This window comes from Oryctolagus cuniculus, chromosome 11 (assembly GCF_051225735.1).
Source record: "Oryctolagus cuniculus isolate XC-2025 breed Fujian yellow rabbit chromosome 11, ASM5122573v1, whole genome shotgun sequence".
Classification (NCBI taxonomy): Eukaryota; Metazoa; Chordata; class Mammalia; order Lagomorpha; family Leporidae; genus Oryctolagus; species Oryctolagus cuniculus.
In genome coordinates, this window is record NC_142877.1 from 13229672 (window position 1) to 13369546 (window position 139875).

General features: G+C 60.1%; 1 protein-coding gene across 2 annotated transcripts; it reads left to right on the forward strand.

The window, feature by feature from the left end:
* The first annotated feature begins 54594 nt into the window (after positions 1-54594).
* CDH22 (cadherin 22) lies at positions 54595-119518 on the forward strand. Of its 2 annotated transcripts, XM_051844977.3 has the most exons (11): positions 54595-54987; positions 64349-64643; positions 77059-77178; positions 84769-84936; positions 88110-88303; positions 91034-91287; positions 98638-98774; positions 109649-109770; positions 109858-109975; positions 116005-116256; positions 118752-119518. In XM_051844977.3, exons 1-11 carry the CDS (start codon positions 54730-54732, stop codon positions 119300-119302), a joined length of 2469 nt encoding a protein of 822 aa, XP_051700937.1. In that variant the 5' UTR covers positions 54595-54729; the 3' UTR covers positions 119303-119518. The 2 variants fall into 2 exon arrangements, with proteins under 2 accessions (XP_051700937.1, XP_089163215.1); XM_089307089.1 differs by lacking the exons at positions 116005-116256; positions 118752-119518 and having other exon boundaries at positions 91034-91225.
* Positions 119519-139875: the final 20357 nt, after the last annotated feature.

A 139875-nucleotide genomic window follows, 5' to 3' on the forward strand; every position in this document is an offset into this window, starting at 1 on the left:
ATTTATTTACTTGAAAGTCAGAGTTACACACAGAGAGAAGGAGAGGCAGAGAAAGAGAGTGAGAGAGATAGCGAGAGAGATAGCGAGCGAGAGAGGTCTTCCATCCACTGGTTCACTCCCCAGATGGCCGCAATGGCCAGAGCTGCACCGATCTGAAGCCAGGAGCCAGGAGCTTCTTCTGCAACTGGGAAAGCAGTAGAAGATGACCCAAGTGCTTGAGCCCTTGCATTCACGTGGGAGACCTGGAAGAAGCTCCTGACTGCTGGCTTCAGATCAACTCGGCTCCGGCCATTGTGGCCATTTGGGGAGTGAACCAGCAGATGGAAGACCTCTCTCTCTACCTCTCTCTGTAACTCTTTCAAAATAAACAAATATAAATCTTTAAAAAAAAAAATCTAACTGCTAGGCCTGGCTCTGCAGTCCACCTCCGCTGCACACTCTGTGATCTTGCGCCACATTCAGAATTCGCTCACTGGCTCGGTTCCCCCATCCCTACCATGAGAATCAATTAAAATGTATGTAAAATGTGGAGCACAGAGCTTGACACACAGCACAGGCTCACTAAAAGCTAACTGCTGGCATCATCATCCCGTTTGACCTGTCCATCAACACTGGGATGAGGGCTTTGGCCCACACAGCTGCTCTCAGAGCCCAGTGCTTCCTCTTATCACACTTCAGTACCTCCCGCTGCACCTGGCACACTGCGGCATCGGTCCTAGCTTCCATTCTCTTGGCCCAGAGTGCAAGGTCAGAGCCAGGTCTGATGGACAACCTGGGCCTTCACCTGCCACCTGTGTGATGCTCACACATCAGCACTCGGTGGGTTCTCGGGGTCCAGCAGAGTGGACGGAGTGGCCCTTCAGGGGTTTGTTGTGGGTAGTGGTGCAAGGGAGCCTGCCAAGAGGAGATGTTGGGAGAGGAAAACTAGGAGTTCTAATAAGGAGTCCTGGGCAGAAGGGAGAGGGGGCAGAGCAAGTGGGGGCCATGCATTCACCAGCATTTATCCAGTACCGACTGTATGCTACGCATGACGAGGTAGAAGCAACAGAAGCCCGGGCCCAGAGGACCAAGGAGGCTGAGTGCTGAGATGAGCAGCACACCCCAGGCCTGGGGGGAGGGGAAAGGGGGGAGGGGAGCTGGGGACAGGTGAGTGGCAGGAGAGGGAGAGAACAGAGCGCCATCTGGAGAGAGACCCTAAGACCAGAGAGGAAAGGGGTGGAGAGGCCCGGGGAGGCAGGCGAGGCAGGGAGGGGTCAGCGAGGGGGGTGAGCCAAGAGAAGGACTTGGGGGAGGGAACAGGCTGCTGATGGAGGAGGGTAACTCTCAAAATAAATACAGGAACTCTGGAGTTGAGCTGGAGGGGGTGAAGAGGTGATGCCATCTCCAGGGAGACAGAGAGGACCAGGCCCTGGGGTGGACAGGGACGTTAGGGAAGGAGGTGCACCGAGGAGCAGGGCGACAGCCAGGCAGAGTCTGGGTCCCTGGGGACGCACAGGAGCGCACAGGTCCTGCAGGTGCAGGTCCCCTGTTTGCCATGGACTTGGTGACCTTCAGCAGCTTTGCAGATAGGGATGAGCCTGGCCGGGGGCTGCACTGGCAAGGACAGCGGGACGGAGCTGTCCTGTCCTCTCTTGGCCTTCACCTACCCACGTGGCAGCCACTGGGGCCGTCCTAACGCGACCCCTCACCCAACACAAATGGGGTGGGAGTCTTGGTGCTAGTCCACCAGCAGCAGCCTCATGCGAGAATTTCGTGGTTGGGCAGGGAGCGGGGACTGTAGGGAGAGCCAAGCCAGCAGGGAAGAAACTGGGCCAGGCAGAAAAGCCAGGAGAGAACCAAGAGGGCCAAGCGTGGCCTGCACGGTTCTCCCGGGCGCTGGGAGGATTTCACCCGGCTGCACGGCCAGGCGGTGGCCCTAAGTTCCCGCAGGGCCACCTGACTTTGTGGAGACGTCTAGGCTGACCCTGCAAAGGAGGAAAAGTACACGTGGTTCTCTCCCCGGAAACCCAACCTCCACCTGCCTGGGGACTCGGCCCTGGGCTCTGTCTGACTCCCTAAGCAGCCGTAAAGGGGCCTTGCTGGGCCGTCAGCCAGAGCGGCTGCGGAAGGCGCCTGCCCCTTCGCTCCCAAGCCAGGCTACCATAGCAGTGGGGGCACGTGGGAGACCTCAGACGCAGCCATCAGGTGGGGGAATACGGTTGGGTCTCCAGCCCGGGCCTCCCAGGGAGCTGCTGGCCGGGAGGGACGCTGTCCCCCTCCTGGGGGCGCTCCCTCCGCGCGGATCTGGGGCTGGGAGGGGGAGGGGCACTGCCCCCTCCCCCGAGGGGGGGCTTCCTGGGACCCGGCCGCCCGCGCGATGCAGAGGCCGGCCTCCCCCGGCGGCGAGGGAGGGGCGCGGTCCGGGTGTGGGGGCCCGGGCTCCCCGGCTGCGGGGTCCGGCCCCGCGGCCGCCTGCGGCTCGGCGCTGCATTCTCCGAGTCTCCACCAGAGGCTGCGGGAGGAAGGAAGGGATCCGTCCCTTGCACACTTCCCCCCTAGTCAGACACGCACACTCCCTCGCTCCCTCGCTCTCTCGCCCATACACACACGCGCGCACACGCCGCCGCGGCTCCCCCTCTCGCTCTCGCTCCCCCTCAGGCTCCTCCGGGCGGCCGCCGGGCTCCGGACTCGCCCGCCCGCGCCGGGGCTCCCGCCCCACGCAGCGTCCCGAGGCGGCAAGACTGGGGGGAGCCCCGGGCCGCTCCCCGAGGTAAGAGCGCGGGGTGCCGCGGGAGGGGCGGCCGGATCGCCGCCCAGGGGAGGCTGCCCGGCCGGGAGGGAGCCCCTTGGCCGGCGGGAGCGGCCCGGTGGGCGGCGCGCGGGGCGAGCCTCCCGCCGCAGGGGGAGCCCAGATGCCCGCGCCGGCCCCTGCGCGCCCCCTCCTCTCGGCGGGTTGGGCGGGAGGGAGTTTCCCACGTCCAAACTTTCCCCGCACGGAGCGGAGCCGGCTGTCGGCCCGCAGCCCCCCACCCCCTCCCCACCCCGTCCGCCGCCCACCCCGCAGCCTCCGGGACCCCCGCGGGCCAGGGGTGGCGGCGCCAGAGGCCGAGACCGCGCGCCAAATGGGGCTGGGGAGGTGGCGCGCAGCCCGAACGCGGAGGCTGGGACCCAAGCGTTCGGATCCCCCCACCCCCCACCCCCCGGCGCCCGGGTCTCAGCTCCCGGGCCCCTCCCAGAGGCGGGGTCCAGGGCCGAGAAGTACCGCACGGCGGAGCGTGTGCGCGCGGGTGTGTGTGTGCGTGAGGTCCTGCGGCGTCCGGGGGCACCCAGAGGCAGACTTCAGCCGCGGCGACACGCACGGCTGCGGCCACCTCGGGGGAGGGGAGCCAGCCCACAGGGACCCTACCCGCGCGACCCCGCAGCCCTCCAGCCGTCGGACGGGCCAGAGGCAAGCGAGGGGCAGCGCTGCCCTCTTCCTTAGGACCCGACTTCGGGGACATTGGCCCCGCCACGCGAGGACGGGGCCCCGACAGCCTCACGTCTAGAGGGAGCGCGACTTGGGCCTGATCCTCGGGGGAGGCGCAGGCTGGGTGGGCGTGCGGGGCACCGTCTCGCCGGCCTCGAGACCTGAGCGCCCGCTCCGACTTCCCTGGCACTGTCTGCCCACTGCCCCGCCAGGCGGGGATGCCGCGCGAGGAGCTCACCCGGAGTCCCTCGGGGTCTCCCCGAGCTGCAGGGGCACCCCCTGGTGGCGGGCAGAGGAGCCGCCGCCGAAGCCGGCCGAGGGCTTCCAGCGCTTAGGCTCTGGGAACCCTCGCGGCGGCGTCAGGGGCTGCCCACCGCTCTGTTTCCTCGTGGGTCTGATTGGAGCTCCCCGAGTCGCTGGGCTTGGTCGAGGCGCCCCCAGCAGGGGCAGCAGCTCCTCTGCGGCCATTGGCTGCGGCCAGCCCCCGTGCGTCCCTCCAGCCCCTGGGGGTTCTAGAGTCCAACCTTTTTTTCCACTGCCTCCATCAGCATCCCGTGGCCGGTGCGCCGCAGGCTCCTTCTCCACCCTCCTTCTGTGTCCCTCATTTGTGCCCCCATGCCTGTCCACCGGCGCCCACCCTGGCCCCACAGTTCCCCTGTTCTGCAGTCCTCTCTGGAGTTTGGCCTCTATGCTATAAGACATCCTCGGGCCTTCACCACGGCCATGTGCTCCCCTCCCGTCTTCTGACTGCTTGCCTCAGTTTCTCTTGACGATGGACACTTGTCCCCTCTCCCCCCCAGCCTACCTCCTTCTCCATCCCTCGTCCTCTCCTTTCCACGTGGTCTGGAATGTTCCTCTCCCACTCTTTGAAGGGAAGACCTCTGTCGACATTTCAACACTGCTTCCTGGGGTGCAGGCCCCTCGGGCACCCCGGCTGTGGGTGCCTCCGGAGCAGGTGCACTGAAGAGGCAGCCAGGTCCCTCTTGGCCAAGGAGCACCTGCCCTCCCTGAGTGGCCATCACTGGCTCCTGGAGACAAGGATGGATCCCTCCCTTGTTCCTGGCCTTGAGCACCTTGGAGACCAGTTGGGCTGTCCTTCCCGGGTTCAAGTGTGGCACTCAGAGGTCCAGTGGCGAATACTATCTGGGCCAGGCTGGGACCCCAGCTGTGTGGACTTCCAGGCCTCAGCAACTCCTCTTAGGCGCTGTGTACTTCTTAGGGGAAAGGAGACCCTCTGTGTCTTCACACTGTTGGCAGAGGGAGGGAGACACCTTCAGTTAGACCCCCAGTGCCCCCAGGCCAGTTCCACCAGGGGTCTTTGGAAGAAGCAGTGACAGCCACTGAAGCTTAGAGGAAGCTAAAGATGAGCTGTGTCCCTGGACAAGTCACGGGCGCTCTGTGAAGTGTGTGTACCAGGCTGGCCGTGGGGTCAGGGTGTCGCTGCTGGTGTTTGGCGTCGCTGTGCCTGGAGGCTGGACTTCCACTCCCTGGGCACTGCGCTGGGTTCTGGTTTCGGCCAAGCCTTTTGCGGGATCAGAACCTTTGGTGCCAGAGCAAGCTGGGCCGAAGCCAGGGGCAGGACCAGGGGAGGGCCTGTCTGTTCCCGTTAGCAAAGTTTGGAGTGGCCAGGTTCATTTACCACATGGGCGATAAGAGAGAGCCAATTAAACGTCTTCTCTTTCTCTCTCTGCCCCCCCCCCCCCATCAGGAAGCTCCATTCGGAAATGCAGCCTCAGGTATTCTGAGGGAGAGAGAGAGACAGATTCCTGTTTATATAACTCGGCAGCCGCTGTGTGGCCTGTTGTGGGGGGAGGGAGCCAAGGATGGAGTCAGGTGGTTCTGGGGGAGGGGGGACACCCTAAGGGTTGAGGCTTCAGAGCCCAGCTGGGGGATGGGGACACGGTGGGGAACCCACCCCAGGCCTCGGGCTAGGCTCAGGGAGAGGAAGTCACGTGGCCCACAGGGCTGGGCACACCCTGTCCCCCAGGCTCCTCTGGGCACCGTGGGAAGAGCTCTGGACTGCAGGGCCTCTGCTCCCAGAACCTTGTTCTGAGTCTCGATTCTGACCTCTAGAGAGCCTGTATGGTTTTTTTGCTTGTTTTTTCAACATCAGGGCAGGTTCTGACCTCAACTTTTCCATCAGGGCAATGGGAGAATCAGACTTTGTCTTTTCTCTCCTGTAGGAGGCAAGGACTTACTAAGCAAGTTAAGGCTGTGGAATGTTTTGTTCCGGGGGGGGGGGGGCGTTCTTCCCTTTGGAGATGATGCTGAGTGGCTGCTGAGAAACAGGAACGCAGGACAGAGAGGCTGAAGGCACGGCCGTCACGTACAGTTGGGTAGACTGTTGACTGTTCAAGAACACTCAGTGCTTGAGGGGAGTAAGGGCTGAAACCGTTTTAAGCTTCACTCAAGTCAGATGCATCCGTCCCTGGACAGTGGCACCTTCTTCAGTTTGCACAAAGCCTTCGTACGTGGACCCGCAGTGGGGTTGCTTGTTCCCAGAGGAGGATGCTTTCTTTGATCGCCACTAGGGCGGCCCAACCCCTGAGCCCAGTTCTCTAAGGGAGGATGCAGCTTTCCGGATGTGTGGGTCTGTGTCGGAACGCATGGGGTGCAGGAGCCTGGAGGAGCTCCTCTCCCCCTGGATTGCCCTCAGGCCCATTAGCGGGGTCTTCCTGCTGTCGTGTTGGGATCGCGCTGGGGGCGCGTGAGCTCCAGCCGTGCGCCTGCTCCCAGCTGCTACCTCTGTGCTGAGAGCCATTGTAGTGGGGCCCGCCTGGGCCTGGCCTGGGCCTTGCCAGCTGTGTGACTTGGGGAAAGTTTTTGCACCCCTCTGAGCCTCAGTTTACTCCTCTGTGAAATGGAGAAGAAGGTCGTGACTACCGGATCCAATTGTGGACATGAAATCCACACGCATGTGCGTGCTGCTCCGTGCAGTACCTGGCACACACTCTACAAAGGAAGCAGCATCCGTGTGGTCAGTCCCCCTGATTCCATGCCTTGCTTCCCACAAGTCAGCAGCCTCTCCCTCCCTCTCTCTCCCTCTCCCTCTCTCTCTGTTTTGCACTTGACCTTGGCTGCCTGGGGAACTGAGCCAGGACCACCAGGATCTGTCGCTGGCCTCGGTTCGCCTTGTGGGATTGCCTTTGCCTTGAGGAATGTAGGACGTCCCAGCCCCTGCCCGCAGCCGGGGCCCAGGACCGGGTTCTAGGTCTCCGCAGGTCCATTTCCTCCTGGTCCCTTGCTTTTGTCCCCTCCCACCTATCCCGGGATCCTGACTTTGGCTCAGCCCTAGCTGGCTGTGCCTGAGCTGTTAGGACAGACTCCTCTCCGACCTCCCAGCCTGTGACCCCGCCCTCCGCACTTCCTGCTGCAGCCCGAGTGATCTTTCTGTAACGCAGGTGGGATCATGTCACTTGCTTGATTAAAACCCTTCCACGGCTCCCCATCGCCCACTGAATTAAGTCCAGACTCCGTATCGTGACATTCAAGGTCCTTGTAATCCGTCTGCATCGTGTATCTCTCGCTGTATCTCCGGTCCGAGCCTCCGGCATGCAGCCACACCTACCCTTCCAACCCGAACGCCCTTCCCCAAAGACCCTCCAAAGTATTCAAGAGTCAGCCCAAACAGTGCCTGTTCCCGGCACCTGCCCGCCTGCCTCCCTGTCTGTCTGGGGCTGGCCTTTCGTTGTGCAGTGGCGAACGTATTTACATATATATAAATATATAGTGTCCACAGTGTACTGAGCCTTGTGCTACGTGGTGGACATGCAACGGGGAGCAAGCGGACCAAAGCCCAGCTGACAGGAGCCTGGCAGTCCGGGGAAAGAGACAGACATGAGCAGAGCCAGCGGGAGGGTGCGGCGGAGGCGCGCAGGTGCAGGTGTAAGTGCCGGTGAAGCCGAGATCTGTGAGTTGAGTAGCAGTTGTCTGAGGGCTGAAGCGGGAGGGGGCGGTGGGAGCCGGCTGCAGGCCCCGGGGAGGCGAGGAATGCCAAGTTCAGCTGGCTGGAGTGCCGAGTGTGCAGGTGGGGTTCTGGAGTGGGAATCACGGGCATCTAGGCCTGCAGAATTTAGTCTGGTGGGTCTTGAGAGCCACAGGAATGAACTTGGACTTCATCCTCAGAGCAGCGGGAAGCCGCTGAAGGCCTTTCATTGGAATGGAGTGCGAGGGAAGACCAGGCCAAAGGCAGATATGGCGGCCAGGCCTGGCTAGTGGGGAAGGGTGTGTGGGGCTGTAGGAGTGCAGCACACAGGGCTGGGTGACCACGTGCATGTCGGGGACGGGAGGAGTCCCAGTTTCCGCCTCAGGAGGTTGGGTGGGCTCAGGTCAGCTGGGACAAGGTGAAGGGCAATAGCGCCCTGGTGGTTGTGTCCCGCTGCTCGGCTTCCGATCCGGCTCCCCGCTGATGCGCCTGCGAGAGAGTGGGTGGTGGCTCAGCGCTTTCATCTGCGTGGGAGACCTGGATGAAGTTCCTGGTGCCTGGCTCAGCCCCAGCTCTTGTAGCCATTGAGGGAGTGAACCAGTGAATGGAAGACTTCTCCTCTCTCTCTCTCTCTCTCTCTCTCTCTGTCACACTGCTTTTCAAATTTCAGATAAGCAAAAATAAACTTTTAAAAAGAGGTGTGCAAGTGGGGCCTGCACATGGAGATTCCTGATGGTCATTTGTGCAAAAGTCTGGGCCCACCCTGAGAGGTAGGGGTGAGGCGTCAGGTGGAGGCCATCCAGGACAAGACAGAAGAATGAGAACTTTTTTTTTTTTTTTTTTTTTTTTTTTTTTTTTTTTTTACAGGCAGAGTGGACAGTGAGAGAGAGAGACAGAGAGAAAGGTCTTCCTTTTGCTGTTGGTTCACCCTCTAATGGCCCCCACGCCCTGCGCGCTGCGGCCGGCGCACCGTGCTAATCCGAAGGCAGGAGCCAGGTGCTTATCCTGGTCTCCCATGGGGTGCAGGGCCCAAGCACCTGGGCCATCCTCCACTGCGCTCCCTGGCCACAGTAGAGAGCTGGCCTGGAAGAGGGGCAACCGGGACAGAATCCGGCGCCCCGACTGGGACTAGAACCCGGTGTGCCGGCGCTGCAAGGCGGAGGATTAGCCTAGTGAGCCGTGGCGCCGGCCAAATGAGAACTTTGAGAGGCCCTCAAGTCCAGGGACAGGTGCATCCTGGGATGCCTCCTCTGGCCCACCCAGGCACCTGTGACCCCATCCGTGTTGAACCTCATGGCCATTCCTGCCTCGTGTCAGCCATAGCACGTTAGCTCAGCATTGTCCCAGGGGACATCTGACCGTGTCTAGAGACATTTGTGACTATCACAGCTTGGGAGGTGGCAGAGGCCAGGGATGCCGCTAAACACCGTACAGTGCACAGGACGCCCCGCCCCCAGCAAGCCCCACCTTCCAGGCGGTTGAGAGCAGGTGGGTGGAGAAACCCCACCTGGCACAAGAAAGCCTTGAAAGCAGGCAAAGGCCCAGCCCCAGCCAGCCTGATACCCGGGTGCTCGTGGAGGAAGGCAGGACGGCGGCCCAGAGGCGGCGGGCTCGTCGCTCTTTGTGCTTCGGAAGCCCCATGATTTGCTGTGTGGTTACCACGCATCGTTCCTGGTCACCCACATAAATATGTGGCATGTTTTTAAATAGGCGAGTTACAGATAAATAAGGAACATGACAAGCTACCAAATGAGCTGAAATCCTGGTTCCGCCGCTTACAAGCTGAGCGAGCCTCTGTCTGCTCATCTACGAAGTGGGTCTCAGAGAGCCTCCCTCGTAGAGCTGGAGACGGGGAAGCGAGGTGGAGCCCAGCACCCCGCTCGTGGGAGGCATCCGCGCAGTGGCTGTGTGTAAACCTCAATATGCGTGTATATATATATTGGTATGCATATCTTTTTATATACCAAAGTCTTTTTAATTAGCCATAATCCCTCCACCACGTGGCTACCATTTCGGTGCATATCCTTCTTGACATATATAGATTTTTAAGAAATAAAAATGGCATCTTGCTTTAAACGTATGCCTCTGTAACCTGCTTTTTTTTTTACTCTATAATATATTGTGAATGTCTTGCCATTTCGATAAATATACATCTACATCATCATTTTTTAAGAGCTGCATGATCCTCCATTGTGTGGCTGGTCTATAATTCACTTAGGCTGCCCCCACGGTTGGACATTTGGGCCGCTTCCAATCCTTTGCTACTACAAACAATTCCGCGATGGACATCCTTGTACGCACGTCGCCACGCACTTGTCCACTGATTTCCTCGGGGACCACTTGGACGCTTTTGGCAGAGGCCCGGGGGCCTGAGCAGATTGCTCAAGTAGGAGCCCTGGGGTCTGGTGAGGAGGGAGCTGGGGGTCTCTGAGGAAGGCGGAGGCAGTGGATGGCAGGAAGTTGCGAAGACAGCGGCCGACTCATCTTCTTTGTTGTCACCGTGGCGCTTGTGCAGTAGGGGTTCAGGGGTGGGGAGGTGGACTCTGCGTGTGCCTGATGGACAGAGTGACAGACAGCAGGCAGACGGGGACACGAGGTGGAGGGGCCCGGGCAGGCTGACGGACGGGTGGCAGAAGCAGGTGGATCCAGGTCAGTGGGCAGACAGGATGATGGGCGGATGACGAGCCGGACAGATTCAGGCAACCACACATAGGACTGTGGCTTCACCGTGGGGCCCACAGGGAGCAGGTGCTGGAATTGTATATTCAGGGACAGCGTGGAGTTCCTGGGAGAGGCAGCCAGGCCCCAGGGGAGGCCCCAAAGCTCGGCTCCCCCACAAGGGCCTACAGGTCCAGAGAAGATCTGGTGGTCACCGCCACCCCCACCCCCACCCCGCCACCATTGAGTCTGTTTTCATTTCCATTTATTCAAATGAGCCCCTGCCTTGGGCTTGAAGGGAAGGGAACAGGTGGCCCCAGAGGGAGACCCCAGCGCAGCAGAGGAGGGGGCCTCCTCTCTCCACACCCGCCCGTGGCGCCGTTCCTACTGCACCACTGGGTGCTGTCGAGAGCACGGGCCTGGCAGCGGCACCGCTGGGGTCCTCCTCCCAGCCCCACCACTCAGGGGCTTGGTGACCTTGGCTCAGTCACCCAGCTCCTGCCTCAGCTCCCTCAGCTGGACCTGCCTCACAGGACCGGGGACGGGTTGAATGAGCCGGTAGCGGGAAGCACTCGGGACAGCGCGTGGCCCCAGCAGGTGCTCTGGAGGTGGGACCTGCTGACCTGCTAACCCTGCGCTTCCTGCCCTGCTCGTCTCCCTCAGTTCTGCACAAGCAGCTGCATCCCCGCGGACCTTGCAGACCGTGTCTCTCATCTCCTACTCCTCCCACCTGCTAGGCCCTCTGGGACCGGAGGGCACATAGTAGGTGCTTCCTGAGGCGACCCATTCCGCTGTATCTAGTTGGGATGACGGGGAAGGTTTCAGGGGTGCAGCTGCGTGGTTTTGCTGCGAGCTGAAGCTGGGGAGATCCAGGGGGCTCCCTGGTTGGGAAGCGCATGAGCAGAGGGGAAGGGGCTTGGTGAATGGGGACCAGAGCACGGAGGGCTTGCAGGGTTGGCGGGGGCGCGGGAGAGCAGCAGAAAAGGAGGGCCCAGCCAGATTGAGAGGCTGAGGCGTGCAGGCCACCTGGAGCTCCCGAAGGCCGCGGCTGTGACGGGACCGTGCGTGGGCCGTGCTTTGGGATGGAAGGCAGGAGGGGCCGGGGCCTCCGAGATCTGCCGAGATCCTCCAAGTCCCGGGCGGGGTGGGGGACGTTGAAAGAGGGAAAAGGCGCCAAGAAAATAGCACCGGCAGGACTTGGAGCTGCTTGGGTGTGGGAGATCTGAGACACAGAGAAACAACTGAGCGTGACAAGGCCCCAGGCCTGGTTGTCTGGGAGAATGGGGACCCATTAACCAAGTTGGGGGACACCATGCCTGGGAGATGGGGGGTGAATTTGAGATTCTGGCTGGAACGATTCATCCATGCACCACTCCATCTAAGCCACCCATCCGTCCATCCGTCTACCCACACACCCACCCATCGGTCCATCCGTCCATCTGTCTGTCCGTCCACCCACCCACCCATCCATTCATTCATCTGTACATTCATTCATTCAACTGTCCAATCACCAAGTTTAGCCCATGATTTTCCTGCCACGCAAGCCTGCTTCCACCTGCCAGAGTCCATCCCTCCACCATCTCCCTCCTCCACCCACGCACCCACCCCTGCACCACCACCCTTCTCTTCATCCTCCTGCTACCCATCTGCCCACTCGCACTCATCCGCGAACCCCCTGACTTGTCCATCCACGCCGGCCACGTTTCTCGGGGGCCTTATGCGCGAGCTCTGGCAAAGTCTCGGCAGAGCATTTGGAGCTGCCGGTAAAGAGCGATGAGAAGGGCAGCGGGAGAGGCTTCGAGGCCACCTTGTGTCCCCAGAGCTGTGAGCAGGTGCCGGTGGGCAGGCGGCTCTGTCCCGTGTGATGTCCTCAGACCAGCACAGAGGAAATGGGCTGTGCCCGCCGCCGCGTGGATTGCGGTCAGTTCCGCTGGAGGACGGCGTTCCTGGCCGGCACAGCGGTCTCAAGTGCCCACCTGAGGATGCGGCTGGGCCGCAGCGGGGACCAAACCTTAGGGGTGCCTTAGAGGAGGCGGACGCAGCCTGGGATGCCCATGGAGGGGTTGCTGGAGGACCCAGGGCCCACCTTGAAGAAAGGCATGAAGAAGGGAGGAGCAGGAGACCAGGGGGAGGGGGAGCCTTCAGGTGAAGGGCTGGGAGGGTCAAGAGACGAGCCCAGGGGGCGGAAGAAGGGCGCCCGGGCAGTGGGCGCAGGGCCGGGGCGGCAGCTGCGTTGGGTCCTCAGACCAATCCTCGGAGGAAGGACCCCTCCGTGCTCCTCGCTTGGCCCCATCCCTTCACCACTGCCTCCAGAGCCCCCTCCCCAGGGCCTCACCCCCTTGTGCAGCTGGAATCCTCTCGGGTGCACCCCTTCTGAGCCCCTGGCCACCCCACCTTGCTCCCGGCTGCTTTCTGGAACGCTGGTCCCTGCCAGAGACCCTGTCTCTTGCGGAATCTCTGTCCCCCACTGACCCCGAATGCCCTCTCTGCACCCTGTTGTTCCCTCCTGGAGCCCTCCCCACCCCCCGTCATGGGCCTTAGGCCTCCTCATTCCCCTGCCTCCCGGAGCCCTGGTGCCACCTCCATAGCAGGGCATCAGCAGCCAGCAGGGCCACGTGTCCGCTCTGAAGCCACTCCTGGGTCTCTGCATGAGCTCAGCCAGGTCAGGCTGCAATACAAGCCCCTGGATTTGGAGCCGTAAGGTTCCCATAGGAGGCTCTAGGGACGGAGGGACCTGCGCATCCCCCAGGCTGGTCAGCCTGGGGCTGGAAACCGAGGCCCTGGCAGCGCAGCTCCGCTCAGCTCGTGAGCTGGGGGAAGCTGGAGATTCTTGCTGCTTCTGGGTTAGAAAAACAATCACAAATTAGAGAAAATGCTTCGGGAAATTGCTCTGCTGCGCGAGAGGGAAGCTGCCTCAGGGGAGGGAGAGAGGCTCCTACGCCAGCAATGGCTCCCCGCGGCCTCACCCATCAGCTCCAAACCACCTGCTTGGCGTTCGAGGCCCCATCTCATCCTCTGACACGGTCACCTGCTGGGCCCTGACGGGCACCTGCTCCGGCTGAGCTGCTGCTCCAAGGTCCACCCCCACCCGCAGACCTCTGCAGCCACTCCAGCCGGGCGCCCCTCAGCCCCCGTGAGCTGCTGCTGCTGTCTGACTCTTCCCTTGAGGACAGGAACCATGGCACAGGATGAGGGTGGTCAGAGGCGGGCGCACCTGGGCACCAGTTCTCAGCTGATACATGTTGGCTGGGGGCCTTGGGCAAGCCTCGGTTTCCTCATCTGTAAAGTGGGGAGAGGAAGACCTCCCCTGTTGGTTGTTATTGGATTGAATGAGGCAGTGGGCACCCAGCACCCTGCTCATGAAGACCCACCCACCCCGCCTTACGGCAGGGTCGGAGCTTGGGCTGTGGGGCCAGCACCTGTCCTTGGCTGTGCACCAAGCCTGCTGCTGCTGACGCTTCCTGTAAGGAAAAGTGGCGCAGAACAGAGGGGAGCAGGTAGGAACTCGCAGCCAGACCGAATTTATTCAGAGAAAATAAATCCACAGAGGGGTGACCAGTGCCCGCACGCACAGACCCCAGGAGGCTGACTTTGCATATCTCAGGTGGGCTGGGGTGGTGGGCAGTAGGCAGAGCTGAGCTTCCCCATGCAGGTTCCCCAAGTTTGGTCCATGGCTTCCAAGCCTGGGGGAGAGCACTGGGGGGGGTGGAGAGTAGGGGTGAGGCTGAGTGGGGGGAGAACGTGGGGGTGGGGTGGAGAGTAGAGGTGAGGCTGGGCTGGGGGAGAGCGCTGGGGTGGGGTGGAGAGTAGAGGTGAGGCTGGGCTGGGGGAGAGCGCAGGGGCAAGGTGGAGACTAGGGGTGAGGCTGGGCTGGGGGAGAGTGCGGGGGTGGGGTGGAGACTAGTGGTGAGGCTGGGCTGGGGAGAGTGCGGGGGTGGGGTGGAGACTAGGGGTGAGGCTGGGCTGGGGAGAGTGCGGGGGTGGGGTGGAGAGTAGAGGTGAGGCTGGGCTGGTCCCCTGTAGGAATGCAGGGGTGACAAGGACCTAAAGTGGCTGAGGCTTCTGCCCTCGCTCCAGCCCTTCCCCTACTGAGAAGTTACAGAGAGAGGACGCGTGAGCTTCAGGGCCAGCTCTTGAGGGGCTCTTGATAGAGGAAGATGAGACAATAAACACTGAATTTTATGAGTCATTTGGCCATCAGGCAAGGCTCAAGCCAGGCCATCTTCTGCCTAGAGGAACTGGGAGAGCGGCCGAGCTTTGAATTTTGGTGCCACCGGCCTGGGTTTGCGTCCCTTTGCTGCCTCTCCCTAGCTGTCTGACCTTGAGTTACTCAACAGCCTCAGTTTCCCCATCTGTAAGATGGGGGTGGGTCATCACAGTAGCTGCCTCCCAGGGTGATGGAATGAGCTAATATTTGTCAAGTGCTTAGAGCAGTGCCTGGCACCTATGTCTGAGTTTCTTAAATAAAATTGATGAGTGATTCAGAAACAGAGCTGTGGCCAGCGGGGAAGCTCAAGCCGGAAAGGAAACGGGCGCTCAGGACTGGATTTGAGCAGAGTCCAGCCAGCCTCTCACACAGGCCTCTTTCTGAATGAGAGGAGCTCAGCGTATTCTGAAAGGAAACATTCCCTGGAGAACGTGGGGACGCCTGAGTCGGGGACGCTGGTGCCCAGGGAGCCGCGCACAGAGGCCGCCGCTGCAGAGCGCAGTGGACGAGACCCAGGGCCGTCGCAGGTCCCATGTGCCCCCTCTGGGCCCTGGGGAGCCTCCCGGTAGTGAGAGATGAGGTCCAGACTGTGCATCCTCAGTTGGGGGTGGGGTCCCAGAAAACTCCCTCCCAGCGGCTAGCGAGCCAGCAACGGAGGGCATGTCCCAGGGGCGCCTCCCCATCCACAGCCTGCCCTGGAATTGGGCCCCACCTGCTGCTGTGGGCCAGGCTTGTGCTGGGCACAGGAGGGGACAGTGAGCCAGACGCGTCCTTGCTCTTTTTTTTAATTTTCAAAGATTTCTTTATTTGTTTGAAAATCAGAGTTACAGAGAGAGAGAGCGCGCGGGAGAGCGGGAGAAACACACACACACACACACACACACACACACACACCCCTTCCATCTGTTGGCCACCACAGCCAAGGCTGGGCCAGGCTGAAGCCAGCAGCCCCAGGAGCTTCGTCCAGGTCTCCCACCAGGGTAGCAGGGGCCCAAGCACTTGAGTCATCTTCCCCTGCAGTCACAGGCCATCAGCAGGGAGCTGGATTGGAAGTGGAGCAGCCAGGACTTGAACCAGAGCCCACATGGGGTGCCGGCGTGGCAGGCTGCAGCTCCACCCGCTACAGCACAGTGTGGGCCCCGTGTGTGTCCTTACTCGTGAGCAAATGGGGATGAGCAGTGGGTTCCAGGCCGGAGCTCTGATCCCCTCTTCTCCCTGGCTCTCGGTTCCCTCCTTTTGCTCTCTTCCTGTAGACAGTCGTCATCCGCTTATGCCGGTCTTTCCCTCTTCCTGCCAAGCCCCACCCCCAGCAGAGGACAGGCGGTCCTCCTGGAGGAGAGAGTTTGCACAAACTGGGCCTGTGGTTGGAACTTGTGATTGGCTGATCAGGGCTGTTCTGTTCCCTGGTTGCCATAGCAGCCGTTTCCTGGGGTTGTCAGTGATGAAACTCAGAACATTGTTTTCAAATAATCCGTGTAATTGAAATAACAATTGAGCTGTTAACTCGTCTCTCACACCCTGGCTAGGGCAGATCCTCTTCCCTTCACACCCTCTACCCACCCGAGAAGCTCTGGTCCCTCCTGTCTCCTCTCTGAGGCTCCAGCACCTTCCTTGGGGGAGCCTGACCTCCCAGCATCATCAGAGAGTCTCCGAAATCCAGGAGCTCAGAGCTGAGCCAGAGCGTAGAGACCAGAATCCCCTTTTGCAAGCAGAGAGCCAGGGCGGGTCAGTCACACTGGCAGGTGCAGGTGAGCTAGGACTGCTGGTCCTGTTTCCTGGAGGAGTTGGAGATGAGTTGGTGCACTGAGGGTGGACAAAACCAGGGCCTGTCCCCTCCCGAGGACCTGGTCTGGTATGCGTCTGTACGCCCGCTGTACAGGGGCATAGACGGAGGCCCAGAGGCGCTGAGCACAGTGCAGATGTTTTGATAACTTCTCAGAAAATACCTGTTGAATGGGTGGATCTCCAAAAGCACAGGCCATCTCTCCCCAGACCAGGAACTGAGCCAGAGGACTTCCTGGGAGAGGGGCTGCAGGTGATCTGCAGGCATGTGGCTCAGAGGAAGAGAAGGAGGGATCCCTCCAGAGGTGTGAGGAAAGAATCCCGAAGTACGTGCCCCCAGCCCGCCCCCCGCCCCGCCCCCGCGCCCGCGCCCGAGCTCCAGTTGGAGGCTGCGTATTCAGAAGGGAAACGCGACGGCCCTGAGACGGGCGCGAGTGCAGCTCAGGCATGGGAGAAGCGAGGCGTCTGCTCCAAGCCCAGGTCTCCACGCACACGCAGACACTGAGCCGCGCACACACAGCTCCCTGTAGTGGCAGCTTCACGGAGAAAAGCGTTTCTTAAAAAAAGTGTCTGGTTGCTGTCCAAGGTACTCACCGAGTCCGCAGGCTGTGTGGGTGGCTGGGGCGGCAGACACCTGCTGGCACTGGGGGCGGGACCAGTCCTCCAAACGGAACGGGACTGACAGCAAGAGGTGGGCCTCCTTGCCTGGATTCTAGAGGCTGTAGCCACCGAGGGCCTCAGCAGTCTTCTACTTCCCTATTCATTTGTTTGTACTCAGCACTTATTGAGCACCCACTGTGTGCCAGCTATGCGTGGGTCATGAGGCTATTAGGGATGGGGAGAGCTGGATTCCGTCTTCAGAGTCTCTTTGAGTCTGTGGGGATGATACACCCACAGGCACACACACACATGCACACATGCACACACAGATATGCCTGCATGCTGACACATGCAGGCACAGGCACATACATGCACGCACACATGTGCACGCATGACACGCCCTCACGCACGCATGCACACACAGGCACACACACACCAGCAGTCAGTGCCATTCTAGCAGCTGCTGGGCACCAGGGGAGCACAGAGGAGGAAGCACTAACCCCGCCCACAGGAATAAGGAAGACCCCCCACCTTGGAGCAAACGCCCTGGCCTCAGTCTTGAAGGATGAATAGAATTCCCCAGGAGGATGCTGGGAGAAGCACATTTCACAGGGGACGACACGCAGCAGGGACGGGAAGCACTGGGGTTTAGAGAACAGTGAGAAGGTCAAGCGACTGGAGGGCTGGCCGCCCGGCCATGAATGGTACAGGTGAGCCGTAGGCAAGTGGAGGAGACCGGGCTCGGGACAGGGTGCTGCCTTGAGGTGCGGGCACAGCCTCGACTGAAACACCCAACCCCTTTTTGTCAGCAAAGCCGAGCATCAGGCGTGGCTGGGTCTTTGAGGGGCTCTTGACCACCTTGCCCATGTCTCAGATGGGGAAGCCAAGGGGAGGGTTCCTTATCGCTGAGTCTGGGGTCCCACGGTAAGGACGGGCAGCCTGGACCGTGACATCTGCTCTGCCTGAATGATTTGCATGGCAACAGGCAAGCCCCAGCTCAGCCCAGCTGAAGAACAGAGAGGGCCTGGGCGAGGGCAGGCTGCCCAGTGGGACCTGTGTCTGTGCCGGGATGGGGGGCTGGGGCCAGCTCCTGTCACATTGTTGGCACTCGGCTGTTGCCCTGGAGACCGTGGCTCCAGCAGGAAAACCTGGCTTTCCTCTTGGCTGGAGTGGACCTGAGTGCTGCCCTTGACTCTGAGTGACCTTGGGGGGTCGCCACCCCCTTTGCGCCTTAGTTCCGAGGTCATCAGAGGAGGCCCCTCCTTGCCTACACTTGGGGGTGCTGGTGGCCCCTGGGGGACGGATGGCAAGGTCTAGACATGATTCTGGTCGTCACCTCTGGCGTTGGGGAGTGCTCCTTGGAGGAGCGGGCAGAGACCGAGAGGCCGTTGAACACCTGCGGTGCACGGGGCTGAGCCAGCCTCCGGTGCCAAGGTGGAGAAACTCAATTCTGAGGCTGTCTGTGAGTGGGCGCCGGGTCTGCGCAGAGACGCGCCCTGAGCTGCCGGCAGAAGCATGAGTGTCCTTGACGCTGGGCAGCCCTGGCCGAGGCGAGAGGCACTTAACCCCTCTGAGCCTTGGCTGTTTCGTCAGGGGACAATAATCACCGCCTCTGTCTCAGGGCCTGTGGCAGGGGCAAGGAGGCCGTGTACGCAGGTGGCGGAGGAAGATACACAGCACAGGACGTCTGGAGACCCTCATGGCGAGCCCCTCTCCTACAGTCGGAAACCTGAGTGCAGGTTCTAGAGCCAGCTCTGACACCCAGAGCTGCGGGATCCGAGGCAACGTTCCTAACCCCTCTGCACCTCAGTTACTCATCTGTAAGATGGGCTTTATAGCCATACCCACATGTGGGCTTGATGGGAAGATTCAAAAGGAGTTAACAGGGGCGGGCCTTGGTTCAGCAATTATTATTTTTTTAAAGATTTATTTTATTTTACTTGAAAGAGTTACACAGAGAGAGGAGAGGCAGAGAGAGAGAGAGAGAGAGAGAGAGAGAGAGAGAGGTCTTCCATTCGATGGTTCACTCCCCAATTGGCTGCAACGGCCGGAGCTGCGCCGATCTGAAGCCACGAGCCAGGAGCTTCCTCCAGGTCTCTCATGCCGGCCCAAGTTCTTGGGCCATCCTCTACTGCTTTCCCAGGCCACAGCAGAGAGCTGCACAGGAAGTGGAGCAGCCGGGTCTGGAACCGGCGCCCATATGGGATGCCGGTGCTTCAAGCCAGGGTGCTAACCCACCACTGTGCCACAGCACCGGCCCCTGGTTCAGCAATTCTGCAGCCTGTATCAAGTGCCTGGGTCTGGGTGCTGGCCCTGCTCTCCACTTCCGCTTCCTGCTAACACACATCCTGGGAGGCTGCAGGCGACGGGTCCCTGCCGTTCATGCGGGAGACCCGGACTGGGTTCCTGGCTCTTGGCTTCCACCTGGCCCGGTGTCAGCTGTTGTGCGTATTTGGGGAGTGAACTAGCAGATGGAAGATATTTGTCTGTCTTCTCTGTCTGCCTTTCAAGTAAATAAAATAAGCCAAGTGTGAAGCATGTATTTTAAGTGAGTTACCAGATGGAAGGCACTTCGAGTGGCAGAGTCAGTGCCACCTAAGTGGTCGCCACTATTGCAGCTCTGTCCTGGGCAAGGGGCTCCCGCAGGCTCGCTCGCTCTTGCTCGCTCTCTTTCTCTCACTTGCTCTCTCTCTCTCTCTCTCGCTTCGTGAATCCCTGGGCACATCAGGCTGACCCCCTGCTTCCTCCCCGGCTCCCTCTTCACCTTCACCCTCCTGTTCTCCCCTTGGGTCCTCCAGAGCCCGAGACACCGAACCACACGTGGGGAGGGGGCCGTGCGGGTACCTGCCCCTCTCTCTGTAACTCGGGCCGCAGGCACACCAGGCAGATCTCACATCCTGACCCCAGCCAGGCCCACTTGCATGAAGCCCTTATCTGACCTTGCAAAGAGCAGAAAAATTCTGCAGCACAAGGTTTCTCAGCCTCAACACTACTGCCAGTTGGGGCTGCGTAATCCCCTGCCGGGGGGTGGTTGTGTGCATGGCAGGCAGGACACTCAGCCGCAGCCCTGGCCTCCAAGTGCGGATGCCAGGAGCTCCTGGCCCCTGCTTGCAGTGAACAGAAATGCTTCCAGACACCGCCAAGTGTCCTGGGTGGCAAAGTCACCCCCCGCCGGAGGACTGGTGTTCTAAAACTCTGCTCTAGAATGTATCTACCTTACAGTGTCCTGGCAGAGAAACTGCTTTTCCTTTGAGAGAGAGGGGGAGAGAGAGAGCGAGCGAGTGAGCGAGTGAGCGCTCCTGTCCACTGGTTCACTCCCCAAACGCCCGGAGGCCAAGAACTCCATCCGGGACTCCCACATGGGTGGCAGGGACTCAAGTAGTTGAGCTGTCACTGCCACCTCCCAGGGTGACACCAGCAGGAAGCAGGCACTAGGACAGGGGATGCAGGTGTCCCGTGGGGCATATTTAAAAAAAAAAAAAGATTTATTTTTTTATTTGAAAGGCAGAGTTACAGAGAAGCAGAGGCAGAGGCAGAGAGAGAGAGAGGTCTTCCATCTGCTGGTTCACTCCCCAAATGGCTGTAATGGCCGAAGCTGGGCCAATCTGATGCCAGGAGACAGGAGCTTCCTCCGGGTCTCCCATGCGGGTGCAGGGGCTCAAGGACTTGGGCTATCTTCTACTGCTGTCCCAGGCCATAGTAGAGAGCTGGATCAGGAGTGGAGCAGCCGGGACTTGAACCTGCGCCCATATGGGATGCTGGCATGGCAGGCAGCGGCTTTACCCACTATGCCACAGCTCCGGCCCCTGTGAGGATCTTAATTGCTGAGCCAAACACCAAAGAAGCTCTTAAGCCTAACAAATGTCCTCAACTGGAGTCCCTGATGCCACCCTCAACTTTGTTCCATTCTTTCTCATCAAAGCTGCAATCCCTTGACCCATTCTCAAAACCAGTTAACCAACTCGCAAATTCTCAACCACAACCAGAAACCCTGCATCTTAACTTTAAGCCCAGAACTTTCCCCTGAACCCTAAACCCCAAGCCCTCATTCAAATCCTAACCCTAAACCCATGACTCGCTGCTAAACTCCAAGTCCTTAGCCTCAGATGGAATTCTAACTCCAAAGGGTATCCTCACACATGGGGGCCACTAAGAATTCTGCCTTCTAGAACCTTCCAGCACCCGCTCCTAAGTGCTTTCTGATCGCCTTCCAAATAAGTAAAAATAAATCTTAAACAAGAAGAAGAAGAGCCGGGAGAGGGAGACAGGAGCAAGATGCCGGATCACGTTGGGTCTTTGGAGCTGTTTATTCCTGAGTAGGAGGCGAAGCCCAAGGACTTCCGAGGGCAGTGTTCCGGCCTGATTTACGTTCTCGCGCCGTAACCGGGAGCAGCCTGTGAGGGCAAGGGCGGAGCAGGGGGGCAGTCGGGTGGCTCTCGCAGTGTCCAGTGTACCAGGCGGTTAACTGCGAGGGTGGTCGAGTGGCCAGTGCTGGTGTGGGTAAGGCAGAGCTGGCAGGATCGGCGGCTGGACATGGTGTAGGGCGTGCGGTACAGCGTGAAGTCAAGAATGACCTCAGGGCTTCTGGCAGAAGCAGCAGGAATATAACGGAGCTGCCAGCTCCGGGCTGGGGAAAGCAGGAGGAGGAGCGGTTTTCCAATTTGTTCTGCGTCCTCATATCTGTGCGGGCTGTGCCGTGGGCTCAGGAGTTTGGTTTTGCACACGGCAAATTCAGGGTGTGTTTCAGGCGTCGGTGTGGACCAGGCACGTGGCTCCGTGGGTTGCAAGAGATCCGAGGTGGACACGTACTTTTTTTTTTTTTTTTTTGACAGGCAGAGGGGACAGTGAGAGAGAGAGAGAGACAGAGAGAAAGGTCTTCCTTTTTGCCGTTGGTTCACCCTCCAATGGCCACCGTGGCCGGCGTGCTGCTGCCGGCACACCGCGCTGATCTGAAGCCAGGAGCCAGGTGCCTCTCCTGGTCTCCCATGGGGTGCAGGGCCCAAGCACTTGGGCCATCCTCCACTGCACTCTTGGGCCACAGCAGAGAGCTGGCCTGGAAGAAGGGCAACCGGGACAGAATCCGGTGCCCCGACCAGGACTGGAACTTGGGGTGCCGGCGCCACAGGCAGAGGATTAGCCTAGTGAGCCGCGGCGCCGACCGGACACATACTTTTGGGTGTCAGCAGATCCACGAGGTCGCAAGAGTCGGGGCTGCCTGTGTGCAGACAGAAGAGAGAGCAGCCCAGGCACACGCTCGGGGCTCCTTCACCACTCAGAGGGCGATGCGGTGGGCGCTGGGAAGGGGGCTCTCAGGGGCCGAGAGGCCTCTGGGGTATGAGGTGCTGGGGTGGGGGCTGCGTGCAGAGAAGGGAGAGACCAAATCTGGGGATCCAGGGGGGCCTTCTTATATTGCAGGAGACATTGGAGCTGGCTTTGAGTGATTCATTAAAAATCTCCCATCAGACAAAAGTGGTGAAGGGCATTCCAGGAGAAGCCGTAGTGGCTGCAAAGGCTCCGAGGCTAAACCCATCAGGACGCGGCAAGCTGAGCCCACGGTCCCTGATCCTAATCCCTAACTTGCACTTCCTGTTCTGTCCTCCAAACTGGTGCAAGGGGCCATCTCAGAGCCCTCCCCAGCCTGGCCCCTCCCATGGCAACCCTACAGTGTCCTGAGGATTCTGCCCTCTGTGTATCTCTTGAAACAGCCCATTGGTCTCCACCACCAGAGCCTCCCCCGGCCCACGCCCCAGAATCGCCCCCCTGGACAGCGGCCTCCTCTCCCGTCTCCCTGTGCCCTTCTCAGCCACCCCGGGGGAACCCCAGCAGGTGAGGCGAGGGGCGGGAGCCCCGCCTGCTCCACTCCCAGAGGCCTGGATTAGTTTCAACACACAGCAAGGCTCATGCCAGGCCTCCGCTCGCACGGCTCCCAGCAGCTTCCTGCTGCTCCGAGGGTGGGATTTATAATTGAACAAGGCTGGCGAGACCCGCGTGGTGCGGCCCCTGCCTGCCAGCTGCCGGGCCTTTGCCCATGCCGCTCCGCCACATGAGGGCTCCCTCCTCCCCAGCCCGCTCTGCAGTCCGGGGACCAGCCCTTGCCAGAGCCCGGGCTGGCCCCGTCCTGCTCTGATGCCCTCTCCTCACGGCTGCCCCTTTTCTTTGTGGTCACGAAGCCACGAGTTCATCGTTACAGCAGTGGTCAGCCGCTGTCAAGGGATTCATGCTCACCAGCAAACGATGATACGGACGAGAGGTCTCTTACATACACGTTCAGCTACTCAGCTCCTGACACAACCCTGGGAGCTTGCTACGGGTAGTATCCCCATTCAACAGAGAAGAACACTGAGGCCGCCCAGAGGTTATCTGCAAAGTCGCACGGAGAGTACAGAGCTAAAGGGAGACACAGAGCCAGGCAGCCCAGCTCCAGAGCCAGCACACATCCCTCGTCTTTTTATGCCTGGCATTAAACTCCAGGAGACGGGAGACCACGTCTTGTTCACAGCCTTGTCCCCTGCATCCCTCAGCGGGCTTCGTAAATGTTTGTTGAATGAATGAATGATTGATCAAAGGATGAATAAGTGAGCAGGAGTTTGAGCCATAGAGGGCTGGTGATGTGGGAAGGCAACCCAGGAGGCTGCAGCGAGACAGGAGGCGGCACGGAGGGCCCTGAGTGGCAGGCGGATGAGTCCAGACTTGGCTCTGGGCCACGGGAGCCACCGGGCTTTCTTGAGCGGTTAAGGACTTGAGAAGGACCCCGCTGCTGGCCGCTGTGCGGGAGGGACCGGGGGTGGGGTCCGCCTCTGCCCCGCCACCAGGCACGCCTGGCACCCGCCCCTCCCACTCGGCCCCATTAGCATTCTGCGTGTGGCTCCGGCTCCACAATTAACACAAAGGTACAGTCATTCATCGTGACTGGCGGGCTCGGGGGACCCGCCGATCGGGGGCTGGCGGCACGGGGCTTCTGCTGGGAAGGCATGTCACAGCACAGCGGCTACCGAAATGAAAAGCTATTAATAATGATCCTGGAACTTCACTCCCATCAGCTGTTTGTTTAAAGGTGTTCTGTACTCGGAGCTGCCTGATTTATGTGGGCAATAACGCGCCCCGGTCGGCCCGCACTTTTTAAAGCAGCGCTAATGGGGTGAGACCGAGACCCCAGGGGATGCTGGGGAATGAGGCTTGAGGGCCAGGCCGGGTCAGGCTCAGCCTTCACCTCTGTGCTGGCGTCGTCTGAAAAGGCCCTGGATGTAGCCTCAGCCAAGAAGCCAAGTCCAACCTGAACACGCGTCTTGCTGTTTTTTCATCCACACGCCGAGTAAGAGAGCAGGGTTGACAGGAGGATCCCGCGAGAAGCCCACAGTGAGCGCTCAATAGCGTCTTAGTGCCCCCCTCCCGCTTCTCTGCTCTGTCCTGGGAAAGCAGTGGAAGATGGCCCAAGCCCTTGGGCCCCTGCACCCACGTGGGAGACCTGGAAGAAGCTCCTGGCTCCTGGCTTCAGATCGGGTTGCAGCCATCTGAGGAGTGAACCAGCGGATGGAAGACTTCTCTCTCTTTCTACCTCTCTCTGTAACTCTGTCTTTCAAATAAATAAAATAAATCTTAAAAAAAAAAAAAGAACCTGTCCCCACCACCTGCCCAGCCTTCACCAGGAAGGAGAGCGTCCGACCCACCTGAGCCACTTAATCAGCATCTCCGTTGTCTCTGCCGTCTGCATTACAAGCCTCGCACCAAGGCTGGGAGAGAGACGCTGCAGAGCCCGTGTTAGAGATGCGGGCACTGAGGCTCGGAGGAGGAAGCAGCATGCCAGGGTCTCCCAGCTCAACGCTCTCGGCGCTGTGAGTCCCGTAGGGGCAGAGACTGCGTGTGCTGTGCCCTCCTCTGAGATTCCAGCACCTTGTAGGGAGCCTGGCACAGAGGGGCACCATATGTGTTTGTTGAGTTACAAACGCAGAGGGTCAGAACCCTGAAGCCTTGGCTCAGAGGCCCAGTGCCCATCCCATCATTTCACCCCAGTAGCAGACTCAGCCAGGAGGCCTGGGCCTGTCCCCAGAGCCAGGGTCACTTACTTGGAGGGGACATTGGTTCAGAGGACTCCAGGATGGGGCTTCTCAACCTCGGCCCTATGGCCATCTTTTGGGGGGAATTCCTGGCGGAGATTAGGGGTGCTGTCCTGTGCACCTTGCACCCATGAGATGCTGCCGGGAGCCACCAGTAGTGACGAGCAGAGATGAATGCAGACGTTGCAGACGTTCCGATGGTGGGAAAGTCAGCACTGGCTGAGAACCAGCGCTCTGAGAGGCGCCTCCTCCACGGAGCACAGATCCACACAGCAGAGATTTCCATGCGCTCTGGGGATGTGCAGACAAGACCTGAATGGCAACCTGGCCGGCGACCGGAGAAGAAATGTCACAGTGACATTGCCACCAAGGCCCATGAGCCCCCCGCCTTGTGTCAGAGAACAGTCTCCTTGGCCAGAGCTGTTCCGCCTGGCCCGCGGAGGGACAGTGACGGCCACGGGACACGCACTGCAGCTGAGAATGGGGACAACTGGGTCCCTGCTGGGCTCAAGGTGACGGAGATGTGGGCTGGGAGAGATCAGGGCTGGGGCACCGGTGGCCAGGTGGGGGTCCAGCCCAGCGTGGATGGAGAGCAGAGCCAGCAGCGGCAGAAAGAGGGGGGGGAAGGCCCGTGCCCAGCAGAAGAAGAGACCCCTGCCCCACCGGGCCCTCCCACCCACTTTGCCATGGGAGGAAGCCACCCTGTCGCTGTGGGGGACACACGGCTCCTTTCGACCCCAAGTCATCCCCCCAGGCCTCTTCCCCGCTGGGGCTCATTTTGCAGAGGTGGCCTGGAGGGGCAGGAGTGGGCTAAGCTTTGCTACTGGACACCAGGAGTTCCAATTCCAGACTGCAGCCCACAGGCCTTGGCCTTGGCTAAGCCCCAGGACTGCATCCGCACAAGCACTGATCGGTCGGAACAGACGCGGCGTGAAGACAGTGGACGGGGCGGGCTGGGCACCGGCTCCGCCTCCGACTCCTCCCTCCACGTGCTGTGCTGTGGGGTCCGCCCGTCCACTCCACTCCACGGGGCCGTGGGGCAAGATGGGGCAGAGTGTCCAGCCCAGCACCTTGCACACAGCAGGTCTCAGGGACAGTGCCGTGACCTCCCCAGAGGACCTAGAGGTGCTGAGGTCTCGCTTCCCTGCCGTGTACCCTAATCCGACAGAGGCGTCGCGTCTGCAGGTGTTGCAGGCCCTGTGCCTCTGCTTCTGGCCGGGCTCAGGCGCAGGCAGGCGGGGAGACGGTCCGGATGTGAATTGTGTCACCTGCAGCCATTGTTCAGTGACCACGGCTGCTGCGGGGGGCCCAGCTGAGGCCGTGGGTCCTGGGCCCCTGCTCGCTGGGATCTTCGTCCTGCCCTGGGGCCCTGGAACACCCGACTGTCACCCACCCTAGGGGGACCCGGATCTGTCACTCCATGCTGGCCCAGCCACCCCCTCTCGGTGTGTTTAGGCAGCTTGTCATTACAAAATCCATTTTCTTATCTCTCCTACCATATCTATTTTTCTAATTCTTACTTAACGAGCTCCCCTGAAAATAAGAAAATCATTGGAACAATTTCCTTAAGTGTGAAAGATTAGTCTGAAATCGGCATTAAGGGGACTAATTGCCTTCATTCTCCCACCTTTCCGACAGCCGTTTGTTAGCGCCAAGGACTCGTTCATCTGCTCTCGGGGAGACAGCGCCTGACTGCGGCGGGATCTTCCGCTCCTGCCCGCGCCCCGGGGTGCACGCGTGCGCGCGCCTGTGTGTGCACGTGTGTGCGTGTGTAAGAGACACACACAGGAACTGAGAGTAGGGTCCGGGGGGGAGGACAGAAACAGCCCGGGGTCACGACCCAGCGTGCAGCTGCTCCCTGGCACTGCTCAGAATCAGGGCTCGAGTGAGGGTGCCCCGGGGAGCTAAGGACAGGAGCCGGCAACATGTCCTCCGACCCAGCTCTTGGGGGCCCGGATGGCCTGCTGCCGACTCCCCGCCGGAACGTGGGGAGGTGCCCTGGCCCCTCTGGGCCTGAGTTTCCTCGACTGTAAAACGAGTACGTTTCTTGTTGCTACAACGATAACAGCAATCTCTGGAGCCCAGTGAGGGCCGGCGCCACCCAGGGGGCTCCACCTCTTGCTCCTCACAAGAGCCCCCTGGGGCAGCTACGATCCAGGAGCAGGGAGGTTGGGTACCGAGCCCCGGGTCGCAGCAATGGCGAGCTCAGAGCTGCAAGGAGACCCCCAGTCGGCTGATACTGGAGCTCATGCCCACCTGCCCCTGCTCCCAGAACTGCACTTCTGGTGCACTTGGCTTCTAAAGGCCTAGATTCCAACCCCAACTGGAGCTCTTGGAAGTGGCAGGGGCAGAGGGCCAGCCAGGCATCTCTGTGGGCCTCAGTTTTCCTCTCTGTAGAATGGAGACAGTTATGTTTCCGGCCATGGCCGGATGTGGTGAGGACCGCATGGCAGATGGTGCTCTGAGGACAGAAACGTGACTTGGGAGAATAAAAGGTGGCATGCTCGCTTGAGGGAGGAGGGACAAGCAAGGGACAAGCACTTGCAGGCTGTCTGTGCAGAGACTGTGGGAGCCCAGACATGAGAGCCCAGGTCTGGGACTCCCATCTCGGCTCCACCTGCCCACTGCCCCGGCTTCTGTCCCCAGCACCGAGGGGACCTCCTTCCTGAACAAGGCTCTGAGCGGAAGGCTTGTGAGGACGGAGCAAGCTGACAAACGGTGACACCCAGGAGTAGGCGGGGACTACGGGCTGCATCGTCCAGCCCTGCACCTGAGGTGGAGGAGGGGTGATCACCCACTCCTTCCCCCCCAACCCAGAGAATTCACTGGGGGAGGCGGATAAGCTCTGAGAAGATGACGGGAACATCTTCCATTTTCCATTTAACCACCCGATATTGAATTATAAATAATTCATACACCTGCCAAACATTTGATTAAAAGAACCCGATTCGCACTGCATTTGTCAAGGGGTAAGAATTGCATTTGGTGTTTTTATTTTAATCTGTCCTTTAACTCTTTTGCGAATATTTATTTATACTTGGCTGTCAGGTTTTATTCTATTTGCCCTGATTTTATTCTGGCTGTAGCCAGCATTTTTCCCTTCCCCTTTTTATTTTGTCACATCTGCCTGGTCGTCCTGTGTTGCAGAGCCCAGAGGTAATAAACGAGGAAGCTCTGGAGGTGCTCCTGCCCCACCCCCATCTCCGCCCACTGTTTAGAGACCCCCTCTGTTCCCCTCCCACCCCCGCACGGTTCCCCAGGCACCCAGGCTCATCTACGCCAGAATCCAACCTGCACAGCCCACGTGTTATGGCCGTGTCCTACCCACTTCTCGCTCCTGACCTTTGCCCGTCCCCTCTCCTCGCTGCTGGAGTAGACACCCAGTAGTTCTTTTCTGAACGAGTCAATGAAACAGCTGCATCACCACACCAGCAAAGTATTGGTATTCAAGGAGTCTCGTGGGAGGAGGGAGCCGTCTCAGCGAGCCTGGGAGCCGCACAAGGTCTCAGCTGGGGGGGGCGGGGGGCTGGCGGCTTGCCAGCTGCGTGAATTTCTGGGGAGACACTTCCGCTCTTGGGCCCGCGTTCCCTCATCTGTAAACAACAGCACCCTCGGCAGGGCCTGGCGCAAGAATCCCTGGGTGCACCCAGCACCCAGGAAGCTTTCAACAAATGGAAGCCGCTGTCTTCATAGTGAGCAGTGTCTTCCTCTCCACCCCCTCCCCCGCCAGCTTCTCCCTTCCGCCTGAGGTCCTGCACCTGTGACGTCCTGAGCGCCAGGTGGAGGTCCACTGATGCCTGCGACAAACAAGGCACCAGACACTGCCCGTGTCGCTTTGTTGGCGCCCCGCCTCGGCCCCAGCGCGTGCTGTGTTTGTCGGAGGGCTTACACGGGGCGGTTTGCGAGTTGACATAAAAACTTGTTCTGCCAAGCGATTCCGGTGAGCTGGGAATTTGCTCGGGAGCTGTGTCAATGCTCCTTGAATACAAAGGTGGTGCAGGGATGTTGTAGGTCCGGGAAGGGCTGCGACAGTGACGAGCGTGCGCCAGGCTGCGGGGATGGGATATTTTTAGTTTACAAACCACATTTTCCTACACCGCACGTGTTTTGCTGCCTCAATCTGCTGGTTTTCGAGATCCAGTCCCTCGACTTTTCCCCTGGACTCCTCCAGTGCCCGTGGTCCCTGTCTGGGCCCCAAGTGTCACCTGCACTGTGGGTCACAGCCTCCTGCCAGGTGTCCCTCCCTGCCCCTGGGTGTGGTCCTTCCCAAGCCACATCACTGCCCTCAGGTGGGGCTCAAGGGAGCCCCTGTGTGTCTGACCCCAGCTATCAGCAGAGTGAGCCGGATTGTGGTGCAAGTCCCGGCTACACTGGGTAGCCGAGTCACAATCCGTCTTGAGCACCGGCTTAATGTTGGGCGCTGTGGCTGGCACGGGATTCAGGAGTGAATCAGAGCCGGCCACCCAGAGCTGTCCAGGCCCTGCTTAGACTCGGGCAAGCTGTTGGAAGCAGGAAAGGGAGCAGGACCCAGCGCTCATGGGGCCACGCCACGTCCACGTCGCCCACAGGCCCCTGCACACGCAGCGCGCTCAAGGTCATCTGCCATGGGTGACACAGCTGGGATCCAAATCCTGGTCTCTCCCAGGTTTAACCTGAGCACCACACGAACTTCCGGGGAGTAGCCGGTGAGGGTCTCGAGGGAGGGCAGCTCCCCAACTCCACGGCGGAGGTCTTCGGAACAGCCCAGGTGGGGCCGTGGACTTCTGCCTGGAGAGCGCAGGTCCCCCAGAGAAGGCTCCCGGAGGCCATGGCCACGGTGCTAATGACGAGTGGCCCCGGACACCTGCACAGGCGCAGTAGAAGGGCTCACAGACTGCAGAAGCAGACATCGGCAGCGTGAACCCCCGATTCCCCCGCGTGCGACCTGGGACAAATCGCATCCCTGCTCTGCCCCCCAGTTTCCTCCTCCGTGGGACAGAAAGCGCCCTCCTTGTCTCACGGTCACACTGAGTAAGGTTGCGTGGGCCAGAGCTCCGTGTCGGTGAGGGGACGGCTCGCACAGCCTTCGCATGCGTGTCCCCTGCTACTCCACGCCACTTCCTGCCATGAGCTGCGCAGGGACTCCTTTTAAGTTGCTCCTCTCTTGGACAAATTAATTTTAAGTTGATAAGAAAGCCATGTATCTGTTCTCTTAGACATCGGGCCTGTCCACTCCCCCCGCCCCAAGCTGGCTCGTGGGCCACCCGTGGTGTGTCTTTGTGGCACACAGTTTGCTTATTTCAGCACACGTTATACACACCCACAGCAAATAAGGAGCATTGTTTTGGATTTTTTAATGTAAATGGATTCACACTGGGTATATCACTCTGCAATTTGCTTTTTTCTCTCTCACAATGTTTTCGAATGCTATTGATGCTGATATATATAGCTTTGGTTCTTTCCAGCTAAATGGCTGTGGGAATATTCTCATTTTATGGGTCCACTCTCTTGCAATACACTGATAGGATGTTCCCCCCTCCCCGACTCTCAACAACACTGTGGTTATCACTCCATCTGGGGCTCCCGTGTGGGCGCAGGAGCCCAAGCACTTGGGACACCCTCCTCTGCTTTCCCAGGCGCACTAGCAGGGAGCTGGATGGGAAGCAGAGCACTGGGACTTGAGCAGGTGCCCACAGGGGATGCTGGCATTGCAGGTGGCAGCTTCACCCACTGCGCCCCGACTCTGGACCCTACGTTTGCAGTTTTCACCGCCAGGGCAGGGCTCATTGATGATGAGAGCAGCTAGTGCAAATCAAGCTTCCGCTGTGTTCTAGTGAACGGTCTTGTTTAACCCCCACGTGTAAACGGGGCGGGGCGGGGCGGGATGGGGGGGGCAGTGGTTTTCTCCAGGGTTCAGAGGACAACATGGAGGCCCAGAAAGACACAGGATTCATCCAAAGCTTCCCGGTCAGGACCAGGGCTTGGATTTCCTGAGCTCAGCCCATGCCCCTAGCCCAGCAGTGGCCTCTCGCTCCACGCCATCCTGGCCCCAAGGCCCAGAATCTCCACGCTCCCGAGTGGCAGTCCCCTCTGGCTTGCTGAAGGTGTGTGTCCAGGTCACTCTGGGCTGGGACATTCATCCAGGCAGCTGGGAGGACTACCTGGCCTCCCGTGAGTTTTCCATAATCCAGACCCTGGGGGCCGTGGCCGCAGACACGGGATCGTAGGGGCACCGAACCCAGCAAAGCCCCTGGTCTTCTGGAGCTGGCTGGGATTCGAGGAGAGAGCTGAGCCGAGGGCAGGGGTGCAGGGGCTCGCTGAGGGCCCCTCCAGAGGATGGAAGGTGACCTGTGTCCCCGACCGTGGGTGAAGGGTTGGGAAGCCTGGGCTGGGGGCAGTGTCAGAGCTCAAGAATCAAAGCCAGGCACTGTCCCCCGCAGGCTGCGACCACAGGGAAGTGTTGGAGGAGGGGCTCCGCAAGGCGCCCCCAGGAGCACGAGGAGGGAGGCCCGGCTCCCGCTCCCAGCTTGCAGACCCCCAGCCTCTGAGGTCCTGCTCGTCCCCTGCGGCCCCCGAGGAGGGGGCCATGACCGTTCAGTGCCCGACTTCTCCCTCATCTGCACGGGCAGCACTGAGCACTCTCCCTCGGCTCCCTCCCTCCCAGCTGCCCCCGCCTGGCCTGGGTTTCAGTCTCAGCCCCGCCTGTTGTCCATCCTGCCCCGCCTGTGACCGTGGTTAACAAGGTGCCCAGGGCTTTCTGCGGTCGCCTCTGAACTCACCTTGGATGACTTCACCTTAGCACCCCTGGCCTCCTCCCAACACTGCCTAAGGGACCACACCCTCCTCCTCACTCCCCCCCTACATCTGCCACCCCCTCCCCCTGGCTTTCCTCCTCCCCCTCTGCACCTGCTCAGCCGTCCTGGCCTTCTCCTCCTCTCCCTGCCTCTTACTCTGCTAAAACATGATAATTATTATTATTATTATTATCGCTAGTTAAGAAACTCACCAGTCAGGAGCTTCTTCTGGGTTGCACACAGGGGTACAGGGGCCCAAGCACTTGGGCCATCCTCCGCTGCTTTCCCAGGCGCATTAGCAGGGAGCTGGATCAGAAGTGGGGCAGCCAGGACTTGAGCCAGCACTGGGACACCTGTTGCAGGCAGCAGCTTTACCCGCTATGCCACAACACTGGCCCCAGGGCCTTTTCTCATGTACTGTCTTGAGTTATCTCAGCCATCGCTGGGGGTGTCTGGGAAGGGGAGGGGTACGGGGGGTGGGAGCTGATCCCCAGTCACTTATTGCCAGCTTTTACGTCATCTCTCCCTCTCCGTTGGGTAGGAACCTGGCACTTTCTGTGGCTCTCCCGTCTTCCCCACAACACCAAACTCCAGCTCCCCCTCTTGCTTAGCTTCCCGCCGGGTTCCCCCCAGAGCTGTACCTCTCAGCCAGGCCGGCTTCCTGAGGGTCACCCTGGAAGGCCACCGTGGCCGTCCGATGGTCTGAATCCTGGCTGCCGTGGGGTGTGGAGCCGCCCGCGTGGGCGCCGCCTCGTCCGCAAGGCGAGGACGGCACGGGCTCCTCTTCCTCCTCCTTGGGCTGTTGTTGACGTGAGGAGCTCTGGGAGCCACCCTCCCTGGCACGCGGGATCTGCTCCCTGCATCACCGCCGCCTGTGGCTGCTATTAATATCCACAGTCCCTGCCTTTCTGACCACCTACATCCAATCCATCACCCACGACTGCCAGTTCTCCCAGCCTCACTGGCTTAACAGCCTCCTCCCGCTTCCCGGCTCAACGCGGGCCCCTCCCAGCTGTTCTGCTCTTGACAGCTGGGGTGAGCCCTTAAAAGGTAAATCGAATCACATCATTCCCCCATATAACCCTGCAGGGATCACCACCATGGCCAAGGTCAGGTCTCTCCTGAGCCTAGGGCATGGCGGGGGGTGCAAAGGCGTGACCCGGCTGTGTGCAGCCAGCAGCTTTCCCGATTGGCTGCTGCCTGCTGAGCTGACTGCTACACTTGCCCAGGGTCTTGTGCAGCCTGGCGCCAGCCACTTCTCCCACTCCTCCCTCCCCTGTTCCCAAAACATTTTCTCTCAAATCACTGGGCCTTTGCACAGGCTGGTCCCTGGGCCTGAACCCCTCTCCCCCGACCGCACCCTGGCCCATTCCTGCTCCTCTAGCAGGCCACTCTCCACGGAGGCCCTGTAAAGGTGAACCTGCTTGTGATTTCTCAGGGATGGGCCTGGGGTCTTCCCTCCATCACCGGCTTAGCATGTTTTCCTGCCCGCAGGCCATCCAGGGCTGAGAACCTCAGCCGCCCAGTGCCCTTCTGAGCACCCAACTCCTGGCACACGGCAGCGTTCACTCCACGTTGGTCGGGTCACCCACTCAGCAAACATTTGCCGCGCACGTTTCGGTGCCGGGTGCTGTTCTGTACCCTAAGTGTGCATCAGTGAATGGAACCCGTAGGATTTCCTGTCACCAGGGAAGCTGGTGTGCTGGGGAGGAGGGAGCGAGACAAATCCTAATCAGAGAGAGCAAGTCAAGGGCCTGGGAAGACAGAGGTGGGGAGGGGCGTGGCCCAGCAGGGGAGGGGGCGTGGCCTGGCCTTGGAGAGGGGCTGCAATGGTAGGTGGAGTGAATGAGCTGCTTGCCATCTTTGGACCAAGCTATTCAAATGGTCCGGCAAGGGGGCCTGGGAAGAACATCGAGGCAGAGGGAACAGCCAATGCGAAGGGGGACAGCTGGGAGACTGGTGTGCACCTCCTGGGAAACCCAGAAGGCTGGCGGGGCTGGGGCCGAATGAGGAAGGGGAGAGGACAAGGGGCTGGCTGGGGAGGTGGGGGGCCATCATGTGGAGCCTCAGGGAGCCTCCAGCTTTTACTCTGCGCAAAAGGGGGCAGAGAGCGGCCCTGAGGTCTCGTTCCCGCGCCCGCCAACCACTGTGAGTAAAGCTGAGTTGTGCAGCCTCCACACCATCTGGCTTTATTTATTTGTGTTTAACACATTCTTATTTCTCCGTTTTCATTTTCTTTGAAAGGCAGAGAGGCATCGAGAGGCAGAGGGAGAGATCTTCCATCCGCTGGTTCACTTTCCAAATGTCCACGATGACGAGGGCTGGGCCAGGCTGAAGTCGGGAGCCAGGAGCTCCCTCTAGACTTGAGCCATCACCTGCTGCCTCTGGGGGGACACGTTAGGAGGAAGCTGGGCTGGGTGGGAAGAGCTGGAACCCAACTCCAGCGGCCCGACGTAGGGTGCAGGCATCCTAAGCAGTGACTTAACTATGGCACCAGACGTCTACCCCGACTGTCCGCTTTTAAACGTGTCTTGGATCACAAAAGGTCCTTTGTGCCCATCTGTCATCAAGGCCACTCCCATAGCCAGCTCCAGGAAGCTGCTAATCCACTTTCTATCTTTGCAGATTGGCCTTTTCCGGACATTTCGCGTTGTGCCTTTGGTGGGGTTTGGTCTTGTGTTGGCTCCTGGCCTCTCTCACGGAGCCTGCTGTTTCACAGGTGCAGCACCGGCGGCACGGATCAGCTCCCGGCTCCTTTTCCTGGCCCAGTAGTACTCCTTTGTGTGGCTGGACCACTCCGGTGTATCTAGTCACCGGTGGAGCGGTAGTTGGAAGGCTTGCGTCTCGTGGCTTTTTTGCACGATGCTGCTATGAACATTTGCCTGCACGTCTTTGTGAGGACACATGCTTTCATTTCTCTCGGGCTGTGGAGCGGTGCATTGCGTGGGAAATTTATGTTGATCTTTTTAAGAATCCACCCAACTGTTTTCCAAATGGGCTGCCGTGTGGAGAGCCGTGTGGCGGGGAGCAAGGACGGTAGCTGGGAGTCTGGTCATTTCATTAGCAGAGGTGATTAAATAAACCCACTGAGCTCAAGGAGAAAGGAGTCAGCTCCACCACTGGTAACCTGGGCATCTGGTGCTCCAGTTGGCACCAGAGACTAAGACCTGGCCCGTGGGATCCGCGGCTGCAGACCCAGGCTTGCCAGCCCCAGAGAGCAGCAGGGGGGTCTGCCTCCCCCTGCCCCTCCCTCCACGCCACCCAATCCCCAGACGGTCTCCACGCAGCCAAAGCGTGACAAGCCCCAGTCTGCAGAAGAATCAGCACCAGGCATGAGCGTTGGAAGCCGTGGAGCCCTCTCCCCCCAGGGAGAGGACAACATTTTCTTTGCAATTAAAATTCCTTTGAAACTGGGACCAAGGAAAATGCAGAGGAGAAAGCTTTTCAAACGAAGGGAAATGCTCTTCTGTAGCAATTACCGTGTGTGCGTTTCAACAAAAGCTGTTTCCTCCTCCCTCGTCCCGGCGGCTGCAGGGAGCTGGCCCTGCCTGGCCCCTGTGTCTGCCTTCACGCTGGGACCTGGGGCCTCCCAGGGCCACTTGCGCTGGCTCTTCCCCGTGTCTCTGCCCACCCTCAGCCCTTGGATTCCTCATCCGTTCCGGCCTTCAGTGCAGATCTTTACTTACACTTTGTGTGAGTCCTGCTTTGGCAACCCAGTGGCTCGGCCGCTGAGATGCAGTCCTGCCTTGGTGCTCATCCTGGTTGTGCCCCCTTCTCCTGGCCCGTGTCCCTTCCCAGCCCGCAGGGGTCTTTCCCTCCTCCTCTGCCCTGCACAGTCCAGCGGGTGCGGACCACGGCAGGCTGTCGGCATCTTGGCCTGTGATTGTGGTGTGCCGTGCTTCAGAAAGGGCAGGGGTAGTGGAGACCTGATTTCCCTTCATCCATTCAATCAACAAATATTTATGGAGCCATTATGCTGTGCCATGCGCTGCCTGAGTGCGAGGAATTAGCCCTTTCTGTGTTTAGGAAGAGGAGGCTAGGTCTTTCTGACCAAGCCCTTCAGCTAAAAAGAGCTACGAATGCCAGGTAGAGTATAAAAAGCGTCTTATTAAAGCATCAAAGGACTGACAAGTAAGCTCTTTGTAAGGAATTACCAGGAATTACTGGGTCAAAACTCAAGGGAAGCAGAAACCCGGACGAGGTGGGGAGCATAGACTTTTGCTCTGAGGGCATTTGCTGACACTAGAAAATGTGAACTTGGGGTGTTTTTGGTTTGTTTGTTTTTAATGATCTCACAGAATAGGGGGAATTGGAATCAAGGCTCATGGCCTGATTAAGGTAGGGAATCAAGTTGAAGACCTGAGCACGATCAAACGGGACTCCGTGAGCTTTGTTCTTGGGGTAAAGATGGACCAGATGTCGCCCAGCCTGGACGCACAGATGGGAAGCTGCATCCACACAACTCGGATATGCTAGGGAAGCTCAAGCCTTGAATTTGTTTAAAATAATCCAAGAATGGTAGCTTGCACAGCCAAATGCAAAGGCTTTTTAGAAAAGAAACTTCACTGGAGGCTTCAAATTCTTCTATAAAAAATCCAAGTACGATGGCCAACATGCAATCAAAGATAACCAGACACAGCAGAAAACAATGCATGGTGAGCCAGGCGCCAGCAGGACAGTGTGAGCAGACATGTGGCATCCCTTGCCCCAAGGGGCTGCTGTCCAGCAGGGAAAACAGATGCCAGCCACTAATGCTTCGCCCAGTGGAGTGGCTTCAGGCCCTCCGTTTACTCAGTCTCTCAGCTGCTTTCCACATGCTGTCTTCCAGCTCTGCTCCTGGTCCCCATGGTGCCCCAGTCTCCTGGTTTCCATGATGCCACAGTCTTCTGGTTTCCATGGTACCACAGTCTCCTGGTTTCCGCGGTACCACAGTCTCTTTGTCTCCATGGTGCTACAGTCTCCTGGTCTCCGTGGTACCACAGTCTCCTGGTCTCTGTAGTGCCACAGTCTCCTGGTTTCCATGGTGCCATGGTCTCCTGGGCTCCGTGGTACCAGTCTCCTGGTTGGCCTCCAGTCTCACTGGCAGTTTCTTACAGGGCTCGCTTCTGGGCTGGCTCTGTGTCTCAGGTGGGCTCATCCATTTCCTCAGGATTAAGTGTCACCTGCGTGCCAATGAGTGTCCGATTTATATTCCCAGCCTGGAGTTCCAGACTGGTCCATCCAACTGCCTACTGCACGTCTCAGGAACGCCTCAAACATAGCACACCCCAAAGAGAACTCTTGCTTCCTCCCCAGTCTGCTCCGTCATGGTGTCCCCACTGTCCCATGTTCAGCAGAATCCTCGAGGCATCCTGAGTCCCTGGTCTGAGTTAGGGTGCAGTTGGAGGTGATGCAACGTGGCCAGTTTAGGGAGTTCTTTAGGAGGTAAAGCGGACCAGACGTAACAGCTTGCTCATGGAGGGTTCAAGAATGAGAACTCTCAAGCATGACTTTCTGCTTGGACCACGTGACACATTTGGGTGCCATTCAGTGAGCTGCGAAACCCTGGGCAAGAGCTAGTGTTAAGGAAGAAGAGAATATGTTTGATTTTGGACATGTTGAGTTTGAGATTTCTTAGAGATATCTAGGTGGAGATGTTGAAAGGATATATTATCTATCTATCTATCTATCTATCTATCTCTTCAAACTCCAGAGGACAGGTCAGGACCAGGGATACCAAGTCTGGGAGTTCCTGTAGTATTGCTGGTCACTGAAACCATTGGCATGGATGAGATTGACTTGGACAGAGTGTGGACTTTCAAGGGGGACTGGAGGAAGAGGCGCCCGGGGAGGAGACACAGACGGCATCATGGAGAGGGAGGAAGGAGCCCTGTTGTTGGGTCTCCCATTCCAAAGGCTGCTGAGAGTCTCGCACAATGAAGACAGGAGGCCGCCTGTCGGATCTGGCAGTATGGCATCATTGGCAGCTGCCGTGTGCCATCTTGGTGGGTGCTGGGGTGCAGGCCGTGGCAGTGGGTTGAGTGGTATGGGAGGAGGTAAGTAGAATATGGCCGACCTCCTCAGAGGTTTTGCTCCTCAGGGGAGGGGTTGAAAGGTGTGTGCGTGCTCGGGGGTTTTGTGTGTAAACATGGAATCCATGGGCGCATGTTTAAATGCTGATGTCTGGGTGCACGTTGGAGACGGTCGACGACAAAGCAGGCGCCCGAGTCTGTTTTCTGTTGCTAGTACTAAAATGCCACAGGCTGGGTGAATTAGAAGAAAAGAGGCTTAGCTTGGCTCACAGTTGCGGCCCAAGGTCAAGGGACCGCAGCTGGGAATGGCCTTCTGGCCACCCGAGACCCAAGGCGGCACAGGGCACCACACGGTGAGAGCGGGGAAGCACACGAGAGACCCGGCCAAACTGGCTTTTATAGCAGACCCACTCTGGAGATAACCCATTAATCCATTAATCTATTAGTCGCATGAATGGATTAATCCATTCACCAGGGCAGAGCCATAATCACTTCTAAAGGTCCCACCTGATCCCACCTCTTAATGTCTCATAATGGGGATTAAATTTTCGTGCGAGTTTCCGAGGGGGCGGAGCCTACTCCAGCCACGGCTGCCAGAGAAGGGCGAATCCACGGTGCGAGGTTTCTCGGATGCCAGAACCCAGGGCGGGGGCTGTTCTCGCACAAAAGGGGCGCGCTCCCTCTGTGACGGAGGGCAGCCGGGGCGGGCGGAGATGTGTTTCCTGTTCCCGTGGAGTGCAGTGGGGATAATGATGGGGCAGTCTGCCTGCGGGCTGCAGTGGGGTCAGGGAGTGAATGTTTCCAAGGGGCTCAGCCCAGCAGGGTGCAGAGGGCGGCCGCAGCGCCACACACGGCCGCTGCTGTCTCACACTTGCTCTCACCGCTGAGTCCCTCTTGCTTGTGGATGGCAATGACGCAGCCTTGATGCTTAGAGCATTGCTTTCAGTCATCAACTACGTGTGTTGTACGGCCAACCTGGGAAGACTTTCCCCACTTTACACAGAGGAGAACACGGTGGGTCAGAGAGGTTTAGTGACTTGCCCAAGGTCACACAGCCGGCGGCAGCAAAGCTGGGAGTCCAGCCCAGGTCTGACTCCCAGGCCAACTCCCCGCACCCCAGCCCCTGCCTTCTCCTTAAAGAAGAACACAGATTTAGGAACTCGCCACCAACCCGCCTTTGCAGTCTCTACAGCACAGCCCTGTGCGTGAGCTGTGTGTCCCCCGGAGAAGGGGATGGAGAAATTCATGACTCGAATCGGAGCTTTAAACTCAGGAAGGAGGGGATTAAGTTTTGAACAAGGTGCCAGGCTTGGCTTGCTCTCCTGTTCCAGCCCGAGTCGGGAGATTATGGAAGAAGACGTCTTATCTGCCAGCTCCATCGCCAGTCAGGAGAGGGCCTAAAGTACCCACCACCGCCATCCCTGGCACCGGCGCTGCCTCTGTGCCACCCCGGGCGGGGCCCTGTGCACACTGTGCGGCGAGTTGGCCCAACTGGATTGCAGCCTGCAACTGCAACAGCCCAGCTTGGACATGTGGGACCCACGAGAGCCGTCCTCTCCCCGGGGTCACCCTCCAGCTGTTCTGGACAGGACCAGGTTGGAATGACCGTGCCTCCCTCCAAGCCAGCCTTAGCCATGTACGCAGTCCTGCTGCACCTGCCTCTCTGCCCGTGCCGCCAGCACCTCGGGGAAGACTGTGCCCCCGCTCTCCGCTCTGCCCAGAATTCTCCTCCCCTGGTCCTGCGCGGTGAGCCTGCTCTGATCCTTCAAGGGTCAGGTCCAATGGCACCTGCTGCAGGAAGCCTGGTTGAGTCCCTGAGATAAAGGCCAGGCTTTGTTGATCACCTACTATGTGCGGGTGCCTGCGTTAGGGGCTAGACCCCAGCCCCTGCCTCCAGAGGCCCAGCAGGAGGAGTCACGTGGCTGGAAGACCTTGAGGATGGGGCAGGGAGCCGAAAGTGACCGTCACCTGGCAGGCTCGGGGCAGGCCCAAGAGTGAACGCAATGGGCCCTGTCCCTGGCAGAGTGGTTGCCTTTACTCCTCGCTGGCTTGTCAGCTCCCCTTGGTGTGCAGAGAGACAGCCTGGGGCAGGGAGCCCCCCGTCAGGACCCGGCTCTGATGTCAGACTGCTTGTGTGACCCTAGGCAGGTCACCCAACCTCTCTGTGGCTCTGCGCACATGGCAAAATGGCCGTACAAATGGGACGACCTCCCAGACTTGTGTGACAGTGACATGGCTCCCAGGGGAGCTGCCTCGGAGCACGGTGCCAGGCACTCAGGGGGCGGCAGTTGCTCTTATTACTACCAATTATTTTCCTGGCAGAAGATTTGGGACCCATTACCAACTCTTCCTGTGCACTTGGGAGATTTGTCTCCTCCGTGAGCCTGTCTCCATCAGGAAACTATCCCAGGGAAGCAATGACGGGCAGCGCGGTCAAGGGAAAGCGGTGGGGACTGGCCCGGGGCCAGAGCCGGGTGCCGAGCCGGTGGCGACTCCCAGCCCACGGCTGCCGGGAGCCGTGGAGGATGAAGTTTGCAGGAGGCGGTTAGCAGCCAGATCCCCAAGGGCCTTAAACGCCAAAACAATGCTTTTAGGGGCACCGGGGCTTGAGCAATTATTTGGCGACTGTGTCTGATCATTAGGGCTGATGGGCCCCCGGGGAGGCAGTGAGCTGCCCGTCACGGGCAGGCGCTGAAATCCAAGAGAAGCCAGACATCAGAGGAGTGGGGCAAGGACTCAGACCCTCCCGAAAGCAGCACCCGGGGAAGAACGCAGGGCGCCAGGGGCGCAGGGCCCCCAGCCCCAGGGCCAGCGGCTTCCTTGGCCTGTGCTCCTTGGCCCCACTGTGCCTATCTGTGCAATGGGGACAGGAGGGTGCCTGCGCCATGGTTATCAGCGTGATGGCATCAAGCACTTGCTGTGGCCGAGCCTACCATCGCCAGTCTGCCTTGGCCTCCGGCTGCCCGCTCGGCCGCCCCCGGCCTCTCTGCTTCCCCTTCCGGGGAGGAAGCGGCCGCGTCGGGGCTCCCTAAGGAGCTTGCCATGGTTACCAGCTGCCGGCAAGCGGAGGCCATAAATTGCGAGCCCGGGGCGGGCGGGGTTGGGGGGCGGGAGGGAGGGAACCTGTGCAGAGGCGGGCCGGGGGGGCAGCTAAGTGGAATTGAATCTTGTTTAAGGAGGAGGCCCACGCCTCCCCGGGCCTGTAATTTACTGCAAGGTTGACAAGATGAAAGCGGAATTTTCAGCGGCATAATTGCTGGGACCTCGGGGAGCTGCGGGAGATGAGCCGTGAGCGGGCGGTGGCGGCCCCGGGCTCTCGGCGAGATCTGGGGCACTGATGCTGTGGCGGTCACAGCAGGAGGCGGACCCCGTGGCTAGGAGCCCCGCAGGCTGGGGCCAGGCTGGCTAAGCCCGGCTCGGGCCCGCGTCGCGCTGCTGTCGCCTCCTGCGCCGAGGTCAGGCCCCAAGCATTGGGCAGATTTCATGTAGTGGAACGCGCTGCTTGGGACGCTGCGGCCGCATGGCTGCCGGCAGTGGCCCCCTTTAGGATCCTCTCTACAGACGGAGGGAGGTGTCCATCCCAGGTCACGCCTCTGGCCTGCTGGGAAGCCTGCGTCTGACAGAAGTCTGGTAGTGGGCTAAAGCCTCCACCTGCAGTGCCGGCATCCCACAGGGGCGCCGGTTCAAGTCCCGGCTACTCCACTTCCGATCCAGCTCCCTGCTGTGGCCTGGGAAAGCAGTGGAAGATGGCCCAAGTGCTCGGGCCCCTGCACCCATGTGGGAGACCCAAAGGAAGCTCCTGGCTCCTGGCTTCCGATCAGCCCAGCCATGGCCGATGCGGCCATTTGCGAAGTGAACCAGCGGATGGAAGACCTCTCTCTCTGTCTCTCCCTCTCACTGTCTGTAACTCTACCTCTCAAATAAATAGATAAAATTATTTTAAAAAGAAGTCTGGTAGATGCACGAGTGCCAACGCGTGGCCTCTGCCCGCACCCCGCCCCAGACTGCCTGATGGGACCCGCGAGGCCTCTGCTGACACAGCAGCATGGCCAGGTTCTCCCGAGCCCCACCACGGTGCTCCCCAGAGCCGCAAACCTCCCGCAGGCAAAGCCCCGCCTTGGAGCTGTCCGTCACCAGGAGGCTTACGTCAAAATACACTGCTGGTGTGCGAGACTGGAAGGGGAGACTGAGGCCCAGACAGGGTAGATTCACCCGTGGTCTCAGGAGATCAGAGGCAGAGGCTGGGATTCCAGAGCCCAACCCGCTAGTCCAATGCCCCCATTGCACAGATGGGAAGACTGAAGTCCAGAGAGTTTGGGGATGCCACCCAGGGGCAGGGCCGGGGCAGGGAGCGGAGACCGTGTGCTGGCGTGAGAGTTCGCCGCTTAGAGCTGGGCTCCAGCTGCGGGGTGTTGAGCGAGCCACTGCCCTTCCTGGGGCCTCCCTGGTTCACTGGGAACCGGAGAGACCAAAGCCCACGTGAGGGGCACAGTGCGAGAACCGCTCAGCACAGCGGCGGGGGGCGGGGCCGGCACCGGCTGTGTGTGGGGTGAGCCCCTCCTTCCACACATCCTGCTCACTCACGGCTCAGGCTCAGGCACACAGCAGGTGCGCAGTTTTCAACTTCTGGTGCACGGCTTCTCCAGGGGCTCCCAGAATCTGCCGGGGAGCTCTCCCAGGACAGGCCCGGGAGCCAGACTTCCCTCGCTCCAGTCCTGGCTTCCCTACTTCCGGGTTGTCACCTTGGACAAGTGGATTCACCCCACCCCTGCCCCAGTTTCTTCATCCATAACATGACGATAGTACAATAGATCGTAGCACAGACTCAACAAGGCATCCCAGGCAGAGTCCTTGAAGCACCCTGGGGACACTGTTATTGAATCAACACTCCAGGGCCCAGGAGCATGCATTGTGAGCAAGACCCCTGACCCCTGACCTTTGACCCCATTATGCTGCCAGCACGATCCTGGTCCCCTGCTGAGCCCTGGGCACCACCATCTGGCTTACGGTCCAGGAGCCTGGACGGGACAGGGACTCGCACGATGGCGGCAAAGCTGAGTTCCAGCCCCGCCCGCTGGCCGTCCAGCCTGGAGAGCTTTCTCCTGTGGCCAAGGGACCACCATCACCTGCTTGGGGCTGCAGTGAAAATGAGCTACCCCGAATCCTGCACGGCCAGTGCGGCTGCAAGGCAGACAGGGGACCAAGAAGACTGGTCACACATGCTGCCGGGCCCCAGCTGGGTTCATCGGTGGCTCCTGGGAGGGCCCCACCAAGCGGCACGTGGCCTCTGCCTTGGAGATGCACAGGATCAGGCTCCGGGAGGCCTCGCAGGAGCAGAGCTGAGGTGGGCTGGGCCCCTGTCTGCGCCGTGTTCCGGTCCCTTCTCTGCACACAGCAGTCTCTGACTCTGCCCCGCACGGTCAGCTGCAGGCCTTGGACGGCCTCGGTTCTCACAGCAGCCCCGAGGGGGGTGCTTGGCATCCGGCAGGAGGCGCGACCCTCCCCAGACAGACCCTACTGTGCCACACCCCCAGGCTCTGCCCCAGAGCCTCAGCAACAGACAGAAGCTAATGGGCTCAGTCCAGTGACTGAAGCTATGCAATTCAAGAGCTGGATAGGAGAGCCAGAAAGCCAGAGAGGGGGCGCCCGGGGCAGAGGAGCCGGGAGCGAGTGTGTGTGGAGTTCCAGATTCAGCAGGTGGAACAATGGCGGACAGGCAGCCAAGGGGGTGCGGGGAGAGAAGGGGGAGTCGGAGGGCAGAAGGCGAAAGAGAAAAACGAGACCAGGGGGAAGGAAGAGCAGGAGACCCGGGGGAGGCGGAGGCGAAAGGAACATGACAGAGTTCTCGACTGTGTGGCATTCTGGCCCTGGAGTACTATGCAACCGTGAAAAGGAGCAGACAAACCTCACAAGCACAGCTTGGAGGAGACGGAACAAGATGCCAAAAAGAGTGCGCCGCGTGCTTCCATTTCCGTGGCGCTCAAAGCCGAGCAGAACCAAGTAAAGACGTTCAGGAACGCACGGTTCGCTGTACAGAGCACAGGGATGCGTTATCACAAAAGCCGGGACCCAGGGAGCGGAGATGAGGGAGGAGCCACGAGGGGGCCTTGGAGGAAGTGCGATTCTCAGTATTTTGATCCAAACGTGCATCCGTAGGTTCGTTTTATACTGATTAACCTCAGCATTTATGATTTGCAGTTTCCAGCATCGGGGCTGCATTTCACAACCTTAACTGATTACTGAAAGTTGGGGGGGGGGGGGTGGCTGTGGACGAGGAGTTCCGGCGGCGGGAGAGCCCCGGGGCCTCCTGGGGCTCCGCTTGGCTGGCACCACACGGGGCCCTGCCCCCACCAGGCCGCGTTTGTAAAATGGAATAAATATTGACACGGCCAGGATGGTGTTCAATTTGTCCTGATCACTGGGCTGCGGTGAGTTCTGACAGGGCGCGGTGTAAAACAGCAGCTCGGGATGTAATTTCTACTGTCAACATGATGTACAGCGCGGCTCTGCCTGCCGCACCGCTGCTCGCAGGGGGTGGGCAGCCCCGGAGCTCGGGGGGCGGGGCCCCGACTGCTGCCCCTGGGCAGGTGAGCCGCACGAGCACACGTGTGTGGGTGTGGGGGTGTGTGTACACACGTGTGTTTGTAACTTGTGACTCTCTAGCTCATAACTGGGGTAAGCCACTCAAGCAGTGGGCACTGGGGGGCCAGGGTTCACGCTCAGAGACAAGGTCAGGCCTGTCCTTCCTGGTGGACTCTGAGCGCCTCCTTGCCTGTCCTCATCCATCTCCCCAGCCACTACTGTCTGAATCCCAGGGTCACCACTAACCAGAACTAGCTGTGTGACCTTGGGCAAGTACCTCAACCTCTCTGAGCCCCGTTCCTGCTTTGGTAATAGAAATGTTGTCAGAACTCAGCCCGATCCTGGACACCAAGTGTCCCGCGTGGAGCTCTGTGTTACCTCTTGTTATTAGCTAATTGGCTGGCACCGGGCCTGGCACCTAGTCAAAGCGCAGTAAACGTTTCTATTATTATCTGCCCTGACTCAGAATCGGCTCAGTGTTTGCCACCTGCCTGCCTTCTCCTCCGCTGTTTGATCTGCCAAGGCTGCGCCCCGGAGGAGCTCAGCTCGGGGCCTCTCCCGCTGTGGCTGCTGCCCCAGCTTGGCCACTGCAGGGAAGCGAGATTGTGGTGGGAGTGCTGGTAGCATTCTGGATGGGGCTACAGCGAGGAATGACCGATGGAATGCGCAGAAAGTGCTAGAACAGCGCCTGGCGCTCTGTAGGTGATTAGTTAGCGTCCATTGAAACAAAAATCATTCCTGATGTGTCCACTGGCCTCGGCCCTCGGCCCTCGCCTCCGACCCGGCGCCAAGTCCAGCCCATTCTGCTTCCAGGATATTCCTGACCTGTCGCTTTGTCCGCCCCATGACAGCCCCCTAGGCCGAGCCACCCTGGTCTCTCTCTTCCCCAGACTCCATTAGGGTCCCCGGCCAATGCTTCCGGCCTGGTTCCCGAGGGAGAATCGAGTGATTGCTTTCACATCACAAACTTACGTCTCGTCTGCTAGGGTCTCCTCCCGCCTCCCCCTGGCCCCCAACCAAACTCCCACCCCCTGCCTCCCCTGCAGCCCCCACAGCCTCTCTCCTGCCCCGCAGCCTTCAGTGCCCAGAGCCGGCCTCTCACCTGGGCCTGCCTGGGCCTCAGCACCTAGGGCATCTCCCAGATTTCAGCTCCAAACCCTCGCGGCAGGGGACTGGTCCCTGCCTGGCCCCGTCCATCCCCGGGGAAGTCGTGTCCCCGTAGCCAGGGCAGGCCTTGGTGTGGTGTGATTAGGCCACCACTTGGGGCCCCGATGTCTAGATAAGAGTGGGGTCCTGGCTCTGCCCCCCAGGGCGCCCCAGCTCCTGGACATGGGGGAGCAAGCAGAGGGTGGCAGGTCTCTCTCTCTTTGAAATAAAATTAAATAGAAAGAAAATCTGAAAAACAAGAAAAGCTTGCATTTCAAAGAAATGTGGGGGTCCCCTGTACTTCCTCTGGGTTGAACTTGACCCAGTTGGTAACTGTATGTTTATTCGTGAAGTGGCTGGGTTACTGAAGGTGATACGCACACACACACACGTGCACACACCCACGTGCACACATGGAAGGGAGGGCCATTGGGGCGCACCCTGCACCCCCAGCCTCCAGCTCACTTCCCAGCACAGAGTAGGTGTTCAATAAACAGTTGCTAAAGCAATAACGGAGCAAGACCACAGGGGGGTAGGGGGCGTGGCAGCAGCCTGGCAGCCCCGCCCCGTCTCTGTCCGCCCACCCTCTCTGTCCATCCATCCCTCATCTGCTCACTCACACATGCGGTGGCGCCCACTCTGTGCCCAGCTCTGAGCGTAGCTGAAGGGCAGGGAGCAGTAATGGGGGCCCCCAGGCAGCAGGCAGGAAGCAGAGGCCCACAGAGGAGCTCCGTGGGGGTGCAGGGGCCGCGGCCGGGACGATGCCGTAGAGGAAGCAGGTTCGGATCCTGCAGGGCCCCGAGCGGCTGAAGGTCCGGGCAGGGCTGGGAGCCCAGAGATCACGGTCAAGTCCCAGCTGCACCACACCCCAGCTGTGCCCCCCCCCCCCCACCCAGGGAGATCACACGGCCTCTTGGTGCCTCTGTTTCCCTGTCTGAGAAAGGAGAGTGAATAACGGTGCCCACCTCCGGAGGCCGTGCGGGGGTGTCCGAGCTGGGCGCCCGGGGTCCTCTACAAGGAAGCCTGCACCTGGGCTGTAGTGGGGGAGGGGGGAGGAAGCCGGGGGAGGTTTGCAGCAGGAGAGCCGTCTGGGGGTGACTGCGTGCGTGCGAGTGTGCCTGTGTGTGTGTGTGCAGGGGTGCGGGAGAGCCCAGCCATGGCCCACCCTCTTGTCTGACCTCCACCCACCTACCGAGCCCCGCAGCCCTGGCACATCTGAGCATGCGCATGAACCCGCCCAGCGCTGTGCTCTCCCTGCCGCCCCGGGCCCAGGGAACAGCGCCCCAGGGCCTCAGCCCACACAGCCAGGCCCCTCTGCCGGCCGCCTGCTCCACACTCGCTGAGCACCTACTACGTGCAGGGACTTGTTCTCAGCCCTGGGCCGCAGGGCATGTGGGCGGGCACTGGCAGTACTTCGCTGCGGGCGCGTGCTCGGGTCAGCCCCAGGCCTGCGGGCCCGGTTCACGGCGGCACCTGGAAGCAGGCGGCATTAGGAGGCGAGTGGACACGAGGTGACCTGCCCTGCACCTGTGGCCCCTGCATCCCCCTGGATCCACTAGGCCCTTGGGGAGAAGGCGGCAGCCAAGCCCCGAGAGCGCTGGGCTCGGGATCCAACGGGCACTGTGCCCTTGGGACTCGGACGGGGCAGACAGCAGCCAGCCTGCCAGGCGCAGCGCCCACTGGCACGCCCGGGAGCCAGGCGGGCGCGGAGAGAGGACACGCACGAGCCGGAAGTGCCGGACTGGCTGAATGAATGGGCGGAGAACGAATGAGCCACCTCCGCCTGCGAAACCCTTCTGCCAGGTCCCGGCCCCACGCTGGAGCAGGAGGCGGCCGCCTCGGCTCGTGCAAGTCTTCGCGGCCTCGGGTCAGGGCGCACTGCCGTTCTGTCTGACGTCGTGAAATAAACGCACGAGTGCACAAGTGACCGAGGGGACGGAGTTCTGGTCCCTCCCGCCCCGGGACGAGCGATCAGAAACAGGCAAGAGCAGTGTGCGTGATCCTCACAGCCACCAAGACGCATCGCGAAGGCTGCGGCTCCTCACGCGTCATCTCATTTCCCCTTACGTCCCGCGGAGGAGACAAGTGGGATTCGCCCATTTTTCAGAAGAGAAAACTGAGCCTCAGAGAACAAGGTCACGGCACAGAGGATGAAGTATCGGCGCTGGAACTCAAATCCTGGTCTGACTTTGGGTCCGGAGCTCTTAGGTCCCCAGAAGGCTAACGGGGCTGCGAGGGGTAGGAGGGGATAAGGGAGGGGTTGGGGGAGGGGTCCCAGGCTGCACCAGGCTGTGCCCAGCCACACTTCCTGGCCTTGGAGGAGAGAGAGGCCCGGAAACAAATGTGGGGGGGGGTGGGCTCGGGAGCTCTCCCTGTCCCCGGGAGACAGCCAGACGACAAAAGAGTCTGGAGCAGCTGGCAGTCAGGCGGCCCCAGCTGTGGTGCCAGGACACTGAGGACTCGCGAGAGGCCGTGCTGCCACCCAGCCCAGAAGCCGAGTGACACGGCGTGGGCAGCAGCGGTGGGGCCCAGGGCACGGGAGGAGCTGCAGCCAATCAGCAGGGCTGGCAGCCCCGGCGGCCCAGCGGCCCTGGGCGTCTGGGTACAGCCAGCCTCCCCGAGCACCCCACCCCCCAGCTGCAGTTCTGTGCTTGGCTCTGGAAGGAGGAGGAGACCTTCGTCCTCCAAATCTTGCCGTCACAGCCAGGCATGTCTGAGTGAGCTCAGAGGAGAGGCTGTGGGGGTGGAACTGTTCCAGACACAAAGTGGATTAATTCGGTGGTTTGATAACATCAGCAAGGACACTGTGTGTTCCATCTTTCCCTAGAAGGTCTCTTCAGTCTCTTGGGATGGCGCCCTTCATCATCCCAGAAGGGCTGCTACTGCTCCAGCCATCACCTATGCACACGTGCAGAAAGCAGAAAGGTTTCCCTTAAAGACACTTCTTTTTAAGAGTCAAAAATGTTCTCAGGAGATTCCCGGTAGACACCCCCTGCTCTGTCATTGGCCAAGGTCGTGTGACGTGATAGCATCCTACACCAGTTACCTGTGCGGGGGAGGGGGGGGGGCTCTTGCTGGCTTAGACTCCTCAGGGTTCACAGAGGAGGGGCTGAACACATGGCCACACGAGGGCGAGCCGTGCAGTGCAAGGGGAACGGGAGAAGCATGGAGGCAGAGCTGGCTGCTCGCAGCAGCCATGCCGTTTGCACTCCTCATCACTCTGTGGACCCAGACCACGCTAGTCACTGTTCCCAGGCTGCGCTGAGGCTGTAATTTGTCCTGTAACTTCCTACCTCAACTCCCCATGACCACATCCTCCTCACTTCGCAAGCGTCAGCGCCGCCGCCCCCTCCTCCAGGCAGCCCTCCAGGGGACTCAGCGCATGGGAGCCCCTTCTCAGCCTGCGTGTCTGCGTGTGGGTTCCTGGTGTATTATCCGTGCTTTACTGTGGTTGCTGTTGCTTGTTTTAAACGCTGATCCACTCATTGTGATCACGTGGTGTAGTTCACAGGGCTGGGCGTGCGCCAGTTCATGAGTGCTCAGGGGGTCGGTGCAGAGGAGTGGCCCTGGCCTTGCTGAACGAAGGGGAGGGCTCCATCGTCCCCGGGTCCCTAACGCTCCGTCTGCCCGTTAGGGACCATTCTGTAAGGGCTTGCGGAAGAATGAGTGAATGAATGAATGAATGAATGAGTCTACCTGGTCATCAGCCGTCCCCGTCGGCAGTCGGCAGGGAAGTGCTTCAGCACTGCTGGGACCGGCTGCTCCCCGAGCTCCCCCAAAGGCCAGCCCCGCCCAGGACCGCCCCGCATTCCAGTGGCCAAGGGCGAATCCCATCCCAGGGCCTCTCAAACCCCCCTTTCGCAGCCACGGGCTCCTCTGTGCCGCACCCACTCACAGAGCCCTTCCCCCACTGCCCCTCCTGCTCTGCGCGCCCCAGGGCACGGCAGGGACTCTCGGTGCTGCCACAGACGGGCGGGCGCTGTCCGCGGCCTCCCCTGCTCCACCTGCGCGCCCTCCTTGGTGACCCCATGCAGCCTTAACTTGGCAACCATTCAGATTCCCGCAGCTGTGGCCACAGCCGGGCCTCACCCCTGAGCCCCTGGGCCTGCTCTGTCTCCACATGGTGCCCGACGGGCGTGCTGAGTGACCACGGCGCATCGCAGGGGACCCCGATCTCCCCACGTGTGCCCTGCCCACCACAGTCCTTGGCCGCACGGCTCCCGCCGCGGAGGCTGAACCCCGCCTCTCCCACACCCTGGATCTGACCCGACGACATGTCCTGTGACTCGGTCTCACTTCTCAGCACCTGCCCTGCTCCCCTCTCGGCCCGCGCCACCTATAGTGACTTGATCATTGAGCTGACCCCTCCCAGCCCAGTTCCAGCCAGTTTAACACCAGAGCCAGACAGGGTGGACTTTTGAACATACATTGCATCATGCCACTCCTCTGCTCAGCTCCTCCTAGGGCCTCCTCTCACGCCCAGTAAAAACCCCAAAGAGACGCTGCCAGCTCGCAGCGCCACCGCCGTGCCACTCGGACCTCACCTCCTGCTTTGCTGGCTCTCGCTCCACTCCAGCAAAACTGGGATCCCTGATGTTCCTGCTGCAGAACAAATGAGTGTGCACTGGCCTCAGGGCCTTTGCACTTGCTGTCCCTTCAGCCTGGTACACTCCTCCCCAGCGTCATGTGCAGCTCCCTCCTCCCCTCTCCCACTGCAGATCTCTGTGCCAGAGTCACCTTAATGGTAAGGTCTTCCCTGACCACCCTGTTTAAAGTGTTATTTATAATGATGATGATAGACGGATAGATACATAGAGAGCAAATCCCTCCACCCAGAGCTTCCCAGGCCCCTTGCTTCTCTGTGTCTCTGCATAGCACCCACCATGCTCTGACCCCTCCTCCGTCCGTTTTCTGTTGCTACAACAGAAACAGCTGAGACTGGGAACTGTACAAAGGAAAGAATCTGTGTGGGCTCAGGGTTCCAGAGGCTGGGAAGTTCAAGGGCACGGTGGTAGCATATGGCGAGGGTGTCATAGCATGGCAGCAGGTGCAAGGACCAGCGGGCGCCCCAGAGGCACTGGCTCCCCGGCGGCAGGTCCGGTCCTGGAGAACCACGCCGGCCCCATCACCCACCCGATCCCCGCGTAAACCCTCCGCTCCACCTCGGTGCCAATCGGAGTTGAATGCAGAGGGCCTGGCCCGTGGCGCAGCGCTGCAGCCATGGTGTCATGGTGTTTGTTCGCTGAGCCACCGCCCTGCAAGCGACAAGACTGCCTCTTTGTGCTCTGCCTTGAACCCACCTATGTGTGCCGTAATGAGCGTGCACCGGATACCCACTCCCCGCTGACACATGTGACCGCACGCACACACGAACCACACGCATGGACGCAGGCCCCGGGGGACAGCAGGCGGCTTCCAGGAGGTGGGGCTGGGGAGCGGGCAGGAGAGGCCAGCACAAACTGAACCAGGCCAGGGCTCGGTTCTTAATCTCATTTGGGATTAAGCAGCTCTGTGCACTAGGCTGAGACCTGCAGCCCACGGAAGGCCGCCACCATGGCCTGTGTGTCCCGGGAGTCCTAGGAGGGTGCGACACAGCGCGGGGGCTGCCCGGCCACTTCCTCAGACACACGCTCAATGCCAGCAACTGGGGCCCGAAGTTGACCTCCCCCCGGGCAAAGCAGCTGGAACAGGACAAAACAGGCGACGGGGAGAAGAGGCCAAGCATCCGTGGCAGCCCTGGCAGGGCTGTGCAGAGCGGTGAGCAGCTGGCATGCGGCCAGGGCAGCTGGCCAAGGCGCCCAAGGGAGAGCCAGGCCGCTGGGATAGGAAGCCTCGTGCTGGGGTGGGGGAGGGAGCCGCCCTTGCACAGGTGCCCCCAAACCAGGCTGTGTCCACTCGCAGGGACCCCCTTTCCCACTCTGCAGAGTGGCTCTGGGCAACATCCTTGGGCTCTACCTTCCCCTCTGTAAAGTGGGGCTATGACACCAGCCCTTCACCCTGGGCAGCCCTTCCTCCAAGGGGGGGCTTCTCCCTTCAGCACCCCAAATTCCACACCTCCCAACCCCTCCTCCTGTACTTCAGCTCTGAGAGTCCCCGCAGCCTGTCCCAGCCTCTGGGCCTTTGCACGTGCTGTATTTGATGCCTGCTCCTCATCCCTCCAGCCTAGCCACATGTCACCTCCCCTGAGAGGCCCGCCTGGATATCCTGTCCATAATAAAACTCCATCGCTTCTGTCACCCCCTCCCACGCTCTGTCCGGCTTCAGTTTCCTGAACACATGACTTGTGGGTTCATTCGTTTATTACCAGTCTTCTTCTTCTTTTTTTTTGACAGGCAGAGTGGACAGTGAGAGAGAGAGACAGAGAGAAAGGTCTTCCTTTTTGCTGTTGGTTCACCCTCCAATGGCCGCCGCGGCCGGCACGCTGCGGCCAGCGCACCGCGCTGATGTGAAGGCAGGAGCCAGGTGCTTCTCCTGGTCTCCCATGGGGTGCTTGGGCCATCCTCCACTGCACTCCCGGGCCACAGCAGAGAGCTGGCCTGGAAGAGGGGCAACCGGGACAGAATCTGGCACCCCGACCGGGACTAGAACCTGGTGTGCCGGCCCCGCTAGGCAGAGGATTAGCCTATTGAGCTGTGGCGCCAGCCGACCAGTCTTCTTAACCACAAGGTGGGATCCTTGGGGCCCAGGGTTCGATTCTGCTGATGGCTATGTCCACACAGGAGCTGGCGTCTGGGCAGGGGCTGGGAAGTCGCGTGCAAAGCGTAAATGAAGAATCAGCAGAGATCCGCCTCCCGCCTGATGTATAGCTGAGCATCTGACGGCATTCTGCAGGCTTACACGGAGAAATGATTTTCCAAGTGTATGGAAGGAATGAATGAAATGCATTCCCTTCCTGCTTGTAGTAGGCACGAGTGTTTGATGAATGAATGAATGACTGAATTGCGGTCAGTTCCCTCCTCTCGTAAAAGCTGCTATAAACAAAGAACTAAAGGAAAGGGAGACGAGAGAGGAGGAGGCAGAACAAAACGGAGTGCCGCAAACCTTGGGGGCGCTCCCAGTGCCCCCCTGCAGAGCCTGAGCCTCCTCCGATGCACCCCTCCCCCGGCCTTCCTGCAGGGCTGGGACGCGCCCTGGCGCTGCCTGGCGGAGCCCGGGGAGCCGTTCCCACGGCCGTGTGCACAGGGAAGTCATAAGCTCCAGGAAATGAAGGCTGTGGCGCGGCGCTTCCCCCTCGCCCATAACTCCAGCCTCATTACGACCAGCCAGGCTGTAATGGGAGCCATCAAAGCCGGGTCCCCAGGGGCACGGGCGCAGCTCAGGGAGAGCCGCGCGTGGCTGACCGGGCGGGGCCCACCTGAGTGACCAGGCTCAGCCACAGGGCCAGGGTGCGAGCGCAGGGCCACAGGTCCCTGGACGCGGCTGAGCTCAGGTTCCCGAGGACTCTTCGCCTCCACTCTTCCCTCCATGTGGTTGGCATCTCCCATTCCGGCACCCCAGAAATGCAGCCCACCCCTCATGACCACCCCCTTTTCCAGCCAGGATTCCTCACCCTGAAACCCCTTCCATAAAGAATTCCTGGGGCGGCTGTCGGCGCGGTGGTTTAGGCGGGGCTCGCGGCAAACGTCTCACACGAGTGCCTTGGGTTCCAGTCCCAGCTTCACTCCTATCCCAGCTCCCTGCTACCGCACGGGATGCACAAGGACGTGGGTCCCTGGCACCCCCAGGGGAGACCTGGATTCAGTTCCAGGCTCCTGGCTTCAGCCAGGCTCAGCCCTGGTTCTTGTGAGCATTTAGGAAGTGAAACAGAGGATTGATTCTCTCTCTCTCTCTCTCTCTCTCTCTCTCTCTCTCTCTGTTTCAAGTATAATGAAAATAAACACATCTTTTAAAAATGTAAAAGACTCTCTGGAGCCAATACTGGGGACAAGTCCTGGGCTGCTAGGTATTTGCAAAATGGGCATAAAACACCACCCTTCAGCCTGTCACTCACATCTCTAACGGCATGAGAGGTGCCCATGGAGGTGCCAGGTTGAAGGGGTGGCCTTCTTCCCCAGAGACCCGGCCACTCCCTTTGTCTCCAGGAAGACCCAGCTAGGACCAGGCCAGTGTCCCTCACACCCCTGCCCAGTCACACACTTCCAGCTCCCCCCCACCAACTCCCCAAACCAGCCAGACCACCCGCAGCCCACATGCACCTGCCCGCCTCGCCCCAGGGGGGCTCCGATGCTCCTCCTCCCAGAAGCAGCCCCGATTCTCTCCCCCATCCCCCCCCACAAACACCTGCACCCACTCCCTTTCCCGAGTCCCGCAGGTCCCCAGTGTCCACACACATTCATGGCCCCACAGGGGTTTCGGTTGTTCCTGGGGGCCGGCTCGTCTCCCTCCCGGCTGAACTGTGAACTTATCCACCCTCGTGCCCGGCATCCAGGCCAAGCCTGGCACGGAGCTGAAGCTGGGTGGAGCTGAGTTTTAGGAAGGGGCTGAGCTGAGCGTGGAGGGGGTGGGGGAGGCCCCTCACCTCCACTCACTCCGCCTGTGCCCGAAGTTCCTCCATTACAGCAGCGGGCCTGTCCCCTGTAAACACCCACATTAAGCCATTAGTCATCATCATGGCTTGAGTAGGCGTTAGTCCCTCAGATCCCTTTTTGCTGAAAGCAGGATCTGATGCGGGAGGGAGAGATGGATTGATCTGCAGCGCTGTGCTGGCCCGGGGGGGAGGAGAGGGTCTCCGGACTCGGGGAAGCTGCAAGCTCAGAGTGGCTGCGCCCCTGCCCAGCGCCACAGGGCACTCGGGTGCTCCCGGTGCTGCCAGGGGAGAGCAGGAGTGGCCGCAGGCTCTGGGAGGCCCTTTCTGGAAACATGAAGAGAGGGTGGTCCTGGGAGCTGAGGCAACTGTGCCCGCCCCTGCCCGTGTGCCTGGGGTTCGGGGTTGGACCCCTGGGGAGGGAGGGGCCCGTGAGAGGGGCAGGAAGGGTGGAGGAGGGTGGGAGTCGAGGGTGGGGGGTAGGGGACAACCTGCCAGACCATGGACTCCAAGAAGTCCCGGCACACCAGGGTCACGTACACCGCGACGCACGGCGCCACGCCCACAGGACGCGTCTGAGAGGTACCCATAGGGTGAGACGCGGGCCCTTCTCGCCCACCCTCAACAGAGCGCCCCCTCCATGTTCTCTCGCTTCTCTTGCAGGCCTCAGATGGATCAGCACGGGCCCTAGTTCTGCAAGCAGGCGCGCACGACCAGCCGGCCCGCACCCGCTCTGCGCAGGGACCATGGCGCACCGGAACCGTCCGAGCCGCCGAGGGGCCGCCTGGTGATCCGGCCGCGGAGTGGCGAGGGGGGCGCGGGCGAGGACCCCCGGGGTTGTCCATGCCCCGGGCGTGGCCGCGCCCCCGCCCCCTCCAGCCGGGCGCCCCCGCCGTGGGACGGTGTGCAAGGCTGCAGACTTGGCCACCATGTGACGCGGCGCCGCTCTGCCGTGCGACCGAGCGGCGGCGCCCTGGTGCCTCCCGTCCAAGCTCCTGGGCCCGGGCCCGCGCAGGGCAAGCATGAGGCCGCGGCCCGACGGCAGGAGAGTCCTGGCGGGAGCCGCTCTGTCGCCCGCGCTGCTGCTGCTGCTGTTGCTGCTGCCGCCGCCGCCGCCGCTGCTGGGACGCCCGTGGGCGGCGGGCACGCCCGCGCCGTCGGCGCCCGGGGCTCGGCAGGACGGCGCGCTGGGCGCGGGCCGCGTGAAGCGCGGCTGGGTGTGGAACCAGTTCTTCGTGGTGGAGGAGTACACGGGCACGGAGCCCCTGTACGTGGGCAAGGTAAAGCAGGGCCCCCGGGGACACGCACGGGCGCTGCAGCGGAAGCCCCCGCCGCCACGCCCCTGCCGTCTAAATTGGGTCCTGGGCGCCTCCTGCCTGCTGTTCCCTGGCTGGTCGGGAGCCCCGCCCCCACACCCCCCACTCCTGTCTCTCGTCCGCTCCCCTTGGCAGCTCAGAGAGGCTGATGGGTAAACCCAGCACATCGCATGGGGAGATGCCCGCGGGATTCAGAAACGCGCTCATGGATCTGGTCGCTTCTGCACACATTCCCTGGCCAACGCCTTCCCTGCCACCCGGCCTCAGGCCCACGGCGCTTCCCATCGCCTGCGGAGGTGCGGAGATCGGCTCCCCCTCCAGACTGGGAGTTTGATGCCCCAAAAAGTCCTACTGAAATCGTTCCGGGGGCCCGCAGCCTCCCGCCACGCCAGGCCGGCCAGATGTCCTCACTGGGTGCCTGCTGAGGCCTGAGGCCCCTGTACCTTTCCTTTATAGCACTTTATTTAAAAAAAAAAAAGATTTATTTATTCATTTATTGGAAGGCCAGAGTTACACACAGAGCGGAGAGGCAAAGAGAGAGAGAGAGAGTCAGTCTTACATCTGCTGGTTCACTCCCCATTTGGCCGATCCAAAGCCAGGAGCCAGGAGCTTCCTCCGGGTCTCCCACATGGGTGCAGGGGTCCAAGCACCTGGGCCATCCTCCACTGCCTTCCCAGGCCACAGCAGAGAGCTGGATTAGGAGTGCAGCAGCCGGGACTTGCACCGGCTTTACCTGATCGCCACGGCGCCGGCCCCCTGCGTAGCACTTCAACCATGCCTGTGTATGATTGTGCAGTCAGTGTGCGTCTCCCCATCCGCCCGGGCCTGTGCACACCGGGAACTCCCCAGTGCTTGGAGCAGAACGGACGAGAGCTGCCCACTCAGTCCCTCTGAGCAAACGCCGGCCAACCCTGCTGGAGAGGGCTGCCTGGCCGTGGGAGGAGCTGAAATGGACTACCGCACTCTGCCCCGTCCCTGGGCCGCTCGTGTGAGTTCGGAGAAGCAGTTGTGCAAGACCTGGCTTCTGCTGTCTGGGGCTTCCCCAGAGTTGGTGGAGACCCACTAGGGCATCAGAAGCCCCACAAGTGGCACTGAGTAGGCGTTCATTCAACCGTGTCTCTTGGCTGGCTTCACGGAGGAGGAGACACCTGAACTGGGCTTTGACATACGAGTAAGAGTTTGTGGAAGCCTGAAGGAGGCTGGTTACTGGGAGATGTGTCAGCCGTTGAGGTGTAGGAGTGGAGGGTACTGTAGGGCATGGCAGTGGGGTTGTCCCCAGAGACAGTTCTCTGACTGTTGCTGAGACGTGTGGTCGGGAGACCAACTCCAGGGCTTCCTGTGTGCTTAAATGAGTCTACGAATTGGAAGGCAGAGCGGTTTTGAGTCTCAGGGATCAGGATCCTAGACAAAGAGAGAAGTCTAGATGTCCGCCTTTGGGTCTGCCTTGCAGGAAACCTGGATTTTCTCTGGTCTGGAGACAGTGGGCCCCCGTCCTCAGCAGTGCTCCCCCCGCCATGCTGGTGGCTGGAGCTGGCAGCCACCGCTGAGCACAGTGAGGACTTGGCTGGTGGAGCTCAGACAGGTTCAAGGTCTTGGTCAGAGCAGCCAGCACCCACGCGGCAGAGCCGGGGACCGCTGACTCATGGCAGGGCTGTGCGGTGGCAGGGCCGTGGCATGGGGTGTGGGGCTACACACGGCCAGGCACAGGCAGTGGCTACCAGTGAAGCAGGCAGGACCCGGGCCTTGGAGACAGCCACTCCTGAGGGTGAGGCCCGGTTCAGCAACCCATTCCCCATGGGCCCCGGGACCAGTCATGCACCCTCAGAGAAAAAATACAGGGCTCAAGGCGCCCGCTTCCTAAGGCTGCCGAGGACCAAAGAAGAAAACAGCGTGGGAAGTGGCAGCCCCGGCTGGTTTGTTCTCCGATGTTTTTGTTATTCCCATGTCCAGCACTTAACCCTTACCTGGCGAGGTGGAAATGATCGCTGCCTTTGTAAGCGAGGAAGCCAAGGTTAGAAGGGGCAAAGTCACAGAATGGGCGGGGCAATGGGTCTGACAACGGGAGCCTGTGCAAGTTGGTCGGCTATTTCTTTTTTTAAGATTTATATGTTTATTTGAAAGGCAGAGTTACAGAGAGAGAGAGAAAGAGAGAGAGATCTTCCATCCGCTGGTTCACTCCCCAAATGAACCCAATGGCCAGAGCTGTACCAGGGTAAAGCCAGGAGCCAGGAGCTTCTTCCAGGTCTCCCACGTGGGTGCAGGGCCCAAGGACTTGGGCCATCTTCTACTGCTTTCCCAGGCCATAAGCAGGGAGCTGGGTCAGAAGTTGAGCAGCTGGGACTCGAAGCATTGCCATTATGGGATGCCAGCACTACAGGCAGCGGCTTTACCTGCTGCACCACAATGCCAGCTCCACCGAGTTGGCGTTTTTAGGCCCAAAGGAAGAACCCAGCCTGATTCTTCAGACCTCTCCAAGGACTCCAGGCTGGGAAAGGCTTTGATCCAGGAAGACCCAGGGAGACAGGAAGGGCTCCGACCCGTGGGCTCTGATCAATGTCGGAGCGGGAGGTTCCCCCAGGCCCCTCAGCCCCCTTGTCTGCCCAGCAGCGGGGGCTCTGGAGAAGGCCCCCCAGCCACCCGTGTCCTGAAAAGATGAGAAAAACCGGTGCTGACTCACTGCTTTCCCCAGTGCCCACCTTGGCCTGAGTCATCTCCGTGGCCTGAGCCCAACCCGGCACCCGTCTCCTTGAAGCATCGGCTGTCGGTGATTGGATGGCCCTGCTAAGTCCATTCATTGCAAGAAGGGCCCGAGGCCCAGAGGCAGAGACCACGCCGTGCAGCACAGAACCAACCCAAGAAGCCTGGTCTCTTGGCACGCGCTCTGTGGCTCTTCGCTCACTGCCACGGTCCGACATTCAGCGTCTGCTGGGAACCCAGCACCGTGCCGGCTCGGGGAGGAGGGTCTTTCTCGCCCCGCTGCAACCTCTCAGCATTGCCCCCGCTGTCCTGGGGCCTCACTGCCGCCTGCTCCCGGGGCCCCTGCTGTCTGCCTCCCCAGGCCACCTCTGCAGAAGCCCCCTGCAGGGAGGAAGCCATTCCCACCTCTGCAAACATTCGCCGGACGCACACGTTCATGCAGAGGTGCTGTGCGTGCTCCGGGGGCTGCCTGGGCTCCAACCCCGGCCCTGCTGCTCGCGGTCATCTTCATCTCCATGCCTCAGTTTCCCCGTCTGTGAGGCTCCTGCTGGGACCCACCCTGAAGGGCCGTGGTGAGCGAGCGTTCAGTCCATCAGTGCAGGGTGAGAACCCAGTGCTACGGCCGGCTCCCAGCCCCTGTGGGGCAGGTAGCGGCTTTCATGGTTTTAAATCTGGCCTGATACAGCTGTCACTTTGCACGTACCCTCTCCAGGGGGTGGGGAACATCCGCCAGCGGGCTGTATGAGGCCCACAAAACCCTTTGGTCTGGCCCCACCAAGGCAACCTTGGGCAGGTCTCAGAACTCAATAAACCCATAGCAGGCTAGTTTTTAAGCTGACCATTTTGTATGGCCAGGAATGATGTCATAAGTATCCCAATGGCCCCAGCAGGAGCAAGGTTCCCCAGCCCCAATATGAGGATACTGCAACCCCCTGCCCCAAAACCCAAAGGCCTTCAACCTGCTCTCCGGGTTCCTCACCACCCCAGGAAGAGGAGCGTGGGCTCCCAAGAGCCACCTGTGCTCTCTGCAGCTGAGCCCCGCGTGTGCACAAGGGCTCTGCATGCACACACACATGTGCGTACACGCACATTCATACCACGCTCTCCCACTCTTCGGGGAGAAAGGACTTCTCCACGGTTCCAGTTAATTCACTGCTTCCTGGCTCCCCACCACCGCCGCCGCCCCCACTCCAGGGAGCCGCTCAGAGCATCGGTCCTTGTCGGATTCCAAAGGTAGCTTAGCAACAGCACCATCACCAGTGAACCCCGGGCGCCCAACGGTAACCTATTTTACAACCGCCTCCTCCATCACTCACCGCCAGGCTCCTGTCTGCACCCACAGGAACCGCTGGGCCGCGAGGTTGTCGCCGTCGCCGAGTCACCACCCTCCCCCCAGCTCCCTCCACGGCCTTGCCCCCTTGGCATCCCCTGGCCCGCCCTCTCCCCTCCCCTTCGCACAACACCCACCCTCGAAGCACCCTCCCAGCATCTCCATAAAATCTGGGTACTTTGACTAATCCCTTTTCCGAACTGTAATTTCCCCCGAGGCTTCTGTCAGTTGGATGTGGATTTTGTAGGATTTTTAATTTTTTTTTAAAGATAGAATTATGGGGTCAGCACTTAGGACCGACTCCTGTGGGCGGTGAGATCTATTTTAGATATACGGCAGGATTAAAGTGGGGAGGAGAGCAGATTTAATTAAGTTGCTAATATTTAAAGAAAATTGATGAACTCCTGGTTTACGAGTAGCACAGGCGTGAACAGACCCCTCACGCTCTGGGGGAAGCTTTTTATTTGATTTGCTTTCCGTTTAAATCTCGGACTCGTTTTATTTGCGTAGCTGCGCTGTCCGTTTAATTGTCTTTAATAAGGAAAACGTACCTCTGCTCGCATTTGATTTTGATTTAATTAGGAGGAAGTAATTAATGGCCTCGTAAATCCCGTTTTTTAGCCCCCTGGGATGAGAAGCCGTCACTCCCGTGTTTTTCTCCTTGTTTATGATCAAGGGCTGGGGTGTGGCGGCGGTGGGGGCGGGGGGCAGGAAGGGGTGGAGGGGGTTGCCTCTCCCAAGTTGGCCTCACTTGATGCAGTGGAAAGAACCCCGGCCGTGGTGTGAGACAGACTTAGGGACTGTCTCTTGTTAGCTGTGGACCCTCTCTGGACCTCAGTTTGCCAATCTATACAATGGGGAGAAAATGACCTTGATTCACAAGGTCATGGTGAGGTGATGGTCCCCGTACCTGTAGCACACGAGCCCCTGCGTGCCTGGATCGGACGCAGTGACTGGGGCCTCCAGAAATCCCAGGAGGCAGTTGGGGAGTTCCAAAGACGGCCATGTGTTTCATTATTAACTTGGTAGGCTGGACTCCGGGGAAATGGAGATGAGCGGCTGTGTGTTCACCGTGTAACCTCGCACTCACGTGCCTGCACCTGCACACGCACACGCACACGCACACATCCGACTCTCCCACTCCCCCGTGTCGGGGCACCCGCACGTGCTCTCCCACTCCCCCGTGTTGGGGCACCTGCACGTGCGGGAGGCCGTGCCCTGTGGACTCAGGGGAGGGTGGAACACAGGGCCTGTGTGTGGGGCACAGGGACAGAGTCAGGTGACAGCTCTGCAGCCCAATGGGAGGGCATCTGAGAGGGCTGCCTGGAGGAGGAAACAAGCTGGGTCTGAAAGACAAGAAGGAATTGCATGCGTGATGGCCCCTGGAGCTCCAGCGGGGCAGGATTTGAGTCTGGGGTTCTCGTGCCAGGAGATGAGGGGACTGTGACCCCACAACCCCTCCCAAGATCAGGACGGGAAAAGGGGAGGGAACCCAGCTACACTGAGCACCTACATGTGCCAGGAGCTCCCGTCCGTTATCTTGCGAGTCTTCAGGATCGGTGGGGCAGCAAATCAACCCCACGCGGAGGCCACGCAAGCACCGGGCAGCGGCAGAGCTGAAGCCGACCCGGCCGCTCCCAGCGACACAGCCCCCACGCTCTTTTCCAGAGGATGCGATGGAAGCTCAGAGGGAGGAAGCCACGAGCCTGCTGCCAAAGGCTGGGGCTGAGGCCACTGCCCCCCCCCCCCCCCCCGGCAAGCTGAGAGCTGCAGAGGCACCGCCCGCCCTCTGCGGCCACGCTGACCTGGGCCTGACTCAGTGGCCTGCCCTGGGAAGTGGGGGTACGTTCACATCCTCCCAAGGTCAAGGTGACTTCTGCAGACAGCCCGCAAAGCTCGTCCGCCGGGGTAGGTGCTTAGTGAAGGAGTGCACCGTCCTCTACCTCCACCCACAGCTGAGACTCTGAGAGCCAGAGGCCCCCTCTCCATGCCTGCCGGAGCCAGGGCCCGGGCTGGCCGGGCAGGCAGCCCACACCGGCGGCTTTGCTCTCTCCCAGGCCGACCGGCCCTGTGCGACGCTGCAGTCCTGGGAGAGCAGCCGCCGGGCCCAGTGTGAGCTCCGTGTCATACTTCACAGAAAAACACGGATGACATCACCGCCGGTTCCACTCCCTCCTCCCGGCGCCTCACCCCTCGCTGATAAGTGAGCCCTGACCGAGGTCTGACTTAAAAATGTCAGGGAGACCTGATGCCAGCCCAGGAGACAGAGAGGGAGAGAAACAGCCACGGCCACGCTGCTTGGGTCCTGCTCTCACTTAATCCTCACCACACCAGCCCCAGGGAGGGCTTGCTCTGGTTGCCGGTGTGTGTGTGTGAGTGTGTGTGTTGTGTGTGTGTGTGTGTGTAGAGTGACCAACACTGGTGAGCGGTGGAGTCAGAAGCGTGGCTGCTTCGCTGTGGGACGGAGCAAATGCCTTCTTCCCTCTGTGCCTCGGCTCTCTCATCTGAGAAATGGGAATGATGACGCTTCCTAGGGCAGTGGCAAAGGCTACTACAACTTTAGCTGTTGCAGCAAGCCCTCCAGGTGGCGTCTGCTGCTCCACGCTGCGAAGAAATGTTTGCCGATGTCACAAGCGCACAGCGGCTCTGCCTGGGAGGGGGTGCAGCCCCCACCCCCATGGGGAGACAGATCCACCTTGTCCCAGCTCACCTTCCCTGGGCCAAGCGTTCACAGCAAACAGGAGAGACGGGCGGGTCTCCCCATCCCCGGCGCGGCCAGTGATTCAGGGCCGACATCCTGAGATAATTTTATTGGGGGCATTAAACTGAGTTATGAGGTTTTTACAATGCAGCCACTTATGAGAAATCTATTAACAGTAACTGGACAGGAAGGAGGCTTCTCGCTGGAGCCCAGGACGGGCATTAATTGGGGCAATCTATAACAGGACGGGGACCCGGGAAGGTTCCACCAGACGCCTCCCTTCCCTCCCTGCAATTTCTGCTGAGAATCAGCAGAGTCGCCAAAAAGAGAGAGATGCCCATTAATCGGCTAATGAAATATGAAAATGTTTATGGGCCATTCAATCTTCCAAATGGCACTTCTATAATCCACCTTTCAGACACAAAGTTCCCCCGGCAGAATTTACACCCCGGCTCCTCCGACGTGGCAGGGGTGAGTGTCCATCCCTTCCTGACCACGGCGTCCACACCTGCTCTCCCCCCGGCTCGGGAGGCTGGGAGCCTCACAGCACCCTGGCCCCAAAGGGGCTTTAGAGACTCTCTCATTTGCTCCCCGTTGCCACAGAGGCAGGGAGCAGGAACCCACCCAAGGGCCCCGGCTTCCTGGGGGTCCACTTCCCTCTGCTCACGGCTGCTTCGGAGATGTGGGCATCGGCGGCTATGGTCTCAGGTGTCTGTCTTTGCAAGAGCTCGTTCCTCCACCCAGAGAGCTCAGTGCAATGGAAGCAGCCTGCTGGTGCCTAGATTAAATGCCGGTTCTATACAGTTAATGCCTCGTGATAATATAACAACACGCCGGCCACGGCTGCCACGCACTGGGCTCTTACTGTGTCCCAGGCAGGGCTGATCTCAGCTGATGGAGCCGGGCGGGCTGTGAAGTGGTGAGAAACCTTCACACCTGCAGGGGACAGTCCTCTCCCGCACCCCACCTCGGGGCCCCTCGGAGTCAGCAGCCGGAGGGTCCGTGCCTGGCCCGGCAGGGGCTCCGCTGCAGAACCGCTCTGGGCAGGGCCCCGCCGGCTGCCTGTTAAATGTTGGGGATGTTGCTGGTACCAGGCGGCCTCCAGGGCTCTCAGCTCGGCGAGCCCCTCAGCGCCTCCTGGAGGGAGTCGCTGTCCTGACTGCCATGTGCCAGCAGGGGCGCCTCGAGCCCCCAGAGGATGAGGACGGCCCCGCTCCAGCGCCGGAGCGCAGGCTGCGCAGGCAGCTCCTGCATCGCTGTGACCCTGAGAAAAGTCCCGCACCTCCAATCCCAGTACAAAAGGGGGGGATGGGGAAAATGAGAACAGCAAAGTCTGCTGTAATAGGGTGTTTAAAAAGAGTCCTGGGGCCCGTGTTATGGCGAAGCAGGTGAAGCTGCCACCTGCGACACCAGCCTCCCATATGGGTGCTGGTTCAAGTCCCGGCTGCTCCACTTCCGATCCAGCTCCCTGCTGTGGCCTGGGAAAGCAGCTGAAGATGCCCAAGTGCTTGGGCCCCTGCACCCACGTGGGAGACCCAGAAGAAGCCCCTAGCTCCTGCTTTTGGTCTGGCCCAGCCCTAGCTATTGCATCCATTTGGGGAGTGAACCAGCGGATGGAAAGTCTCTCTGTGTCCCCCTCTCTCTGTAACTCTGCCTTTCAGATAAATAAATAAATATTTTAAAATAGGTCAATAAATAGTCCACACTAGACGAGTGTGCCTGGCACCCATAGGTGCTTAGCATGGCACCCAGTACGTGCTTCTATAATCTGCCTCTTCACCCCTGCCCCCTCCGTATGCCAAGTCCTGAGCCTGCCTCTCCATCTTCCAGGGTGGGTCAGGTGCCCCCATGAGCCTTTGAGGGTTGGAGCCAAGGGAGAGGTGGACCTGGACCTCGCAGCGAGGTCCCGCGCGAGCACCCTGGGAGCTCGTTACCTGCGCGAGCTCAGACTCCCCCTCGCCCCCGCCTGCCGAGGCAGAAGCTGCACTTTAACAAGCCCCCAGGTGATTTGCATGCACGTTCAGGTTTCGGAAGCGCCGGCTACAGCGATCCTACAAGGCCGAACACGATAAGGATGATGGCTTGGTGTACTGAGAGATCTTGCGGGGGACTGGGAGGTGGGGCATCTTGAAAGCTTTCTGAGCAGGTGGCATTTGGCCACACCTTGCAGGGGGCGTGGGCCTTCAGGGGCTGAGAAATAAGGACAGGAGCCTGTGAGCAGGAGCCTGGGGGCTCTGGGTGGCCAAAGGCAGAGACGAAGCGGTGGCTCTGGACTCCTTTGCAGTGGCAATGGGGAGCCACGGAAGGGTCGCAAGCAGGGGAGAGCGTGCCCAGTGCTGGCTCTGAGGCTGGTAGCCTGGCGCAGAGTGGAAGCACATTACAAGGGTGGGGCTGGAGCAGGGAGAGCCGCAGAGGGCTGGGGAGACGGCCCAGGCCAGAGTGAGGCGAGTGTGGCTTCCGGGCCTCAAGTGCCTGCTCGCAGACGTGGGGCTGTTGCTGGAGGGCTGGCTCTGGAGTGGGTCCTGGTGGGACTGGAGGCAGGAGGCCGAGAGGGCCGCCTTTGCAGCCGGCCGCCACCTTGCTCTCTGCCTCCGCAGATCCACTCGGACTCGGATGAGGGGGACGGAGCCATCAAGTACACCATCTCAGGCGAGGGCGCGGGCACCATCTTCCTGATCGATGAGCTGACGGGCGACATCCACGCCATGGAGCGGCTGGACCGTGAGCAAAAGACCTTCTACACGCTTCGCGCCCAGGCCCGGGATCGCGCCACCAACCGCCTGCTGGAGCCCGAGTCAGAGTTCATTATCAAGGTGCAGGACATCAACGACAGTGAGCCCCGCTTCCTGCACGGCCCCTACATTGGCAGTGTGGCTGAGCTCTCACCCACAGGTGGGCCGCGGGCCTGGGGGGGGGGGGTGAGCCTCCGGGGGGGTGCACGCTGGCTTCTGAATGCCACTGCTGGGAGGGGCAGAGCCGAGCCTCGGGGGAGGGGCAGGGTTGCCATGTGAGCTCAGGTGCCCACTAGGGTCAGGCGTGGCCAGGTACAGACAACAGCTGCACCCCTGGACAAAGCCGGAGCCGGGCCCCAGTCACAGCCGTGGACACAGCCCCCACCACATATGAACCTGCACGTGGACTCACTGGGACACGGTCACACACACAGCCCAGCTTGGGGACACGGCCCCTCCACAGGCAACATCCAGATGTGCCTCACAGCCAGGCACAGCCCTTCATGGAGACTCAGCTACGCACAGACCCAGGGCGGTCCTTGGCCACAGCCACCATGTAGAAGCAGTCGCTTCTGCGTGCCCAGCTACACACAGGCTCGCCCGCACCCAGGAGCGGCCACAGGGGACGGGCGCAGCCTCATGGCCAGACACAGCCACATGAACCCTGCACAGGCACAGACAGGCCAAAGCCTTGACCAGGACTTACTGCCTGGGGCCCGGCCGCGGGGTGCAGCTGCGGGCTTGCCCGCCCACTCGCCTGAGCAATATCCACGCAGCTTCGCTTCACGGCCCACGAGGGAGCCCCAGTTCACCAGGACCCAGGCGCCTGGGCCATGGGCTGGCGCGGAGCTGGCCGAGCCCTAGGCGCAGGGTCAGGTGCACCTGCCCAGCTGTGGCCATGCGCTCACCCGCTGCTGTGCACACAGAAGAGAAAGCACAAAGACTTCAGACACAGCCACACTCGGAACCTGCTGTCCACACGGCACTCGGACCCCGGGGACTGGAGGCTGGCTGACTCCACCTCCTCCTTCCCACGTGGGCCCCCAGGTCTCAGCCCGTGCTGTGTCACTGACTCCCTGTGGCCACAGGCTTGGCTCTGCCTCTCTCCAGCCCTCCCTCTGGCCTCACCCGTGTCAGACGCCGAGGATTCCTGGGTTCTTGGGGCAGGGTGCAGTGAGCCCCAGCGTCACCAGGTTGAGCCAAACCTGGCAGGTGGATATATACAAGTGTAGGCAGCCAGGAGTGGGAGAGGAAGAGGAAGACTGGAGAGAATGGGAGACGCGAGGGATGGCGGGAGAACAGGGAACAGCAAGGGCGTGAATGTGGGTGTAGGCCAGTGCACGTGTGTGCCTGAGGAACACACACATTCCACATGTGTGTGCAGCTGTGCACATGCGTGGCAGCCCGGGGCACTTCAAGGCCTGTGCAGGCGAGTGTTGTGCTATGTGCCTGTCTGAGTGCATGCGTTCATGCATTTAACAGCTATGTGTTGAATACCTACTGTGTGCCAGACACTGGGGTCCCAGTGGTGAAAAGGCAGGCAAGACTTCCTACGCTCCTGCAGGGCCCATTCTGGCTAAGGAAGGCAGACAATAAGCAAGTGACCAAGTAGAATATTAGTTCTCGAAGGCCCCTCTGCAGAGGAGACACTGAAGCAGAGACCTGAAGAAAGTGAGGGTATGGGCCCTGGGAGAAGAGCATTCCAGGCAGAGGGAACCATCCATGCAAAGGCCCTGGGGCTGAACTCCCCCAAAGGTAGCAAGGCGGTCAGATCATCAGCCCTGTAGACCATAACCAGGGCTGTCTTTGCCTGTGAGATGGGGTGGCTGGGAAGTGAGCCCAGGGCCTTGTTGAGAAGAATGACGTGATCTGACTTGATGGTCAGGGGGTCGCGTGCCCCGTGAAGCACAGATGGTGGGCTGGAACGAGAGGGCACCAGGGGCGGTGTTGAAACGTAGGCTTGGGGGCATTTGCTCACCGGTCGGCTGTGCAGAAAGCAAATTCAAGGATGGCAGCTGGAATGTGAAGCTGAGCAGTGAAATGGGTGGGACTTCCGTCTCTGAGGTAGAAGGAGTTCCTCTGGGGGATGGAGGGAAATCAGCCACACTCAGGACACTGGGCGGCCGAGCGGAGGCCCTGAACACCCAGCCGGCGTGCGGGTTCAGCGGAGGTGGGGGCAACAGAGATACATCTGAGATAAATTTCAGAGCCCGGCAGGAACTTAGAAATGAGCTGTGCAGGTGGGGGCCTTGGGGCTCTGGCGAGGTCACACTGCGGGCCCCGCCCCCGCCTCGAACTTGTCCTAAGGGAATGTGGCCCTGAAGGACTCCAGGGGAGCTGTGGCTTGGCCGAGGCACAGTGAGGAGGTGGCCCGGGCAGACGTGCAGTTGTGAACTCTTCCTCTGTTGCGTGGAGGAGAGTGGCTGGGGCCGGGGACTCCTGGGGGAGGGGGCGCGGAGCGGGGAGCATCCCCACTGAACAGACGGGAGCGCTGAGGCTGGGGGCTCCCACAGTCCCGTAGCAGGTCAGGGATGGAGCCGGGCGCTGAGCGCGGCTCCCAGGCTGCAACAGTGGAAAGGGTCCTTGCTTCACAGAAGAGAAACTGAGGCCAGGGCAGGGGCTCTCCCCGGGCAGGAGGCAGAGCCAGACCCCAGTGGGAGGTCCCAGCCCAGCAACTCCCAAATTCCACCCCGGAGAAAGACGCCAGGCAGGGGGACTCAATTTGGACCAGCTGGGAAACCCAGGATGGGGGCGGGGGGAGGCAGGAATTAGATGAATGCATTTCATTCGAACAACTTTTTGAAGGGGCAGCGGCTGCGACGCTGGGTGCTGGCAGAGACTCTGGGTGGCTTTGAAAATCAGTCACAATTACCGAGCCTCCTGATCTGGCTGCGGAGGCGGGGCCGACAAGCGGCTTGGGGTCGGGCAGCTCCGAGATCAGAGGGAGCAGAGACGCAGCCCGGGACTTGAAAGGCAGCGGCGCTCGCAAATTAAAGCCCTCCCAGCTTAAAAGCGGAGGAAGTGAGCCGGGGGCCGCGTGGAGCGCGCGCTGGAGGAGGGGGGCTCGGCTGCCACGCTGGGCCTATCGCGGCCAAGCAAATCCCGGGACGGTCGGGAGGCCCCACCCCCACCACGTGGCCTTGGGCAAGCCCCTGCCCCTGTCTGGGCCCCAAGTTCCCTTGTGAGCCTGGAGGGGGCGCGCTGTGGCCACAGGTGCTCGCTGCGTGCCCACTACCTGCTAGGTGCGGTTCCGGCCTCGGCTATTCCAAGGGGATCTGAATCCTAGACCAGAGAGAGACGGGGAAGAAACCACGTGTGATGAGCCCAGCTGTGGGATTGCCACGCACTGGGGGGAGGTGCCCTGTTCCATCTATTTATTTATCAAAAGGCAGCGTTATAGAGAGAGATGCAGACGTTGGGGGGGCGTGGAGAGGGGGGACTTCCATCTGCTGGTTCACCCCACAAATGGCCACAATGGCTGGGGCTGGGCCAGGCTGAAACCAGGATCCCAGAACGCCAAGCACTCTGGCCATCCTCTGCCGCCCTCCCAGGCGCAGGAGCAGGGAGCGGGGTCGGAAGCGGAGCGGTGCGTACAGGGCACGCCAGCATCTCAGGTGGCGGCCTAACCCACTGGGCCACAGCGCTGGCCTCAGGGCTCTCTGTATAAGAGGATGGACAAAGACCCAAAGGGGGAAACCAGCGAGCTGTGCCAAGCAGTGGTTCTCAAGCGGGAGAACTTGCTAAAACACAGACTGCTGCTCCTCCCCCACCTCGACTTCTGACTCAGTAAATCTGGGCTGTTAGGATTGTTTGCGTTTCTAGCAAATTCCCAGGGGAAGCTGGTGCTGCTGGTTGGGGGACCACACGTGCGGCAAGAGGACTGTTCCAGCCAGAGGGGACGGCAGGTGCAAAGGTCCTGAGGCATAGCGTGCTTGTCATGTTTGAGGGAGAACAAGGAGGGCCATGTGGCTGAAGACGAGTGAGTGAGTGAGGGGACAAAGGAGGTGCCAGAAGCCGGCCCTCAGAGGACTTGGTGGCCATGCAAAGGTTCACAGTTGTACGCTGAGATGGGGAGCAGAGGACGGATGTGAACCAACTGGTATTTTTGAAAAATGACTTGTTGGCTGTCATGTTGAAAATGGACTCCAGGAGATGAGGGTGGGAGCAGGGAGGCGAGGGTGGACGGTGGCAGGTGCCGAGGAGAGGTGGCATCTGGGTGCCCGTTGATGGTGGAGCCAGCAGGGCTGGTGAGGGCTTGCACACCGGGAGTGAGAGCCAGAGGAGACGTGGGCGATCTGAAGTTGGGGCCTGAGCAGCTGCACACGAAGGAGACTGTTGCAGCCCGAGCGAGTTTGCAGAACTCGTTCCTGGGCACGTTACGAGTGAGATGTCTCCTGGAAACCCAAGTGGAGATGTCAAGGGGACAGATGGATTTATGAGGCCGGACCTGAGAGAGCCGGGCCTTAGATGCAGGGCATTGGAAGCCAGCAGCAGAGAGGGGAGATTTACCACTTGGGGCTGGATGACGTCAACAGGGGACGGAGTTTTGGTGGAGAAGAGCTGACCTGGATGAGCCCTGAGGTGTCACCACCTGACTGGGGGACAGTGAGGGGGTTCTCAGGGGGCTCCCTGATAGGACGTCACCCAGCTCATCTCCACCCTCCACCTGCTTAGCGAGCCAGCTGCGTACAAGACTCTGTTCTCGGCACAGAGGGCACAGAGATGGGACATTGAACTCAGCGTGCGTTCATTAGCCCCTGCTTTCTTCTGGGCACGGCAGGGGACATAAGCAACAGTAACTGAATTAAACCCACAAATGTTTATGAGCGCCAGCACCTGTTAGAAGCAGGTCCTCTAGCGTGCTTGGCTCCGAAGGGATGCAGAGATGAGCCCCCGCCCACCCAGCTCAGCAAACGTTAGCACCTACTTTATAGATAGCCCTGCAGGACATGGGAAATAAGCAGCTACTTTTCATTCAGTGAACAAGTATTGAGCTTTCCATGTACGTGGCGCTTTGCCAGGCATGTGGGGATGCACGGGTGAGCAGGACGCTGCGCCTGGCCTCAAAGGGCTGCGGGTCACTCTCCTCACTTGTGCCAGATCTGAACTATTGGTAGCGGTTGGAGGGGAGTGTCGGGGTGTCTAAGATCTCGCTGAGGCTCAGCAGAAAAAAATGCTGCAATGGACTAGTGATGTCTACCGCAAGCCGAGGAGGGAGAACGTGGTGGCCTAGACACCATAGAGTGGGCCTTGCCGGGCCAGGGGGGGCTGTGGCTCAATCAACCATGGAAATGGGTGGGGCAGGGCCGCAGCCGCTTCCGCCGGGTTCCGTTCCTCTGTGCGCAGCATCTGTGGCAGACAAGAGGAGCCTGCTTGGTAGTACACCCGCGCTTCCTGGGACAGTCGCTAAATAACAGCTATCAGCCAACACTGCTTTCACAGAGCTATTTCCCTTTATCCTCACAATCCCGAGAAATAAGCAGGGCAGGTTTTACTGTCCTCATTTTGCCGATGAGGAAATAAACGCAATGAGAGACGGTGGCTTGGCTGAGCTGCCACAGGAAGCAGACCCAGAGCCTGTAACCTGAGCACGCGTTCCCGGGCGTGGCCCCCTGGGCTTTCTCTGCGGGAATATTCACGAGCATTTCTTGCACAGGACCTCATGGCTGGAAAATCGTGTTCCTATCCTTCATCCCATTTCTTCCTCCCAGAGACTCTCTTGAGTGGTGACACCCCCATTTTACAGCTAAAGAGACTGAGGTTTGGGGGGACAGGGAAATAGAATTGGGAGACCAGAGCACGCCGTCTAACGCCAGAATCCAGTGCCTGGGAGGATGCGGGCAGAGAGGAGGCAGCGTGCTCCCCTAGGGGCTCATTTGGACAGGGCAGTGGCAGGCTGGGAACTTGCCATCGTCCCGTCTGCAGCTGGAGAGCGTGTGGCTCAGCAGCCCTCAGGCCCAAGCCAGGAATCAATCGCTGGCCTCTGCAGAGACAACTTCTAAAGATGTTTTTAATTAAAGTCCGGGAAGATCTATATGTGCAATATCTCCTTGCCTAGCAACGGCACTGGCTCTCACCACCCAGGTTGGGGAGAACAGGACAGGAGCTTTCACTGGGGGGAGAGGTGGTGGGGATGAGCAGAGGCCCCGGCCCTTGGAACCGGTCCCTTGGCCCAGGAAATCTGGGTGGGGAGGGGCACATCCATATCTTGTTGTCTTTTCTTGAACAGGCATGAAGAACCCTGTCCAGGCCTGGCCCAGTACCCACACTGCCACTGCGTCCCCAAGGGTCTAGCCAGAGTAGGAACTCTATAGGTGTTGGGTGAGTGAGCGGGACTGAGTTGTAAGCACACGAGTGCACACTTTCTGTAACAGGTAGAAAGACACTTGAAATGCTGCCAACCCAAATGGACGAGGTCACCAGTCAGTGGGGCAGGGCCTCTTGTTAGTGCTGAAGTAGCATAAGAGCTTGTGGGTCCCAGTTTGGGATGGTAGGGGAGCCCTCTCCCCCAGAGGACATAGTAGGCGCACACCCAAACACACATAGGGGCCGCCTGTCGGGCAGGTGCAAGGCTCGGGTCCATGAGGAAAGAAAGTGGCAGGGGAGTGTGCCCAGGCGTTCCCTGGAGACGCTGGAGAAGGGTGTCTCCAAGAGCAGGGTCCCTCACCTCATCTCACTGGGCCTTTTTGCTCCTTGCCCCTCCCACGCCCCATCCCACCCCCGCTGCTTCATTTCAGTCTCTGTGTTCTGGCCCCGCCTCTCTGTGCCACCTTCTCTATGTCACGTGTGTCCGGACCTGCGCCTCCCCTCTAGCCTGCAACCCCCAGCCCCTGCATCTCCTGCGTGTCATTCATCTACATTAGGCTGCCCTGACTGGGCGGCCGGAAGCAAGGTCAAGGCCAGCCCAGCCAGCAAGCATTATAAGTGATGATCTAAGAGGGAGTTGGGAGGGGCGTGGGGGACAGTTTGTTTCCTGTGTAATCTGAACGTTCTCAGGGACTCGACAAGTGGTTTTTAATTTTTAATACAAAGCATTCCACGCAGTGCTGGCAGCAGCAGGGGGTGGGACTCGTTTTTTATAAATGTTTGAGAAGCTAAATGTGAGCTTAGGGTTTCCCCAGGCCCAGCAGGGCAGCAAAGGGAGGTAGGCAAGAAACAGGATGATGATAATTGCCAGCATCTTCATCACAGCGATGCCTGGTCACCTCGGCAGAGGACTGCTCTTTTCCAAAGTGCTCCGTCTCTTTCATCTCTTCCCGGGGGACAGGAAGAGGAAAGTGTTCTCTCCATTTTACAGGAAGGGAACTGAGGCCTGCAGAGGTCGGGTGGTTTTTCCTGCAGACAGCAGAGGAGAGGTCTAGAAAGAGAATTTGTGTCCACTGCACTCCTCGAAGCACCACCTGCTCCTGGACTCAGGTGGGGCTCCTTCTGGGGACTCTGGAGCCCAAGTTTGGGCTGCAATTACACCTCACAGATAACAGAGTTAAAGGACAAAAAAGAAGGAATTTTGGCCTGGGAGCCAGGGCCTACTTAGGTTCTGCTTCTGCTTCGTGGTGTCAGAGCCACTCAGGTAAGCAGAGATGCAGAGGAGGCCAATGCCCTCTATCCTGACGCTCGACACCCAGGGGTCTCCTACTCAGGGCCAGGGATGCAGCCCCAGCTGCCTCCTGACTGCTCAAAGAAAGGAGAAAGGAAGGGTCTTGTCTCGAGCATCCATGTCCAGCCACTTAAACCATCATCTCTGATCCTCCAAGCATCCCAGAGAGGCAGAATGAGCCCTTGTAGTGCTCAAGAGAGGAAAGAGACCAGACAGGCAGAGACTTGACTGGGGCACAGGGTGAGGAAGTGGTGGGATTTGATTCCAAAGCCTACCCAGTCTCCTTGGAGGAGCGTCTCCCCTGAGGGGTGCTCAGCATCTCACACTGACTCCAGCCAGCAGGGGCTCCAGTGCCTCTTCCCGGCTGCTACCCCTGGGCATCAACCTCAGTACAGGCTTGGTGGTCCTGGGAGGGAAACCTTCTGTCCAGACAGACCTGGGCTGGGAGCTTTCCCTACGGCTGACTAATGATGTGACCTTGGAAAGTCATCAAGCCTCTCCATGACTCAGTTTCCTTATCAGACCATCAGGAGTTGGGCTGAGAGCATCAGTTCTTAGCCCAGGAAGCACTTTAGAATCACTCTGCAGCCTGTAAAAATAACCTTGCCTGGGCTCCACCCCAAGAGTCCTATTTAATTGGTCTCTGCATCAGTTTTATTTTAAAGCTCCCAGGAGATTCTAGTGTGCAGCCAGGTTGGGAACCACTGATTTCTGCACTCTCCAAGGACTAGCCTTTCCAAATCTAACATTCCAAATGGATCCCTGGGCCCTGAGATCCTGTTTGCCAAGAACCAGACAGGCAACCCTTGTTCCCGCCCGCGTTGAGACTCTTGGCAGCTTAATAGGACTGGACATCAGCACCATGGACAGCGTCCCTCGTCCCCACCCATCCCAGCCCTTCTTCTGGACGTCTGACCTCGAACCGGCTGCCACCTACTCATTTCCCTTCTCCTTTCTTGCAGTGTCTCCTCTCTCACTCACCTACTTCTATTCCAATCGACCCCTCCTCTTACCTGTAAGTCAGGATACATCACACTCACCTAGGTTAGAATTCTGCCTCTCCACTTCCTTTCCAAAAGAAATCGGCCACATACTGTCCTCGGTGCTGAACATGGAAATCTATTTGATTTCTCACAATGATCCCGAGAGTTTAGTAGCACTATTACCTCATTTCATAAGTGAGGCCATTCAGCCGTTACTTAACTGTACTCATCCATTTCTCCATCTGCAAAGTGGAAATCTTTTCTTAAAAATTTATTTATTTGAAAGGCAGAGTGACATACACACAGAGGGAGAGAGATCTTCCATCTGCTAATTCACTCCCCCAAATGGCTGCAACATCCAGGTCTGGGCCAGGTTGAAGCCAGGAACCAGGTGTTCCATCCTCATTTCCCACATGGGTGGCTGGAACCCAAACACTTGGGCCATCTTCTGCTGCCTTCCCAGGCATTAGCAGAGAGCTGGGTCAGAATCAGAGTAGTGAGGACTTGAACCACATTCCAATATGGGATACTGGTGTCACAAGTGGTGAATTAACCTACTGCACCACCATGCCAGCCCCAAAGTGGAAATCTTAGCAGTTATTGTAAGGTTTAATGTGTAAGTTCCACAAGATAATAAAGATAAAGGGCTTATATCATAGCATCTAGCACGAAGTAGTTGTTTAATAAGTGGAATTTATCATTATTATTGATGTTGAATAATTACATAAATTAATTATGGGCTTCATCTCACAACAGTCACATATTGATTTTCAGGAGTTTTGTAAACCTGTTGGTATCACTTTAGTAGCCTGAAATTGGAACATAGTGGGAGCATTTGCACCTTGGGAATCAACAGACCCTACAAAGCCATGCATTTCCCACCCCCACGCCAGGCCCTTCACCCCAGAGTACGTGGTTGACCATTTCTACCATCTATATCACAGATGATATCTTCATCCATGTCACAGATAATGGGAGATGTGGTCTATGGAGAGACTGGAAATGTTGGTGCTTTTTAAATAGAAACTGTTGATCCTGGGGGTATGACCACAAGGTGGCCCCACAGCAGCCACAAGCCTCATCCCCTTTTATCTGCCAATGCTGGGGACTGACTTGTGGAGGAGGTGGGAGGGGGTGTAGGGCCTGGGAGCCAGTGGTGAATCACTGACCCTCCACTGTCCCATGTCGGCATTAACTGTAATGGCCGCAATAAAGAATCCCGGATTGGGGAAATGATTCCATCATCCCCGCGGGAGTTCCTGGGATGCAGCCAGGGAGAAAGAGAGAGAGAGAGAGAGAGAGAGAGAGTTCAGCCATGCCCCTGGGGAGTCACTCAGCCCAGCATTGTGCTTTGCTCAAGGGGTGGGGAACAGGAGAGGGGGAGTGACGGGAAGACCCTGTCTCCTAACAGCCACAACAGCCACTGTTTATTCAGCATCCCCCTGAGCCCAGTGCTTTTGTGTCTTCTCCCATTCCAAAACCTCTGTGAGAAAAGCAGACTGTGCCACTGTGCGGGCCATGTCTCTCAAGAGTACAGCAGCAACCTGCGTTGATTGAGTTCTTAGCATGGGTTGGCGCTGTCCTCGGTGCTGAATGTGGAAATCTATTTGAATTCTCAAAATTCTCTTAGGAGACTGAGATACGAGAGTTCGTGACATGCCTAAGTTCAAAATCCTTCTGTTTAAAATACTCATCTCCTAATTTGTTTTTCCATGATCATTAAAAAAATTATTTGAGAGACAGAGTGAGACAGAGAGGTCCTATCTGCTGGTTCATTCCCCAAATGACCACAATAGCTGGTGGGCCAAAGATGGGAGCCTGGAACTTGACCCAGATCTCCCACAGGGGTAGCAAGGACCCAGCCTTCACAGCTGCCTACCAGAATGTGAACTAGCAGGAAGCTGGGATCAGGAATTTGAGCTGGGAGTCAAACCCAGGCACTCCCAACATGGAAAGTGTGTGTTCCAATCAGCATCTCAACTGCCAGGACAAATCTACCCTAGATCAAACTTCTACGAAGCATCAGCGCCATCACTGATTGTGACAGTATGCCAGGCCACCGACCCGAGGTCACTGTGCCTTTGCTGACCTTTTGCTGCCCCCAGAAGGGCTCTGGCATCACAGAGTCCTGAATTCAAATCCCACCACTTCTTCACTCTGTGCCTTCAGTCAAGTGTTTTCCCGATTGGGCTGTTTCCTCCCCTGTACTATTGGAGTGGCCCATTCTACCTCTCTGAGATTCCATGATCAGAAAGCAAGGATTGAAGAGGCTGGTGAAGCTGGATGTGCAGTCAGGAGACACCTGGGGCACCAAGCATCAGGAGGTGACAGCTTGGCTAGCCCTCTTCTCCAGGCAACTCTGACATGGTTGACGTGAAGCCGGAGCCCCCAAAGAGAGTGGTGCATTGCAGGGCCGGTTTAGGAGGCTCCAGCTGGGGGTGGGGGTGTGCGGAGAGGGAAATGAGAAATGCAAAAGAGTGAAAAATAAATACATGTGTCTGTCTGGAATGATCGAGGGCCCCAGGCTGGAGGCGGGAGAGGCGGGCAGCAGGCTGGGCTCAGCAGAATTGCTGCAGTAGCAGTCCAAGCTCACTCATTAGCCAGGCAGTGAGCTGGCCTCACCTCCAAGCATGTCCCTCTGCTGGTCCAAGGAGCCCAGCCCAGCCTCAGGGAGGTGCCCAGCCAGGCAGAGGGTGCCCAGCAGAGGGCATCTCCCTGAGACGGGGTCTCCTATGCCTCCCCTTTGGGTCATACCCTGCACTCCCTCCCCCCAGACTCCCTCTAGGCCTTCCACCTCACTCCCTTCTCTCTGGAGAGGTGCACATGGGCCAAGTGGCTTTCCTGGCCCTGCTCTCTGACCCCTCCCGCACCCTCACACCCACCCCCACTCGGTCTAGCTTTCGTCAAATTGAACATGATGTCAAATTAGAGCCATCTCTGGGACAGGCCGAGAGAAGCTCCCAGTTTAATGAGGCAGCGTCGAAAATCAATAACTTAATTGCCACAGTTTGATGGACTTTTATCCAATTTATACTCTCCCCAGCAGCCTGCGTGCTGAGCATGGGAAGAAGCATGTATGTGCCTGGGAGGGGTTGTCTGGGCGTGGGGGGAGGGGCGGGGAGGGCACCAGGGCTTGCAGCCAACTGTTTTCCAAAGGGAAAGCCAGACACTGCCTCCCTCCTGCCAGGGGCCAGGAGACACCAGCCTCAGAGCCCCACTGAGCTTGGCTGTCCCTTGTGGAGGAGAGCACTGGAGGCAGAGGTCCCTGGAGGAATCGGGAGAGGCTGGAGAGGGTAGAAAGAGGTTGGGAGGCGGGTGGCTGGTTTCCAGTCCTGGCTCTGACTCCGACTGTGATGGCCTTAACTGGTGACAGTGGGACGTTGCCACTACTGAGAGCCTACTAAGAGCCCCTTGTTATTTCTTAAATAAATTTACTTTATATTTATTTTAAAAGCAGAGAGACAGAGATTGAGAAAGAGAGATCTCCCAACTGCTGGTTCAATCCCCCAAATGATCACAACAGCCAGGGCTAGGCTGGGCAGAAGCCAGGAGCTGGGGACTCAATCTGGATCCCCCACACAGGTGGTAGGGACCCAAGTTCTTGAGCCATCACCTGCTGCCTTCCAGAGTGGGCACTAGCAGGAAGCAGAGCCAGAACCTGAACCCAGGAATACAGATACGGGATGTGCATGTCCTAGCTCTGCACCGTACCCCCGCCCCAGGGCTGGGAGTTCAAACTTCAGCCCCTCAACCTGGCTAAGCACAGGCCGGAAATTTTGCTGAAGAGGAAGCGGAGAGCAAAAGAGGCTGCCTTCCCTTGCGGGAGTCCTGCAGCCGGGAGCCACCCAAGGGAGATTTGAGTCCCGACCCCACCCCATGGTCACAGTGTGCCCTGCTCAGGAAGTGGGCTGGCACTCAGCAGCCCTCCAGAGGGGGAGGGGAACAAGTACAGCAGCCAGGAATGACCTCTGTCCTGCTTGGTCCCCCGGGCCCAGGCACGTCGGTGATGCAGGTGATGGCTTCAGACGCGGATGACCCCACGTATGGCAGCAGTGCCCGACTGGTGTACAGCGTGCTGGACGGCGAGCACCACTTCACTGTGGACCCCAAGACCGGTGAGGACTGTGGCGTGGCTTGGGGGCGGGGCCAGGACCCCACAGCTCCAAGGACTATATAGAGGCATCCTGTGGGGAAGAAGGAGGGGGAAAAGGGAAGAGGGGAGGGAGAGAGGGAGGGGGAAGGGGGGAGGGGGACAGGAAAAGAATGGGGTGGGAGGACTCCTGAAAGACTGGCAGAGAAGCAAAAAGGCAGGATGTGGCCACTGCAGGTGCGCTGGAAGGACCTCGGAGGTCTGCACCGAGGATCCCCACTGGATCCCCACTGGATCCCCACTGGATCCCCACCGGATCCCCGTGGGTCCTGGGAGCCAAGCTGGGCAGACCCTTGTGCAGCCCTAGGGGGTCGTAGTGCAGGTTGGGGGAGGGGCGCGTTGTCAGCAGTTTGGAAGCTCAGATTGCGTGTGGTTGTTCAGGGCCTGCTGGAAAGAGCCTTAGGGAAGGAAGGCTGGCTGCTTTTTGCTTATTCACTCCAGCCCGGGCAGCACCAGCCCCTGCACCGTCTTCATCCCACGCCCCTCGAGGTTAGGACCTGACTAGTCTCTGGGGAGCCTGGGAAAATGCCCAGGAGGACAGAATGAGGGCACTGAGGCTCAGAGAGGTGCAGTGACTCATTGGAGGTCACGCAGCTGGGAGCACTGTGGGTGCCAAGGTTCCAAAAGGTGCTTTCACTGCCCTGGGATAGAAGGGGGGTGGCGGCCACAGACATTTCAGATGCTCTTTGTCCTGTGGGGCAGCCAGGCAGGCACGTGCTGGCTGGGTGGGACCACAGGATTCTTGGAGGCAGTGGCAGCCATCTGCAAAGGATGGAGATTGCAGAGAAGGGCATTCTAGGCAAAGGGCATGGTGCAGGCAAATACCGGAGGAGAAAACAGCCCGAGGCTTGAGGGGAGTGGGGGGCAGGTCAGTGAGGACCGGGCCTGTGGGGAGGCGGTGTGGGGAGGCTGGCGAGCCCAGGGCCCAGTGCACCTGCTGGGAGCCAGGCAGAGCAGCTTAGGAGGTGGGAACTGATGGATTCGGTAGGGGGTTTCGTTTGTGTGTTTGACTTGTCTGGGGAGGGGAGCATTCCAGTCTATGAACACAGTTACACTCTCTTCCACATAATATCTTCACGATTTTTTTCTCCTTGTAAAATGCATTTTAGAAAAACATTAAAGAAATGTTTAAAAGGAAAGAAAAAGCAAAGCCCTCGCACTCCCTGTCTCGGGTGGATGCTTGCCGATGCTAAGGTAGCCACCCAGCGTGTACCTCCTCCAAGACCTTGGACTCATCCACTTGGAAAATATTAAGTCATTTTTTAATATATAATACATTTCAAGGTTCAAAATTCAAAAAGTCCAAATGGGTACTTAGTGGCAATTCTTCACCCCATCCAGCCACTCAGTCTAAGTCCCCAAGGCAACCGGGGTAATTTTCTTGTGTATCTCTCAGAGCGATTGTATACATGTACAAGAGAATAAGGTGCGTGTATTTGGGCTTTTTTTTTTACATAAATGGTGACTGTAAACACACACAATATACATTGCTTGCCTTTTTCACTTAACAATACATCTTGAAGATTATTCCGTATCAATCTGCAAAGAGCTTGCTCATTCTTTTATTTAATGCCTGTTATGGATACACTAAAATTTATTTCACTAGTCCCCCACTGATGGACAGTTACGCTCTTTCCAATCTTTTGCTACGACGAATAACGCTACAGTGAATAACCTCATACATACATCATTTTGTGCTTGTGTGAGTCCATCTGCAAGATAATTTTCGGGAAGAGGAAAAGCTGGGTCAGAGAGCACATGCGTTTGGAATCTCGATAGATAATGCCGAAATGCACCGGTGATGCACCCGCCAGCCACCTACGAGAGTGCCTGTTTCCCTCCTCCTCGCTTCCACTACCAGTTCATTGATGACTTCTAAGCAGGAAAGTGACATGCTCAGGTTTTCATTTTAACAAGATCCCTCGGGCTGTTGCTGTGCAGCTTGGCTCAAAGGCAGGGAGGTCCCAGAGCCTGGGATGCCTGACAGAGGGCCCCAGAGGACAAACACGGAAATCTACACCTGTTCTGCACACCTGCTCAGACTCCCTGGCCTGCCCGAACAGTGAGGAGGCCAGAGGTGACGGAGGAGTGCCGGTGGGTTCTCAGAGAGCTCCTGAGGGGGGAGATCTTGCATAGGGCAAGCCTGGGGGTGGGGGGATGATTATACGGGACCCGGATGTTGGAGGAATAGGGGGCTCCCGAATGCTCCCTCAACCCAGCCCCCTGTGGTCGCCTGGCAAGGGCTCCACCTACAGAAACAGAAGGAGGACTGTGGATGAGGGAAGTCGCCTGAGAGCAGAGGCGCTCATGACTGTGCCGCAGGCCCGGTCAGACTAAATAGCCCAGCTTGAACCATTGGCTTAGATGAGACAAGAGGAGGAAGAAGCATCTAGAACTTCTTGCAGCCACTTGAAATACGGGTCCGGGCTCCAAGAGTGGTTGGGGCTCTTTAAGCTTTGTGACCCCAGGTGCACGTGGGGGCCATTCAGACCCACCTTGTACTGTCAGGGTGAGGATTCAGTGGGAGGGCTGGCTCATTCATCCATTCAGCCACTAATAACCAAGTGCCTGTTATGAGCCTGGCTCTGTTCTCAGCACCAGGAAGGCGGCAGTGGAAAATTCCAAGACTCGGCTCTCATGGAGCGTGTGTTGGAGTAGCAAACGCAGGAAATAAGCAGACATGTGGGACATGATGTCGGGTAGCAGTGAGTGCTAGGGAACACACAAAGCCGGTGAGGGTGTAGACTGAGGTTAAGAACTCAGGAGGTAATCCTGGGTGGAGACCGAATGGCGGGAGGGGGTCAGCCGCGTGGGTCCTGGGCAATGCTGACCCCCGCATTGTCCTGGGGGGTGATGAAGGTGAGGACGAACTCTCATCCTCTCAGCCCCAGGGGTGGGCATCTTAGGGCGGAAGAGCCCCCTGCAGGTGGGGAGAAGACAGAGTGTGGATGCACAGGAAGGGCCAGGCCCGAGGCTTGCAAGGTGGCAGGGGTGGGCAGAGGGAGGCTCGGACTCCCGGGGAGGCAGGAGGGATCTCTGCCGCGGGTGGGCAGGAGCGGGTGGCAGAGCCCTAGACCAGCAGCCAAGGAAGGGAGCGCCGTGCGAGGCAGGTGAAGGCGCTCAGCGGGTGCCCTGTTCTCGGGACCCCCACCTCCCGAGTCTGGAAGGGTCTTTGCTGCCGTGCCCCGTGCAGAACCAGCCCTGACTTCCCCTTGCCCTCAGCCCCACCGCCGGAGCCGCCGGGTGCAGTTTCCCCAGCCAGGACTGTGCCGGCTGCGGGGCTATATTTAGCAGCCACTGCGAGGTACAGCGTGTTCTCGCTGTGCGGGTGGCAGGGAGCGGAGCTGGAGCGGCCCAGGGGAAGGTGTGAGGGGAGGGGGCAGGCGGGACACCTCCGTGCCCGGGGAGGAATTAACTTGTGTGTTTTAAAGGCCAGGCTGCCAGCAAGCCCCCGACTGGGGCAGCGGGGATGGCATTTGCAGGCTAATGAGGTGGTGCCTGGGCTCCAGGGTCCCCCTGCAGCACGTGGAGGGGACGGTGGGGGTGACGAGGACAACAGCTGGACGCGGAGGCGATGCGGGCGGGCAGGGCTGCAGGGAGCTGGGGCGAGGTTATAATTACCAGCCCCCGCCCACCTGCACCCCGGCAGGCGCAGACAGATTGTCTGAGACTTCAGGATCTCTGCTGAAAATTCTCAACTGGGCCACCGCTGACCGTTTTCCCCGGGGAGGGAATGAAGGGAGCTCCCTTTGGTTGTGCGCCTCCCAAATGCCAGACCCTGGGATCGGGGCGATGAACTGGACCTGGCTTCTGCCCTCGTGGAACTTCTGTTCTGCCCGGGAGGCCGGAAACAGACACACAGCTGCCCCTCGGGACTCTGTCAGTCACTGGACACGCTGGGCCTTTTGTGCCAGGCCGGAGAGAGATGATGATGAACGAGACCTGCCTGGAACTTCCGCACGGGGTCCCTAGCCAGGACTTGAGGAATGGGATCAGCAAGGCGTCCCCCAAGGGTGAGACCTGCTGCTGGAAGCCCCCTCCTGCGTGATCCAAATTTCCCCATCAGTTATCTGTGACTGTGTAACAAAAAGCCCCAAATCTTGGTGGCTAAAAACAGCTTATTATTTGTCCCAATTCTGTGGGTTGACCGGGCATCGGTTGGCTGTCAGGTGTCTGGGGGCTGACTCAGCAGGGGACAGCTGGCAGGACTGGGTCTCTCTGCGTGTGGCCTTTCATCCTGAGCTTCACAGCATGGGGGTCTCAGGGTTTGCCAGGCCCCAGCACACGAGGGCTCACCAAGCCTCTGCTTTTGATAGACTTGCTGGTGTCCCATTGTCCAAAACAAGTCACATGGCCAAGGTCAGAGTCAGTCGGGTAGGGGACGGCCTAAGGGGTCAGATACTGGAGATGTGGGTCATTAGGAGCTATCACCACAACAACCCATCGCAGAGTGTGTGTGTGTGTGTGTGTGTGTGCACATGCGTGCACATGTGTGTTCGTGACCCTAGGAACAGCCTTCAGGGCAGCTTGGCCTTGGGGCACACATCCGAAGACGGCACCTGAATCACACATGGTCAATTCCCAAGTTGGAAGAGTTTGGTGGCAGGGGCAGCAGGAAAGCCACACCACTCTCCTTACCCCCAGGGGCAGAGGCAGACCCTTGCTCCAAGCCCCACTCAGAGCCGCGGACCTGGGGGTGCATAGTGCACAGTGGTCCCGATGCTCCCACCAAACCTCTCTGTCCGGTGAGATCCCAGACGTGGAGTGGCCTGCTCAGAGCTCAGCGTGTGGTCAGTGTCCCGTGAAAGCCAGCCCTGCTTCCGGCTTGGTGGCCGCAGCACTGCACTCTGTCTGCCTGTCCTCTCCCTCCCACCTGCCCGCCGTCTCTCACCACCCCTTCCTGTCTCTCACCCTCTCTTGTCTGTGTGTCTGCTGCTGTCTTATGCTCCAGTCTTCTCTGCTTTCTTCCTCTGTCTCTGTAGCGCTCTCTCTCTCTCCCTCTCTCTCTCTCTCTCTCCCTCTTTCTCTCTCTCCCTCCCTCTTTCCCTCTCTCTCCCTCCCTCTCCCTCTCTCTCTCTCCCTCTCTCTCTCTCTCCCTCTCTCTCTCTCTCTCTCCCTCTTTCTCTCTCTCCCTCTCTCTCTCTCTCTTTGTCTTTCCCTCTCTCTCCCTCTCTCTCTTCCTGTCCCTGTATCTCTCACTGATTTGTCCCTTTTCATTCCTTCTTTCTCTCTCTGCCCCATTAGGCCCTCCTCCCTCTGCGCCCCCTCCCTCCCCGTCCCCTCTTCCTGTCTCTGCGGTTTCCCTCCGCTTGGCTCCCTTCCCCCGTCACTAGCTTTCTCCCTCCAGCTCTCTCTCCCCAGCACTCCCTTCTCTTTCTGCCTCCACCCTGAGGTCTCTCCCTCTCCCCCTCTCCTCTCCACCCCCCGCCCCCAGGATCTGCTGACAGAGGCAGCTGAGGCCCTTAGGGTCCCAGTTTCCACTCCCAGCATTTTGGTGCAGCCCCCAGGGTGCAGTCAGAGAGGGCTTGCTGAGGGCTTGAAAGCAGCTCACTTATTGGCACTGAGGAGAGCAAGGGCGAGACTCCAGGGGCTGGCCCAGGCCCACAGAATGTCCCTGTGTGTGTCAGAGGCCTGGCCTCTCCCCCTGGTGCCTGGGATGGGCAGGGGACATGAGGGGGGGCTGGGCAGGGACCTTCCGTCCTCACAGTGGCCTGGCAGAACAGCTCAGAACACAGACTCCAGCACCAGATGCCTGTTTGATTCCTGGTGATGCACCTTCTGCATGTGTGACCTTGGGCAAGGAACTTAGCCTCTCTCTCCTCATCTGTGCAATGGGTATAATCACAGCCTCTCCCTCATGTGATTGCTGAGGGGATTAAATGAGGCGATTCACTTCCGGAGCTTCGAGCAACGCTAGGCTCCGAATAAACACACCTAAGCAGTAGTGTTGCTGCTAGCGAGATCTCGCGCCTGGAGGCCCAGGGCGCTACTAAAATCTACAGTGCACAGGGAAGCGCTCCCCGCTCACACACCCACACTGCAAAGATCATGCTGCCCGGAATCAGCGGTGCCAAGTTTAAGAAAGACCTCACGGTTGCTTCCATTTTACAGAGCAGGAAACTGAGCTTCGCAGAGGTGAAGTGGTTTGCTCAAAATCACGTGGCCAAAAAATAGCAGGTCTGGGATTCTCCCAAGGCAGTCTGCTTCCAGGAAACCCTGTTCCTAGGAAGATCAGTCTCTGCGGGGGGCGGAGGTCAGGCAGGGGCCCACGGAGAGGTCACGGAGGCCACCAATATTCCGTGTGACATCCGATGACCCGGAATACCCATTCCCAGTCTCCGTGTGATCCCACAAAAGCAGGCGGCACTGCGGCCGTGGGGCTGGGGCTGTGTGGGGACATCAGGAGTCTGGGCTTGGGTTTTATGGGGCGCATTGTGGGGCTGCTGGTGCATGACTGCACCTGGCACTCGGGCCCTGGGCACCACCTGGCACCACCTGGCGCTCGGCAGGTTGGGATGGCTCGCAGGAGGGGCTCTGAACACCTCATCAGCTCCCCTGCTCAGCCCCGGTCTCTGCTACTGGCAAGGCGACAAGACGCCTCCCTCCGCTGGGCTCCGCCTGCGGCCCACCCCCGCCTGCTGCCCTCAGCGAGCAGCCGGGCCCGGACAGGGAATCTAGGGCCGGGTGGGGGAGGCCAGAGGGCAGGCCCTGGCGGGGGGCATCATTTGATTGTGGAAGGTGCAGGAGAAGGAGAGTGTGTGTCGGGAGCTTTGTGTGGGTTCTCAGCGATGCAGTCTGAACGTGCGTGAACTGGAGCGTGCGTTTGTGCGGGTGAGCATGTGTGAGCGTGGGCATGAGTCCAGGTCGCTTTGCTAAGCCCTCACCGAGCCCCTGCTTCGTATGTGGCGTTGGGCTGAGTGCTACCGACAGAGAGCGGGCGGGCAGAGGCGCGGCTGCTGCGGCTGACAGCAGGTGGGGAGACTGAGGCCCCAAGGGGGATGGCTGTGGGGGAGGTCGCCCAGGGGCAGACTGGAGTCCACAGCCGTGTTCAGTAAGCCTCAGGGGCCCCTTCTGCTGCCCTTGTGCTGTGTGGTGTGTGTTCTACAGAGGCGTTGGTCAGTATTGTGTAAGCGCGCATGTGTGTGCAGGTTTGTGGGAGGATGTGCATTTGAGAGAGCACATATGTGTGTGTGTGGCAGGTGTGTATGTGGGTATGCACGTATGAGAGAATATGCAAGTGTGTGTGCCTGTGTGTGAGCATACCAACATGTACGCACGTGTGAATGTATCTATGACTATACCTGAGTATGTGAGCATGTGTGTGATGTACATGAGTGTGTGTGTGTGTGTGTGTGAGTGTGCAGTGGCTGGTGAGCTCACCCCGCCTTGTGGCCTCACTGATGTCAGCATCACACACTCTCCTCCTGAACTTGAACTAATACAGAGCTCAGCAGGCCTGGTCCTGTCCCAGTCTGGTGGGGGTGGGGGTGGGGGTCTCCAAATCAGCAGGCGGGGGGTGGGAGGCGTGCCTGGCCTCACCTTCACTCACCTGCAGGTGTGATCCGGACGGCGGTGCCTGACCTGGACCGGGAGAGCCAGGAGCGCTACGAGGTGGTGATCCAGGCCACAGACATGGCCGGGCAGCTAGGCGGCCTCTCGGGCTCCACGACCGTCACCATCGTGGTCACCGACGTCAACGACAACCCGCCCCGCTTCCCACAGAGTGAGTGAGGCCTCCACAAGGAAGGCCGCGCCTGCCCGCCTGCCTGTCTGACCAGCCAAGTCCCCCCCAGCCCCCTCCAATCGCGCATCCTGCAGAGGAAGGCCCGGCCGTGTCTGACCCCAGGTCACCTCTGCACGTCCCCACCTCCCCATCTGTCCCCATTCTGTCTAGCACCCAGGCCTGAGCGTTGTCCAGCTGTGTGCTGCTGGCCCAAGCTTGAAAAGGGAAGGTGGAGGCGGGCAGTGTGGGGGATGGGGACAGGGACGCAGAGGTGGCCGCTGTCCCACTTAGGCAGAGAGACACCCAGAGCTGCGCACGGACACACTGAGTCTGCCCGCCTCCTCTGAGTCTGTGCTGCTGAGTTGGGGGCTTTTTCCAGCCTCTGGCCCAAGCCCCCAGCGCCCTATCAGCACAGCCAGCGCCACTGTCCCCGGCTCAGGCAGAGAGCCTCGCCGCCGGGAAGCTGGAGCTGGCAGAGACTAAATGCTGCAGGGAGCTGGGCTGATTCCTATCGGGCGAGTCATTACTTGAGGTCCACTGCTCTCACATTAGGCCCCGCCACAGGGGACTGACCCCCGGGAGATAAGGGAATCCAATCCGTTAGTGGAGAGCGCAGTGGCACGGGGCCTGGCGCCTCCACCCAGACACAGCGTGGGGCGGGCAGAGCCCGGCACAGGGGCCAGCCTTCCACCCCACGCCATGCAGAGGGGCCTGCTGTCCAAGTGCCTCCCAGCTCTGGGCCGGATCGGGCGTGGCGGAGCACAGAGGAGGAGGCCGGGACCCCAGGAAGCCCTCCTTGCTTGGCTCTTTGGCTTTCTCGTCCTTGTAGGTTTTTTTTTTTCCTGGCATATAGCACACAGTCACAAGCACACAAGCTAGAAACATCCGATTCAACAAACATCATGAAGCGAACATTCTTGCACCCACCACGCCGGCACACCATCTCCCCAGACCCAGCCGTAGTCCCGACCTCCGTCAGGCCACCATTACCTGCTCGCCTCTTTTTATCCAGTCTGTTCCCCTCCGTAGGCATCGCTGAACATTCCGATTCTGCCCATTTTTGAACATTATGGAAGTGGCATCATAGGATACAAATTGCATTGCATCTTGTGTGTCAGTCTCTGAAGTTTCTGTGTGTGAACTCCTCTTGCTACTCATTTTCATTGCTGTACAGTTTCCACCTCTCATCCGCTCCCGTTGGTGGACACCCGGGCTGTTTCCAGCCGGGGGCTATTCAAGGGGGCTCCGCTCTGGCACCGGTGCACGCCTCTCCAAGGCCCGTCTGCACTGATTGTTCCGTAGTGTCTACGTGTGAGGAGGGAAATTGGCTGCTCGTGGGATGTACTTATCTCCAACTTTAAAAGGCCAAGCTGTTTTCCCACAAGAAGAAATGCAGTGTCTGTTATACCACGTCCTCGCCAACACTTGGTATTGTCAGATTTCTAAATTTGCGTTCATCTGGCGAGTGGACACTGGTAATTCCGGCAGGATTTCATTCATAACACTTGCTCGCTCCTCACCCATCTCATTGATGCAAAGCCCGAGGTCCTGGCCAGCACTGAGAATGCCTGAGGCAGAAGGAGATGTGGTCCCTGTCTTCCAGGAAAGAGAGAGAGAGGGGGGGAGAGAGACAGAGAGAGAGAGAGAGAGAGAGAGAGAGAGAGAGAGAGAGGCAGCGAGAGTAAAATGCGGGATAAGCCCGGGGCCTCGGGAGCACAGGAGCAGAGCCGGGCTCTGGGAGTGCTCCCTGGAGGAGGCGGCAGCGGTGAGACTTGCAGGATCCGGGGAGGCAAAGGCAGAGGAGTGGAAGCGGGGAGGCCTGGAGGTAGCCGAGAATGAGTCATGTGTACAGAATCACAAGAACTCAGCCAGGCGGAAGCTGGAGTCGGACTGGGAGAAAAGAGGGGAGGCTGGAGAAGCCAGCAGGGGCCAGGAGGCAGGGGTTTTGCAGATGAGCGAGCGGCTCCTAGGACTCCAGCCCAGGGGCAGTGGGGAGCTATGGGGGGGGGCTAGAACAGGGGAGCCAGCCATCTGGCTCATGTGGCAGGGGTTAGAACGGGAGAGTGACACGTCTACCTTGTGTTCTAGAGAGAGTCCCCCCCCCCCGGCTGTGGAAGAGGCGGCCTCTCCACACCAAGGTGACCCACACATGTGGGGGACCCAAGGGTCCTGTCCCTGTCCCCACAGCCTCTGCTGCACCAGGGCTGCCCATCACTTCACAAATCTTCCTCACCTTGGCCTTGGCTCTAGGAGACAGCAAGGCGCTGTTGGGACTGTCTGACCTCATTCCTCTCCCGTGCCCTCTGCTGCTCCCCTCCAGCCGCGATGGCCATCTTGCTGTCCTTCAAAACACGCCAAGCATGGCACACCTCAGGGCCTTTGCACCTGCTGCTCCCTCTGTCTAGGTTGCTCTTACCCAGTGACTGCTTGGCTCACTCCCTCACTGCCCTGGACCTGAGCAGAACTGGCTGCTCTGCCTGTTAAAAACTGCACAACGCCCTCTTCCGCAAACGCCGTCTCCTGCTTATTAATTTTTCTCCCGTGTTCCCCCCACCCATGGGCTCACCGTGTGTTTCACTCATGTGATCGCATTAAGAGGAAAGCACCGTGAGAGTTGGGGTCTGGGTCAGTTTTACTTGCTGTACGACCCAAGTGCCTAGAACTCCTGAGGTCTGGGACCATTTGGGGCAGCACGGGTGCTCAATGCATACACTGAGAGGAGGGAATGAATGCAGGAGACGCCCATGGTTCAGTACAGCTCGTTCCATTTAATGAGAAGCCATCGTGTGCTAAGCATCTTACTTACATCATCACCAGTGTTGATCGAAGGCACCAGCATTATTCCCATTCTACAGATGAGGAAACTGAGGCCCAAGGTCCCACAGCCAGGACTCACTCCAGAGCTTTGCCCGGCTCCTCCTGCTCCCCTGCAGCCTCCCCTGGGTCCATGGAGAAACTGAGATCAAACCAACCAGTGAATATACCCAGGGGCAGAATGAGGCCCCTCCTCCCGTGCAAGGGGCAGAGCCCCGCCCCCATCCTGGCTAAGCTGGGAGCCCCTCGCACACACAGCCTGCCTCAGAGGCTGTCGGGGCCCCTGCTCCCCTCCCCTAGAGCCGGCAGAGGAGAAGGGAGGGGCCCTGCCTCCCCGCTCATGGCCACGTCTGCCACAGAGATGTACCAGTTCAGCATCCAGGAGTCGGCGCCCATCGGCACGGCTGTGGGCCGAGTGAAGGCTGAGGACTCGGACGTGGGCGAGAACACGGACATGACTTACCTCCTCAAGGAGGAGAGCGGCAGCGGCGGCCATGTGTTCAAGGTCACCACGGACAGCGACACTCAAGAGGCCGTCATCGTTGTGCAGAAGGTACAGCTCTCCCGGGAGGAACGGGGGTGGGGAGCAGGCCCCAGGGGCACGGGGTCAGGCAGGCCTCGTCACATCCCCCACCCCGCTCCGCCCCAGAGAGCTGGTCTCTAGAGACCAGGGCTGACCCGGGAAGCCACGGATGCAGGCGACTGAGGCAGAGGGAGGTGAAGCCACTTGTTGGAGGCTGCACAGCCAATTGTCAGCGCTGAAATTCCATCTAGATTTTTTCTAATTTTTATTTATCATTTTACTTGGGGAGAGGAGTGTGGAGAGAGAGAGAGATCTTCCACGCCCTGGTCCAATCTCAAACACCGGCCACAGCCACGGCCGGGTCAGACCAAAGCCGGGGGCCAGGAACTCAGTCTGGCAGGGACCCAAGTACTTGAACCATGACGTGCTGCCTCCCAGAGAGCGCATTAGTAGGGATGCTGGAATCCAAGTCAGAGCTGGGATCGAACCCAGGTCCTCCAGTACGGGTTGCAGGCATCTTAACCACTGTCCCAAATGCCTGGCCCTCAGTGCAGACCTGAACCCGGGCTCTCAGACTCTGTGATGCGCTCCTTCAGGTCTGGGCTTCCCACTCATCACTTCCTTTCAGCTTTCTTAAGGCAATGTCTCCCTCTGTGTGTGTTTGTTTTACAGAGGCTCAGAGAGGGCGAGGGGTTGGCCCGGGGTCACAGCGGGGAGGGACAAGTGGGGTCTGAGTTGGGTGTGGGGACTGAAGCATTTTCCATCCGGAGTCTGGCAGCTCCGCCTCCCTCCCCACCGGACGGGAAGCCAAACCTGCAAACTCAGCGCTCCCCAGGGCCGAGGACAGAGGCCACATCTTCCAGGCTTCGGCCAGGGCCTCGGCCAGTCAGGAACGGCCCTCCAAGCTGTGAACCCAGCCCTAGTCTCCCACATGGGGTCTAAATCTCCTGCAGTGGCCCGCAAGTGGCCATCTGTATTCCTCCGGGGACAGGACCCTCACTCCATACCAGGGTCCAGCTCGCCCTGCAGCCAGACTCCATCTCAAGTCCACTCCCATCAGCCCAAGCGCAGCCTTCCAGGACCCGGCATAGCCCGGCCCTCCCTTCACTCAGCAGGCATGGGTGACCAGCCTCGCGCCTGGCAGGGAGGGTTGGGCGATCGCCAGGACTCGCAGGCCTTCTGGTACCTCCCGTGCAGCTAATAACAAAACAAGAGGTCACTACCACGTGCCAGGCTCCTGACTCCGCCCATCCCGACACCAACCCTCCTGTGCCCCCTTACTCTCCCTTTCCTAGGTAAGGAACCAGAGCCAGGAGAAGCCCCGGGACTTGCCCAAGGTCATGCCTCTAGCATGGCCCGGGGGATATAGACAACGTTGCCCATGGCCCTTACCAAGAGATAAGTCCACTTCATAGATGGAGACGTGGAGGCCCAGTGAGCACAGCGTCCATCTGGGAGCAGCAGAACCGGGGCCGCCTCGCTGCACTTGCTGCCTGCCCCGGTGCTGCCCCCTCTCCCTGCCCGCCCCAGCAGCGGCGCCAGAGGTGTGTCTGTGGCGACAGAGCCGAGGGCTCAGGGCAGAGCGCGCCTGATTGATGACCTGGCTCTGGTCTATCGCTCACTCCCGGGCCAGGCAGTGCCTGCCTCCTGCATCCTTATTTCCCAGGCAACCGGCTGCGGGAAGAGATGGCCTCTGTGCGCTGGGCTCTGGGAGGCAGGGCAGGCACCGGCTTTGGGCTCCGGGAAGGTCACCTTTGCCAATGCAGTCACACCCCACCATGCCAGCCGGGGCCTCGCAGCTCTGCCGCCAATATTTCTCTGGGCTTGGAAACCCAGAGCCCACCCAGCACTGTGCTCACTCATCAGAGGGTCACCCATGAGCACCCCGGAGGAGAAGCCCAGCTCAGCGTGGATCCAGGCAGCTCTTGGGGGAGAGCGCCGAGACAGCCTGGCTTAGCAGGCTCAGTTGGCATCAGTGGCTCCTTCCTGTGCATGCGGGGACGTCTCCCTCCTTTCACCCGAGACCCAGGGAGCCTAACTGGGACAGCAGCAGCAGGGGCAGGATTTGTTTTTGAATATTTTATTTACTTGAAGGTGGTGGGGAGAGATCTTCTATCCGATGATTCACTCCCCAAAGGACTGTAATGGCCACATCTGGGCCGGGCTGAAGCCAGGAGTCAGGAACTCCATCCGGGTCTCCCACATGGGTGCAGGGGCCCAAGCATTCAGGACATCCTCGGCTGCTTTCCCAAGCGCATTAGCAGGGAGCTGGATGGGAAATGGAGCAGCCAGTGCTCCAGTATGGGATGCTGGCTTCCCAGCTGCGCCAGGACAGCGGCCCTGGGGTCTGGAGCCAGGCCCGCGGGGCTGCTCACCAACACCCTTTGCTCTCCCGGTGTTAAGAACCCAGGACTTGGGAGCCCTGCTCCCAAGGTTTCAGACTCCGGGGTTTGAATCCTGCTGTGCTAACAACTGTGTGCTCAGTGACCTGAAGCCTTGCTGGCCTTGGTTTTTTCAAGTCCAAGTTGAGCTGCGGCTGCTACTGATTCCATAAGCCTCATGGGTTGTTGTGAAATTGATTGGCTGTTTTTAACATACTGGCATGCAGGCTGAGGGACCTCAGCTTCCCACCTGTAGCTGCAGCCCAGGTACCAGCAGGTGTCCCCGAAGAGGGGACACTGCCCACCCTCACCCCCACATCCACCTGACCGCCCCGCAGACCGCAGCCCCCTAACCAGCCGTCTGCTCCGCCCTCCGCAGCACCTGGACTTCGAGTCTCAGCCCGTGCACACCGTGGTCCTGGAGGCCCTCAACAAGTTCGTGGACCCCCGCTTCGCCGACCTGGGCACGTTCCGCGACCAGGCTATCGTGCGCGTGGCCGTGACCGACGTGGACGAGCCCCCCGAGTTCCGGCCGCCCTCCGGCCTCCTGGAGGTGCAGGAGGACGCGCAGGTGGGCTCCCTGGTCGGCGTGGTGACGGCGCGGGACCCCGACGCCGCCAACCGGCCCGTCCGGTGAGACCCCCGCCCGGGGCCGACGCCTGCTGCCTGCTATCCCGCCACCGCCCCACCCCGCGCACCGACGAGGGAGGGGAGGGTCGGTGCACAGAGAGGGGGAGGAACTGGCTGGCGGCCAGAGAGCCAAGGAAGCAGATGTGGGGACAGCCGCAGGGGACACGAGGCAGCCAGGAGAGGAGCACAGACGGCAGAGGCCGCGCGGGGCGGGGTGGGGGGCTCGCGCCCGGCGCCGCCCCGCCGGAGTCCGCCCCGCCTCCCTCCGAGAGGGGAGCATGCGTGCACGTGCACGCGCGCACACAACACTGAGCGAAGCAGCCCACCGATGTTTCCTGCTTCTCTTGAGTCACGCGCAGCTCCGTTCTCCCAGTTGCCTGGTCACAAGTGGCGGAGGCCTGCCCAGCCGCGCGGTGTCTCAGCTCTGCCCCTAGTCTGCAGCTCCCTCTCCTTGCCCACTGTCCGCATCAGCAATGCCCGCCTCTCTCCACCTTGGCTGCGGCCCCCCGGGGCCAGGCCACCACCCATCTCACCCCCTCGCTGGTCTCCCTGTTCCTGGCCACACCCCTCTCTTACTCGAATCCATCGGGGGCATCCTGACCCTGCTCAGAGGGGAAGCGGAGCCTGGCGCCTCCCCGAAGCACCTCCTGGGCTGAGCGTGTGAGTCGGATCCTGACAATGACCTGTGACAATACGTGACCGGGCCTCCCGGCCACCTCCCGGCCGCGCCTCCTGCCACTCGCCTCCTCCCGGTCGGCCACAGCTGCACAAGCACAGTGCTGCTCCTGGTCCCCCGACCCAGACTGTTCTCGGCCTGGTGTCTCCATCCGGGTCCCTGCGCACTTTGTCCCTCCCAGCACAGGGGAGCGCCAGGCAGGGAGGGCTTCTGTCGCTTTGTGTACACACAGGGGACACGGGCTGAATGAATGAAAGGTAAAGAGAGAGAGACAGACAGACAGACAGACTCACTGAGATGTGGCGAAGCCAACAAGAGGGGAGGGGTCAGAGCGACAAGAGCCCGTGGGAGGAGGCCGAGGGATGCGCCCAGCCATGGAGAGACAGAGCAGAGACTTGGAGAGAAGCCAGGCAGGGGACGAAATGACGCGGGAGAGACAGGGGCAGAGCAGGACAGGAAGGACCTGGGGTCCTGCAGGGGTCCCGAGTCCCTGACTGTGGCCTGGGCAGGGTGGAGGCCACATAGGAGAGAAAGGAAAGAGTTGAACAGATCCAGGGGAGGAGGCAGGGCCCTGGGGCCGGGGGGCGGGGAGGGAGGCATGGCCAGCGTCTGAGGGGTGGGGCAGGGGCTCAGCCCCTCCTGCTTCCTTCCGAAGGCCTGGACGTGGTCCGTGAGTAGCCCCTGAGCTGACCGTGTGTCTAGCTCCGTGCTGGGCATTCAGGAGGAGGGAGAGGAGGTTCAGTTGAGGACCTCCGCATTTTGCAGTTCCAGAGGCTCCATTCCCATCATTGCCTTATCTGAATGACGCTCTTGCAGTTGTAGGGTGCACAACGTGTGCAACCTTACGTGGCAGCCCTAGGTGAGGCCATCCTGCTGAACTGCCCCATGGGCTCTCAGACTGGGGGAACAACTCTAGAGGCCTGGGAAGACTTCCTGGAGGAGGCAGGAATTGAACTGGATGTCTGGATCTGGTCAGGTGTCATTTTGAGGGGAAGGGCATTCCAGGTGAAGACCCATCTATGCAGCTGTGCGGAGGCAGGAGAGGGAAGATGTGTTCGGGGGAGAGCAGCCGAGGCGGCTCAGCTGGCCAGGGAGGCGGGACACAAACGGAACCTCAAGTGCGGGCCAAGCGGCACCGATCTGGTGCTGCTTCCTCCTTCCGCTGCCTCTGAACCCCTCACCTCTCTTCCACCCGGGCTGCAGGAACAGTGCAGCAGAGAGAGAGAAGGAGGGAGAGGGCGAGGGAGAGGGGGAAAGAGAGAGAGAGAGAAGGAGGGAGGGAGAGAGGAATTTTCCGTCTGCTGGTTCACTCCCCAAGTGCCCACCACAGCCAGGGCTGGGACAGGCAGAAGCCAGGAGCCTGGCCCTTCATCCGGGTCTCCCCTGAGGGTGGCAAGGACCCACATACTTGAGCCATCACCCACAGCTTCCCAGGGCGCACGTTAGCAGGACGCTGGATTAGAAGCAGAAAGGGGATTTGAAGCCAGCCACTGCTGCACCAAGCCCCGCCCCACCCCAGCGCAGATGTCAAGCATGCCCCTTCCCCCCTCCCCAGCCGCCTCTGGTGTGACCCAGGCCTCTCCCGGGGGGACCGTGCTAGGTCTAGTTTGTCGGAGAGCAGAGACGGCAGCTGCTGCAGGTCTCCCGGGGAGCCGAGAGCCAGCGCCGGGCCCAGGTCAGCGCTCCTGTCTGCAGCCGCCTCCTCGCCACTCTCCTCGCTCCCCCGCTGCCTCCTCCCCTGCCTGGCTTCCCGCCCCTCCTGCTTTTATCTGCGAGGAAAGGGCCAACTTTGAAACGTGCTCCTCACCTCCTTTCATCTCTCCTTGCTGCCCCCATCCCTGGGGCTCTTCAGACGTGGAGCTGAGACAGGGCCAATTTAACACCGCAAACATTTACCCGACTCCTCCTCTTTGCCCGGCCCTGCGCCAGCCTGGGGATGCGGAGATGACTCAGCCAAGGGCAGGGGACAGGTGTGGAGATGGGAAACAGGGGAGCGGCTGTGTGAGACACACAGAGACAGAGACAGAGACAGGGTCCGCCCAGGCCCCAGCTGCCGCCCAGAGCCCCCTGGGTCCCGGCTCCTGGGTTCCCCTGGGAGGAGGCACTTCCCAGGCAAGGGATGATCAGAGGAGACCCCTGCCCTCTGGAGAGACCATCAGCAAGTGTGAAATGCAGCTATGAGCTAGAAAGAAGAGTCATGTAGGAGGGAGGAGGCCATGGGGGCCCCTGTGGAGATCCCCCGGGGTCCAGCCTGGCAAGGCTGTAGCAGATGAGCATTTCTGGTACCAGCAGGACCAGCAAGTGCAATGGTCCTGGGGCAGGATCCTGGAAGCGACGTGGCATCCAGGAAGACTGCCTGGCTGCGTTCGAGGGGTGCGGTAGGCACGTGGACAAAGCGATTTCCTGAGCCCCTGCGCTGGGCGGAGTCGGAGGGGTTGGATTCCCCCCTCGGGAAGAAACTGAGAGTCAGAGGGCGGAAGGGACTTGCCTAGGGCTGCCCAGTCCAGACAGGGAAGGCAGCCTCCTGGCCCGTGCCTGCCACGTCACCCTGTTCTCACCCTGCAGGTGCCGCCTCTGTCCGGCACCCTGCCCGGCACACAGAGATGAGTCAGACACGGGGCAAGGGGAGTCTGGGACCCCTGGGCCCCATCCAGAGACAGATCCCAGTCCCAGGGGACTTGGGTGGGGGGACCAGGGGCGGGGTGAGTGCTGTGGGCACAGGGAGGGGTGAGGTGGCCCCTGAGGGAGGACGCAGAGGAGGAGGTCTGGAGCGGAGCTGGTATTCCAGGGGGAAGTGGCACAGAGGAGTCGGGGCAGAAACAGAATCACGGAGCCAGGAGGTCAAGTTCAAGAGCAGGGAGATGGGCTCGAGGAGCTCACAGCCGGGGCACCTGGGGTCGTGAATGTCAGGTGAAGTGCAACTGGGTCCCACGGGCAGTGGGAAGGCTGTGGAGGGCGGGGCAGAGGGCTCGGCATGGCGGGTCTCCCTCCAGGAAGCCACTTGTTAGTCCGCGGGGTGCCCTGGGCCAGGCCAGTGACCCCTGCATCGGCACCCAGCGTGCCACAGCAGGCTACAGCAGAAAGCCCCTGGGCTTTGGGGTCAGAGAAGCCTGGCGTCCAATCCCAGCTCGGCTGGAGAATTCCATTCGAGTCACTGCACAGCTCCAAGCCTGTTGCCCAGCGTCCTGGTCCTTCCTGCCTCAGCCACCCAGGTTCCGAGGTCGGTGCTCCGTGCTCCCAGCGCTGGGGGGAGCGCCAAGGCCCCGGCGCAGAGTAGCAAGGGGACACCTGGCTGGTGTCTGGTCACCCACTGCCCCTCCACCCTGCAAGCCGCACGCACCATGGTCGTCGCCAGGCGTTGCGGGAGGGCTTCTAAGTATGCACCTCCAAGGGGTGCGGGGAGAGGGCAGGAATCATGGGCAGGGGTGGGAGCGGAGAGGAAGCCCTTGGTTGGGGGTGCTTTGTATCTGGAGACCACCCCCCACTCGAGGGGCTGGGGCGGAGGCTGCCTGCTGAGCCCACCCCCAGGCACGCAGGGCCCTCGAAGGAACAGCCTGCCGCTTTATTAAGCCTGTGTGTGTTATCTATGCACATATTCATGTGGAGAAAACCCACAGGCGCGGTGGGAAGCAGCACCCGCCCCTTCCCGCACCCTAACCTGCACGGCGGCAGAGCTGGTGCCGTCCTCCCAGCTCCTGCGACTGCCAGCAGGGGTACCTGGCTGGCTCTGCACGGGGTGCCCCCAGACCTGGGCCTCTGGGGAGGCCCTGAGGTTTCCAACTGCCATTCCCCGCCTCCCTTGCAGCCGTGCCTGCGCCCCCACCGTCGGGTCCTGGCAGGACTCCAAAACTGATGCAGAACCTTCTAGACCACAGCTGCCTCCTGCCCTTCTCAGGCCACTGGCCACGCTCCAGCGTCCATGCCCGGCGCTGCCCACGCCCAGGCCCCCAGGGCGCCCGCTGGGCTGGGGGCCTCCAGTGCCTGCTCCTGGCCAGACAACTCGGAGCGATGATTAGAATAACAATAGTTCCCATTTGTAGAGTAATTTTCCTGGAACTCAGCGAGGCACCTTACAGGCACTTGATCCTCCCTGTAACTTGCGAGGTAGGATTAGCAGCTCCGCTCCCGCTGAAAATTAAGCCTCAAACACACGAAGTGACTGGTGGGGGGTGGGGGCAACAAGAGCCGGCATCCAGACTCGGGGCGGAGCGGCTCTCCCTGCGCCTCCGCTGCTGCAAACACTGCACACGCTCCCGCACACGCGCTCACCGCTCGCACAGACCAGACCTGCTCGGGAGGTGTCCCAGCCCCCCCCTACCCCCACCCTCACAGTTGCCAGGCCACAGCCCTTGCCACGTGCACGGAGCCGCTCTCTCCTCTCCCTCCCACTCATTCGCTGGCTCCAAGCACTGGAACAAAAACACCTGGGTTCAGCCAGTGTCAGCCCAAGTGTTTAGCTGGTTAATGGCGAGTCCCCGCGGCCCCCGCCCAAGGCCTTGGGAACAGCTGCCTCCACTTAGATGCCAGCCCTTCCCTCCCCCTGCTTCTAGAAAGAGACAGAAGAGAAGAAGGGGTGGGGGGAGAGGTCTGAGAGAGGGGAGAAGCAGCAGGGAGGCAGCGGGCGCCGTCTCCCTGGTCCTGCCTGTGCCCAGTGCCCAGCGCTGAGCCCCCAGGGCGCCGTCCTCGCCTGCGGAATCCAGGAGGCCACCCCCCCCCCCCCGCTTCCTTCCAGCTGAGCCCACGCTCGGGATCTCTACCTCCTTAGGGCCCAGGCGTGTGACCGGGGTTGGGGGCGGGGAGGACTGAGGCTCCACACACTATGGCTTTGGTTCCACAAGCTAGAAAGAACTCTGGGTGCGGAGACCCCAGCATGGGTGCAAAGTGCAAAGCTCTGGCAGCCGCCGTGCAGCCTTGGGCAAGGTCATGGCTGCCTCACCTGGCCCTTTCGTATGAAGAACTGGGGGAAGATAATGACAGTCCCAGGGCTAGCGTGCTGCGTGGCTGGGAAGCAGAATGCTGGCTGGAATTCATCCCCTCCCCTGCTTCCCCTCCTCAGCCTGGTGCCTTTGCGCATGACACAACCTGCACAACCATACATGGCAGTCCTAAGCATGCACGTTTCCTCTTTGAGCCTCAGTGCCTTCATCTGCAAAATGGGTAGCATCTCAGCCTCACAGGATGCCTGGCAGGGACCTTGGCTGTCTCCTTGGCCACTTGCTGCCCAGTGCCCGGCTCAGTGAATGTGTAGGACATAAAAGGAAGAATGGAGGGCAGGCGGGGGTGGGGGCAAGCCCCCTACCAACCCTGCGGTACCCACTGCGAAGCGATAACCACCGTAGGTCTGCAACTTCCCAGCCGCTTTCCCCCTGGCTGCTGGGACCCGGCTGGTCGCGGGGAGGGAGGGCTGTAGGCTCGGCATCTCAGGGGTGGCAAGGAGCGAGAAACCGGGGTTCGGGAACCTGCCCACGGGCACTGCCCTCACCTCCACCCCAGCAGCCTTCAGAAAGATCCTAAGGGCCGCCGCCCCCACCCAGCTCCTCCTAACCCCCAGCACCGTGTGGGAGGTACCCCATTTTCCAGATGAACAAGTGGAGGCCAAGGAGGCAGAGTGTCTTGTCCAGGGTCACACAGGTAGACTAAGTAAGGGGCAAAGGCTTCCTTCAGGCCCAGGTGGAGCAGCTGTCAGACCTGTCTCTGCAGATGGCACCATCCCCATCCAACAGATGGGGAAACTGAGCCCCCGAGAGGCGCTGCCAGGCAGCCAGACCCCACCCAAGGGTCCTCAGTGTTCCCTGGGCCTCAGTTTCCCTCCCGCGGGTGGGAGGGGAGGGCAGCTCTGGCTGGGCTCCTCCCTGCAGCTGCTTTGTCCTCCCCGCACAATGAGCCTTTGCTTGGCTTTCGGGGGCCTTTGTGGGCGTGCAGCCCGGCCATGCCCCCGCACACCTTATCAGCGCCGGGAAGCGGGGCCGGCGCTGGCGGGGCCTCTCTGGGCCGCCGCTGCCCGAGACAAGTGTTGGACACGGGCCTTTCAGGCCTGGAGCCGACGCACAAAGGCCCTGGAAGAAGGCGGAACAAAGGGCTTTTTCACACGGCAACTGAAAGCGGCAGATTAGCTCGCGCGGGCCGCGCAGGCAGGAGGGGCCGCAGGCAGACCCCAGGACCCGCTGGCCCGGCCCTGGCTCAGCGCGGGTGCCCTGTCCCGGGCCTCCACGCCAAGCAGCGGAGAAGCCTCCTAATGCCACAAGTGGCCCCTGTCCCCTGTCCCCATCGGCTCTGGGTGCTGTGCTCTGCCTGCACTCCAGCTGGGGCCACTCCGCCAATTGGCCTTGCGCTTCTGTTCCCCTGCCTGGAACGCCGGCCCCGGGCCCTTCCCTGCCTTCAAGCCCGAACCCAGGGTGGGCTCCCCCGGAAAGTTCAGAACGCACACGGGTGCTGCTGCGTGTGCCAGGTGCCTTGCGCACGCCGGCCCTCACGGCAACTGTCAGTCCCACAGCCCAGCAAGGCCAAGGCCCGCCTGTGGCCACTCAGCAGGTGTGACCGGTGCAGGCGGCCCCCACCCTAGCCCCTGTGTGTCCGCCCACCTCGGAAGCTCCCTGTCTTGGGGTGGTGTGGGGGGGCCTGGGCTCGGGCTGCAGCCGGCACCGGGCACCTTCAATCAGTCCGCCGTGCCCCCTCAGGTACGCCATCGACCGCGAGTCGGACTTGGACCAGATCTTCAACATCGATGCGAACACAGGGGCCATCGTGACCAGCAAGGGGCTGGACCGGGAGACCGCCGGCTGGCACAACATCACGGTGCTGGCCATGGAGGCAGGTGAGCTCGGTGGCCTCCAGGGACAAATACGGGGAGGCGGGCTGAAGGGTAGCTGTCAATCACAGGCCATAAGGGAGGCGCCAAGGGTGGGGTTGGGGCAGAGAGTAAGAAACTTAGCAGAGAAAAAGTTGATGAGAAGGAACCAAGATGTGGGGGCTGGGGAGGGGTCTCCACCCTGGGGGTGGGGCTGGTTGTGAGGCTGGCTCTCTGGGTGCTGAGCACCTTCTCTGTGCCAAGCCCCGTGCTAGAGGCCAGGGATACAGCCTTGCACAAGGGGAGAGCTAAACCATCGCCAGCCCATCCTACACCGGGTGATGCTAAGTGCTAATAGGAAAGGAAGAGAAGCAGGCTTGGAGCGGGCGCTGTGGGGGAGGGGGGCTTCTCTCAGGGGAAGGCTGCTCTGGGGGGAGACTGTAAGGTGAGAGTCTTGCCGGTGTCAGAGGGGAAGCATTGCAGGCTGCTGGGACAGCCCGTGCAAAGGCCCTGGGGTGGCAGTTTGCCTAGCGAGTGGGAGGAACAGCAAGGAGGCCAGGGTGGCTGGGGAGGGGCAGAGCGATCAGCCATGGTGAGGTCTGTGGGCTTCGCTCCGAGGGCAGTAGAGGTCCTGGGGGCGGGGGGTGACGGTGCCTCTGGCTGCCACACTGAGAGCAGACTAGGAGCTGAGCGGGCACCAGGGAAGTCCTGGGGAGCTGGGGCGGGTGCAATGGGAGAAGTGAGAAGCAGCGTGCTTTGGGGTGCAAGCTGAGCTTGGTGACAGAGCCGGCGGGACCTGCCGATGGGCCGACACGGAGTGGGAGGACGATGTGGGCTGCTTGGCTTGGCCTGAGGTTCTGGAAGAGTGAGTGTGAGTGTGTGTGTGAGTGTGTGAATGTGAGTGTGTGTGTGTGAGTGTGTGTGTGTGTGTGTGTGTGGCACAGGCGGTTCGCTGAACTGGCAGACGAAGGTTATCCCTAAAACGGGTTCAGATCTGGGAGGCCGGGAGGCAAGAAGCTGGGAGTGGGAGGGAGGGGCGAGCTCAGGAGCAGGAGCGGGCAGGGGCTGAGTGGGGGGGGCTTTCCAGCAGCCCCCCAGCCCCGCTGTCAGCCTGCCCTCCCCCCACCCGGCTAGTGTCCCCCGCTCCCCGGCCCCACTGGCCCATTCCGGCCGAGGAAGTCCCTAGGCTGAAGTTCTCTCGTCTCTTTCAACTGCAGTTTAAAAGAAAACACAAAGCTGGCTCAGCCCTCAGTGCCTGCTGCTCCCCAGCCTTTGAATCCACTCCGCAGCCGCTTGAAAGGGAGACGACAAAGGTGGCTGGAGAGGAAGTGGCGGCCGGAGTGGGGGAGACAGCGCGCCTCCCGGCCTCCGCGAGCCCGCTCTCAGGGCAGCCCCCAGCCTGCAGGCTGCAGGTGCACACGGAGCCGGGGAGGGCCTGCCTGGCCCCGGGCGCGGCCACTTTCTCTCCTCACCCCCACGCAGCCCCACCTGCTGACCCCTGCCCGACCTGCCCCACTGGCAAGTCCCCTGCTGAGGCAGGCCTCCTGCTTCTGCCCAGGCGGTCTCCTTGGGAAAGCAGCGGGGACAGCTGCAGGGACTCCTTCACGGGGACAGCTCAGGCCACAGAGAGGAGGGTCACTCGTTCACCGGCGTCTTCCAGTTCTCACTTCGGATCTGTCCCGGGGACGGGCACCCGGCAGAGTGTCGCTTGGGACTCCCGCATCCCCGATTGGCAGCTCCTGGGTTTGAGTCCAGCTTCCTGCTCATGCACACCTGGAAGGCAACAGGCGATGGCTCAGGCACGTGGGTCCCTACCACTCACGTGGGGGATCTGATTCCCAGCTTTTCACCTTAGCCTTCCTCTCTCTCTCTCTCTCTCTCTCTGTCTCTCTCTTTCACACACACACTTTATCTCTCTGTCTTTTATATATCTATTCTAGAATAGATGCTTTCTAGTACATACTTTTATTGAGTGAGTCATGATCGACACCCATTTTACTGATGGGCAGACTGAGGCTCGAGGCATTAGGAGAGCAAGGATGTACAATGATGCAGCCAGGATTCGCTGCTCGGTCCCCTCCCTGGCATCTGTGGGTGGCCTTCCTCCCCCCAGCACTCTGCTCGCTGAGTCCTGCCCAAGCACATGGCCGCTGTCGGTGACAGAGGAAGACTGGCCGCTGGGCTCGGACGCTCTCTCTGAGCCTCACCTGCCCGGTGTGGTACTCAGGGGGGCGTGGCTGGCCCCACCCCTCAGTGCTGTGGGCGGGCTCCACAGGACCCGGAGGTGCTCAGCCTGGTACTTGGTGCTGTGTGCATGCTGTCCTGAGCAGACTGTGCGCCCACCTTTCCCGTGAGGCCCGGGGAGTCTTCACACCTTGGGGTGTCCATTCTGTGACCCCCACAGTATGCGGGACTCAGAGGGGTGAAGGCCTTTGTTCAAACTCCCCTGCCGCAGCCTGACTCAGAGCCCAGCTCTCCCGCCACTGCCCCACCCCCACGTCTGGATCCCTTGGTGCTGTCGCAAGTAGCCCCCCTGCCATCTCCATGAGACAAGGACAGCATTTTTAGCCCCATTTTACAGATGGGAAGGAACAGCCATGGTCCCGGAGACCGTGGAAGAAACCCGCACAGGGCCAGGGCTCCCTCTCAGACCTGCCACCCAGCAGGCGCCTGCGTGTGCCCTCCCGGGCGACGCCAGCAGGTCCCCACCTGGCCCCGAGCCATCCTTGTGTGGAAGCCTCGCACGGTTTCCTCGGAAACAGTACGCTCAAGGGGTCAGGCGGCCCCGCCTGCTCCGGGCGAAACAAACAGGAGGTGACAAGAATCAGAGGGGAAATATTTATACACCGCGGCGGGCTTGGGAGCACCTGGGAGGACGCTCCCTCGGCCGGGAGCTGCCGCCTGTCACGGCGGATTGCCCCCAGCCCGGCGAAGCACTTAGTATGCGGGGGCCCCTCTCCCGCACTTCTGAGTCATCCATTCTGCCTGTGCAGACGCTCCTTCCACTGACATTATCTTTAACGTTTTGTAATCATGAAATATTAATGACCAATATTGAATTTAAAGTACAATTTGTGTCTGAATCCTTCGGTGGAAAGGGCAGTTGTAAAGGGACAATCTTCAAAGAGACGGGGTGGGGGGGAGCGGGGTGCCAGGACGCCGCTTGTTCCCTCCCCAGGGTTGTCAGTACCCCGCCCCCACCCCCCGCTGCTCTGCAGGGCTCACATCCAGCTGTCCAGGACAGCAGAGGGCTAATGGGACCGGCCGGAAGCTTCCCCAGCTGGGTCACCCCAGGCCAAGTCCCCGCCTCCCGTTGCACGCTTGCTTGCGTCATGATTTATGGATGCGTTTGCATGGGTGTGCCCCCTCCCCGGAGACGGTCCGGTCCATGAGGGCAGCCACACGCCGGGGAGTGTGTGGGGATTGACTGTGGGCTTGCATACCCAGGGAGGAAAGCTGGCCCGGGGATGGGGCGCCAGTTCTGGGGGCGCGGTTCCCAGCTCGCTCGCGCATGTGTTGCTTTGGTTTTCTCATGGATGAAATGAGGCGACAAGGCCTGCCTTACGGTGGTAGGAGAGGAACCGCTCGCCAACAGCAGCCGCTGTCGGTCCCAGCTCTCGTAGGCCGGGCATCGCGCTGGGTGCTTTGCATAAGACATCCCTTATCCTCGGGATTCGGACTCAGGACTCACTCAGGGGCTCCAAGCGCCTATCCCAGTGCCCGACACTCAGTGGGCGCTGTTAATAGCCCGGGAAGGAATCTGAGCCCAAGAGGGGCTGTGAGAAGCAATGAACCCCAGCCCCACCTGCCCTACTGCACAGAGGGAGGCCGAGGAAGGGAGCAAGCTGCCCACGCCCGTCTGACGCCAGGGCTGTCTGACTCCCAGCCCAGTGCTCCGGAGCAGGCCCAGAGTGCCTGGAGGAAGGAGCAGGGAGGCAAAGTGAAGAGTGGGGGGCAGTTGGGCTTGAACGGCGGGCAGCGCTGTTTCCCCCAGGGACGCTCCCGTGGCCGCCCTCAGCCAGTGCTCTTGCCCTGCACCCACAGGGCTCCGGGGAGCACACACGTGGGCGGGGAGAGGCCCATCCTCAGGTGGTGACAGCACGGACTGCAGGAGAGGCTCCACGGGGGCTCCGGGGCAGCAGGCGAGGGGACGCAGTTCAGGCAGAAAAGACCCCTGGGGGCGTGGCGGCCTGCTGCCCGTCCTGAGAAGGGAAGGGTGTTCGAGGCTGGGGCTGGGGGCAGCGGCCTGCACAGGTGAGGCGAGGTGAGGGTGAAGCCACTGCCTGTACGGGGAGGGCCCTGGGTGGCCCGTGAGCAGCCAGGCATCTCCTGGAGGCTGCCAGGAGCCAGTTCAGGTCTTGGAGCAGAACGCCAAGATCAGAGGTGGGGTCCCCCGTGCTCCCTGGGGTTCTGAGACAGGAGCAGGCCTGGAGCCCAGCTGGGAGGCTGGGAAGAAGCCTCGGCCCAGCTGTGTGCAGTGGGGGAGGAGTGAGGGGGGCAAGGCGGGGCCGAGCCGGGTAGTGGGGTGCTCCGGGGAGGCTGAGGCAGGGCCTCTGAAAAGAGACAAGTCACACTGTGCCCCGCAGGAGCTGCTTGGGGAGGCGGTGTGCTCCCCACTGCCCAAGGGGTGTGGATCAGGCCTGGGCTCAGACTGGACGGCTCCTGGGATGCTGTGCCCCCCTAAGTGCCTACAGGTACCCACAGGAATGAAGCTCTTGTGACGGCCTGGGAACTCCGTGGGCCAGCCCTGAAGGTCAGCCTCCACTCAGCCTAGGAAGGAAACCTCTGCCCACCCCCAGCCCCAGGGCTACTCCCCCCTCCCCAGAAGTCCTCCCCCGACCCTTGGAAGTGACCCTTCGACCCCACAAGGTCAAAAGCTCCAGTGTCTACTGGGAAACCGAACAGGCGAGCAGAGGCCCCGGGAGAGGCAGAGGAGAGCTGGAACCTGGAGGGGCCCGGGGACCCAGCAGAGAGGGCCAGGAGGCCTGAGCCGCGGCCCCAGCCCCACGGCCCCCAGCCCCGCACCTGCTCCCCAGCCCTCCTCGCCTCCTGGGGCTTGTCTTGCCTGCTGATAATTGGGATGATAAATCTTCCTGCCCAGCTGGCCACCTCTAATCAGAGCCTTGCGTTTGGATGCAATTTAATTCCCTCGGGAGGAGGTGGGGGCTGGGCTGGTGGAGCAGAGGGTCCCGCTCTGCCTCTCTCCCTGCGGCTGCCAGGGAGTGGGAAGGAGGCGCATTTGAGTCTCCCGCCCCCTCCCCTCCCACCCAGCCTCTCTCTGTCTCTCTCTCTCTCTCTCTCTCTCTCTGTCTCTCGGCTCCTCTTTCTGTGACAACCAAGGAGAACTACAACACCCACCTTCACTTACTTTACTGATGTGATACCCTGGTCCCAGGAGAGGGGCGAGAAGGGGGTCGCAGCTCTAGACTGCGCCCCAGGGGTGGCTCCTGGAGGGTGCAGCCCCCTGGAGGCCCCATCTTCCCAGCATCCCTCTTGGAGCATGTGGCATAGTCAGGGGTGCCACAGACAACGCAATCCATGCATTCTGCAAATCTGTCTTTAGCACCTACTATGTGCCGTGCACCTACCACGCACCATGCACCCAGGTGCTGGGAATACCGCCAGGGACAAAATAGACAGAAATTCTGTTTCCATGGGTGGGGAGGAGAGATGATGAGCACGTCTGGTGGAGTCTGGAGAGAAGAGGAAGGGGAGGAGTGCCGCGGGTGGGCGTGGGGCGGACTGGGGTGTCTGGGCAGAGACCCAAAGGAGCTCAATTGAGGAGCAGGGCTGAAGAGGGAGGGGTGGGCGGGCGTGTGGCGCCGCCATGAAGACCCACGGTCCATATCCGAGTGCCTGATCCAAGTCTCAGCTCCACTTCCAATCCAGCTTCCTGCTGTTGACGCGCTGGGAGACAGCAGATGATGGCTCAAGTACGTGGGCCCCCGCCACCGGCAAGGGAGCCCTCGATGGAGTTCTTCGGCCTGGCCCAGCCCTGACCCTCACAGCCATCTGGGTAATGAACCAGCAGGTGGAAGATTCTCTCTCTCTCTCTCTCTCACTCTCTCTCCCCCCTTCTTTGAATCTCAAATAAATGCATAAAAAGAGAGAGGGATGATGGGTGAGGACAAGGCCAGGAGGTAATGGCAGGGTGATCACTTGGAGCCTGTGGACATGTAGCACTGGGCTTATCCTCCGATTGTCCTGACTTTGGGCAATCAAGGAAAACTTCCTGGAGGAGGTAGGGCCATATTTGGGGCCTTGGAAAAGTAGGAATCTGATAGCGAAAGATGCTATGAAAGACAGTACCCGCTGCTGGTTAAAACTTCTTCCACAGAGCTTCCAGCACCGGCTCCACGGATCGCCAGCTGCGAGACTGTGGGCAAGCTGCCTCACCTCTCTGAGCCCATTTCCTCGTTAGCCACGTGGCAGTCCCACTGGAGCCGTCCTCCCTTGGTGACAGGGTGACCGGGTGAAAGAGGGCGGCACGGACCCTGGGCAGGGCAGGTGCTCAGGACTTGCCCTCTGCCATCCTCCTGGGAGCAGGCACGTTCCTAAGTGGGTCACCAGGCCAGACCTTGTCTCCTCTTCCCTTTGCCCTGGCTCCAGCCTCCCCACCCGGCTCAGTTCGGTCCAGGTGCTCAGTGAGCAACTCCGCCAGAGGCTGAGATCTTCCTTGGAAGAGATCCAGACTCCGATTAGCTGCAGCCTCCTGCCCCCATGCACACCCCAGGGCCTTGGCACATGCTGGTCCTGCTCCCCAGGACAATCTCTCCCTCCCTACACCCCTCCTCCTCGGGTCTCAGCAGAACAGGGATGCAAAACAGCATTCCCTGCACCCCACCAAGGTGTGACTTCGTGCTCCAGAGTCTCCTGGCTCCTGTCAACTCTTGTCACGGTCTAGAGTAACGTTTGTCCCTGCCCCCAGACCTCAAGACCCTGCTGGTCTTGTTCACTGCTGTGTCCTTGGTCCACAGTAGGTTCTCAGTCCTTCGTTGTCAGCAAAAAAAAAAACCCTCAAGTCTCAGTTGCAGGTCGCCCAGCCCAAGCCCTGCCCACAAGGAACTCAGACCCAGAGCAAGCCGAGAGCTGCCCGACATTTCTCCTGCCCCCACGTCGGTCTCCTCCCGGGGCACTTGCGGGGCTGCCCTGCTCCTCGCCCGCCGACCCCCAGGGCTTCTCCTGCCACCTGCCCGGATTAATGGCGCACCAGCCCGGGAGGAAGCACCGGCCGGAGCACGCTGAATTTTCATTTAGAATCCGTTAAGGCTGCAGGCCCGCTCAGCTCCGGGCTGTCAATCAGCCTTCCTCAAGGCTGCATCAATTAGTTTAAAAATATTGAATGTAATTTTGCCTGACACAACATATTGCAGCTACTGCAAAATATAATTTATTTTAGAAGAAGAAATAATTAAACTAATTTGCATGTCAGTCAGCTGAACTGAGATGCCAAAGGGGGTGGGCCACGGGGGACCCAGCCCCCGGAGGGGCACCTGCTGCCGGGCAGCGGGAGAGGTCAGCTTGCGCCTGGCCCGAGCAGCAGCCACCACCCAACAGACAAGTCTCCAGGCAGCGGGAGGGCCCTCTGATGCTGGAGCCGGACCACACGCTGGGCTTAGGGCTGCAGCTCTGCCACAGACTCACCTGTGGCTGTGGGGCAAGTCCTACCCCGCTCTGGGCCTCAGTTTCTGCATCCACAAAATGGGTTTAACAACACCCCCTGCACTTTTTTAAACATTTTGACTTCTTATTTTCATTTTATTTGAAACATAGAGAGAGAGACAAACAGAGACCTTCTACCCACTGGTTCATTCCCTAAATGCAGGCAACGCCAGGACTGGGTCGGGCCAAAGCTAGCAGCCTGGAACTCCACCTGGGCCTCCCACATGGGTGGCACTTGAGCCGTCCTGCAGCCTCCAGTGTGTGCATTAGTGGGAAGCTGGATCAGAAGCAGGGCCAGGACTCCAACCCCAGCTCCCTGAAGGGGGATGCAGGCGTCCGACGTAACCGCTGCTCCCAACGCTCATCCCTCCCAGGTTATGGAAGGACCCAGTGAGGCCATAGATAAGAAAGGGGGTGATAAATGGAAAAATCCTACACAGAGCGCGAGGTGGATCAGCTGATGGAGTCTCTGTCTTATACCAGAGACATCTCAGGTGGTCAGAAAGGGATAGGAGGAGGCGAGTCAGAGGTGGGACATCTGGTTGGACCCCTGACTCCACGCCAGTCCCCGGGGATGCTGGTCTGCAAACTTGACGCGCAGCAGATTCCCCTGGGGGGCTTTGGGCTTGAGTTTTTAAAGGCTTCCTGGGTGACTGACCACAGCCAGGCCGGAGAACCGCGGCCACAGGGTCAGGAGCACTGGATGCTGACCTTGGAGGTGGAGGTGGGGGAGTAAGTGCCAAGGATTCCGGCCCCACCCCAGAGGGGCCCCAGGATAAGCTCTGCAGGTGGCCACCTGCGGTCACCCTGAGATCCGAGGCCCTCACCTGGGCCAGAGGGGCCGCGGCTTCCCAGAGAGGCGACGTCCTTTCAAAGAGGAGAGGCCAGGCAATGGTGGGGTCCTGGGGTCTCACGGGCAGTGGGACCAGTGGTCCAGCATCGCGGCTGCCCCACGAGCAGTCCGGCCTGCACTATCTCCCTTCTCTCGGCTCTCGTCTCCCCCCCCCCAACCCAGCCACCGCAGGGAAAGGGCACTCGGCCCCGGCTGCCCACCCCCACCCGCCTGGGCGCCGGATCCTGGCTGCGAGCCTCCCCCACCCCCACCCTGCAGAACCCGCCACCGTCTGTTGAAGTCCTCTGGCAGCGCGCTCTTAAAAATAACGGTTCGCCCGGCATTCCCAGTCACGACTCCTGTCTCTCGCCCCCGGAGAAGCCCCTCTAATCACTGAGACGGCAGATCTGGGTGAGCTGAAAAGATAAGGTGCCCTTGGCTAAGGGGAACTCCGGAGAGGGGTCGGGTCTGAGTTAATTAGGGACCCCCCCACTCCTTCCCCGGCCCACCAGGAGGTGGCCACACCTGCCTTGCCGTCTCCACTGCGCTCGTTATCAACACACGAGCAGCTGCAGGCAGCATCCAGCGGGCCCCAGAGTTCAGAGACAGAAACTGATGGTTCCATTCCGGTCCCGCTTCCCCACAGAACTCAGTTTCCAGGCTGCCCCCGATCAGCCCCGTGCCAGCCCAGAGACCCCCATCATCCAAGTGGCTGTTGGAAGCGGGGAGGAGTTTGTCCCCCAGGGCCATCCCTGAGGTCACTGGCAGGTGGAGGATGCTGGGGCGGGTACCAAAGAGCCCCTCCCTCTGAGGGCAGAGGGGGCACCTGGCAGAGGGGATGGCGGCGAGCTGTGGCCCACCCTGGAGTCGCTTTGTGTCATCGCCGGGAGGACCCTTGGGGACGTCTCTATTGAACAAATCCCAGCACTTGCCGTGTGTGTGTTGTACACAGTTGTAAGTGCTCTGCCTACGTTAATCCAATCTGCTGCCCAACCACCCTGCTACTCTCAGACCCGTGAAAACGGATGCACAGAGAGGCCGAGTGACCGGACTTGGATCCCACGGCTCCCAGGCGGCGGAGGTGGACGTGGAAGGCCTGTGTGTCTGTTTACTTTCCAGGTGTGGACAGGGCAGGATGTTCAGGAGCTCACACACTGGGGGACACAGCCACACCCGGGATTCAAGCATCCTTCAGGCCCAGTCCCCCGGCTTCATTCATTCATTCATTCATTCATTCAATAAATGTATTAGAGCCTTCTCTGCCACACCCCCGAGACACCCCAGTGGAGTGATGAAGACTTCATGGTTTTGCCGACCAAAGTGCATGTCCCAGACTTGTCTGGCTCATTCAGAATCTGGTCTTGAGAGAGCTCGTTTGCCAACTGACCAATTTTTTTTTTTTAAGATGTATTTATTTATTTGAAAGGCAGAGTTACAGAGAGAGAGAAGAGAGACAGAGACAGAGGGAGAGGTCTTGCATCTGCTGGTTCACTCCCCAAATGGCTGTAATGGTCAGGGCTGGTCAGGGCTGAGTAAGACCGAAACCAGGAACCAGGAACTCCATCCAGGTCTCCCAAGTGGGTGGCAGGAGCCCAGCGCTCGGGGCACCTACTGCTGCTTTCCCAGGCACGTCATCGGGAAATGGATCGGAAGTGGAACAGCCAGGACTTGAACCGGCATTCCGATACAGGGTGCTGATGTCACAGGCAGCAACTTAACTTCCTGTGCCACGGCGCCGACCACAGCTGAGCAATTCTGCAAGCTCACTCGTGTCTTAGTTTCCCCTCTGCCATACGGGGCTATAAACTGGGCCCACCCAAAGGGTTTCTGATAACGAGCGTGGACGTTCCCCCTGCATCAGTGGACGTGGGGTGGAGCCGGCCGTGGTGGTGCCAGTGCTGGGGATGGGGCTGATGAGACGGGGCACTGGTGACCCTGGAGAGGTCACGGTAGCCACAGCGGGGCTGGTAGTGGAGGCTGGAGTGGCTATGGGGAAGTGGTGGTGCTGTTGCTGCCGCCAAGGGGCCACTGCCAGCGGTGCTGATGGGGCTGGACCAGTGGTGGCAGTGGTGACGGTAACCGGGTGGTGCGGCAGGCAGGGGCGGTGCTGGAGTTACATTGGTAGAGGCAGTGATGATCAAGCTAACGGTGGTGAAGGTGAAGGTGGGACCGGTAGTGACGACACTGATCATGGTGCTGGCAGTCACCATGGAGCCAAGGTGGTGCTGGTGCCCATAGGCTCCATGGTCATGGTCACGGCCGGGTGATGGTTACAGTGACGACTCCCAGTCACGGTCCTCGTCCCACAGGTCTCTCAGCGGGACCCCACTGGGAATCCCGTCCTGGGAGGGACAGGGAGCTGCCTGGGGCCCACAACCCACACCACGCTGCTGTGCTCTGCCTGCAGACAACCACGCCCAGCTGTCTCGGGCTTCCCTGAGGATCCGGATCCTGGACGTGAACGACAACCCCCCAGAGCTGGCCACACCCTACGAGGCCGCTGTGTGTGAGGATGCCAAGCCCGGCCAGGTACCACGGAGGGGCTGGGGCGGGGAGGGGGAGGGGCGCACCCTCTCCCTGGGCCGAGTCCCCAGCAGCTCCGTCCTCGGCCCGCAGCTCATCCAGACCATCAGCGTGGTGGACAGGGACGAGCCCCAAGGCGGGCACCGCTTCTACTTCCGCCTGGTGCCTGAGGCTCCCAGCAACCCTCACTTCTCTCTGCTCGACATCCAAGGTGAGTTGTCCGTGAGTCACAGAGCCTGGCCTCTCCCCGGGTGAGGGGTGGAGGGCGGGAGTTGGGTCTAAGGCTGTTTGCCAGCCCCTGGCCAAGCCCCCAAGCACGGCACAGTATGGGCTTCCCAGGAGAAGGGCTGGCAGATCCAGAGAGGGCGCCGATGAGGAGCAGGTGGGCCAGAGTCCAGGGCGGAAGGAGCCCTGTCTCAGGCCGCCACGAGCCACCCGCACACACTCTGCCCCTCGTGGTTTAAGAAGGCGCCTGCCACTTACTTCTCTTGGCAGCCTCAGGGCCACCTGGAAGGTGGCCGTCTCACCCTGCCCTGTGTTGTGGGTGATGACACTGGGACAGGGGTAAACGGAGCCAGCCCAGGGCCCTGCAGGGTGTTGGTGGGGGCTGGGAGTCAAAGCCACACCAGTCCCACATGTGGTATGCTTCCGCCTTAGCTCACCTGGCAAGCAAACGGAGAGGAGACCCCCCCCCACCGACACCTGAGTTCCTCATGAAACCTGAACCCTTAAGAGATGAACTGAGGGGGAGGCAGGTGTCAATGGAGCAGGACTGAGGGATCCACGTCCGGCCCTGGCTCAGCCAATGGCAAGTGGGACCAGTAATGCCCCCACCCTGGTGGTTCAGCGGCCCGGTGAGATGAGGGTACCCAGGTACACTGTTAGGGCCACAATGTGTCGGCTGGTACGTTGAGCAATACTTTATTAAGCATGCTCTTGGGCATTTATAAAGACACACCCCTGTGTACTGGACTGTGCTCTGAGCCCCGGAAAGGCGATGGCAAACAAAATCCCCACTTAGTCTGTATTCTACAAGACAGAAATTGACAGGATCGGATGTGGACAATGCAGTCTCCACAGAGTGTGGACTTGATTTTGTTCAGGGCTGGACCCTGGGTCCTAGAGCAGTGCCTGCCACGCAGTAGGTGTGCAATAAAATGAGATTGGAGAGATAAAGCGAGGGCTTTCGAGGGGAAGCTGTTTTAAGTAGGGCGATCTGGGAAGGCCTGGGGAACCCACAGCGAGTAGCGGCCAGAACAAAATGAGGAAATGAGCCATGCAGATATTGGGAGAAAGAACCATCGGGGTGGAGGAGACAGCAGGTGCAAAGGCCCTGCGGTGAGAGAGAGGCTGAGATGTACAGGGAACAGATGGAGACCTGCGTGGCTGGAGCGTGGGGGAGACACAGTCACAGAGGCAATGGGGGCCGGGTCATGGTGGTTCCTTCTGGCCCTAGGACAGGTCTGGTACCCCCTCGAGACCCTGGTCCATCCCTCACTCCCCAGAGAGAGAGGCATGGTGGCCTCTGAAGCCAGACCCATCTGTTTCCCAGATTCCTGTTCAAAATACTTACCAACCAGTGCAGCTCAGATAACCAATTAGAAAGGCTGCAGTCTATGACCTGGGGCAGGACCCTCCCCACGCCCTCCACACCTGCCACTGTGGCCCGCAGGAACCCCGATTGCCTCGGGGGTGTTGAAGTTGGGGTTCTGTTTGCAGGAAAGGCTGAGGCGGCCAGCAGGCCTGGGGTGGGGCTCAGCCCCAGCCCGAGCAGTGGCTGTTTAAACCACTTTGGAAGCAGTCCAGCACGTTAACAACCAGTACAGCAACCGCTACTCATTATTCCGCTGGAGTCCTGAGCCGGCCTCGGCAGACGCAGATAACCCTGCCTCAGCCTCGCCAGGTTCACCAGCCCTGGGGGCCTGAGGCTCTGCCCGCAGCTGCTCCCGGGTGGCTGGGGGCCGCCAGAGCTCCCTTCCGGTGTGATCAGCCTGTGTGAGCTCTGGCGACAGGGGTGTGCTGAGGTCAGAGCATGGCAGAGGGACTCCCCCGCCTGCCCCTCGGTCCCTTCCCGCGGCACGCCAAGCCCCCTCCTCCTCGCCATATAAATATCCTAGGTGACACGCGGCTACCCCACCCCATCTGTTTCTTTGTACAAATTTGTAGCCAGTTTGGAAACGTGATTTATAAATATTGCTTTCACAGCCAGGAATTGACACTGATGTATGTCAGGCCAGATGGATGGATGCAGGGCTGGGCGCGGGTCCCACCTAGAAGGTTGGGGTAGGGGTCTGGGATGGCCGCAGCCTCCCCAGCAGAACCCAGGAGGGCACCTGCTGGTCAGGGATGAGGCCAGGGATTCCCTGTCCGGGGCAGGAGGGGTGGCGGGCAGAGCTCGCAGAACGTACGGTTCCACGGCCCCCAGACAGCAACCCTGAGCGCAGCTGTCTGCTCTGGCTTGGCAATCAGGCCGAGCCAGTCGGTCAGCGCTCAGATCTGTCTTCTTTGGCTCCACTACCACTGTGAGCTCGCACCCCAAACGCATACTGGCTTCCTGTCCCGTCTTGCTACCCATGCTTGATCTTACATTACAAACCCCCGGGGCTAGCATGGGGGCTCGGCACGGCCAGGGACCGCATCTGCCTTGTCCCTTGCTGTACCCCAGGGTCCGGAGCAGTTCTGATGCGGAGCTCACGCTCCACGTGTGGTTCCCGCGGCATGAAGGATGAGTCACTAGGCTGCTTCTTTGCTCAAAGCCCACCGATCAACGGCCTCCCAATGCTTTTTTTTTTTTTTAAGATTTTATTTATCTATTTGAAAGGCAAAGAGGGAGACAGATCTTTTGTCTGCTGGTTCACTCCCCAGTGGCTGCAATGCCTGGGACTAGGCCAGGCCAAAGCCAGGAGCCTGGAACTCCATCCGGGTCTCCCACATGGGTAGCAGGGGCCCAGGCACTTGGGCCACCACTCACTGCTTTTTCGGGAGTGTTAGCAGAAGTCATATGGACCGCCAGCATCACAGGTGGCAGCTTAACTCACTATGCCACAATGCCGGTCCCCTCCCATTGCTTTTAAGAAAATAACCTGGCTGGCACTGCGGCTCACTAGGCTAATCCTCCGCCTGTGGCGCCGGCACACTGGGTTCTAATCCCGGTCAGGGCGCCAGATTCTGTCCCGGTTGCCCCTCTTCCAGGCCAGCTCTCTGCTGTGGCCCGGGAAGGCAGTGGAGGATGGCCCAAGTGCTTGGGCCCTGCACCCCATGGGAGACCAGGAGAAGCACCTGGCTCCTGCCATCGGACCAGCGCAGCTCCAGCCATTGCGCCTATCTAGGGAGTGAACTAGCGGATGGAAAACCTCTCTCTCTCTCTTCCTCTGCCTCTCCCTCTCTGTAACTCTGCCTTCTGAATAAATAAATAAATCTTTAAAAAAGAAAAGAATCCAGGGGCCAGCACTGTGGTTTAGTGGGTAAAGCTGCCACCTTCGGGCACCAGTTTGATTCCTGGCTGCTCCACTTCCAATCCAGCTCCCTGCTAATGCACCTGGGAAGCAGTAGAGGATGACCCAAGTCCTTGGGCCCCTACACCCATGTGGGAGACCTGGAGGAAGTTCCTGGCTCCTGGCTTCAGACCTGCCCAGTTCTGGCCATTGAGGCCATTTGGGAAGCGAACCAGCAGATGGAAGATCTCTCTCTCTCTCTCTCTCTCTCTCTCTCTCTCTGTAAATTCAGAATGATTGCCTTGGCCTCTAAGGTGCCCCATGATAAGCCCCAGTCTCCCCATCCAGCCTCAGCTTGACTCACCCATACCATCACCTCATTCCTGCAGCCGCCAAGGGTTGCTTGCAGTTCCTGGAGTGCATTGTACTTCTTCCAACCTCAGGACCTTTGCACGAGCTGTCCCCACCCCCAGAACTCACTGCTCAGGGCTTAGGGATAACACCTTCCAAGAAGGTCTCCCTGGCCTCCCAGGCTGGGTCATGTCCTCTGTCCTGTGCCCTTCCTGTATTTCCTGAACGGCACTCCCATGGTTTGTAACTATCCGATGAGCTGCAGGCTTACTTGATGCACGTTTGTCCCTCATGTGAGAACACGCGTCCTGATCCAGCACTGTGGCCGGCTTAGCTCTCAGCGGCCCCCGTGGCTAGCGTGGTCCCGGCACGTGGTAGCCTGTGAGGATTTGCTGGAAAGAAGGAGAGGGAGGAAGGGTGGATGGAGGATGGGCAGATGAAGCCACTGGATAAACTCGGACCAGACACTTCCCAGGGCCCACCTGCATGAAACCGGGCTGATGCTACACTCTCGGTGGCCATGAGGCGTGGACCCGGCTTTGTGTTTCAAGTGGCCACAGAGTCCATGATGCACAAAGACATCCAGTTGCCAACCAGTGCACAGGAGTCCCGCCCCATCCCCTCTCTCCTCCCTCTTGCCCTGGAACCTCCCTGCCCCGCCAGCGGAAGGCAGATACGTTCACAGCCCGGGCTGCCCCACCCTCAGACAGCAGGGCTGGAGTTCCAGCCGGAGCTCCAGGCGCCCACCCAGAACCACAGGCGGCCCCAAAGTTGCAGCTTCTTCAAGCATCGTTCTTGAAGATCGGCTCCGTGCCAGGCCTGGCTCCCGGGGCGCGGAGACACCGACACACGGGAACGTAACACAACGTGACAAGGGCTGTGACAGCACTGTGCAATGCACCTGCAGAGTGCGGGGGGTGGGGGGGGCTGTAAATCCTCTGTTCCCGGGGAGGCGGAGGACGGAGGCCACAGGAAAGAAGGTGACATTTAGCTGCAGCGTGACGGATGAGGAGTTTGCCCGGGCAAGGAGGAGGAGAGGGCGTTCCAGGCAGTGGGGACTTGAGGGTAAAGGCAGGGCAGCCGAGCCTGGGAGCAGGTGCACAGGGCAGCAGAGGAACGTGGGCAGAGCCGGAGACAATGGCAAGTGGCATTGGCACAGACAAACGCTAATCAGGGTTTTGCGCCAATTACACATTTAATCCTTACACCTATGGGACCCCCTCTTTCCCAGTTTACAGATGAGGGAAAAGCGATCCAAAGAAGCTGAGTGAGATTCCCAAAACAGTAAATGATAGGCTTGGACATTTGAGTGGGAATTTTCAAAGGTGTATCAATGTAGAATAATTGCGTGGACCCCCACGTGCCTGCCACCCTGCGAGCAGCCTGCAGCTCAGGGCCAGTCTTGTCCCATCTGGACTCCCGGGCACTTCCCAGATGGCCCAAGGTCACAATCAGCCTTCCCTGGGGGCTCCCCCCCCCCCGCATTGTGTCCATGATGAGGAAGTCCAGACCCAGGGGCTGCCGGGCAGGGGCTGGGCTGGGGAAGGGACCCAAGGCCGCACAGGCTCAGGCCAGAGAGAGCAGCCTGAGGACGGAGGCAGGGAGCAGGAGCCCCTGTGCAGACTCGGCTGTGAAGGATGGAGCAGCCTGGGTCAGCGCTGGGTGCGCTCTAGGACCACGCTGCACGGAACCGAGAAGGGCCACTAAAATCATCCAGGTCATGGGAGACCTGTGTCTAACAGGACAGGTGTGGAGGACGCAGGAGGGGCAGGGAACGGCGCCACGTGTCCCTGAAGCCCCCCCCCCATGCCCCTGAGTCCCACGTGGCGTTCCCAGCCGCAGGCTGCAGCAGTGCCCTAAGTACCGCGTGTGTCGCTTCACCGCCCTCTCTGGTCACCTCTGAAAAAGGAAAGACGCAGGGGAGCAGCCCAGGGCCCCCAGAGGCCGTGCCCCGGCCCTCACCAAGCCTGACCTTGGCCTTGAAGGACAGAAAGATGTTCCAGCTGAGACCGCTGCCAGGCAGCGCTCCCAGCCCTTCTCATGACCTGGGACTTGTCAGGGCCCCGCAAACCCAGGCTCTGACCAAGGGTCAGAGTCCAGCGGGGTGGCATCGAGGATAAATACAGGCTGCCAAGACGAACGTTGAGAAAAGAAATTGACACAGCTGGGGACAGGACCTTGGCACAGCTGGAGACAAAATTTCAGACAAGCTGAACACAGAATCCCAGACAGCTGGGGCCAGAACCTGGCACAGCTGAGAACAGCATTGCAGGCGGCGTGGCTGCTGGGGGCAGAGTTGGGGGACAGCTGGGAGCAGAACATGGGGAGATCAGGGACTGTTGTCATGAGTAGAGGGGGAGGCAGCAATGTGGGGATCAGGGAGACTGGGACAGGATGCGGGGCTGATCTTGGGCGGGCCCAAGTCACATGCCACCGCCCATCCCTTTCCGGACAGACAACACGGCCTCGGTGCACACACAGCACGTGGGCTTCAACCGGCAGGAGCAGGACGTGTTCTTCCTGCCCATCCTGGTGGTGGACAGCGGGCCGCCCACCCTGAGCAGCACGGGCACCCTCACCATCCGCATCTGCGGCTGCGACAGCTCGGGCGCCATCCAGTCCTGCAACACCACTGCCTTCGTCATGGCGGCCTCCCTCAGCCCCGGCGCCCTCATCGCACTCCTGGTCTGCGTGCTCATCCTGGTTGGTGAGTCCACCGCAAGCCGCCCACCCCGACCCCCACCCCAGCCCCAGGCGTGGCACCCTTGGGGGGGGGGAGGCGCCAGTTTCCCCGCTCCAGACATCGGGGCCTCCTGCCTGGGCGCAGGGGCTCAAGTATGTGAGCAGTCGGCTCCTGCCTCCCAGGGTGCGCATTAGCAGGAAGCTGGATTGGAAGCAGAGCCAGGGCTCAGAGCCGGCACTCGAACATGGATGCAGGCATTGCGAGAGGACCTCAGCCAGCGTCCAAACGCCCACCCCAGCGGGTGTTCTCCGTCCTTCCGCGCCTGTAGCCCTTTTGTATTCCCTGGGTACCACTGCTGGTGAAGAGAGCTCACGACCACACGGCTGTTTTTCAAATGGGGGAAGCGTGCCTCGCAGAGGTCCAGTAGCTTGGGTAACAGAGCACCGGGCGTCTTCTGACTTGGAATCGGGACTGCTCGGGCTGTCCCCTGCCTCTCTGACTATACCACCTGCCATGAATCTAAGCTGAGGGCCAAACGTCGGGGCCCCTCGGGCAAAATCTTAAGACACTGGGGAGTGGGGGGGAGGTGCACGTCCAGCCTCATCACCAACCCTCTGGACACCAAAGTGTCCCCTTCCCCGTCCCCAGATCGGATTCCCGTGGCCATATGCCACTGCCGCAGCTGTGGCCACACGGGCGCAGCACGGCCTCTGCTCTGCCTCCGGGGACGCACGGCCTCACGCAAGCCCAGGGTGCGGATCGCAGCTTTGCTCAGCTCCCTCCCAGCCCTCGCTGCCCACAGGTGAGGCCGCTGCCCCCGCAAGGGCCTGCCGTGGCCAGGCTGCATGTCCCTAGGTCCCTGCAGAGGCCCGGGCCCCCCCGGCTCCTCGCCCCAGCCCAGGGCTCGGAGCCCTTTTTTCCAGCGGGTGCACTTTACAGCGGTCTCATTTTCTGAGGCAGTGCAAACAAATTTCTGCCTAATTGCCCACAAACGGAGAAAGTGCACATCGGTGCTGTAAAGGTGACGGGCGGAATCGCTGATCAGGCCTGGCACATCTGTCGCCCGCCGCCCACGAGCCCTGCCATCTGCTCTCGCGGGCGCCCTCCTCGGCAGCCCAGCCCCCCGCTCCCCAGGCCGTCCATCCATCTTCCCCACTTCGCTCCTGACACCTGCCTTCGCTGGCGGCCTCCCTGGGGATCCGTCCCTGGCCCTGTCATAGCCACCTTGTTAGGAGCTGAGTTGGGATGCTGCCCCGTGGCCCTCGCAGCTGGCTCTGGCCACTGGGCCAGCCGGGGCAGCAGGAAGAGGCCCGTGCCTGGCGCAGTCACCAGCACGTGTCCATCCGTCCTCCTCCAGCCCCCAGAATGCACTGCTGTATGCACCTGCGTGGCCCTCCCATGACACAGACTCAGTGAAAGAGAGACTGAAAAACCCCAAGTCATTGCAAAGCTGGAGCTGACCTGGGGGCGCCTGAGGACTGGGGAGACGGACCCGTTCCTCATTCACCCTCGGCAGCTCACGGTTAAGATCCTCCTGATCAACCAGGACACTGTGTTGAGCAGGAAATTGGGCGGATGGCGTAGACTTTAAGGAGGGGGCCAGGCCGTGGACCGAGAGCCGTGAGCCTCTGACAGGGGCGTAGGCAGGAGCACAGCAAGAGAGGCCAGGGTCCGCACCACGGGACACCCGAGGCCCTGGTCTGCACCACAGGATACCCGAGGCCCCAGTCTGCACCCTGGGACACCCGAGGCCCCGGTCTGCACCCTGGGACACCCGAGGCCCCAGTCTGCACCCTGGGACACCCGAGGCCCTGGTCTGCACCCTGGGACACCCGAGGCCATGGTCTGCACCCTGGGACACCCAACGTGCACCCACAGTGGAGACAAGCACGGTTGCAAGAGGGAGGAAGGGGTGGGAGTTGGGGGGAGGGGAGGGGACCACTGAGTCCTGGCTTTAAATGAGAGGCCAGGGGCGAGCGCCCACTCCTGCCTTCCATTGGCCCAGGTCCATTCAGTCCTTCCTGGGCAGGCTTTAGTGCCCACTGCAGTGCAGGCAGGAAGCCAGGAGGTGTGTGTCTGGTGAGGTGGGGAGGGCGGGCTGGCAGACACGCTGACACAGCAGGGAGGGGACAGGTGCGGCTGTCCCATGTGGGCGGCCCCTGCAGGCCTGGCAGGACCTGAGGGTTTGCGTTCCCAGGGGCACACTCGGAACAGGTGTGGTGGAGGGAGGAACCCTTGAGGTGAAGGCCTTGAACCTGGCCTGCAGCTCTCAGGGGACAGAGGCAGCTGAGGGTGAAAGGTCACGGTCAAGGATGGCTTTCGGCCCTGCTCCCGGGAGTACCCCAGCGCCCAGAGTCCTCCCGAGGGCATCTTTACCTGGCTTGTGGATGGAAACAGCAGGGCTTAAACGCAGCCCCACGACCACTGAAAACGCTAACATCGCTCGCGGCGTGGGGGGGGGGGCTGGGCGGGGCTGGGCGGGGCCAAGCCCTCACGGCGCCCCCCTCTCTCCTGCCCAGTGCTGGTGCTGCTGATCCTCACCCTCCGGCGCCACCACAAGAGCCACCTGAGCTCGGATGAGGACGAGGACATGCGGGACAACGTCATCAAATACAACGACGAGGGCGGCGGCGAGCAGGACACGGAGGCCTACGACATGTCGGCGCTGCGCAGCCTCTACGACTTCGGCGAGCTCAAGGGCGGCGACGGCGGCGGGGCGGGCGCGGGCGGCGGGGCGGGCAGCCCCGCGCAGGCCCGGCTGCCCTCGGAGCGCCTCCCGCTGCCGCAGGAGCCGCCGAGCCCCGAGCCGGACTTCTCGGTGTTCAGGGACTTCATCAGCCGCAAGGTGGCGCTGGCGGACGGGGACCTGTCGGTGCCGCCCTACGACGCCTTCCAGACCTACGCCTTCGAGGGCGCGGACTCGCCGGCCGCCTCGCTCAGCTCGCTGCACAGCGGCTCGTCCGCCTCCGAGCAGGACTTCGCCTATCTCAACAGCTGGGGCCCTCGCTTCCGGCCCCTGGCCGCGCTCTACGCCGGCCACCGCGTGGACGACGAGGCCCCGGCCTCCTAGCCCCGCACCCTCCCGGGGCCGGCCTTGGCCCGGGGACACCGCATCCCCCCTCTCCCACCCCTCATTCCTACTCCCACCCAGGGCAGCCGGGCGGGAGGGGGCACTGGCCAGGGGCAGACCCCCCAGACCCGCCCGCCTCCTCCGGGGGGTGCAGCTCTGGGGACCCGAGGTGCGGAACTGTGACCAACGTCATTAAAGCTGAGACGACACCCGGCACCGCGTGGCTCTGGGGTCTGCAGGGCGGGGGGCGTCGTAGCATTGGAAGGGGGCAGGCTGCTGCAGCCAGAACGCCCCCAGCCCCATTAGAGCTAAGAGGATAAAAAGGCTGTGCATTTACTAAGCGCCTACTGTGTGCTGGAACCATCTCATCGTCATGGAAACCACGAGGTGGGGTCCTGCAGGTGGCAGGTGAGGAACCTCCCCCAGAGAAGTGGCTGTGGCCAGGAAGTGGGCAGCCCTGCCTGGCCCGGGGCCTCTGTGAAGTGACGTTCACAATAGAACCTACCCCAGAGGGTTGGGAGAGTGACGGAGCTGATACTCATCCAGTAGTTAAGACAGCGCCTAGCACACAGTAGGTGCTCAATAAGTGTTTGCCTCTGTCACCGCCCCAGCCTGGGCGTTACTAGAAGCACCATGAGTCCCCGGCTGCCCTCCCCACCTTCCCAGCATCCCCAGGGTGCCGGCTCCGGAACCTGCCCTGACTGGCACCGGCTGGAGACGGCTTCCGTGAGCCAGGAGGCTTGGGCACCCCGGACCACACTTAGGGGGCCAGCGAGGTCCAAGCCTTGCTGCTCCGGTCTTAGGCTGCCGGGAGGCGGAGGGGCCAGAAGCTGCTGGCTTCCGCGGGGACCTTGTCTCTCTGGGCTGGGCACTTCTGGCTCTAAAGCCACCCCCCCACACACACACGTGACTCATTTACCCCCTGCTGGTCTGATGGGGACCCCAGCTCCTGCTGCTCACGCATCCTCGGCTGCCGAAACCTCAGTTTTCTCATCTGGAAAATGGGACTGATGCGAGCCTGCGCCTGAATGTGTGTCACGGGGCTGCAAGGAGGTGCTGGTGTGAAGCGACCACCTCGGTGCCCTCCTGACACCGGAAGTGCTCCGCAGGTGCCGTTGGCCTTATATTTCTTCACCCTCCCTGGCAGCTCTCATTCATTGTCTCATCTGCCAAGGTGCACTGTGATAGATTGAGACGGCCAGTACAGCCCGAGTGCCTTACCTGTCGGCCCACTTCACAGAGGAGGAAGCAGAGGCCCAAGGTCACCAGATGACAAACAGCTCAAAACCTAAAGGCTGGGGGAGAGGGGGGAGAGGGGAGCCGGGGGAGGAGGGTCGGGGAGCAGAAACAGCCAGCGATGGTGCATTTGGTAAGCGCCATCGCAGAGTTAATAGAACAAGGTCCTGGAAACCCTGAAGAAAGATTGAATCATTCCTAGAGGGCTTCCTAGAGGAGGTGACTTCAACTGGGTCTTGAAGAATGAATATGAGATGGGCACGCAAGAGCGTGGGAGGCCAACAGACAATCAGGTGCAAAGGGAGGGGGAGAGGCAGGCGACATGGGGCAGCTTGAGGGGGGCCATGCGGTCCCAGGAGTTGGCTCTCGGGGTGGAGGCACGCAGAGGGGTGAGCAAGGAAGTCGGGGGGTGGGTGGCGAGAACTTGGAGGCCAGGGGAAGGGACCATGATGCCCGGCTCGGCTTGAGCGTCTTCTGAGGCCCTCCAAGGTGGCTGATGGCGGGGTTCGGAAATAGCCCCGGGGCGGGGGAAGGTGTTGGGGACCCCTAAGCCACAGTTCCTGCAGCTGCTGCTACAGGTGGGCGCGTTGGGGACCAGTAGGGAGGCGTGGGAGCGTCCCCCGTCACGGCAGTGTCTCAGCCAACAGTCCTGGGCTCAGCTGTTGCTGTCTCCGGTGCAGAGGGGGAAGGGAGACTCAGATGAAGAGAGACAGGTTCAAGGCCACACGGGTGGTGTGCACCCGGCCGCGACAACGCAGGTCCCCTGACTCCAAGTCTGTTCTCCCACCCACACTGGTCGCTTTGACAAACTGTGACCTTGCCAGGAAGGAGGTCACAGGAAAGTCCCACGTCCAGAGAGACACATGGAGTCCAGGTCCAAACCCCAAAGTCCCACGGGGCGGGAGATCTGGCGGGAAATAGAGACCATGATTCATCGAGAGTTCCCTCCTCTCGCCCTGCCCCTGCCCTTTATCCCCGGGTGACTGTGGCCAACTTCCTTGCCTCGCCGAGCCTCCAGCTTCTCACCTGCACCGCGCACGTGCAGAACACATGTTCCATGAGCCCGTGGAAGCGTGAAGTGCTGGGACGGCCGTGGCTCGGAGCACTGCACATCACCGATCCCGTCCGATCCGTGGCAACCCAACGGGGCAGCCCCTGTAGTACAGGTGAGGAAGCTGGGGCGCAGAGCAAGGTAACTTGCCCAGAGATCAAACAACAAAGAAGTGGAGATGCTAAAATCTAAACTCCGGGGCTCAGACCCCAGAGCCCACCCCCGGGGCAAACCTGGGAGCTTCCGGGAGTCACTGTGCCCCCGTCCTCTCCCCACCTTGCACGGCCCCGCGGGAACCCCCAGGCCTCCAGGACTTGTGCCCGTTCCTTCCAGGGTGCGGCGGGAGGCGGCAGTGCGCACTTGCTGTCTGCCCGGGCGCTGAGCCAGCCTGCAGGGAGTCCAGCCCCTCCACGGGGTCGCCCAAGGCGCCCACTCACGCCACGCACCTCGTGCTCCTTCCTGCGGACTTGGGGTCACAGCGAAGGGGCCTCCTGTGGGGACACAGCCCCATGGTTCCCCGCAGCCTCCCCCAGAATTCCAAATCATCTCAACCCGGGAGAGCCGGCTCTGTCATGGAGCCTGAGGATGAGGGACTTCCTTTCCCCAGGCCTGCCTGCCTCCCGAGGCACAGGACAATGCAAAGGGGGAAAATTAGTCTCCTTGATCACCGCATTACCTTCACCACCATTATCACGGGATGAAGGAGGGTTCAGGGTCCTGAGCGAGAACTGATGCGTCACTAGCCACGAATTGCAGAACCAAGGACGCTGACCACGTGTGCACCCTTAGGTAGCACTTGCTGCGTGCCAGGCGCTCCAGCCCACACTGCACATGGCTCACACTCACACGGGCCCTGCTCCCCATGGAGGCACTGGGCGTTCACTGCCCTCGGCACTGTGCTCAAGTGGTTGTGTTTTCAGCAGGTGCTTTTATCAGCTCTATTTTCTGAGCATGAGCTGAGGGACCCGGTGGACTCGAGACTCGCCAGGGGTCAGGACCAGGCCACGTGCACCCCCGCCACAGCTCCGCTCAGGTCCTGGGCGACTCAGACTCTGAGTAGAGGTTCTAGGGGGTGGGCTCTGGAGAGGAGAGAGGCAGAGGGAGACGGGGAGCTGTCTGGGCTGGGTGGCAGGGCTGGGAAGCAAGGGGGGAGGAGGCTGGTCACAGCCCACGCTTGGGCTGCGGACATGCGCCGGGACGGTGGGAGGCCAGGACTGAGCACAAGAGGTCAAGTACTAACCTCCTGCCTGCAGAGGCAGACAGCTCTGAGAGCCGCCTGCTGTCACAGGGGTGGCTGAGCGCCCGCACCCGTCAGCCAAGCCGGCCGTCATCGCGGCCCACTGCCGGGTCACGAGTCAGCAGCTCCACTTACCTCCTGCCAGCGACTGCTCGCAGGCCAGCTCTGTCACTGGCCGCTGAGCCTCCGGAAAACGCAACTGTCAGCCCTTACTGTGAGGGGGGAGGGCTCACGGTCCACTGCCCGCGCGCTGGTGTGCACTGTGCACACGCGTGCATGCTCACAGCCACGCACACAGAGCACACGGGTGTGCAAATGTGGCTGCGTGCCGGCACGCCGTGCAGGTACTATAGGCAAGCTCTAGGTGTGCACACGTGTGCTCTCTGGATTTCCATGGCTGGGGTCTCTTGCACGCATGTCCATGCGTGTCCAGCGGTACTTCTCGATGAAGGAACGTAGTTCCCCGTCCAGGGATGCACTCAGACGCATTCACGTGGCCCCAGAGACTCTCATTCAAATACACAAGACACGTGCTCCTTCCAGCGTGCTTGTGCGCCGTGCATTTCTGCACGCGTGCATGCCCGGGAAAGCGGGCGCAGCCCCAGCAGCAGTCATTCCAAGCTCACTTCGCGGGCGCGACGCCCACAGATGTCCTTGCACATGTGAGCACGTAGGTCTGTGTGTGCGGACGTCATCTGCGTGAACCCCTACAGACATCAAACGCATCCTCCCGCGAGCGCTCGGCTATGCACCAAGTGCACACGCGTGCAATGCCCAGCATCCTCGGGCATCTGCTGGCCTCCGCCCACGGCTCGCAGCTTCCCAGACACCGTCCCCGGGCCCACCGGAGTTCACCACAGGCATGCCCGCGTGCCTAACTCCAGCAACAAGCACGCAGGCGCACAGCCGTGTGCCTCCAAAGCCCGCCTCCCACACGTGTAGGGAGTCAGGTCCCCGGCACGTGGAGGCACACACGCCCCCCCCCGGGTGGGGAGAGGGGGGGCGTGCCCGAGCCCCAGATTGTCAGGTGTGCTGGGGACAGCAAGAATGGTGCCCACGTGGAGAAATCGCTGTTCAGGCAGAATTGCATCTGCCACAAACTTCTCATCTGCTGTGCAAATGATGATTAAATGTTATTGTGCCGGAGAAACCGGCAAGGAGGGAGTGATTAGCTTTATTGTCAGGAAGGACTCCGCGGGCTCCGGCTCCCAACGCCAAGGCTGACTTAACCCTCTGTGTGCTGAGGGGCACCACGCTCAGACAGGGCTTGCACAGGACGAAGGCGAGAGAGGGAGAGAGGGAGAGAGGGAGAGAGGGAGAAGGGAGAGAGGGAGAGAGAGAGAGAGAGAGAGAGAACAGCCCTAGATGCAGCTGGACCACCCGAGGTGCGGAGAGCGCGGTGGAGGGGGTCCTGAGACCCATCTGGCTCCTGCGGCCCCGCCCGTCCTGTGCAAGGTGGCCTGGGACTCCCCATTCCTCGCATCAGACAATGTGTCATCCCTCCCACACCCCCAGGAGGAGAGAGAAACGCGCGGGCAGCCCCTCGGCACACGCGGGGCTTCTTGGGTGGAGAAGGGCGTTCCAGGCCTGGGAGGCGGCCTCCGCCAGAGGCAGGCGCAGGCGCAGGCAGAGCTCACAGCGGGCAGGGCCCTGCCTGGGTCGGTCGGGGGCCAGATCGCAAAGGGCCCGCCTGGCAAACCCCTTCAAAGAACTGGCCCTTTTCCTGGGGGCTGGGGGGGAGCCCTGAGAAGGATGTGGACAGCTTGACAGAGAAAGCAGGGCAGCGGGTTAGACGTGAACTTCAGCTGGACAACAAACAATGCTTCTCCCGTCAGGATCCTAAGTATCCTGCAAGACACAGTCCTGCTAAAAACGCTGAGGCCTTGTTTATCTGAAATTCACGTTTTACCGGGAGCTCTGCAGTTTTATTTGCTCAATCTCACAGCGCTGTGCATAGAATCACATCTTAGAAGGATCACCTTGGCCACTGCACCCAGGGTGGATTCGAAGATCAAAGAGAAGAGGAGACCAGTGCAGGTGGGGGAGGAGTCACAGTCTCGCCTTCTTCCCTAATAGGAGTGCCCCCAATTTTTATCTGGGCTCCTGACCGTCTTTCACAAGGGCCACATGCCCTGGCTTCCATCACAGCTGGGCAGTGTATGGCCTGGGTCCCAGTCAATATGATCAAAGCAGAGTATCATGCGGCAGACTCTGGGTTATCTCCTTGGAAGACTACTGACCCATGCCTTTCTGCTGGCTGAACATAGCTGAGATGGCTGGAGTGCAAGCAGCCACCTTGGACCATGAGGGCAAGGGTCATGCCCCATGAATGTCCAGATAGCAACCTAGAAGGAGGTGTATTTCATTTCTCCTCTCCAGAACCGGCTCCATACCAGCTCTGAAGTCCCGGCCCTGATTGGGTTTCTAGGAGAGACATAGAATTCCAAAGCGTGGAAGGCACAGTTACTTTGGTTCTCCATCCCAAGCATTGAGCTGAATTCTACCCAATACGGGAGGTGACACCGGAACCTCAGAGGCTTACACTGGGTCAGAAGGCGGGAGTTGGCGGTTGACTGACGTGGGAACGGCGGGCGGGGGAGGCCGCAGGCTTCAGGCTGGAGTGACAAGGGCAGTGGCACTGGTGACGAGCGGGGAGCCCAGCAGAAGCCTCAGCTCTCGGCTCAGTGAAATCACTTGGATTTTGGACGCACTGGGTGGGAGGGGCCTGATGGCCACGCACAAGACAGGAGATCCATGGCTGAGATGCGGAGGGGGAAGGGAAGGAAGGCGAGGCTCGCTGGAGCCCGTGTCTCAGGCAGCTCCGGGAGACAGGAGAGGGCCGGGGTGAGCTCCGAGGAGCACCAGGGTCGGGCAGAGGAAGGGCCACGCGGACCTCAGTTTCTCCAGCCATAAAATGGGAGCAGCCGAGGGGCTGGTCCACCTGACCCCTGACCCTGACCCCTGACAGACGCCGGAGAAGTCTGAGTGGTCTCGGGACGAGAATTGCTCCAGTGTGGGATTCTGCTGCTTCTTAGGAAATGGGGCTGAAATCAGCATCCACCCCACACAGCCGCACACACAGCCACAGCCGCACACACAACCACAGCCGCACACACAGCCACACACACAGCCACACACACACACAGACACAGCCACACACACAGACACACACACAGACACAGCCACACACACAGACACATACACAGACACAGCCACAGCCGCACAGACACACACACACACAACCACAGCCGCACAGACACACACACACACAGACACAGACACACACACAGACACACACACACACAGACACAGCCACACACACAGCCACACACACACACACAGACACAGCCACACACACAACCACAGCCGCACAGACACACACAACCACAGCCGCACACACAGCCACACACACAGCCACACACACACACAGCCACAGCCACACACACAGACACACACACAGACACAGCCACACACACAGCCGCAACACAGCCACAGCCGCACACACAGCCACACACAGCCACAACCACACACACAGCCACATACACAGCCATACACACAGACACACACAGACACAGCCACACACACAGCCACAGCCACAGACACACACACACAGACACAGCCACACACACAGACACACACACAGACACAGCCACACACACAGACACATACACAGACACAGCCGCACACACAGACACGCACACAGACACAGCCACACACACAGACACACACACAGACACAGCCGCACACACACACACAGCCACATACACAGCCAGACACACAGCCACACACACACACAGCCGCACACACAGCCACATACACAGCCAGACACACAGCCACACACACAACCACACACAGCCACACACACAGCCACACACACAGCCATACACACAGACACACACAGACACACACACAGCCACATACACAGCCACACACAACCACACACACAGCCATACACACAGCCACACACACAACCACACACACAGCCACATACACAGCCACACACACAGCCATACACAACCACACGCAGCCACACACACAGCCACACACACAACCACATACACAGCCACACACACAGCTATACACACAGCCATACACACAGCCATACACACAGCCATACACACAACCACACACAGCCACACACAGCCACACACACAGCCACACACACAACTATACACAACCACATACACAGCCATACACAGCCACACACACAACTACACACAGCTACACACACAACAACATACAATCACACACAGCCACACAGCCACACACACAGCCACACACACTACACACAGCCACATACAATCACACACATAGCCACAACCACACACACAACCACACACAGCCACACACAACCACACACACAGCCACACACACAGCCATACACACAGCTATACACACAGCCACACACAGCCACACACAGCCACATACACAGCCCACACAGCCACACACACAACCACACACAGCCACACACACAACCATACACAGCTACACACACAACCACATACAATCACACACAGCCACATACAGCCACACACACAGCCACACACAACCACACACAGCCACATACAGTCACACACACAGCCACATACAACCACACACAGCCACACACACAACCACATACAATCACACACGCAACTATATGCACAGCCATACACACAGCCACATACAACCATACACACAACCACACATCAACCACACACACAACCACACACAGGCCAGGCAGGCAGCGTGCAGGGCAGCCAGTGAAGGTTCTGGGGGGCGGGCGGGTGTGAATCTCCAGTCGCGCGGTCTCACGGGTGGTTCGCGCCCGCGTGGGGACACGTCCCAGGGTCCGCTCCACTCCCAGCTGCGCGGCGGCGAGCTCCCGGGGCACCTGAGCCTGCGTGCGCCCCCAGCACACAGCCGCGAGCAGGCAGGGGAGGAGGAGGACAGGTGGGGCCCCGGGGCAGATGCACACACGCGCGGGCACACGCACCTGGAGAGCCCAGAGGCGGCTCAGCGCCACGCCTGACCGGGCTGATTTGGGGCGGGGGGGCAGGGGCGCCCCACCTGTCAGCCTGCTGTTTGTCACTCCATCGCAGCCGGCGCACTGACATTCAAAGCCGGCGCTGAGGTGCGCGCATTTAGCTGTAATGTAGCACAGATCACACTGACATTGGGAGAATGTTCCACCTCGGGACCCATTTGACTTCCAGCTTTCTTCCTGGAAGAGGAGAGAAGTGACAGAGAGGGGGCCGCAGGGGCCTGCGGCCTCCTGCAACGTGCCCAGGCCGCAGGAGCTGGGAGTCCCGGGCTCACGGGCGGCCCCGTCGGCGCCCACCTGGGCAAGGGGTTGGGGGTTGAGCGGCGGAGGTGCCTGGGGCGGACCGGCAAATCTTCACAGGGCCCCCGGGGTGGCGTGGGGGTCCCTCCCTGGGCCTGGGGCCTGCCGAATCCCCCTGCCATCCGTGGAACACCTGCTGAGCACCGGGCCTCCTTCTGTTTTCGTCTTTGTTTCTTTGTTTTCATTTTTATTTGACAGAGAGACACATGGAGAGAGGTCTTTCCATTGGCTGGTTCACTCCCCCAGATGCCTACGATAGCAGGTCTGGAACGGTCAGGAGCCAGGAGCTTCATCTGGGTCTCCATAGATCCAAGTCCCCGGACCATCGCCTGCTGGCTCTCAGGGTGCCCATTAGCAGGAAGCTGGGTTGCAAGTGGAGTAGCTGGGACTTGAACCAGGCACTCCAGCGTGGGAGACAGATGCCCCGGGCAGCGACTCACCCACTGTGCCACCCTAGGCCTTGTTTTCAGCAACTCACAGACAGGCTCTCACGCAGCAACCTTGTGAGGCAGGAACGATTATGAACCCGTGTGAATGAGGAAGGACCAGGGCTCAGAGAGGTGAAGCAACCTGACCTTGGTCACACAGCCAGGATGGAATGGAGTCCGGCTCCAGATGTGTCACGGAGTCCAACAGATGTGGACTCCTCCCCAGGGTCTCCCACTGCCCTTCCTCCTCAGCCCCCCTTCCTCTCTCCAGTTTCCCCGCCTCCATCTCCCCTCCTGTGCACCTCACTGAGCAGGGCCAGTGGTCCCAGAATGATGGCATTATCTGGGAGGGCTTCCTGGAAGGGGAGTGAAGGGGCCATGCTGCACCTGCAACTCAGGAGTGGACGAGAGGATTGACAGATCCGTGAGCCTCCCAGACAGGCCTCCGGAAGCCAGCCCACTCCTTTAAAGACCAGAGTGCTTGGCTCCATCCTAGGTGACAAGGGCAGAGACCCAGGGCGGGGGATGGCTGAGGTGGCCCAGCCCTCGCAGCCTGGGATACAGGCACCAAGGCTGCGCAGGTAAACACAGGGCAGCCAGAGGAGCGTCTGCCCGGTCCCCAGCGAGGGCGGCCCGCGGGTCCTGCAGGACAGAACCGTGAGGCAGTGTGGGCGGAGTGAGGGTGCAGGTGCCAGGGGAGAGGAGGAGGAGCCACAGGAGCCACGTGGGGCCCGCCACGGCCCAGCTCGACCAGCAGAGACCCGAGAGGTGCAAGGACGGCCTGCGTCTCAGGAGCTGATACGTCTCCTGAAATAACTCCAAGTCCAACTTCCCAAAAGGCAAAAGAAAGTTGGGTTAATCTACTCTCAGTGATTCCTGAGCCGCTTCTCGAGGGTGGCAATCAATACGCGCTCTCAAGCTCGCCCTCCATAAGTAATTCGCAGTAATTACGAGAGGGAGGAAAATGACATTCTCGCTGCACACAGAATCCCAGGTCCGGCACCGCTTGGCCTCCCCCGGGAGCCAGCCGTGGGACGACAGCCCTCCCAGCCCGCTGAGAGCCACAGGGGCGGCCTGAGGCCCGACTGCCCACAGGGCCTTTAACTGGGTGGGGGCAGGGAGACTGGATGAGAAAGGTGAGCCCAGTGTGCAGCACCCGTACCAGCAGGGCCATTGCCAGCGTCCTCAGGCGGGCTGCTCAGACCCACCCCTGCAGCCTGGGTCGGCGTTGTCAGCGTGACCACTGGCCGCGGCGGCTGCCACACAGCAGGCTCAGTGAGCAGCTGTGGGAAGGACGGGGACCTGCGCTCTGTCCTGCCCATCGCCACAGGAGGGCCCCACGCATACCTGTGGAGCGGGGGTGGGGTGGGGGCGTGGAGGGGCAGGGATGCATACAGGATGCCCAGCACAAAGAAGCCAGAATGGAAGCCCCGGTCTCCCACCTGCAGAGCCGGGGCCTCAGCCTCCAGGACCAAGGGGCCAGTGCAGAGCAACCCTGGGAGGAAAAGGAATCGGGCCCTCCCCCACCTACTCCGCTGCGTGGGCCTTGGTTCCCTTGGCAGTGGGGTTGGGGGTGGGAGGAAGAGGGCAGAGGCAAGGAACGCCACCCACATCCAGGCCCTGCCTTCCTCACTCGGGCTCGCCAACTGGAACACGACTTTCTAGCATGCCCCCAGGTGCTGGGGGAAGCTCACTACCTGCGCTCTGCCCATGAATGCGTCCGTGCTGCTGTGTTGTCCGCCAGCTCGGGCCCAGCCCCCCAGCAGCCTGGCAAGACCCGCCCGTGACCTCTGGCAAAGCTGACTGTTCAGGGTCACCCCGTCCCCAGAGGGGCATACTCAGGGGCACAATGCTCCCACTAACTTTTTTTTTTAAATCCATGACCCATTGTGTTTCTTTTCTTTTTTAAAAAAAAAGATTTTATTTATTTATTTGAAAGGCAGAATTTCAGAGGCAGAGAGAGAGAGAGAGGGAGAGAGAGGTCTTCTATCTGCTGGTTCACTCCCCAGATGGCCACAACAGCCAGAGCTGAGTCGATCTGAAGCCAAGAGCCAGGAGCTTCTTCCAGGTCTCCCATGTGAGTGCAAGGGCCCAAGCACTTGGGCCATCTTCTACTGCTATCCCAGGCCACAGCAGAGAGCTGGATTGGGAGTGGAACAGCTGGGACTAGAACCAGCGCCCATACAGGATGCCAGCACTGCAGGCAGAGGTTTTACCCACTATGCCACAGCACCGCCCCCCCATTGTGCTTCACTCACTCCCCTGCATCGCCTGACCACAGCTTCAGGACAACCCATTTCAGAGCTGAGAAAACCGAGGCTCAGAGAGGTGAGAGAAACTCCCTGAGATCGCACGGTGAGAACGGCAGAACCAGCCCCAGATCCCAGGCCGATGGAGTGACCCCCGGGGCCTGGCTCCTGGGCAGGGCCGGTCTTAGCCCCTGAATCCAGGTCAGCCCAGCCTCCAAGGTCAACGGCAGGCCTGTGTCCAGACACGGCCTGATGGCCTTGTGCCGTGGCCAGCCCGCACCTCCGGGAGGGTGCCTCTGGCTTGGAGATCATGTTGTGCTCTTAAATCACAGGACCTTGAAGCTTCAGCCGGGGAAGTGTTAGGGAATCGATCAGTGCTCCGCTCGTTCCAGCCTCTCGGATCCCATATTTATGATTCCTGCCATATCCAAGCACCACCTGGACTATTATTTACTTAATGTTTTTCTTCCTCCAACAACCCCTTGTTATATTTAATTTTATTTTGATAGCAAAACTTACATCAGTACATTAAGTGGGAAAACAGTAACACGGGACATGGATGGCAATGTAAAAATAATCGCGCTCACATAAAGCCGTGGTGTCACCGCCGGCCCTGATGATGTCGCCTGCCCAAAGCTGCAGCCGAGACTTGTCCTCTGTCTCCGACACAGGGAGACTCCTGAGCGTCAGAGAACGGATAAGGGCTCCAGCCCCAAGCCCAGCTTCTGCGGAAGGCTGGACGTGGACCGAGGAGGAGCCAGCCCCGCACTGGGTGACAGCCCAGTGCTATGGATGCCATCCGTGAACCGGGGGGGGGGGGGGGCATGCAAACCACGCGCCTGGCCATGACATCGGCCCACTACTTTCGCTACTTGCTGTGTGCCCTTGGGAGACTCCCTGCCCCTTTCTGTGCCTCTGTCAGAACACAAGCGTGCTTCGAAAAGTTCGTGGAAAATGGAATTGAAAGATCAGTTTATTTCTGTTACCAAAATATTGTGACTCGGGCCCAGTTTCCATATGTACCCTTTGGGGGTGATTACACCGAGGCCATGCAGCAGCAGGCGAGGCTCCTCTGTGTCCGGGTGCAAAGCAGCTCCAGATGATACGTAAATGAGTGGAGGTAGCTGGGTTCCAATAAAACTTTATTGACAAAACAGGCGAGGGCCAGCCAACTCCTAGTCTAGGTCAGGGAAGACAAACATGGCCCCGGAGGGAGATTCCCGCCCTGTCCTGGTCTGCGGTGGGCCAGCTGTTGGTCCCCTGTGAGGTCCCAGGCTCCCCTCTGGGAGGGGGTGCTTTCCCACTGCCTCCCTGGGAGCCATTGTCTGCCTTCTCCCTGTCTCCCTCTCTCCCTCTCTCCCTCTCTCCCTCTCTCTCTCCTGCTACTTTAAAAACTTATTCATGGGGAAAGATCTAAGCGATTCTTTGAGAGTCGTGGACTCTCTCGCAGCTGGCAGCATCCCCACCCCCAGCTCAGCCCGGTGTGGCTGAGACACCCGCAGGCTTCGGGAGCAGACAGATTTGAACATGAAATCGCATTCTTCCACCTGGACGGACCTCCCCACTCCTACGTCCACGGCTTCCAGTACAAAACAAGGGCTGATGGACACATCCCTGGGAGGTGAATTGCAAGGATTAAAGAGTTAATCTCTGTAAAACATTCAGCAAGAATCCAGGACGTGATCAGCTTTCAGCGCCTTCCCTGCTGTAAGTCTGAATCACATCGGCTCTCAAGGCCTCACCTGTTACTGTTATGAATAACAACACTGACGACAGGGTGGGGGCGGGCCCCCACCTGCCGCGCAAGCCCCGCCCCCAGCCGGCAGGGCTTCCCCGGGGCAGCTGCCAGGCCAGGCACTGCCATCGATTTCTTGGAAGGCAGCTTTAGGGTTTTTGTGACTTTTTTTTTTTTTTAGTTTGATTTTAAATCCCAGTTTATTCTTGGTGCTCTCAGAGAGGAAGTGGAGATTTGAAAGGCAGGCCGGGTCCTTCCTCACACCTCTTCCACCTCTGCTGCCTCCCCTCTGCCCACCCCGCCCACCTCCACTACCTAGCTTGTCTGTTTCCGCGGAAGAGGCGGCCCTAAGACCTGGGCTCTGCCTGAGAGGGACAGGGAGGAGGGTGGCCTCCACGCTGGTGACTCAGAGCCCAGCCGCTCTCTGTCCCCTGTCCTCTGGGTGCCCCCCCCTACACACTCTCTTTCTGAGCCTCCCCTTCCCACCCCGGTCTTGGGCTCCAGGCAGTGACTCAGGAACCCCAGCTCGGTGACTTCCCAATGGCGTGGTCCGTGGTCTTGAGTGCACCATTAAAACTCCCAAGGCCGAGGCGGGCACGTGGTGCCGTGGTTAAGCCACTGCTGGGGACACTCACATTCCACACCCGAGCATCTGGCTTGGAGCCTGGCTGCTCCATTTCCTGTCCCCTTCGTACTAAAGCCCGCCCTGGGAGGCAGGAGCTGATGGCTCGCAGAGTGAACCAGCAGGTGGAAGATCTGCCTGTCTCTTTGCCTTTTAAATAAAATGAAAACAAATTTAAAATTGCTTTAAACTCTCAAGACCACTGTTTCTTCTTCTGCAAAAATGGGTACAGAGGCGCCTTCCCCCAGGGCTGTGGGGGGACCCAGGGAGAGAAGCAGGGAGCCGGGCTTTGCACGGGCGCCGCAGGCTTGGGGGGGGCTTGTGTGCTCGCTGCCCGGCTGCGCGCAGACTGGCGGCCTCCCAGGGCCGCTGGGTCCAGGTGGAGGCAGGCGGAGAGGCCGTCCCAGCTGGGTGTTTCAAGCTCAGGCTCTGGAAACATTGCAGCTGCCGCTCTGCTATGACCCAGCTGGGACCCACTGACAGCATCTTAATTTCAGCCCAAGCTCTTTTCCAGACGGGCTGCTAATTAGGGCTAATGGGCAGCTCTCCCTGCTAACTCCCGCCGCCGCTGCCATCGAAGCAGGCCAGTGAGCAGGGCTGCTGGGTGAATGCCCAGGTGCCCACGGGCAGGTCAACCCTCTGGGTTAAGCGTCGCTCTCCGAGGCTTTTTGGCAGGGGCGAACTTTTCTGTTGTTTGTTCACCTGACCAGTCAGGAGGAGGTGGGCGGTATTCACATCTGCCACAGACCTGCTTCCTGCTTTACCCCCAGGAAGCACGGAGGACGTACAGATAAGCTGCCCCAGGCCAGACTTCCCGGATGGAAATGCTAGTTTACGCTTATGCTGGCTGTATGACCTTGGGCAAGCTACCTGCCCTCTCTGAACCCAGGCTCTGCAGGTGCAGAGAAGCTCCTACCCCACAGGGATGTTGTAGGGCAAAGCGGAGATGTGGAGGGCTGAGCATGGTGGCCGCCAGCACAGCCAGGGAGCAGGCAGGGGCAGGGGGAGCCTCAAGGGCCTTGAATGCCGTCACCAGAGGCTGGGGCTCTGCCACTGCTATTCCTCCCGCGAGTCCCTCAGTCCCACAGTTGGGAAGCGCTGCGCAGGTGCTGAGAATACGGTAAGCGCCGCACTCACACTTGCGTAACACGTGCGAACTCATTTAGCCCTCACAACAACCCTGCAGGAGAGCTAGGACTCCTGTCTCCATTCTGCAGATAGAAAAACTGACACACAAAGACCAACTCACTCGCCCAGGAAAAGCCGGTCAGCATTGACTTATCTACTTCCAGGGAACAAACAAGCCCAGAATTTCACAGTGTGGAACAATAAACATTTCCCAACATGGAAACCACAGGCTTTAACTTTCTTTGCTTTTCTTTTTTTTTTTTTTCTTTTTTTTTTTTTTTTGACAGGCAGAGTGCATAGTGAGAGAGAGAGACAGCGAGAAAGGTCTTCCTTTTTGCCATTGGGTCACCCTCCAATGACCGCCACGGCTGGCGTGCTGTGACCAATGCACCGCGCTGATCCGAAGGCAGGAGCCAGGTGCTTCTCCTGGTCTCCCATGGGGTGCAGGGCCCAAGCACTTGGGCCATCCTCCACTGCCCTCCCGGGCCACAGCAGAGAGCTGGCTTGGAAGAGGGGCAACCGGGACAGAATCCAGCACCCCGACCGGGACTAGAACCCGGTGTGCCGGCGCCGCTAGGTGGAGGATTAGCCTAGTGAGCTGCGGCGCTGGCCTTAACTTTCTTTTAAAAAGGAATTTTTATTTCTTTATTTGAGAGGTAGAGTTCTAGACAGAGAGAGGAAGAGGCAGAGAGAGAGGTCTTCCATTCACTGGTTCACTCTCCAAATGACCACAATGGCCAGAGCTGCACTGATCCGAAGCCAGGAGCCAGGAGCCTCCTCCCGGGTCTCCCAAGCACTTGGATGCAAGGGCCCAAGCACTTGGGCCATCCTCCACTGCTTTCCCAGGCCAGAGCAGAGAGCTGGATCAGAAGAGGAGCAGCCAGGACTCGAACCGGCGCCCATACGGGATGCTGGCACTGGAGGCAGAAGCTTAGCCTACTGTGCCACAGCGCCAGCCCCACACTCTGGTCTTTCCATAGCTTAATTCTCAGAAGTGGCCTTGTATTGCTTGTGCTGCTGTGCATCGAGGTCCCTCCAAAAGTTCATGGGAAAGTGTGTCATGAAAAAACTATGTATGGATTTCAAACTTTTTCACACCAAAATAAATTTATAATTTTTTTTTATTTTTAAAAATGTATCCAAGAGGTAAAGAGGGAGGGACAGGGAAAGCTTCCACCTGCTGGTTCACTGCCCCAAACTTCTGCAATAGCAGGGACTGGGCCGGGCCAGAGCCAGGAGCCAGGCACCCAGTCTGAGTCTCCCATGCGGGTAGCAGGACCCCAGGGACCCGAGCCATCATCGCTTCCTCCCACAGGACACTTCAATGAAAAGCCAGAGCAGATATTGAACCCGGGGACTCGGGTGTAAGATGCAGGCATCTTTAAAAATGTATTTATTTATTTATTCGAAAGGCAGAGTTACAGAGGGAAAGAGAGAGAGAGAGATCTTTCACCTTATTGGTTCACTCCCCAATGGCCACATCGGCTGGAGCTGGGTCAGGCCAAAGCCAGGAGCATGGGATTCTATCTAGGTCTCCCACATGGGTACAGGGTCCCAAGGACTTGGGCCATCTTCTGCTGCTTTCCCAGGCCACAGCAGAGAGCTGGATTGGAAGTGGAGCAGCCGGGACTTGAACTGGCACCCGTATGGGATATGGGCATTGCAGGAAGAAATGTAACACACCACACCACAACGCCGGCCCCTAAATTTATTTTTGAATTCCATTTTCCGTGAACTTGTTTAAGCTGCTGGCATCTATTAGAGGCAGGGCGCTAGGTCCAGCCCCATGGCTGATTCCAGCTTCCACTGAATGTGCACCCTGGGAAAGAAGTAGATGATGGCTCAAGGCTTTGGGTTCCCGCCACCCTCATGGGAGACCTAGATAGTAGATTCCTGCCTCCAGACATGGCCTGCCCTGCCCTGGCTATTGGGAGCATTTGGGAAGGGAATCCATGGGTGGGAGAGCTCTCTCTCTCTCTCTCTCTCTCTCTCTCCCCCTCAAATAAAATTAAAATTTTTTAAAGTTTCATATTTAGTTATTTTAAAGGCAGAGCACTGGTTCACGCCCCCAAGTGGCCACAACAGCCAGGGCTGGGCCAGGTCAAATTCAGGAGCCAGGGGCTCCAGCCCGGTCTCCCACTTGGGCAGCAGGGACCCAAGCCCTTGGGCCACCACCCACGGCCTTTCCTGGCGCATCAGCAGGGAGCTGGATCGGAAGCAGAGCAGCCCAGATTTCAAACAGGTGCTCAGAGAGGGGATGACCACAGATGGTGGCTGAATCCACTGTGCCACAAGGCTGGCCACCAAATAATCATTTGTTTAAAGATAATTTTTTTCTGAAAAGTGTAGAGAAAAGAAAATGGGGGTAAGAACAGGAGTGAACGGCTCTGTCTGTCTGTATTCACTTATTTGAGTAATGAGTTATTAGCAGAGACCAATTATATGTGCTGCACCAGGCAGTGGGAATTCAGCAATAAATAACACCAGACTATGTGCTTGGAAGCTACATTCTAGTGGGAGATAAACTTCAAAAGCTAATAAAAAAGAAAATTATCAGAGTAATAGATGGCATTATAAATGGGTAAAAAGATAGTGTCAAAGCAAAAGAGGCATTTCCAACCGGCTGGCTGGGGACCTCCAACTTGAATGGCAAGAAAGGCTGGCCATGAAAACGCAGCCTTCCAAACAGAGAAACAGCCAGTGCAAGGGTCCTGGGGTGCAGCGAGCTTGGCTGGAGACCACAGCAGGCAAGAGGCCACAGCCTTGGCCGGCGCTGTGGCTCACTAGGCTAATCCTCCACCTTGCGGTGCCAGCACACCGGGTTCTAGTCCCGGTCAGGGCGCCGGATTCGGTCCCGGTTGCCCCTCTTCCAGGCCAGCTCTCCGCTGTGGCCCGGGAGTACAGTGGAGGATGGCCCAAGTCCTTGGGCCCTGCACCCGCATGGGAAACCAGGAGAAGCACCTGGCTTTTGGCTTCGGATCAGCGCTGTGCGCCAGCCGCAGTGGCCATTGGAGGGTGAACCAACAGAAAAGGAAGACCTTTCTCTCTGTCTCTCTCTCTCACTGTCCACTCTGCCTGTCAAAAAAAAAGATACCAAGAGGCCACAGCCAGGAAACAGGCCGGAGATGCAGATGGAAGCCAGAACCAGAGGATGAGGCCGGCGCAGGGAAGAGAGGAGGACTGCTGAGAAGGGGTGGAGTCGGGCAGGCACAATCGCTGGCCCTGGGTAAGCAAAGTGGAATGGTGATGCGGGGCCCCCAGACCAGGGGAGCCACAGCAAGTGAGGGAGAGAAGAGAGCCTGGCCAGGCCCTGGCCCAGCTTGTGGGCAGCCCTCACCCACGGGCCCAGCCACAGATAAGCAGTCGACCTGGAGGCAGACCCAGGCCAAGGCCGCTGGTAGGCGGTATTTGCATATTTGCTTAATAAAAAGCTATGGATGTATGAAGACAGAAAATTAACTCCCCGGCATATTTTCCCACGACTCCCTCCCCTGCCGCCCACATTTTGACTGTGGCCCCCGCCCGTGGGTGGCTCCCGAGTCAGCAGGACCCCTGCCCCTCCCGCGGCGGCAGACAGGAGCCCCGCAAATCCGTCCTCACGGAGCACGCACTGCGGCCATCGGGCCGCACGCGCCGCGGTCTCGGGCTGTTATGCCAGTACCTAGGGCCACTTGAGCTATTTATTCTCGCAAAGAAATTAAATTAGATAGTTTGATTGCTTTCAGTGTAATTATGAAAGAAATTTACATGCGATGTTTATGCGAAGGAGCATGGTCGGGCGCCCAGACCTCAAGGGTTCCCTTAGTGCCCCCCCTCCCCACGCCTGCTGACACAGTGGGTGGGGAGCTGTCCCTCCCAGGGGAGCCAGAGGCTGGGACTTGGGGGCCGGGGGCTATGTGTGTCTGTCTCCGGAGGACATGGCACACGCGGAGGACACGCACGGAGCGGGGACCTGCGCCGCGGACACCGCCTCCACCTGCGAGCGCTCGCTCCGCCCCCAGCCTCAGTTCCCCCAGCTGTCATCCGCTCCAAGTACACACCCAGCCCTCCTAACAACCGCTTTAAGTGGCTGTCCGCACTTAGGGGATGAGATCAGTGAGAGCTGACCAACTGGGAGGTGCCCCGCGGCCGGCCGGCCGCCCAGCCAGGCCTCCAGCCACCGGCTCTGCAACTGCCTTCGCTCTCCTAGAGACCCCATCCCCACCCCCGCCCGCGCCCCCCCCCCCATCGCCTCCTCCCAGCCCTGGCATAGCCAAGGGAGATCCAGGCCCAGAGAGGCCCAGGGAGGTAGAGCAGGCGCTAGGCAGCGCCCCACCACGCCGCGCCAGGGCTGGGGGCACCCGGGTGCCCGCCGCTGCCTCCCCCGCCGCCTCCCTGCGCTGCAGCGTTCGCTCCCCACGGGCAGGGTAATTAGCAGCGGCTGATCAGCACTGATTGTGGACCCCCGCGGGGCAGAGACTGGAGCCGGCCTGGGACGATGGGGGCCTCTCGGCCGCACACCAGCGCTTCCCGGGCGAGCACTGGCAGGTAGAGGGGACGAGGGCGTTGGGTCTGTGACCCTAGCGAGGTATTGGAAATCCCGGGAAAACACACGTTCATTCCAAACCGAAAATAGGCAGCAGTGGAGGCGACTTCCGGGTGGTGGCCTAAATGCTCACACCACGCGCTCCCTTTCCGGCTAGCTGCGTGGAGAGGGTTACCCTCCTGGGGCTTCTTCCTCCGTAAAATGGGAAGATAATAATAATGCCTTCCTCCCCGGGTGGCTGTGCAAACAGAACAGGAGTCCGCAGGCAGCAGGGGCTAGGAGAGAAACATCCTGGTTAGTCTTACCCAAACCCTGGAAGTGGGCACCTGGCTTTGGAGCCAGAGCCCGGACCGATGGTGAGGCCAGGGGCAGCTGGTGCAGCCCCAGATCCCGGAGGCGGGGTGGGGAAGCAGCCCCCGTGGGGACCCTCCCGGGGAGAGTGTTCAGCTGCCCCAGCAGGTGCTTTGCCCAGATCAGAAATTCCCAGCTGGGTGGCTCTGCCCCCAAGCCCAGCCGCAGCCTAGGGCTGCTGAGCAGGGAAGTCACGGCCAGCCGGGCGGCCCGGGCAGCAGGCCAGACCCTGCACGGAAGGCGGGAACCAGGCTGAACGGAGCTCGGAGCTCGAAGGGTCTGATGGAGACAGCTAATCAGGGAGTCCTGGAGAGGACGCCAGACAAGATGCAATTAAAATGCCAGCCTCGGCGAGCTCCCCATTTTAATTTTCCACAAATTAGCTTAAAAGGGGGGATGGAAATGAAGATATTAGATTTTTTTTTAGAGCCAAGAGGGAAAGTCCTTTGAGGATTACGTGACTTGTTCCCTTTTTAAAAAGAAAATGAAATCACTTCCCGCCCTGGGGGGCTAGGGGGATTTAGGGGCTCCCCTCCCTGGAGATGATTGTCAGGGCTTGCTGTTGGGGTGCGGGCGTGGTAACCCCTGTCTAACGTAAAGCACCGTTCCCCACCTTCCCACAGGTCAGCATCGCTGTGCCTGTCATGTGCACCTGAAGCTCAGAGAGGTGATGTGACTCCTCTGAGGT

What these genes read in the sequence shown, in the direction of transcription:
- CDH22 (XM_051844977.3), top strand. Translation starts at nt 54,730, where the DNA reads ATGAGGCCGCGGCCCGACGGCAGGAGAGTCCTGGCGGGAGCCGCTCTG. An exon ending in CCCGCCCCGCTTCCCACAGA is followed by an intron (nt 84,937 to 88,109) that starts GTGAGTGAGGCC and finishes CGTCTGCCACAG; the next exon opens with AGATGTACCAGTTCAGCATC. An exon ending in CTGCGTGCTCATCCTGGTTG is followed by an intron (nt 116,257 to 118,751) that starts GTGAGTCCACCG and finishes TCTCCTGCCCAG; the next exon opens with TGCTGGTGCTGCTGATCCTC.